The 144,179-nt window shown below is 36.3% G+C and overlaps 2 protein-coding genes across 4 annotated transcripts in view; one reads left to right on the top strand and one right to left on the bottom strand.

Annotated features, from left to right (window-relative positions):
• Positions 1-7,328, top strand: part of LOC149798651 (uncharacterized) — a 9,741-nt gene extending 2,413 nt beyond the window's left edge. The window contains exons 3-8 of the mRNA XM_089956958.1: positions 704-1,015; positions 1,409-1,516; positions 2,495-2,605; positions 3,114-3,227; positions 4,306-4,408; positions 5,516-7,328. Coding sequence (XP_089813084.1) covers positions 704-1,015; positions 1,409-1,516; positions 2,495-2,605; positions 3,114-3,227; positions 4,306-4,408; positions 5,516-6,203 — 1,436 coding nt within the window. The 3' untranslated portion in view covers positions 6,204-7,328. The remainder of the gene's footprint in view (positions 1-703; positions 1,016-1,408; positions 1,517-2,494; positions 2,606-3,113; positions 3,228-4,305; positions 4,409-5,515) is intronic.
• A 22,633-nt stretch (positions 7,329-29,961) lies between these two features.
• On the bottom strand, positions 29,962-86,670 carry LOC149798650 (uncharacterized). 3 transcript variants are annotated; one of them, XM_089957489.1, is made up of 9 exons: positions 86,427-86,670; positions 83,227-83,319; positions 75,880-76,215; positions 60,660-60,796; positions 60,371-60,500; positions 50,497-50,652; positions 45,332-45,391; positions 43,700-43,714; positions 29,962-39,679 (listed from the first exon to the last, which is right to left on the bottom strand). In XM_089957489.1, exons 2-9 carry the CDS (start codon positions 83,306-83,308, stop codon positions 38,955-38,957), a joined length of 1,641 nt encoding a protein of 546 aa, XP_089813615.1. In that variant the 5' UTR covers positions 83,309-83,319; positions 86,427-86,670; the 3' UTR covers positions 29,962-38,954. The 3 variants fall into 3 exon arrangements, with proteins under 3 accessions (XP_089813615.1, XP_089813616.1, XP_089813617.1); XM_089957490.1 differs by lacking the exon at positions 50,497-50,652; XM_089957491.1 differs by lacking the exon at positions 75,880-76,215.
• Positions 86,671-144,179: the final 57,509 nt, after the last annotated feature.

Raw genomic sequence — 144,179 nt, 5'->3', positions numbered from 1 at the left:
TTCTGTTTTATGTGAGAGGATTTATTCATTTAAATTATTCACTGGAATTACAAGGTGCTTAATCAGTTTTGGATTAAAGCACTTTTGGAGATTATTGTGAATTCAATCAAAGAAATTCTGGATTTTAATTATGTGACCGTGATACAGCAAGACTGTTACATCAGCCCATTCGACCCATCAGAACATCCAATGCTGTAATTCGATCTGAACCCTTTACTATTGGACTTGTGATAGAACTTAAAGAATTATTTGGGATTTAATTCACAATATTGTAAGTTGCTTTTTATTGTTCACTTTGTATTCTATGGAAATATAGTACTTTTTGTATTTTAATGCATTTGTTAGTTTTAGTTCTTTTTTATTAGTTAGCGTAAGACTATAGAGTCTTAACATTTCAAACAAGAAAGATAATATATTCTAAAACAATTCTAACTGATTCAGCCCTGTTCTACAGATATCTTATTAACCCTATAAAGGATACATTTTATTCAGCAAGCAATAAAGGAAATGTACACCAAGGTATATAATAAAGACAAAATATTGCTTATCATGTCCTGTATTTCAATACGTAATATAGGACATTAGTGTGTAATTTTAAGCACAAAATATGTATACCACATAAACGGATAGTTCAAGAGATGATATACTAATGCACGAAAACGGCACTCATATTCGCAAATATCTTATGATAATTATGTTTTAGCCCCGTTTCTGAGGCCAGACATATCAAGACAGAAAAACGCCAGGGAGCCCACTGATTCTGGACTGACGATGTCCTGTCATGTCAATGCAACTGGAACACCTCCTGGACATTTCATTCCGGTGAATTATACGTGGAAAAGAAATGGTGAAACTGTTGAAAGCAGCACAAAATACATGGTCGAATATTCAAAATTAAAAATCAAGTCGTTACAGCGTTCGGACCTGGGCAGTCAGTTCACCTGTTTAGCATGGAATGACTATGGTGCCTTGTCTCCGGAGAGCACGGTTTTGGAAATCTCGCAATATTGCATATGTAGGTTGCATACTATACTCTGCTATATAACTGAATAAAGGCAATCTCACGTAGTGACAATAACTTTACACATCAGATTTAAGTACACAATCAACTTCCAGGATATTAAAGATAAAGCAGAGAATGGGCCTTGTTTAAATGATTCATTTTGTTGATTTAAAGTGTCACTGAAGGACGAGATACTCTGAAACATCACTAGCAATTAAGTAATATGTTTGAACTTATGTGTAAGCAGATGTTTAATTAGAAGATTTACAATGCAAGACTTGTATGTTGCTCTTAGAAGTGTATAATCCGTGCTCATGAAATAAATAGTTGGATTTAGTAAAATCTTCCTAGTATTAAATAAAGATAGTCTTAAATCAAGTACAAGTTTGCTACATGTCATTGCAGACTTGGGAAGCTGCGAGATGAGCTGTGTACATGGATATTGTGAGATGTATGGGGATGAAACTAAGTGCATCTGTGAAATGGGATGGGCAGGATTAAACTGTTCTTCAGGTAGCAAGGATCTATCCTAGGAAACTGATCTCTGTAATATTATAAATTTTAGCCAGTGTGTCGTATCGAAAATATGAAATCAAGAAATTACTAAAGTAAATCCGTTAACTGGGTAGGAATTATGACAATGTGAACTGAAAGTTCACCTCATGGCACGATAAGGAGACTGTTTTGGCGCGGCATATCTCCATTCATATTAACTAAGCAAACTTTATTATATCTGACTGGAAATCGCCGAAAACTTGATTTTAAATTGACTGTTTACCGGAGTCTACTGCATGCAACGCCGTTGTTTGGTATACATTAGTGAGAGTTCTCTCGGTAACTAAATGAGACGTACTGCAATGTTTGCACTATTAAATGTCAAAATAATGTAGTTAACACGCTAGGTATGCTACATTTTGCACACGAGATGAGCGATCATCTTAAACTACCTGGTACAGGAGTATAGTCTACAAGATTTTGTGCAGTTGGTGCCACACATCATGTGTGACTATAACAGCTTGATAGTGCAAACATTGCTACAATTCATTTGATCCTGATGACTTACCCTTACTTATTGTTTATCTTACTGGTATGCTTACTTTTTAAAATAGTGTTTGCCTCTTTAGTTCTGATATTTAGTTATGACAGTGTATTCCAATATTATTTTGCATCAATAATTCTATTTTGCGAATCAACAATACAGATAACACTATTGCAACAACTAAATGTTTATTTTACAAACTGTTAGCGTTATGCGAGATTTCTTTGCTAAACCACAACATTTCTCAGCAATGTTATTCACAATTTGGTAGCTTTTCCACACTTTCATCACGTCCAAAGGCTGTTATAAATTATATTCAAAATTAGTACAAGTTTGTATAAGCAATTATGATACATTAATTAGATTTATTTTTATCAATCTATCACCGTGATCAGATTGCTTTCATACGGAACGAAACTTGTTTTAGCACATTTGATATTTTCTTTTTGTAGAAATAGATGAATGTTCATCTAACCCTTGTTACAGAGGGACATGTTATGACAAATACACAGAATATCTCTGCGTATGCGCCCCAGGTTGGACCGGGAAACAATGCGAAACAGGTGAGTTATTATAATAGCATAAACATGATGTTGCAGTTTAATTCATAGATATCTGTCTAGTGGTCAACATAACCTGCAAATAAAGATAACATAATTATCCTTTGAAATGTTGTCATGTCGGTGATAATGGACTATTTCAATAAACTTAGTTTGCGCCAGTCTATGATACTTACGTTTATGCATTATACATCTCGGACCTAGGCGTAACAGATCAAAGTATGTTTGATATCTTTAAATACATTTATCATGCCATCTTACTTTAACACCGTTTATTATATGTCTAAAACACTATCTTTATTTGCCTCTAAGCATAAATCTTCGTTCCATTTATTACGCTTGTACAAAACGAATTGGCTCGTGGTTAACTTTAACAAATGGAATCCAAGCCCTTGTTATTCTACTTTTATTCACCGTTCACAATGATGTCCTATCTAGAAGTTCTCCCATATCGTTTGACACTATCAGATAAATCATAGTTTTCCATGTCTTTGTTTGTTGCATTTTACAGACATTGATGATTGCGTCAGCGGTCCATGCATCAATGGTGGAAGCTGTAACGATCTTGGAAATGGCTACGCGTGCCAATGTGCCCCAGACTGGACCGGGGACAAGTGTGAAAAGGGTATCTTCTTGTACTTGTATTGCACATTAATATCAGTAAAAGTACGCACGTCTTTTGGGCCATACTGATGAATTATCCGCGTTAAGGACAAAAGTGTAACATCAATATTGTTATCACACTCTTTGGAAACAACTAATATAAAGTCTGTATAGTATTAGGTATAAATAATCTCTTTCTGTCCTTCCTTACTTGGAAGGCGTTATTGCAAAATGGTATTTATATTTTCTTGTAAATTTCCTTCATATAGTTCAGCAATATGACTAATGACGGCAACTTGACAATACTCTCTGAATCATTTAATATTTCCCACAACCATTTCCTCAACTGAGTATCCAATGTATTCAAAGTATTTATGTCATAGAAACTAAACAAAATATATGCCTAATATACACAAGGCTGACATATATCTAATTCAGAAACATATATCGTTAAGTTGAGACGCAGAAGATTCCACACAGTGTTCACAATAAGCACTTTAAATTTATGAATGGAAAATCATTTGCCCATTTTTATTCAATAATTGAGTAGTCCCTTTCATGGATTTGTGTGATAAAACGGTGCATATTATTTGTGATAAATATACGTCTGACTTCGACATTCATACATACATTGGCTATTATTGTGTTGCCAAAGATGGCTGAAGTGGTACAATCCGCAACACAAGTAGTAATTCATTTAAGCGTTATTCGTTATTCCTTCTTCCTAAAATAATACAATAAACACAAATGCGTTGGATCTGTGTGACTTAGAATATAGTTACTTTGTTTCAAGTATATTTTATTTCACAGAGTAAACAGATAGACAGAACATAAGAAAGCGTCGAAATAATTTAGGATAGAACAAGTATCCAAAATTGGAATTGTTATGTGTCTCTTTTTAACCGTATGTGTCTTGCTATTGGAATTTTTTTAATTTAATGGCATCATATAACTTCAGATTATGTGGAAAGTAAAGAATTATCGTATGATCAAAATCAACCGAAACATCCTTTAAAAAAAACGCCATGCATGTGTTTATTGATTATATTTCTCCATAGTTATGACAATTAATATGCTGATTATCAGTCTTCAATATACAGCTCATGGGAATCTGACTTCATCCACTGACTTTATTACCGCTGCAGTTGGAGGTGGATGCATAATCATTGCTGTGTTTCTAACCATCCTTTGCATATGTTACAGGTAATTTTAATACGTGTCTTTACATAATTTAAATCCATTGCAAGAAGATGTGAAACAGTTCCGTTGATACAGGCCTTGTCAATGTCAATATTACAGACGATGGTTATGCAGGAAAATACAGAAAAAAGATGGCTGTTAGAAAAACGGTCAGACATGTTTGGGTACGAGTAGATATACGGTGAAGGCAGTTACTAAAATTGGTTTGTGTTATTGATGTACTGTCGATACCTGTGCCATTTAGCCCATTCAGCAAAAGAATTGTATGTCCACAAAATTTCGATTCAACGAGTCAGAATAAAAGATTGGAATTTGAAGCGTCTGTTCCAAAAGTACGCATTACAAGTATACAATAAATGTGTGTGGATACAACATAGTAAACTATATAATAAACAAAGGAATGGACTGAAAACACTCATACCCTGCTAGAGTTGCATATATTCACGAGAGAGTAATTCATCCGATTACCTGTGAAATTCAATGAAATATATAATGCTTTGCACATATAATTAAATATGAAAAATTTGCTGTGCCATTGGCCTAAGGAATAAAACAGCAATGATGTCAGCAACAATAACAATTCACTACTTATAACAAATGGTTCCGGAGTAACATTTGCCGTCCAAGTGTTGTATGAAGTCTAAAAAGTATAGAAAATTTATATTTTAAATTTGAGTATTTTAAATACTGTGCTCTGTCATCTTTGTCCAAAACTGTTGCAATAGTGTGAAAACTCTACAAGAATACACAAATACTCTCTTCATATACGGACTTATCGAAAATAACTTTACTAAGCAAGGATAATTTGGTAACCTTGCAGAGTCTGTGATAGATCAAAGAAAAGGCACATTAAGATTCTTTTATCTGCATGTCTTGTTGACACAGATCACGTTTTATGCCAACTATTGAATGACTGGTAAGCGAACAGAAATTTTATAGTTACTGCAATCAATCCGTCTATTGCATTTATATAAGTTAAGTAAACGAGTTCATTCTCGCTATGTTATAAAAAATATCGGTAGCATTTATTTAACACTTCTATTATTATTATTATTATTATTATTATTAATTGTATTATTATTATTATTATTATTATTATTATTATTACAGAAAACATAAGCCAGGAGTGAACATGAATCAAATGAACATCGCAGAGGAGATAGTGAACCATGGCTTCGACGGGGTTCAGTCTATGCATTACTGGACTATAGATGGTGAACAATTATATGGCACTGGAAGACGAGTTAAATCAAATGAATCTGCGGAGGAAGAAGATACCACACCTTCGAATTGCAATCAACTTCTTCGTGTAGCAGGAGACTTGGAATCCGTCAAGGATGAGATAGAGACAGAAAGATGTATACACCCAACAATTGCTATATTCGTAAACAGTGAATTTGAAGACACTAACATCCTAACAAATAGGCAAACGTTATCTTCGGGGCAGGATTGCGAGGATTTACAGATCCAGGCAAGTGACATCAACTTACCTGATTGCAATGCCTGTCCAATTGTCGATGAAGACATAGAACACGTCAAAGTTAGGATAGAGCCCGATACAGATGGATATCTACACCCGATCATCCCTGTAGTCCTCAACAGTGGAATGGAAGGCAAGAACGTTCTAAGAAATAGCCAGAACACATCTTCAGGACATGAATGCAGTGGTCCACAAGTGGAGCCAAGAGATACCAAACCATTTGATTGTAACTCCAGCCATTGTGCAGAAAGAGACAGGGACACTGCCATGGAAGGGATAAAGACGGGAACAGACGGATATGTCACCGCAACTATCTAAAATTCATCCCCATGACATGATTGCAAATACTATACAGGTGGAAGAAAAACATACCAATCAAACGTACAATAGTCGATGATTGTATGACAAGGAAGATACTGAAACAGTCAAGGATTAGGTAGTGACGGACACAGTTGGATATTTTCACCCGACCATTGCTCTATCACTAAATAGTGTATTGAATGGTGAGAACCCTCTGAGTAATGATCACATCCTTCGGACATGATTGCGATGGTGTTCATGGTGATTTTTCAAATAATTCTGAGAATTGTTATGCAAATAAATTATTTCTTTCTGATTAAAGCATCAAGGGCTATATTTACTGATGGAGAAGAATCTTTTGCAATTTACGTCGTACATTACTTATGTAAGAAGACAAGTAAATGTAGCGAATTTTACAAAAGTCGCATCTGGGTGAAAATAGATAAAATATATTTGAAAGAAATGCATTGTTTGAAGTGTATACATGGTTTTTTATACAATTAACTTCTATATTCATAAATAGTTTGCAAATAGCAGAAGGCTCAGAAATATAAAAAATATAGTTGGATATGTTTGGAGAAGAAGCGTTTGATGGTGTTTAAAATTGTTTGAATTATTTTCCCCTGAAAAATTGTCATCTTCAGTCGTTTTCGTGCCATGTGTATTTAGTAATATACATACCATTGGTGCATACATATGTCAAATTTACATCTGTATATTTTTTGGTACCCAACGGTCAGTGAAAGTCTACACAAATTTTATGGAATTCCAATTTATTACAAAATTTATCACGATTGATCCAAGAACCATCTTCATTTACAAAGTTATTTATTTCTAAGAATAGTCCTTTTTCAATCGAGTGTTTGCACATTACATGTTGCAGTAGAATTTCGAATGATATTACTAATATTCATTCATGTTGGTATTTGAGGGAGTTCTTTGTTTCCGACATTAAACGTTAATTGTATTATATGTATGGGAGAAGAGAAGGTAAAACGTAGCTTCCATTTGGGTGTAAGAGTAACCATTTTTCTGTTCCAGTATATCCGCCATTTTAAGTGCACCTTCGTAAGAGTCGCTAATAAGTGCTTGTTTGTATTTTGTGTTCTTGCCGCTCTGAAAATAAACTTATAAAAAAGAAAATTGGTTCATTTTCATTTCTTGAATATTCATAATTAGTTAATAGCTCAAACGTGGGGAAGACTTGATGCATGCATAAATATATTGTTAAAAATGGACACGAAAAATGGGAATGCGAACAACAATACTAATATTAAGTTATAACCCAAGATGTGGACTGTGGTTAGGTAATTTCTATTAGTTTGCTGAATTTTCACTGTCACAATTCTCAAGAATTTGTTTTCTATCATCTGTCTGTCTGTCTGTCTGTCTCTTGCATTGTCTTGGATCAGACGAAATTACTATAAATTGGATGAGGTAAAGTAGTATTCATTCCGGTTTGAAGTCCAGTCTGTGGAATCATACACGGTTGTGCTAAAATTTGATGGAATCATTCGTTTACATTATTCATTGGAATTAAAAAGCAATCATTGATTCTTTGTACTAAAACACTACTTTGTGAATATTGTGAATTTATTCAAAGCCATTCTAGATTGTAACTGTGATCCACGCTGAAGAACAATGCATTAAAGGTATACGAATTCCCAGTAAGATATTAATGTGATAATAAGATCACTGTGTTATCATGGTTTTGTGCAAACTAGTATTCCATATGGAGGTGTTTGAATTCATACGGTGGTAACGTCTTAAGCAATTCTTCTGGACAGAAGTAGATTTCTAGTGTCCGGTACACAACATCCGGCCTATGGCGAGTATTTTTTGACTTGAGAAGGTTAAACATGTTTAAATGGACTTTTGACTTTGGAAGAGGTAGAAGTGATAATATTGACGAAATTGAAGGGATTTGAGTTAATGTGACTGGTTTCCACATAAGAAATTCTCTGTCACCTGATCTCTGATTTGTTACCTTCTAAAGGATATGACCTTGTTGACAAGTCGGATTGATCTTGAAATGAATATTTGACAATCACCCTGGTTCTGAAATTTTATCTTAGCTTTTATATAAAGGTTGTTTACTTAAAAATTAATTATTCCTTCCTGAAACACCAATCTTAGTAGAATCAGCTTTAGTTGTGTTCAGTTATAATTTGAGAAGATTTTTGTTTCATTTCTTCATTGGGATTAGACAGTGCTCATAAACTTTAGAGAGAAAGCAACCATTTTGGAATTGCTTTGAATTCATTTAAAGATATTTGGGATTATATCATTGAGACACATCAGTGCTAGTACATGAAACTATTTCAGAGTATTGGCACATAAGCAGAATAGATTGAACTTAACATTATAATCTCTGCATTCTGGCAGACTTAAAAAATTAACAGATACATGATATGCATTGGTTCAGTGAATTCTATCACTTCTAGAACTACATCAACCCAGTAGCATACTTAGTTGAATAACTTCGGTCATCAGAAATAATCAGAAGCAAATGGTATCGAATATAATATTAAAGGCTATTATATGTTGAAAGTGTCATAGTAAGAAACAAAACGCAATTTCAATCAAACGTGGGAAAGTTAATGATTGATATATTATGTTTAGATTATGTGCACACATGTAATTTGAATACTGGAAAATAAATTGACACAAATGCGAAACAATTTATGTTTTCAGCAGGTGGATATGGACAAACAAAACAGCTTTCTGTGTGGTCACACCTAAAATGAAACCATCATGAGGATAAATGGTTACATAAACTTTATTCTCTGAAGATTGTATACTAACTGATTTCCCTTTGCGTCGTACATTAAGTTGGTTACTTACACATAATTAATCTCATTCTAGTGATCAATTACCTACACATAATTAATCTCATTCTAGTGATCAATTACCTACACATAATTAATCTCATTCTAGTCATCAATTACCTACACATAATTAATCTCATTCTCGTGATCAATTACCTACACATAATTAATCTCATTCTAGTGATCAAATTTCTCATTCAAAGAGCAGAAGCTGGGCATTTTTCATAATTATCATAACATCTGATTGACCATGCACGTCCCTCTGTGGATCTGTGTTCCACGCGATGCCCTAGAATCTCATTGTACATGTGATTAAGTACTACCAGCGGTTCAGGTCCCATCGGTCTCACGTCAACAGTCAAATTTTAAAGAAACCCAGAGAGTTTGACCTCCTTCCTTGCTGCTGTGCACAAAACAACTAGAAACATTATAACTGTGATGCATATGATTGGAAAGAATCAATTCAGTTGGCTCCGCATGGGAGTGATAACTCGTTGCGACCAGCATTGTTCCAATGAATATGTTGCTGGATGCATGCAGATGTGTGCAACAGGGTAGTGATTCTGTTCCACGTAATCAATACAATGTTGGTGCGCGTGGAAAAGCAAGCAACATGGTGGCCGCGAACTACGAAGGAAAATTGGGTAGGAGTCATGTAAATTCTGGGGAGAAATTGTGTTAGAGATATTAACTCATATATATATATATATATATATATATATATATATATATATATATATATATATATATATATATGTTTAAAGTCCCGTAGGGACTTTTTCGACACATCTCTAAAACTAGTTCGTGACAGGCTTCATCACGAATTGTTTAAACTTCACCAAATATAGTTTCTCAACAAACACATCCCATTGTAGTATTGATCAGCTGGTAATCGTCGTCAATATGACGATACCGGAAAGGTTTGCTGGCAACCCCAGTCAGACATTAAAGCTGGTCCTCAACGAGATAGTTTATATCCTACTGTTTGAAGTTTAACGCGCGTTACGTGCGCCAACATATTGGAGTCTTGAATACGCATCGACTATTCATGGTTCGCACGGATTAAAGATACAAATTTTCCTAGCACATTTGGATTAGTGAGAAAAAAATCTAACCCTGCACAATATTTTTTTCTCGCGCAGACATAAAGACACCGACTTTATCTCTCTGAAACAACGATACACGCAGATCACAAAGGTCATCAGAGACAGCACATTCAAATATGTTCATACAAAATGGTGTTCCGTTGATATGCATAAGCAACCCCAAACGGGTTTGTTACCATATCGATGTCAACGCTATGGAGAAGGTATATTCATTGAAATAGTTAAACATACATTTAATAAATAGCAGATAAGAGTCGAACAGAACAACTAGCAAATGAGTTCTTTTGAACATTACAGTAATATTTACCAGAGCGCGATGCAGTCAAACAACAAACGCAATCACGGTAAATACCTGAGGTTCGAACAAACATGTGCCACGTTGATGAAACCTATGAATGAACTGGCTACCGCAACAGCAACGGCTCTCTTCCGCATTGTAGTCACTACAGAGTTTGCCTGGTTGGGAAGAGGATATCAGAGACGCGACCGGTTAGTTACAGGAATAATCAGATATGACCGTACGGCGGCAATACCCGCAGAAGAAGCATAAGATGAAGCATATGATATCGCAGAAATGCTTGCACGTGAAGAAATACGCGCCGTTAGTTTGTATCGAAGAAACGGCGCCACGGCGAGCTAGCTTGCTAAAAGCTAATGTTTGCTGCAATAAACTGCAACAGTTATAAAAACGATGATCATATATCGATAAATTGCTACTCCGGTAAGAGTTGTAAATTTACGAATACCTGTATGTAGTACATATTACGGAGATGGCACTGTTAAAGGGTTATTTGGTAACGTTGTCCTGGTGTACAGTGAGCATGGTATTTCACCCGTTAGAAAGTTAGGCGAAAAGGTCACCAATGTTGTACAAGACAAAACCTCTGAGGCGATCATCAATCTATGTGCGGTCCAGTTGCCTAGGGTGTTCTGGGCAACAAAGATAGCCTAAATTAGTTTTCCTTCAAATTGAGTTCTCGGTTAACAACGTCGCTTCGACCATGCACGGAAGAAATGTCCGAAAAGATCGATAAAATAATCAATGCGACAGCAGCAGCACTGCTAAACAAGCTAGCAAGCATAAATTCCGGCGACAACTCGTTGCTCGTCGACAAAGTAACCACGAATCTCGTTGCGGGATATGGACTGCGACTGTCTCGAAAGATTCGGTGGTAAATCAACAACCGTTTCGTCGTAGAATGGTATATAAGCCTGAACAACGTTGAAGTACCATCGACTCTACTCCGATGATTATTCTTGAAACGCTGCCCCCCCCCCCATGATATTCGCCAAGGATATTATAAATAATTCTGATGATAGATCACATATTTGTCAGTGACCTAAAAGGCACACTGCAGCCATAGATGACGCAGACGTCGAAGTTACAATCGTTAATGCCAGTTCCAACATCATCCTGGGTTTCTCGGAACTTCTAGCACAGGTTAACGGCCAGGGTCAACTTAGTTGTATAATTCCCCTGCCCAAAATATCTGGGTTTTGTAGAAATGTCAGAAAGTTTTTATTTGGGGCGCGACGCAACTCTCACGACGAAGCTATTCGGCACGATGTGGATGCATATTTAGCTGAGACTTCAGCGCTACATAGAAAAGTTACATTGTCAAAATGTTCGCTGTGGATGCTGACACTCACTCCATCGCTTATAGCATAACGACTACTGAGTTTCAATAAGGGTGGCGGTCACTCTACGCTGTCAAGGCTTTCTATTACTGTAGGTTCAGTTCAAAGTGCTGGCAGTGGGTTATTTACGTGGCTGATCGCACTAGAGTAAGTTGTTTCTGCGTCATGACACTATTCGTAGCGATTCAGGATATTACGCGGTTAAACTTGCAGACAAAATAACCTCAAGGCGTTAAATTATCTTGGCGTGTATGAGGTATCACTGAGACTTAATACTTACCAGAAACCATGCAAAGAAATCAAGTTGGAGTTTTATCACAATCATGTCCTACGTGCGTATTGTGCGCTAATGCCCTTTATACGGCGTAATCAGAACGTTGACTCGTGACTCAAGATATCTCAGAAGGATTTCGAAATGCTTAATCTCATACAATACTTTTCGTTGGAACATCTGGATTGAATGTTACAATCTGTCCTAGACAAGAATATTCGAGCCTTTGTGGATAATATAAACACGTGTATTGATGACTATAGATGTGTTACTGTGATACTGTCTGATCAAACATTGCCTTTCGAGGTGGACCAATGAAGCATGCAATCACGTCGATGTCACACTAAGTCAGAGTCAAATTAGAAAACTATGATCGATAGCCAAGAACAACGTTAGAGTAGCAATAGCATTAAAGGTACCTCAATGGCATGGTGGACCAAATAAGCAAGTGCTGACTGAGAGACAGGTGGTTCCTAATAATGAAACGGTGTCCAAGGACACTGGAATGAATATAACATAGTCGGCAGCAGAAGTTCCCATTTCTAGCATCATTACCTGGGTTAATTGCCACGCTTGGTGGCATTGGAATAGCCGAAGGAATGACCATGACAATGGTCACTGCGGGAGGGGCTTGTACACTACTTCGTAATGGACCCTCAGCTATACCGACGTGATAAAGACATTTTTTTGATCGTGAAAACAAAAACTGCAATTGCATAAGTTCCATATCTGGGAGATAATTTATATATTTCAATTTACGTTCATATTTACGCACATAATTGTCCTTATCTCATAATTTTATAACTAATGCAACAATTCAGCATTATATATATATATATATATATATATATATATATATATATATATATATATATATATATATATATATCAGTTTGCATACTTTTAGTAAGTTATTTCTCTGTCTACTTACTCCAAAAGTAAATGTATTATGATGATATTGACATATTGCCTATATCGGGATAAACCGACTATGTAGATATACAATGTTTCATCCAAGATACTTTATTATGTGAGACGCTTCCATGTGTAATTTTCCTGGTATATTCTTCACAAATATAATTATTCACAAGAACAGATTTTATTTTATCGAATTCTTGTTACATTCATATATCCGTAAAATAAATCGACGAAACCAAGTGCATCATTTTTCTGAGCAAGAGTAGTTTGAAATGAAGAATGTGCAAAAGTTGTCATGCCGAGACATATGTTTTCCTTATATCAAACAATGCTTCCTTTACAATCAGAAGAAAGCAAGGATTTGGTTATGTATTTGTTTCATAGTATGCGATACACTTTCAAACAGATGTTAACCTAAACTAATTTTTCATTACATAGAGGGATTCAGTCTTTGAATCTAAAAAAGATCACTCACTGAGTCAAGAGCAGTGAAAACTGATGGATTGTATGATTGGGGTGGTCGTATTTTATGTAGGATCGAATGAACGACCATCTGTCATATAGCTATTCATCATCCTTTAAACGAGCGTAAACATACCTCAATGAACTTTTTTTTTTATAAATTGTACATTTTTTATATGTCAGTAGAAACGTTATATTACTATTTGAACATGTGATGACTTATTGTGGCGACTTCCTTTCAAAATAGGTGATGTCATGGTTTAACGTAGTTCATTAGTGGTAAAATATCTAAGGGAGATAACTTTGATGAATCTCTCTCTCTCTCTCTCTCTCTCCTGTACCTAAATTAAAGTTACTGCCCATGGTTGAAAGATATGATCTGAAAGGGATTAAAGTAAATTGATGCATTTATCCAATATTGTTTTTGACGCTAAACTTTCTTCCTGTCGTTAGCATACAAAATATATGTATCGCATATGTTATGAGCTAATCAAGATAGTTTGTTTCTTCATGAACAGCACTCCTTGCATAAAGAATGCAGAAGAATTCAGCAAATATTTCTTGCAAACAGTTGAAAATTTATGACAAAAGGTTGGAGACATGTTTTCCACTTATTGTGTTTTTTCGATCAAATTCATAGTGTTTGTTGATAATAGAATGTTTCTTTATTAAAGGCACCGTTACCATGGCCGACGATATGTCATCTTAATTATGTCTCAATAACCGTGTTTCTCCCATGATTTCCTATGCAATCGACATGATAGATTAGAAGACGCCACAACAAGCATCTCTTTATCAAAGATCGGTTTTACTCAAAGCTCTATATTATTTATCCAAGGAATGAAACTGGGCAAACAAGTGGAAAAAAATAATAAAGAAATTTAAAGTAGATGTTGACTGTCTAATGGTATTGTATCGTCTCAAAGCTATTAGAGTTGATGTAAATTGTAGTTTTTCTGCAGATTCAAACAATCCAATAAGGAAGCAATACAATCAATGAACGCAGACTTTCCATAATATCAAATAAAATAAAACAAAAAATTAAATATAACTTACCGCAAGATGAATGAAACGAAAAATTTTCCAAACTGTTTTTTCAAAGTCCAAAAGTATCGAGTAATCCAAATGGGTTCCAGTCGTATTCCGGACGAAGTTCAATATATTGTATTGATGTGCCAGTAGTATTGATGAATAACAATGACATAATCCCAAATTTCTTTAAATGAATTCACGGCAATTCCAAACCTGAGTGAAAGAATTCACGTCAATTCCTGAAGGGTCTGAATGACAAAGATCGATTTATGTTCCCGTAGATATTGTCCGATATCTGTATTTAATGTATCAAATGCTGCAATTCGTAAATGAGCAAGCTGCTGATTTTTGTTTGCGAACTTTTCAACATTTTTTAGAGACACTTTGAAGAGGAGTTAAAAATTCTTCAGAAATTTAGTAGTGTAATGATCTGTATCAGCAACATGCTAGGACTGAGCATTATACCAATCTTGTGATAGAATACTACACCACGTTTTCATTACCCATCCCACTTCACCCGTAATTAGGGTTTGTTTTAAAGGCCCTCCATGCTTACGGAGGATGTTTTGTATATGAGTTGATAGCAATATCTGGTTCATGGTAACGTTCCGAATTCACTTCGATTTTTACCTTTAGGTCACTGTCTGCTTTTTGAAACTGCGGTCTTTGTGAAAATATATCAAACTCTATGTCAATGATTTCACACCTGCAAGAATTCAAAATATCATATCACATAACTGAAAACTTTATCTTAAAAAAAACTAACACATATTTTATATAAAAGCGTGTACGTTACTTATTCGTCATCTCATGTTGTCCACTTTTTGTTACAAAAGAACAGTTTCTGTGTAAATAATTTTGACAGATATACCCACTAAAAGCAGATGTTACTATTTGGATGCATATGTTCTTTGCATCACCAACCTCCTGCATGAATTTTGTCATTGAGCTAGCTGCAAAAAGAGACTACTTCCCTTGAGAAATTATACACATTTTTCTAAAGCAATTATTCTGTATCGATCTTTTCATTACAATTAGCATAACTTAAGTCAGCTTAAACAGCAAATATTTGACAAGTACAATCACACTCACTTTGTTATTGATATCCGGATTGCTAATCCTACACGCGACGGGCCTTACGACCGACTGCTCCTAGAAACTAGCTACTTACCCGGTTTATGAAATATTACCAACTCCCCATAATGAAAAATATAATCACTCAAATCTAACAAAGCTATAAATGGAGACGTAAATACTAATACAATACTAAAGCTTATAACTTAAGAACATTGAAACCACTAGAAAGATGGTTCTCATTTATTTGGGAGTGTGTCAGATTCCGTGAATGTATGGTGTCGATGGAAATTTCAGCTGGTTTGTTATGAAATTTGGTAAGAATTGCAAACAGAGGGGAATTTCAGTCATCCAGTATCTGACGTAAAGCGTCATTCCGGTTGAAAATGCCGTAAGCAGGCATTTCAGATTTCTATCTCAAATTCATACTCTTAGAATTCAGATTCTACTTTAGAAATGCAAAGGACGAAATGCGTAGAATAAAAACAACAATCCAGAATAGTGCAGGATTTAAGTGGATGTTCTTAAAAAGATGAACAAATAAAACAATGAACCCTATGCCATTTTACAAGAAGACATTAACGACTGTGGTGCACACAGTTGTCTACGGGTAGTGTATTGTTTTGTCACTTTCAGAAAATTGTTCTTCTTGAAAGCAGCAAAATACATTTTTGACAACTGACCAAATATGATTCTGCAGTATTATGGCACTGACGCGGATGTGATATATATATATATATATATATATATATATATATATATATATATATATATATATATATATATAAGTAGTAATATGGGGCTGTTTAGGGACAATGGAAATCGCGGTCAGAAAGGTCGTGGGCACGATTAGGGACAATGGAAATTTAACATGGGGTATGCAGGACCGTCACTTTGCGGACAATGGGACTTTAACATGGGAATATTGGGCCTGTATTGGGACAAAACATACTGGGTTTGTATAGGGACAATAGGAATGGAACAGGTGAGGTGACGTCACGGTGCTGAAGCTTGGTAACAATGTTACAAGGAGCTGACCTCAATCGGAGCAAACAGCGGAAAAAAGCCTAGAACGCTTGGCGGGACATATATATATATATATATATATATATATATATATATATATATATATATATATATATATATATATATATAACACATACAACATACAGACATAGATGGATGAACATCTATGACACAAACAACTATACAACAGACTAAAAGGAATTTAGGCAACAAAGCAAATCTTTTCGAGGCAAATGAGTGGCCCTGAAAAGGGTCTTTGGTTTTATTTTAACATCATTCCGTTAAACGGAGGGCACAGCATAGGTCTTCTTCTCTTCCTCAAACTTCTTCTGACTTCTGGACCGTAGATGAGGACTCTCTTTAAACAGCCTTGTCTTTCCACATAGATTCTTCTTTTCCAAACTCTCGTATCGGTGATCTGGATAATTGTCCATGATGATCTGACATACATGGATAAGTCCGTACGGAATAGCATCGACGAAACGAGAGTAGATGATTCAACATTAGTCGACATCTTGTGCCGATAACAGGTGAAGGGAATGAAGTGAAGTGCAGTTATTTATAGTGGAAGAGCGGATCGAAACGGTTCTTTCACCAATCCTAACAAGCGTTACAAAATTCAGTCACAGTGCTGAGTCTGTCTTCCAATCCGAAGAGAGCGGTCTGTGACGTCACATTCCCTGAATAGATGCCATAGCGCGTGTGCGCAGTGAATCCATGCGACAGAGTTTTCAAACATGATTGAAAGTAAGAAGACGATGAATAGGGTTTTACCGGCTGTGGAGACGAGAAGCGATGGTTTATCAGCTGCTACCAAAGTCGACACAGTCCTACTTCCAGAGAAGGTCGATTTTAATTAGTGACGTCACGGTGCTGAAGCTTGGTAACAATGTTACAAGGAGCTGACCTCAATCGGAGCAAACAGCGGAAAAAAGCCTAGAACGCTTGGCGGGACATAGATATATATAACACATACAACATACAGACATAGATGGATGAACATCTATGACACAAACAACTATACAACAGACTAAAAGGAATTTAGGCAACAAAGCAAACCTATGCTGGGTACAATACTTGTGCACCGAACGAGAAGTTTTTATGCTTGGTATCACACTCACGCTTCGGACCCCTCGACTTTCAGGAAGAAATGTTAAAATATTGTCGTTCCGACGTGGACATTTTATAGCGTTGCTGTGGAAAATTTCAAGAATTATTCATTGAGCACGGAGGGATTGATCCTTTGAAAAAAAGCCTGCACCATAGCCAAAGCGTGTTCCTTGGTTTATCGCAAACGATTCAGAAGACCCAGGCTGTCATCCGCGCTCAAGCGACCAATTTTGTCAAACGTAAATACTCGGTCAAAGTTCTACGCTGGCTACATTACTTGTGTGACAAGGAAGACAAATGGATCAAACATACCCGTAACGGGGGAGGCAAAAAGACCATCGGAATGTATTCGGTGAACGGTTGGGACTTAGAAAAGATCGTGTACGAGTTTAACGGTTGCTTATTTCACGGATGTCCCATCCGTTACCCTTAACCTAACACTAAAAATCAGTTTTTACAACGAACCATGGAATACTTGTACCAGGCCACTTGTCAGCGGCGATTGAAGTTAGAACAGCAAGGATACCAAGTAGTGGAAAGTGGGAACACGAGCACGATCACCGTTTGAAAACCGATCCCGAGTTTAAACGCATCATGGAAAGTTACAAGTTGGTGGACCCACTGAACCCGCGGGACAGTTTGTACGGAGGGAGAACGAATGCCACCTGTTTGCTGTACCATGTCGACGAGGAGAAAGGAGAACAAATCAAATACTTGGACGTGTGTTCGTTGTATCCTTACGTGTGCAAATATCACTTTCCCCACAGGGCACTCGCAATTAATGACGGAACACATTGACCTGGACAACATTCGACAATACGAAGGCTTGATCAAGTGCGATGTCTTGCCTCCCACAGACTTGTACCATCCTGTTTTACCTCACCATTGCCAAAGACAACTGATGTTTCCCTTGTGCCGTACATGTGCCGAGACGTGCAATCAAGATCAACCATGTCAGCACATCCAGGAAGAACGCACCTTGACGCGAACGTGGGTCAGCGTGGAATTGTTTAAAGCTCTGGACCTGGGATAACAATTGTTACAAGTGTACGAAATTTACCACTTTCCCAAGACACAAAAATAACACAGGGCGACGAGACTAAGAAAGTTTTTTTGCAGACTACGTGGATGCCTTTTTGAAACTGAAACAAGGAACCAGCGGCTATCCTTCCTGGTGCCACACTCCCGAAGATGAAAAGAAATTCAAAGCGAAATACTGGGAGCATGAAGGCATCACTTTAGACAACATCGAGAAAAACGAAGGAAGGCGATCGTTTGCCAAAGTGATGTTTAATTGCTTGTGATGCAAAATGGTACAAAGACCGTGTTTACCCAAGAGTATTTGACAGAACCTTCCCTCTACTTCACGACAAATCCAAATATATGAAACACGTGGACGTAGTTCGTGAGTATTTGATCTTGGTCAATTACGAAGAACTGGAATTTGTACAAGCTGACACATTTGGAAATGTCATCATTGCGGCTTACGTGACAGGCCATGCTGGGTTACAATTGTACGAAGTGTTACACCCATTAGGAGATAGCGTCCTGTACTTTGACACGGACAGTTGCAGCTCATTGATCGCCTGGGTGAACGTCAACCTGACGTCGAAGGAGACCGTTTAGGAGCATGGACAGACGAACAACCCAACGACAGTATTCTAAGTTTTGCTAGTGGCTGTCCTAAAAGTTACGGATACGAATACCGGAACAAGCAAGGAGAAGTGCACACAGAGTGTAAAATGAAAGGATTAACTCTCATTATCGCAACAGTCGAGTGGTGAACTTTGGCGTATTGAAAGAAGCCTTGCAGTCTGGAGAGGATGGAAACTTTAAAGTGACCACATACGAACCGCACATGATTGTACGTTTACCCACACATCAAATCATCAGTCGACCCTTGGAAAAACGGTATCAAATCGTGTACCAGAAGCGAGTGCGGCTTCCCAACCAATTCACTTTGCCGTACGGACACGTCAATATTGGTCAGAATATAACAAGGGACAACTTCCAAGACCGATAGTTCATTGCAACTACCAAGACCAAGAGAGAAGGATACTTTTAAACAGACATCGTTCAAGTTCGGTGATTCTCAAGTGGAGTGCGATGCTGTGTCTTACGATGACGATGACGTACGCTGTGACCTCAGCTATTCAGTACCACATTATGGGAACTTTGCTATGACTACTACTACTATTACCACTACACCTACCATGGAAAGTGATTATGTGCGTGTCAAACCTGACGGATACGAATGAGATGCCACTCGTTATAGTGGACTCTTTACTGGTTTTCATGGTGGATGTCATCCTCTACGTGAAACCATGCAGCTACCACCCTGCGGATGTCATCCAAAACTGAGCAAACTCCTGCGGATTTCACCTTACCCTCATCGAAATGAACATGTGAAAGGCCAATATTCGTTCCCTGTGCGTTTTCCTGAATACTGCAACTTTGAAAGTCGATTCCAAACGTTCCAAGGAAAATGGTGTAAATATCTGGGAGGACCTAACCCCAAAGAATTAGCCAGAACCGGATTTATCGACTTGAGCGATGGGGATAAAGTCAAGTGCTTCAGTTGCGGTGTGTCACTACACCAGTGGGAGCAGACAGATTCGGCTTATCTGGAACATGCTCGATGGTCTCCGCATTATCACTACCTACCTTTAGTGGGACCCTATTCATTGACCTGGCATACCATTTCGTTTCAGAAACCAGCTTGGCTAGGAGTCAAACGTTGGACTACACCGAGACAAGTATTTAAACCCCATTTGAAGAGTAATTTTCAAGGATTACCAAATGAACTGCAAGAGAAGATCTACAAGGATGCTTGGCAGGGACTTGCCAGAACAATTGTTGACTGTAGAATTTTTGTGTCGAGAAATTCACAACAGGAAAGTGCAAAAAGTCAACAAATTCGTCAGATTTCTCTGGTTCAAATCTGCGTTCATCCAATTATTCCGCTTTTGACTGTTTACATTAGAAGATATTATTGACATTCTTAACCGCTACCCTGAATGGCAGTGGTCAGAAATTACTCACTGTGTACATGACTTTCGCTGTAGCAGAAGATTTTAAATAAAATATTGAAAATAAGAAGTAAAGTACGATCATCTCTGTGCAGAAAGTACACTTATTGCCTCCGACGAAAAGAGGTATAAAACGGGCTACCATGATATGACCTTTATCAGTTTGATACAACAAATTCCGTGGAAGGAAATCAAGGAGAGTATTCAAACGGTGGAGGATTACCAACACTTGTTGCGAGAACTGTGTCCATTGAAGTGGAGCCGTCGCGTGGCGTGTGTCTTAGTCACTTGATTTCTGGGATTTCGTTTACCAGCCTATTCCGTGTGGACTCTTTACGAACAATACTTACTACCAAATAAAACATGAAAGTGGTCCCTTGAAATGTCAACGAGACTCATTTTGTTAAAACCTTGCGTTTTCATCTGGATACTTCTCGACCTCTACTGGAAAAAATGATTTGCCAACTTTTAGGTACTGAAGATGTTTAAGACGATGTGTGTGTAGCTTGTGACTGGACAGATGTACGTGACTGGAAAAGTTCGGGTCTTGAGACTTGGACCAAAGGTGGGACCAATTATGCCCAAGTGTTTTGATCCTCAGTTAAAACGTCGAGTGAAAAAAGTAACGTTTAAACCTGTGTTAGTGACAGTGTCAGAAGAAGAACCCTGCACCGAGGACAACCAATTCCTTCAGGAAAGGACTGTCATAGACATTCCCGAAAGACCATTCCGGGAAGACAAATGTGTGACTGTACCCAATGTAGAGACTGTAAGAACATCACACACTGTTCCTAGGACACCTTTGTTACCAAAATCATGTTGTACAGTGACTTGTTTATATTCCACTTTGATCGTTTTTGGTGCATATTTTATCGTTGTACTTAGCCGTTTGACTTTTATGTAACTTTGTCTTTCGTGTTCTTCCGTTTCCTGTAAAAAGTGTAAAAATTCTTGTCTTGTTTGTCTCCGTTTTAAACGTGACATTCCCTACCCTATGGCTACCTATGCTGTCTCTGCTCCCTCTTCCTCCACTTTCAAAGTCATCGCCGAACACTTAGATTGTGCCATTTGGGAGGCTTTGTATCTTTGCCATCACTTTAACATGCTAATTGCCGGACAAAGCGGTTCAGGCAAAACCGAATTTGTCAAACGTTTGATCGAACATAAACATCATTTGATCGATCGTGCACAACAACGGATCGTGTGGTGTTACAAAGAGTGGCAATCGACGTACGGCATCTTACATGAAAGTCAAGGCGATTCCATCGCGTTTGTGGAAGACTTTCCTGGTGAAAACGACGGGATCGTGTCTGACACCAGTCAAACCCATCTGGTCATTTTTGAGGACATGATAGGAGAAGACGAAGAAGAAATTAAACTGTGGTTTACGCGCAAATGGTATCATCATAATACCAGTGTCATTTACATTACTCAAAATTTGTTTCAACAAAGTAAACCCCATCACACCACTAGTCTCAATGCACATTACGTGGTCTTGTTTAAAAGTCATAGACATAAATAGCAAGTTCAAGTCTTAGCAAATCAGTTATGAATGTCTCGGATGACTCATGCGTACGACGATGCCACTCAAACCCCGGATGCCTATTTAATCGTAGATGTAACCCCCACCCCCACCCCGAGTAATTACGATTTCGTACCCATCTGTTTCACCACTGGTACCAAGACGGAGGGCCTGTCATGTACACGTCCCCGTCGTCAACTTAACAAGAAAAAATCTATAAAAACCTCGGACACTTTGGGTCTCTCACATAGAGCGTCAACATGACGTCCCTTCAGTCTCATCTTCCCGTCAAATTGAGTCGTGCCTTGTACGGCATCATTCGCGAAACAAAATCCACAAATACGTGCTCGTGTCTTAGAAACCAGTGTCAAATAAGTCTTACGATGGTTTACGGTGAAAGCACGTCAATTACTGCAAGGCATCATTCACATTCCTCATCAAACCAAATGCTTTTATGAGAGAAACAAAGTAGCTTTGGCGCAACTGGCCGATCCTTGCATCGACACTCGAACCAAAAGGCAAATCATTTTGCAACCTGGAGGTAGCGGTTCTCTAGGAGGTGTCATCATTCGCTCCCTCTTAAAATGGGATCCTAATGCCCCTAAAGTCCTCCCCAAGAAGCAAGCTTCTCCCAAAAAAGTCAAACGAACAGCAAAGAAGAAAAAGAGCAACGGTGTCAACAGGCAAAGACATTTTGGATCGGCGAGAAACTCTTAGTAATGCCCGGGACGCTGATGCGTCAGACATTCCTGCTTCCCTGATGCCACAGCAAGGACAAGGCACAAAGAGACGACGAGACAACCCTCCACAGGACTTCGCACGCATAAGGCTAGAAAGACAAAGAAAAGAATAACTGCTCGAGACTTATACGTGTTTGATTATTAAAAAAATCACAGAGAAAGAAAGAAAGAAAGTGATGCACCTAGAATCTTGCGCCTGTTCCAAGTCGGAACTGGATATGTTTGCCATGCCACCCGCCATGATGACGTTGCAATAATCCAATGGGTCGACTTTCATCCCGTCTCTTCTGTCAAGGACTCTGGATCAGCTCCCATCGAGTTTGAAATCAAAGAACAGCCTGAAGATTACATTGATCTGAATAACTGCTGATTGTACTTGAAAGTGAATGTGATCGACACGTCGACGGACGGTCCCAATGTAATGGACGAAGATCAAGTAGCCCCCGTCAACAATTTCATGTATTTCTTGTTCAGTGGAGTGGATTTGCACTTGAATAACAAACTGGTTAGTAGCAGCTTGGACACTTACCCTTACCGAGCGTACCTGGAAAATCACTTGACGTACGGAAAAGAAGTCAAGAACACCCAACTGGATGCTTGCGTGGCATCAAACCTGACACAGCAGACAAATTCAACGATACCGATTCGGTTACAGATAAAGAACCAAACCACGATTTGAGATTCAACGGTCAACGAAACAAAATCAAAGGACCCAACACAAATTTAGAACTGATGGATCTTTTGCATTTTGACATGTGGTTGCAAGAGAAGTATTTGCTGAACGGAGTGGATGTCCGCCCGAGACTAAATCGTAGCAGTGCCGCTTTCCATTTGATAGCTGGGTCTGCCTATTACAAAACCATCATCCAAGAAGTCAGAATCTACGTACGACGTGTGGAAGTGTTACCTAAAGTTGGAAACCACATCAGTCACACACTGAGCAGAACGACAGCCAAGTATCCGATACGAAGCGTGGAAGTGAAAACTTTCAACATTCCAGCTGGACATGAATCCATGATCAAAGATCATCTGTTCCAAGGACAGTTACCCAAACGTTTGATCATTGGTATCGTCATAAATACAGCCGTCAATGGAGCCTTCGAGGAAAGTCCTTTTGAGTTTCACCACTAAAACGCGTCCAAGATCGAAGTCAGTCGCGATTTCGAGACCTTGTGTACCAGGCCTTTCAAACCTGACCTAAGTGACGAGAAGACGAATTACTTGAGATTGTACTTGTCCCTGTATGAAGCCTCAGGACAGTTAGGAACCAACACCAGTCACGGCATTACGTACGAGGATTATGGAGAATGTTACACTTTGTGGGCCTTTGATTTCACTCCAGACCAAGGCAGCGACGAGGGACGTTTCCACCCTATAAAATCCGGCCAGATTCGTGTGGAACTTTAGTTCGTAAAGCCAATACCTGTAAACAACACCATGAAAGTTATCATGTATGCCGAATTCGACAACACCATATAAATCAACAGTTTGAGAGAAATCATTCTGGACTATTAGAAACTATGGAAGTCTGTTATCCTTCTTTGAATAGTGGAGAATCTTTAGAAATGGAATGGGAGGATTCCGTGGAAACAGAACCCAAAGACAGAGACAAAGGAGTCGTAAAGACGTGCGTGATCACTCCTCTCCTCATTTGATGGCTCTAGAGATCCATCACATCGAAGTTCTCTTGGCCCAGAGTGCGGAGATGAAGCGAAGAAACAGTTACTTGTCAGACATTTATAAGCAAAAAGTCAGGATTGAAATGATAACTTATCACTTCCTGTGAAGAAAACAAAAAAAAAAAAAAAAAAAAAAAAACAAACACAAAAATGGATACCTGGGAAATGTATTACCTTTTGAACCACATTTCACATACTGCTTCTTGGAATTATGTCGTGTGTGCAAAAGATGAACTGCCTCATCGCAAACAACAAGACCATCAAGCTTATGTCATCAACACGCACGACAGTCATCTCCCAGGAACCCACTGGGTTGTTGTTGTTGTTGTTGTTGTGGGGTTTAACGCCATTTTTCAGCACACGATAGGCTATATATGGCGGCCAGTATTAATGGTGAAGGAAGAACCCGGGAAAACCCCGGAAAGAACCACCGACCCACGAGAAGCTACTGGCAAGCTTTCTCACATACCCACATTGGCTGAATCTTAGACTCGAACCGACGCAGGCAGAGGTGAGATGGCAGTGATCCGTAACGAAGAGCGCTTTAGACCACTCGGGGCCCCGGAACCCACTGGGTAGCCGTCTACTTTCCTAAAGAAGGTTGTGTGGAGTATTTTGAATCATATGGATTGCCAGCTTTGGAAGACGATATCATCGACTTTATGAGAAGAAATACCCAGACGACACGATTCAATAATGCGAAATTACAAGGCACATATTCCATGGTGTGTGGACAATAGTGTGTGTATTTTCTTCATCAACGCAGTCTTGGATATTCTTTAGAACATTTATTGACTTATTCTGATCGTCACTCTTCTAAAAACGATGACAATGTAGATCGATGGTTTTGTGACCAATATGGTCATCTTTTGTCTTTAGCGAGGAAACGTAGCGTACATCAATGGCCAAATGACTTCCATCAGTGGAAGTCTTGCTTCACTTCACAACTTTAGTCATCCTTGTCAAAAATATTTTGTTATTTGAAAAATGTCTGTTTGAAATAAATGTTGTATGGTTAATTGCTGGTTATTTGTTGCTTTAATAAAATGTTGTTTTAAAACAAAAATATGTCTGTGGTTTGTTTTCAATTTTTATCATGATAAACGCTCTTTGACTGTTCTCTATCCCTCACTCTAAAATCAACAATCATAGTGTTCTGACTCTAAACATTGTAGGGATATTTTTTATTGCGTCCGCGCTTGAACCATATAAGGCGAAGCAGTCTCCAGTCCACTGTTGACTCGTTGACCTATGAAGATGCCTTCTAATTTAGCTAAACTAAACGAAGCCTATGTGCATTTGCATCATGTCAGAAAAGTTTAATACCCAAGCCTGAAGAGATAGAAAATGTCAGAATGCTGAAATTGGTCGAAGACCTGATAGGAGAGGTCTTCAGAGAGAAAATCAAGAAAGAGCAAGAGGAGTGGACAGAGAAGCACATAATTAAGAAGCAGATATAAGAGAGATAACAGCAGCAACAACAGGAACCACGTGTGCAGAACAGGAGAAGGAGGGAAGTCTTCACTATCCCTCATAGTGAAGACTGGGAGAGTGAAGCCAGTTAAGCCCCCTCTGCGCTCCAGCCACAAATGTGAACTGGGAGCAAGATTGGATCCGACGTTGTATCTGTGGTGCCCGACCTGGGATATGTCACCATTAAACGGGTGCATCTGAAGTTTAATAAAAGCCCTTTTCAGGGATACCCCAATACTCTAGAAAAAGAGATAATTCAAGTTGCCAATTTGTGTGAATGTGGAGTAGTGTGATTATAAACACTCGCTCCTGCTCTAATGTGTGTTTGTGTGAGTAAACGTATGTTAGTGTGTACGTGTGTATGAGTGTTTGTGTGGGTGAGTGTCAGTTGTGTGGATAGTAGATATTGTGCTGTTTTTTTCCCTCTTCCCGTTTGTGGATAGTAGATATTGATGATTTTGATAGTATATTTTTGAGTTTGTATGAGTTGGGGTACGTTTGTGTGGATAGTATATTTGGGGTTTTCTTTTCTTTTTTTTTTTTTGCTCCTTCTCATGTGTGGATAGTAGATAATGTGATTTTATTCCTCTATCAGTGTATGGATAGTAGATATTGAGGTTTTGGATAGTAAATTTTTGGATTTGTATGAGTTCACCTACGTATGTGTGGATAGTATAATTGGGGTTTGTACTTTGCTCCTTCCCATTTGTGAATAGCATAGTTTGTGTTTGTAAGCGTTATCATATGTTTGTGTCAAAATATATAGTGTGGTATATAGTATGGTGGGTTTTTTTTCTCCTTCCCGTGTGTGGATAGTATATTTTGCGATTTGTGAATAGAATATTTTGGTTTGTAAGCGTTCGCATACGTTTGTGTGGATAGTATATTTGGGGTTTGCTTTTTGCTCCTTCCGTGTGTGGATAGTATATTTTGGATTTATAAGCGTTCGTGTACGTTTCTGTAGATAGTAGATAATATGTGAAGTTATTATAAGGGATGTTTTCCTTCACGTTCGTGCTTGAAGTATATAAATCATAGCCATCTTTAGTCAGGCTACAACAAAGACATCAATTACTGGTGCCAGACCAAAAACCGGAACAACACCAGATAAAAAACACCAAATCTAGCAACGAAAAAAGACACCAGAGATACAAAAAACAAGAAGCGGCCCAAGCAAGACTGACCAAGCCACAACTCAACAAACAGACATGAAGAACTATGTGGCCGACCAGTTTGTTTGAAAAATGCGACCTTTCATACTTGCTAAAAAATGCCAATGCAGCTACATACTTTACTGATGCACTCCGGACAATATTAGGGGCCCACCAAAATATCTACTACGATGGAACACTAGGAAAGAAATATATGAAAAAGTTGAAGATGCAAAGGAAGCCATCATAGACATCAGCACCCGGGGAGAAGAATTTTAGGACTGCCCAATACAAATCTTGGCGATGCTGATAAATGAGCTCCTTAAGTTCCATGAAGCACAGACAAAACCAATCAAACAACACCATCAATGGATACTCCTAGTCCTGGGAGACCCATGCAGTATTGACGGATATGCAGGACGAAGAAGGGAAAGCTTCAGCCCTCCATGAAACATCCAGCCGTTCCTGTATCCATTCTCCGAGGGGTAACCTCAGTCCTTTTCAGGGCACCCACAAATTGCCATTTTAAAAAGAGATTTCAATTTGGCTTGAAATCTCGACTTGATAACACTATGATAACCTAATACGATCCTTGACCACCGTTCGAAATTAAAACCACAATTCCTAACTCGACATTCAAAACTTTTCAATGGTCTCTCAGACCTAAATTTCTTTTGATTCAAATAAAGTAATGCACACTATGTGCTTTTGGAATTAATTAAGATAGGAAAATTCAAAACTAAAATCTGAGACTCTGATTATGATTGTGGTTAACACAGAATTGGTAATATGGGAATACCCAATATATAAGCAACTGGGTTGAATTTGGCAATATTAATTTTGGCCTTTCAGCTACGTTCCTGGCTATGTTTGGTCCTCCCTTCCGAGTTCCTACTCCCCCCCCCCGCCTTCTTGGACATTAAAAGACGAGTGTGTGGACCCACTCGTCTACAAAACAGGTACCCCGATGAGCGTGTACGCACGGAACTGGGGTGACATAAGTTCAGTGCCCAATCCTGCAAGACGTCTTATCCTGCAGTCATACAGACATTTATTTACCTTGGGTGCGTGTTGGGTCTAATCCCACTCGAGATAGCCTTTCAAACAGGTTGAAAGGTACATATTGTCCCACAACCTCTCGGCTAATAAAACAGAACTCAATGAGTGCATTAATGCGTTAGGGGAATTGGCATCGTTCCTTCCCCTTCGAAAAAATCAAACAGCCCCAAATGGGACATTAACCAGTCGTGCATGCCCGTAAGGCCGAATATGACTCTAAATAAATTAAAACGACCGACCGACCTAGTCTGACTACCCAGCATTAACAGAGGAATATGAATTTATTTAATGATTTAAAAAACAGTTGGTACTGGATCGTGGATGGAGCGTATGTGGTGGAAAGGCTTGAAGATGAATTGAAATATACAGGTAGTCTAGACTTTGTGACCGTCTGAAAGCAGCGAGAGATCTGATGAAAATGATGATAGAGGAAGTGGAGAAATTAAGAGGCTTTATTAAATAAACCTCAGTATGCTAGAGTTGGAACACTGAAGGATGCAACTGATGGTGTGATGAAGGTCATGTGCTATTTAGAACAAAGAGAGTATTTTAAAGTGTGGTCTTTTGTGAAGTGGGGATTAGACCAATTAAAGAAAGCTGAAGAAATGATGAGAAAGGTACTGAAAGAGGAGGTGAAGAAGATAAAAGATAACTGGGTAAAGGAGAGAAAGGACAAAAAAGACAAAGAGAAAAGAGGTCTTTGAGAGACTTAATCAAAACTGGATCAAGGTTCGGGAAAAGTTTAGATCCATGGGACATACTGAGTGGATGCCAGAGAAGGAAAAGAAGAAGGGAATAATAGAGAAAGTGAGAAGATGGTGGAAGAAGTGATGAAAATCAAAGAAGAACCCAAAGGCCCTTTTGAGGGCCACTCATATGCACCGAAAAGATTTGCTTTCTTGCCTAAAAATGATTTAGTCTGTTATATAGTTGTTTCTGTCATAGACAGATGTTCATCCATCTATGAATGTTGTATGTGTTACATATGTCTATGTTCCGCCAAGCGTTCTAGGTTTCTTCCCATTGTTTGATCCGATTGAGGTCAGCTCCTTGCAACATAGTTACCAATCTTCAGTACCGAATGTGACCTCACCTGTTCCATTCCTATTGTCCCTATACAAACCCAATATTTTTTGTCCCAATACAGGCCCAATATTCCCATGTTAAAGTCCCATTGTCCCAAAAGTGACGGTACTGTATTCCCCATGTTAAATTCCCATTGTCCCTGATCGTGCCCATGACCTTTTTGACTGCGATTTCCATTGTCCCTATACAGCCCCGTATTACATATTAATAATATTACTACTTATATATATATATATAACGTATCATTAGAACTTGTGATGTAAAGAAAGCATGAGTGTAACAGATCTCATAACGCTCAATCTTTGAATTCAATATATGTTATTTGCAGACGATATGATACATAATTAATCATATTATACACAAAAAAAGTTATATTTATGATATCACAAAGGTCTGAATAAAACGCATTAAAGATGTGTAAATTAAGCAAATCCATTTTAATTTGCTCTTTCGCTCTCAATAGAGTAGATTGCTGGATTCACAGTATGACAATAAACATTTTCTCACTGCGAAGATTCTCTCAAAGGCAAATGAGTGCTATTCAAAAATATAAAGACAATAAACAAATAAAATAATATGTGGAATATAATTTAGCACAAATTGCTTATTTTAATTCGGTATAAAGTGTCTTTAATTAATGATATTCTCAAACGCTTTTGTAAAACTAAACATGTTTTTGTTTCTCTGAAATACTTCAGCATACAACAGTACATTGTTTCAGACATGAAATTCTGGAACAAAAATATAGACTCACTGAAAATCTCGCATAAGCTAGATAAATTCCCCTATTTCTCATAAAAAATCTCTTGTAAAATCTCCACTAAATGAAATGAAATTCTCTCACAGCTCTTCAGGAAGTTTCATAAATTTGCATGGGGATATCTGTACGTATATAGAATCAACATTTTCAATCTATGTTTCTTTCTCGTTCAAACATTTTACATAGAATAAATGCAAAGAACACATATATTTTTTAAAAATAGTAATACACCCCCAAAGCAACACAAAAAAAAGAAACGCAAGACAAAAAAAACACATCCTCCCTAAAATACAAAATAGGTTGTGCAACTTCAAACATTTAATAGTGCAAATTAGCTGTAGCCAGTGTTACAATTATATGGTCTCAAACTAAGTAACATATCTAAAAGAAACAAGTTTTGTAAGATTCAACAAATAATTTACTCCCCTACAACGCAAGGTGAAAATCTAAAAAGAACTTTCATTATTTTGAACTAAAACTCAAATAGACCAAAACGTTGTATCATATATCCATAATTATAGAGTATTCCGAATGCATTCCAACGGTGTTTAGAAGTAGTTCTAATTTTAAATGCAGTGATTTACCAATAGCCTGGAATAGTCTGATGAGCTAACAGACTGATGTAGCACAATTTAAAAAAAATCAAAAATGTCCTTGAATGAATCACAATAATTCCAAAATAGTGATTTAGTCCGAAAATAGTATTGAGTCCTTTTAATACCAGTGAATAACTTAAATAAACAAGTTCTCTCAAATATTAACTGAAACACAACTTAAAATAATTCCACTAAGACTGATGCCAAGATATGAAATAAATAATTTCTGTTTACTTATCCATTATATATAAAACTAGGTCACAATATGTGGATCAGGACGAGGGTTATCTTAATGGAAATTTCCATCAAACTGTGAACAAAAATCGTTTCTGAAATTTTCTTGGGTCACAATCAATGCTGTATCTAGAACTTAAACATTTTATCCTACATGACGTTAGGCAGGTAGGTCCAAACTCCTCGCACATTTATAGACAAAGGTCAATCCCACGACGCAAATTAAATATATGTAACATGTAATCATAAAAAAGCAAATACACAAAGCAAATTAAATATACATAACAACTCATCAAGAAAAAGAAAGTTTTACACAATTAAGCTTTCTATTATGTATTAGGCAAATATACATATGATACTCTAAGAATTTAAAATAAATAGGAATGTCTCATGAATGTCTAAAGATCTACATAAAATATACAATACAGTACTTTTATACACGCGAAAGTGCATCTGCAATTTGATTATCGTTTCTCACGATGTCCCTGATGCCAGTGTTGTATTCATGCAACATCAAACTCACCTTAACAATATCCAAATTTTGTTTTCGTTTTGTTAATACAGTAAAGGAGTTGTAATCACTGAATACAATACTCACAGAAGGAGCTGAACTAATACACAATTCAAAGTGTCTGTTTAATGTTTTAGAAAAAAAGTACACTGAATGGTATACTCCATTTTTGTCCTCTGAATCAAAACTCCATCAACCCCTACATCATTCGCAACAACATACATTTTAAACTATTTACTGAAATGTGGAGCTGAAAGAATCGATGAACTCTTAAATATGGCTTCTAATTTATCATAAGCCTCCTTACCTTTGCCAGACATATGAAACCTGCTTTTTTTACTCAACAAATTGGTTCAATGTTCAGCAACTGCAACAAAATTGGAGCAACAGTACCAGTAATATCCAGCCATACCCAATCATCTTATTGGTTGCTTTTTAGTGATATACACACATGATTCAGAGATAGCCTTGACCTTAACTTCAATAATTTTAACTTAACAGTGCCCTCAAAATGTCCTATTAATGTAATACAAGCACGTCCAAATTCACTTTGACCTAAATTAATAATCGAATTTGCATCACTCAATCGATCAAATAATTTATGAAGAGTTTCCAAGACCTTTCTGGGTATGGTTGTTGATGATTAAATCATTTATATAAGCATCACAACTATCTAGACCAGATGTAATCATGTTCACTAAGCGCTGGAATGTTGGTTCTTTTGGTGACATTGTACATGTTTCTACAGTCGGTACAATGCGGAAAGTATTATCAGGTTTTGACACTATACACATGGAGAACTCCAGTCAGTTTTATTTATTTCTGTGAAATCATTCTCCAGAAAATATTACATTTCTTTTATCTGACATTCCTGCTTGAGGGGAATCATCCTGTAAGGATGGTATTTCACAGGCATAGAAACTACATTTTCAAGATCATAATATATTTTTTTCATGTTGGAACACCTGGAAACATGTGTTCATATTCAAATAATAGATATTTTAGTTCACCTTAATTTTAATTTTTCTCAGTAGAGTGAAGATTATTTCTTGCTACTTAACAAGCCTCTGAAAACTTATATCTGAAATCAGCACTGTAGTCAAGAAGACAAATATCTGAAACTTTGGTTGAAAGAGTTTCTCTTTTAAAAACTGCAATACCCCGCGGACAGTATGTTTAAGACTTGTTCAAAAGGACAAAAATCCAACGAGTCTTGAACTGATTCCATAACAGCAAACAACAGTAAATGAACACTCTCAACCAAGTCTTCCCTTGTATCAAAGCAATATGACTTAACTACATTCTTGAAAGTTTGGTGAACTCTTTCCAAAAGCTGCCAGTCTATTAGGGTGATAGGCAAAAGACAAATTATTGGATGCCTACTTATCATTTAATTTGCTTGAAAATGTCAACCATAAAATATTACTCCCTATCAGATTGGACAGATTTGGGAAAGACAAAATGTGTAAACAACTTTATCGAAGCATTCACTAGGGTTTAATTGTCATATTCATCAAATGAATTTCATCGGGAAACCTTGAAAAAACTCTTATTATTGTCAACCAGTACTGGCAAGATATAAAGTATGTAGAAGCAAGACTATTTATTTGCAGCCAATAAAATTTGATTTAAGATCATGTGATATAATGGAATGACACCTAAAGGACCAACCAATGGAGTTTCATCTGCTAGACTAAGAATATTTTGTCGATATAACTTAAACAAAAAACAGTTTTGATAGCTGACTGACCGCTCATCACCAGCTTCCACCCAAGGTGGTTTCCCATTTTCCATAAGTTCCCCATGTTTCACAAAATAACTAACAGGTATTTGTCAGGTCTCAGTTTTACTAACAGCCCTCTGAAAATAAAGATGTCAGGATCTTGTCCCTGATCTACAACAAATGACTGTATGGTGTCAAACTAATCAGAATAAAGAGAATTAGTAGTAAAAAGATGATGACTGTGACCAAAACCTCTTGATTCATCAATGAGAGGAGCAAAAGTGACATCACCAAAAATCCAGAAATGTGTCACCTAAAGGAATAATTTTCTGATCAACATCATTCTCAAGAGGTCTTTTTGCCATAGCTCTAGTATCTGTTCAAAGCTGGATATGAATCAGATTTCAATCTCTACGGATCAACATTTTAATCCATACAATGCTTGTCAGTTATACGTGGATTAACCACAACCTTAGCTCCAGGTAGGTCACATTTGTAATAAATAAATTCCCTCGCTGGGTAAAAAAGTCACTCTCCAACTAACACCAGTCCTGAGACTATGTCCACAGAAAATTGTAAACGTCGGAAAGAAACATTAACAAAGCCAAACTCTACTCACTGAATACAAACACTTTCAGTAGAAGATGACTGCACAGACAGAGGCCAAGAAACTGATAATAAAGGACTCAAAAAGTTAATGTGTCCCTTAATATGTGAATAGGAATAGGTTTGGCAGAATGACCAACAAGTGATGCAAAGCCTTTACACATGAATGTTTCATAACTTTCCATAATAAAATTTACCCGATTTGTTTGAGCCAACAAATGTATTCCTTTCAATGCACTATGTGACCTTGAACTCTTTGAAACAGGAACATCTGGAATAGCTGTCTTTATTCTGCCGCTTATTTTTTAATTGTTTGGAATCAGAAAAGTATGCCATTTCTTCTTTCAATAGTGTGCGTAGAAAATATAAGGATGTCTGATCAGACTTTTCAAAAGTTGTGCAGTTTTGTAATTGGGAAGTGCTCATATGAGACTGGGATGGTTTTGTACTAAACACCTTCTGAGAGGAAGACTTACTGACAAATGAAATTTTGTGAGTCAAGGACTAGTCATTAGCTATGCGAACATAATTTTCCAACGTTTCCACTTTTTTGTCCATGAAGATTGGATGCAACTCTGGAACTCTTTAACTAATACTAGCTATTTGGGGATATAGTAATCTGTATCATCCATCTTAGCTGAGCATCACTTATCAAATATTTGTTATTTTATCCTTGAATATTCAACATGGGTTTGCAAGTGTCTTTTCCACAATTTCTAAACCGTTGTTGATATGCCTCAGGTACCTACACATAACCCTTGAAGATACATTTTAAGCACATTGCTATCAGCACTTAATCGTACAGACAGTGCAATGTATACCTCACGAACTTTGTCAACAAATGCACTTTGTTATTCTAAAGCCCCATGCTCTCTTGACCATTTCAAGCATTCAGCAATTTGCTCATAGTGAATCCAATATTTCTGGTAACATCAAAACCACTAGCTCAAGTGGGGGGGGGGGGGGTATTCTTTACCTGTTCTAAGATTTGAAATCTTTTTTGCATTTATCTTTCTCCTCCCTGCATATGCATTTGTATTTCCCTCCTCTTTCTCCCTTTCTCTGCATCTGTATTTTCTCTCTCTGTCTCTCTCTCTGCATTTAACTTTCCTTTTCCTTTCTTTGAATTTGCAATTCCATCATGTCATTCCCAGGCTGACATTTTCTTAATTCTTAGTCCGTCTGGATTTTTTTTAGCTGTAATTCATTTAAGTTCCAATCAAAGCTAAATATAAACTTACAAATCAAGTCGAAAGCACTATTATCCAAATTTTCCTTTACCACAAGATACTGAATCATGATACTCCTTATTTGTTCCATTGTTAAAGATCCCATCGCTTACGAAAGATTTGTCAGGCTCAATGAATTCGTCCTTTTGGATACTGTTAACCCTTCCTGGGTAGGTTTTAGAAAAAAGTTGTAGACTTTAGATGATGTTTTAATTGCTTGGTTGTTTCACTAAACCTTCTCAGATGTGTGAAATTAACAGCTTTACCTGAGACAATCCCGGACGAGCCATCAATTTTAGTCACGATTCTAAGACTTAAAGTATGTAACAGAAAAAGAGTGAAACCAACAACTTAAATTAGAATCAACAGTTTAAGTGAAATTTCAAAAGTCAGTTACAGTACAGTCAATTGCATGTCAAATAAATTCCAAATATTACTGAATGTCCAACGACAATTACACAAATAAGGAATATTCCGAATGATTTCTAATACTTTTGAAAATCCTGATATAGCACATTGATGCAATTCAGAATATCTTTGACTGAGTTCACAAAATCCTAATTAATGTGTTAATCAAAAAGTCAATGGGCATGTTAGCCATTCCAATCAATGATTTAAATGAATGAGTCTTTTAGAATTATTTTTGATTTCAACAACACAACTGTATATTCTGATCACAAATGGATTCCTACAGACTGTACTAAAACAGGATTGAATTTTGTGTCTATCAATTCCTATTTATATACATTTTCATCTTAACTACGATGCAAACGAATGTAACACAATCACATGGATTAACTAAATCTAGTTCTAAACAAGACTGGAATTGAAATCATGTGCTACTGAATCATTTTGTTTGCGATTTACAATCATGGACGACTGTTAGCTATATAAGCATTCTGCTTACAATTTACAATCAGAGACAACATACTATGCACAGAATACATATTAAATATATATAACAATTGGACAGGTTTGATATCGGGGTAAATCTACACATATTAATTATTTAATTCTGCATATGACTGACCGAGAATGTTACTCCTTTGGAAGTCATGTGTCTTCTCTGATGTTGATCAGACTTTAACCATCGCCTTATATCAACAAGATGGCACATAGGTTTAACCATGAGTGAGATCAAACCATACCAAGGAGATAATCTTGCATCCTTGCATTCACAATTCCTCAAGTTAAGAAATTTAAACAAATTACTCTTAAGAAAAGTGATTATTTGCCCTGGAAATACTAGTGCTCTAAATTAATTCTTGGACAAGGACATTTATCGAAATTTATACAGGATTCAATACCTGGAGAACTACTTTCTATGACTGAACAAGAGACTGTAGACACTGCAGCATTTCACAGGGTACAATTGATGACATCGTCTTCTATTTTGGATTTAATCGGGACTCAAACTAAGATTCATTTAGGACTCTGAAATAATAAGACCTCTATTTTTTAATTCTTGGATTAATTTTGGATATGATTCGTACAACCGTAAAGTTCTTTTTCTCATTTTTACCTTGTTTTTCTAGGAAAATAAATTATTTGTTACATGTTACAAAGTTTGCTGTCTTCAATCTTTTCTGTTACGTTTTATAAGAGCCTAAACACGTAACACATTGGAAGAGTTGAGAATAGCATATGAAGTAAGTTAAAGCTAGTGAGAAGGGGAATGGAATTAAACGTTTCTAATTTTCACATCATAATCAAATATTGCTCATTATAAAAATGGTCCATATTTAGCAGGAATTAATAAATATGAGTATAATATGTTAGGATCATAAATAATTCATTTTTTTAATAACTGATTTGGGTTTACTAAATCTTACACTTCACATGTTTACCAGAAAGTAAATGCACAGTACATGTACATAAGTTTTCATAAATGGTTAAGTTTTGAAATTTACACATGATCTAATCCAATTTAATCCAGATTTAATCGAAAAATAATGCAGGTTTGCCAAAGAATACTATTGTTATGCCTAACCAATTCATTTATTTACTATCAAATAAATCTCATATTTATACACATCTATTATTAAACTTTAATTTATTTAATTGATGACATTAAGGAAGAAATAAAAGATTTGTAGCAATCAAGTATTTGTAAAACTTATTTAAATAAAACTGTTGCTTATAATTAAATCACAAATTTATTTGATCAAGTTATTGATAGAGTTGGATAACCCTGATTTTGGCAGCCTCCTGTGGGTTGTGAAACACTGGTATAGATGATATGGTAGGTTGCATATTGTATGACCACCCACATCTTTCAATCACGATTTATTGAATAATGTTGTCCTAAACATGGGAGGTTGACCGAGCTGAGTTGATTCAATTTTCTGCGCCTAAATGTCGAGTCCCATCTTGAAGATGTACAGAGCTAATCTGTTAAAGACTTGGAATAACTTAATGTATGCTTGTAATGATGAGAGTGAATCTTTCCCGCAAGGTTATGGTACAGTTTAAAAGAGCATGAATTTTTGGTTGTACCTATTATTATTCATATTGCCTGGATATTTATTTTATTTTTGAGTTATTTCTCTATCATTGTTCAACTGTGTGCCAAATGTGGTAAATGTAATAATCAATTGGAAATATAAACGATTTTTGCATTTTGTCCAAAGATAATGTATCCAGGTTTATTTAAAATCTTATTAAATACTATAATTTCTCAGATCTATAATTAACACTCTTTAATATCCACACACTATGGAACATCATTGGATAAGATAATGACCACAAGACTGCTGAGTAATCATTTGTTTTATTTTGTTTGTTTTTCTTTGCATAGTGCAGCACTTTGGTCATGGTTAATTTTTGTGATATTATTATTAATTTAGACTTAACCAGATTAACTATGACCAACACACGTCTAAGCCAATCAGGTCTGATTTCAATATCCAAGTTTAATATTTCACCATCTACAATGTGATTATACAGTATTCAGAAAAAATGTTGCATACAAAATCGTTCTACCCATGATTCTATATTGTCATGGATGAAAATTAAATATAGACGTCACAAGAAGGAACAGTTCTGTATTACTTCATTAAAGCTTGGATGATTTGGGGAATTTTAATTTATAATAATTCTTTTCTTAATTGACGATCTGAAACCTTCAAACCATGAAAACAAAAAGACAATTTTATTGCCTTTAACGCCTTCTCTTACATTAAATCAATGGCTGGGTAAGTGAGCCTCCACTTCTGATCTAGTTCCTTGATGATATATCCATTTCAACTCAGGCCATGTGGGAAACTGTTTATGATACTGATGTAAGGCTGGTCAAAAACGTTTGTATCATTTTACATTCTTCACTCTGTATGTCTTTTACCTGAGATTCACTTTCACAAGCCAAATAAAAAGCTATCAGGAAAAGTTGCATGATGTTGTGTTGAAAACAAAGTCGTTTATTTCCTTTACTGCTATCGCTGAGAGGGGCCGTTGATACAAGCTTGGCTGCTATACATATTTCAGTGAGCTGTGTCCCAGCAGTGTCTGTAGTTTCCACCAGATCGTCTTCATGGAATATATCTTTGGATTGATTGTTTTGCAAGCAGAGGAGAGCAACCTTTTCGAGGCGACATAAAACCTCTCCATACCTGATTACAAAAATCTTTCCTCTAGCTTTTGGCACACGTCTCTCCACATCCGAATCCAGGTTTAATATAGCATATTCAGTTAGCTGATTCCTCTTCTCCTTCAAACTATATTCAATTAAGCACAAACACACATCTGTAGCATCTGAAGGCAACACACTACTTTTATGCCAGATTTGAATAAGCGGTTGCACAAAGTATATTTCCGTCATTAACTTTTCTAGTTTGTTCCTTCTAACCAATTCCATGAACTCTGAGAATGCACCTTTTGGATAGCCATAGCCATCCAATATACTCCTGGCTATGATGTGAAATTTGTTGAATCAACTTCTGTAAGAGTAATATATGCGATAGGTTGATAATCCTCTTCCCGGATCTCATATTTTGACCGCAAGGGTTCCCAATCACGACAAGTAAGTATCGTCAAACTGTTCTTTGTCAGAGAAACAATTTTATTCAAAATATCAATATCTGGTTCTGCTTCATCCACACCATGGATAATGAATATAAGTTTATCAGGGCATTTCTCCATCAACAAATCTAAATTAACACCGAAATCTCCGTTCTGAGTATCCCTGCCCATCAAACATTGTTGTTTAATTATGTTCATCAATGTTTGCCCTTTATCAACATTTCTGAGAGACATGAAAAAGAGAAGAGGGAATGATTTCAGGGTTTGTATATTTTCAGCATTTGTTCGGATTGGTTTTCCATGGTACTGACATTCGTGAGCTTCACACCACGTTGAAACAAGTTTTCGACACCATGTCGTTTTCCCTGTGCCCAATTTCCCTTGCACTACTAATAGTTTCAACAGTTTATCTTTATGATAAAAGCACTGTGCATATGATGGATTGATTTGACGATTTTCCATTAAATTTCCACCAGCACCACTATCAGTGGCATTGTCAATATATATAATTTCACTATTTTCTAATGCGATCTTTGTTGTGTTGATTTTTTCTAGTGCAAGTTCTCTGCTGTTATTGTAAACAAAATATATAATGTCCGAAATTTCCATCGTTGCTGAAAATATAAGAACCAACAAATAAATTCATATGTAATATGTTGATTGTAACCTAAGTTGCATTACATCAATATGCTCTATAACCAGCTACATCGATAATAAATTTGTCCTTTGCCTAGATATTTTCCGATTTTACTATAGTCAAGAGTGGTTATTACACTAGATTGTACTTGACCTATTAGCTATGGATGCTAGCATATGGTTCTCTCAATACAGTTTGCTTGTCAGGGCCTCCTGCATAAGAACTTCTTTTGGCAAACCAAAATTTGGCGAGATTGTGCATTCGGGAGTCATAACTCTTTTTGACGATGATTATGTGAAATGTCAAAATCACAAGTTATTAAAGATCTCATCAATATAAAAATGCATGATAACATTAGCAAAAGTCTACCATTTCTGTGTAATGTTATTATGTGGAAAGCAAAGTATTTGAAGAAATAAGCAATAAGGGGCTATTACAGTTCTAAATGATAAAATGGAACATTTGAAATCAAACTCATTCAAGATCTCACCAATATAAAACGGTATGCTAAATTTGGTTCAAATCTGACGTTTAGCAAAGCTAGGCCATGTTAACAAAATTTCATAAGATGTGCAATCATGACCAAAACAGCTGTATATGTTTATGTGAACTACCTGAAATGGAACCCCTTCGAACCCCTTCAAGGTTTTGTCTATATAACAGTGCACTACATATCTGGATGAAATCCAGCAAAATTAGGCTATAGTACCATTGTGAGTAAGACAGTAATCAGAGGCCACAACCTGTGAATAATCTCAGAAGGTTTGAATTCAACTCACAGAGGGTCTCTTGAGCATAAAAGAGCATACCAAAACTCGGTTTAAAAACAAGTAAGATTAAAATCCATTATTAGATGAAAACCAATCAAAGAATAATGAACAATCACTGGTTCATGCGAGTTCACAGATGATAATGCTGAACAACGGAAATCAAATTTTGTCAAGGGCTCATAAATATACAGCTGGATACCAAACTTGCTTGAAATCCCAACAAGTATAGTGAAGTCATGCAGCAGAAACAAATTTTAGGACAACAAAAAATCAAGGGCTATAACCCCAGTAAATAATATTAGGAGTGCAGGCAATCAAGGTGACATAACTCTTCTAAACAATATTAAACCCATACAGATGCATGTAATTACAGTGTGACCCCATTATAACATAATAGTTAGGGTCCATAGAACCCAACTATGTTATAGACCAAACCGTGTTATAACGAACCTAGTCAGTTAGCTTATGAAAATTATAAATTTTCCTAAATTATGGCAAGGTATGGAGAATAAAAGCAGATGCAAAAATACATGATTTTGAGTAAATGAAGATAAACCAGTCTGAAAAAACACTTGTATATAGCCAACTTACATTTGTGTTGTACAATCCATAATCTGTTAAGTAGTGTACTTGTATATAATAAATCCATAAATTCGAGTGAAGATCACATGTTATAAACTCATATATGAGGACTAAATGAGGACTACCATGTTTTAACATATGTGTTATTTGTGTTTTCTAATGGGATATTAGAAAACACAAATAACACATATATTAAAACATGGTAGTCCTCATTTTGATCTGTATCCGACTGTCACTTAACAATTCACTACAGTTGTTTCAAGTAGCACATAGCTATAGCTGTTTACATGCTACATTTATATGTACCTAAATTGGCCTAGATATTGGTCAGCTGGGGACAGAAACCTTCCTGAGTCTACCCAGGGGATGAGGCTATTGATAGAGAAATGAAAACTTTAACAAACTGAAAAGTTTAACTAACATCTTTACAAGATACCCCATCATCAATTAACATGACAGCATTTTATGCTGCTGTTGGTAGCTACTGTAAGCATTTGTTTTCCTTCAAAAATGAACCTTTCATGGTACAATAAATGTGTTCAAGTCACTTTGGAAAATGCAACTATCAGATTCCATTGCTTTTACATCAATTTGGTGGTCACTTCCTTTGATGAAGGTTATTTGTTTTTATTGAAGATTGTAGTCAGCTTTCTTTGATGAACAGTGAATGTGTTATTGAAGTTACCGGTAAGTGACAGCTTTGGAGGACCAAACTGAGGTATGTTTCTTATTGCGGCGACAACATGTAATAACTGTAGAACATAACTGAGACTGATTTTTTTTTCTCCATTTGCTTACTATTTATGTGGAAGGATTGGTGCTTCACAGGCATTCAGTTTTCTTTGAAGTTTCAGCAAAACTATTTTTTTTAAGGGTACATTTTAAAAACAAAAGGAATTAGCTGTTGCTTGCTAAATTGTAGCAGTTACATTTCCTGCTCTCAAACGTTGGTTGATTGTAGCTAGTCATGGTAGCATATATAGACCAACAAGTAGATCTCCATTTTTGTTCTGTTTTGATTTGTCTGAGTGGGGGTTTTTTTTAGGGATCTTTTGTGACATTTCTGATGGCAGAGTGATACTGCCTTTCTCCCATGTGTCAGAATTTTTAAAAAAAGGGGGAAATAGACTACGAATACACAGGTGTTCTGTTCTGTTCTGAATGGGATTACTATAGAAAATATGAGTGCTTTGAAGGATTTAATTCAATGAGTGTAAAGAAGAGGAATCTTACTTACCATCCACACAGAGGTCAGTCAAAATAAATAAATTACGAATGAATGGCCAATAAACCGACACTATTTTGTCAAAAAGATCCATTACAAGATAGTACCTCATCCGGTTTATCTCTGCTACCAGAAATATTAAAACAAAAATTCCAAGATCTTACAACATACAGTACTAAGGCCAGATGTCAGAATAAGAGGATTATGATATAACAATGCATTGCTGAGGTGGTTAGTCAATACGAACAACGAATTTGTTTATCTAACAATTTATAAATTCAGTTCATTTTATATCAAGTGTGCGGCTTCCTTTCATGGTGCCTCTGAATTTCTTCATTCTAAACCCAAGTTGTATATACAAATTTAAACAGCCAACAATGTTGGTGGGTAGGGGTATTGCCAGATGGTATACTGTCACCAGCAAGGAAAATAAATCTCAATTTTCGACACTGGAATAAATTGTTTCTCGTTATTTTTCGTACGTTTACGAAGCCAACTTTTTTAGTGTACAAGATAAATACATGCATATGAAATTGAAGGAACCAAGGCATGATCGTCTTATATTAGAATTCTCTCTTCTCCAAAAACGATAAACATTTTACACATTCCTTTTCATATTATTAAGAGAAAAAAAAATTGTGTATGAGAAAAGTACATGCATATGAAATTTCAGGAGTCACGCCACAACCATGTTATGTTCGAATTAGTGTTATAATGAAGCGTGCTATAGCAGGGTCACACTGTACATCTGATATTGTTACTAATAAATTTCATCAGAAAATGGTAAAGAGTTCTTGAGTCATGCTGATTTCAAGCAAGGTCATATATGAATATAAAAAACAAACTGTCTAGGGTCATAAATCTAATTTAAGTCGAGGACAGAAATGCCCATAAAAGGGACACACAGACCTCATTAACCACAAATCTGTTACAAATTATTTTAATGTTTCATGACATATTTCAGTCAACAATGAGCTGCTTCAGCAACATGTACAGTTTATATAAAAGGGAACTAACTCATTCAGCAATCAACTTAAAAAGGTTTAATTCTTCTAAAGGCATATTTACATGTAATTTGCAGTTCACCTAAAAGGTCGAATCCTTCTAAAGGCATATTTACGTGTAATTTGCAGTTCACCTACAAATGGCATTAAAATTAAGTGTAAGGGTTGCAAGGTTATGGCCTTTACAAAATGAATAAAATCATGGACAGACAGATGTAATACGGGTCCTAATATATGCACGATGGTATTGAGATATTCATGGAACGTCTATCTGTTATGGTTTTTGCTTCAGGAGGCACGCTTATTTCAGACAGTCCCACCTTCATTATTTTCACAAACAATAAAAATGCTTTTCAACTTGTTTTAAAACATGATGCATCCTATTTATACAAAAAAATCTGAATCATCTCACTTACCTCTGTCCATCTTCACTGCAATAAAAAATAATTCAACAAATTGACAAAAATAAAATGCTGCAATGCTCACCATTTGAAATGAGGTAATTGTCACCTGAATATTCTGTTCAAACTAATATTAATTTTGGACACACGGGACACCACCCCTATGTTTTCTTGACTTGTGATATATCAAACTATTCTGCGCATAGTTTTGAAAAGATGTAATGTTTATCCATCGGGCTATGGAAATGAAATACATTACTTTGGACTATTTCTGTCAGCATTTCAGTCAAATAATTAGGTCAGGTTTATAGTTGGTTTTACAAAATTCAACGAAACACTACCAGTAAATGTGAAGAGATATTAAGCAAACCAAATAGATCTTATAAAAAAATCAGTCAAGTTCAAAATTTTATTTACAAAAATAAGCTATTATGTTGAAGAAAAACAACAATGAATAGGATGTAATAAGTTTACAATGTCTCATTTATGACAAAAAAATACCAAAATAATTTAGAAACAGATTATATGCCGGCAATCTCTTGAGAATCCTGTTCCAGTGGCAAGTTGACATTCTAGATAGCAGACAATTTTGTACGTGTGGGTCAACTGCTTGCAAAATGGGAAACTTGGATTAAAATGCAGTATTGTTTTAAGGTATATATTTCCATCATTAATATAATGTACTTATTTGTATGGTTCCTAAAGATACATAGTAAATAGGATTTTCTGGGTTACAAGTTCAAAAAACTCATGGAGTGGGTCTTCATGTTGACCTTTAGAAATCACATTTTCATATGCATTTAGGGTAGAAATGTGGGATATTCTTGTATACTTTATGAATATCACTTTCCTTAATTAAAGGATGATCATTCTTTCTTGATACATACTGGATTTCCACCAAAAACAACTCATAATCCAATGTTTACAGGAATGTCATATTGTGCAGAATTACCCGACGCGCATAATTGGCCGACATGGTGGTATATATATATATGCGAAGGGCAAATAGAACAAAAATACATGATTACCTGAAGATTGATTTGTCTGTTCTCCTTTGGAAATGACGTGACAAGATATGCATTGCATTCTCTTCCTCCCACAGCAGTGACCCCTTCACCCCTCCAGCACATACACACACACACATGGTTGCATGAGCATTTTACTCCTCCAAGAAAAACTTTCTCTCCCTCTTCAGCAAAAGCTGAGACCACTGAACACAATCGCACACTGTTTGCTTACATAACACTGTCGATCATGTTCCAGAGTTTGAAATCTCTATAAAAAAAACGGCACTGGAGGACTCAAGCAACTAACACTAAGGCAATGTTGCCCAATGAAGTACAAAGACTGTTATGGTGTTGTCAAGAAGCTTGAGCAGGCTTCTCACTGTTTATTTTGTAATGCAAGTTTCATGACAAATGATATCATTGCACTTAACTATACCCACTATAAAATGTAAGAAGGTAATTACCTGTTTCACAGAAGTTTTCTTGATAATTTAATTATTCATGAACATAGATATGATTTGTAGTTTCTACTATTTGATGAAATATATGTGAACAATTCACACACTATAAATGTAAAAGGTCATATTTAAATATGCATATCATATCTGACATAAATGTATTAGTAAAAGTTAGTACGTACCTTCATCTGTTAAGATCAGTGATCGTAACATTGTGTCCTCATTCTCGAAGTTAAAAGTTTCTGTCAGAAAAATAAATTTATAGAATGAATATCTCTTAGAAATGTTTTCCTACAAGTTGTAATAATGGGAGTACATACATTTTTAATGGCACATTAATCAGGGAATATTTGTGTTTCTGATATTTCTAAAAAGACATAAAACATGTATTCATCAAGAGGCAAATTCTGAAGATGAAGTGGTAGCAGTAACAGAAGTAGCAGTGAAAGACGAAGAAGAAGAGGCATTTTGCAAATTAACATGGTGTGATTCTTGATGGACTGGCATCATTTATATCTACTCATCTGCGACCATTGTGTTACTGGTCACTCATGCCAGGTCACATCCGTTATTAAGTGTTCAAGAATCAGTCCATCCATCAGTTCGCCTGGCAATCTAACATCGTCTACACTGATCAGAAGAATGTTATCATAACTGGTTTCATTTTGAAAGATGTATAGTTCACAAGGAAGGTTTAGGATAATAGACGTACATGTGCGCAGTATTACAGCTATACCTGTTCATCATGGTATGTTTTGCAGTACCTGTACTTCAATAGTTTCTGTCAATAAGGAACTTGCTGAAATTCCCAAGAAATCTTGCAATGAATTTAAATACCATAACAACATATTTTGCTTTTTCATTGCAAAGTAATTATATTTAGCAAAACTTAACTAAACATATTGCAATAGTTATGTTTAGGAACCTTTAATCATATGGTTGACATGTGTCATGTTTGAGAATATACCAGAAGAACAGAATGTTGTGAAAAATATTCAGAAAAAATCCAATGCTTGGAAACTTTCAGATTAAAAAATGAAAACAAAATGTCATGGTTTTAGTTACTGACTGGCATTGTTCAACATGTTAAGTAAATGAAATTCCTTCAGATGAGCAAGGATCATTCTAAGATTTTCAAAAGATTTCTGTTTGATGTTTATGCCAGTCCACCTAATATTTTCTGTGTGTTGAGTCGATGTGTCTAATGTTTGCTGTTCCTCCCTGAAAATTATCTTTCATGGGTGTTGGCATCCCAAAGTCTCCCTGCCACCAATACTGTAGCTAGTAAATTGTAGACACAAGTGTCAACACTTCTATTTTTATCAACAAACTCTTTAAGATCAGTATAATGTCTGTAGAATATATTGATATGGCTGCTCTTTTAGAAATCACTCCACAGCTTCAGTGGTACACTTGTAATACCTCACCCTTTGAGTAATACAACCTAAAAAAAAATCTATGACCAGTCATATTCATAATCTCTTGTAGAAAATTGCTCTCAATGACTTGCAAATAAAATAATGCATTTTTTTATCATAACCATCCTCTATATTTCTAAATGAACCAGTTATCTAAATGAACCAGTTATCCCCCAATCATTAGATTATAAAATATCCCTTGCTTTTTGTAAATCCTTTACTTTTTGCTCCTTAAAAGAGTAATTCACAGTAAAAAAAGATGATAATCAAACAATTGACTTTTTGTGGTACTTTGTAGTCAGATAAACTGGCCCCCATGCCTGTCATGGTATTGATGGTCAACCACCCATTAATGCAAACACAGCTATGGGAACTAATGCAATGGACTATATGTCTTGCTGTCCATCAGTTTTTGAAACAGTTGGACACTCCTGACAATAAACTTATCTATATGTTAGGTTTAGCTGATTTTACAATGTTAGAAATATTTTGGTCTTGTCCCTAACAAGCTTCATAAGGTCTGTGGTTTTTTTGTTTTTTTTAAAAATTGGTTGCCTCTGTTTAGGCATTGTGGGATTGCGGGCTAAGTGCAAGATTTCCTTCCCTCTGAAATTTTCTGTGGATGAAGTCTGTGACTATTTTTTCTTTCTAAATTACTGCCTTTCAAATAACTGGGGAAACTCTATTGCTCTGGTTTATAGCAAAGTGTCACCATAATAACGCCATTATATATCCATTATATCATTTGACAAAAATAATTATCTTGAAATAAAAGAACAAAATACTGGCTCGACAGAAAAGCACAGACCTCCCACCCTAAAAAAAAAGTGATCAGTACTTTATAGTACATGAATTTGATGTAGTTATGTCAACTGTGGGATAAGTCATAATCCTAAAGCTGTCAATAGAGTGAGATGATGTAACTTCCATTATACAGCAGCTGACATTCTGACAAAGATAAGCCTATTCTCACAGCCACCTTATACTTTAATTGAAGTAGATTATTCACACAGCCATTGTGTGCATGATCTGCAGAAAGGCTATTAGCGTGGCTTATGCTTGTGTACTTGCTTATAGCTGTTAGTAACTCTTCTGCGTACCTAATTTGCCAATTTTCATGTCGTCATTCTAGTTCAAACGGGTGCAATCATGGCTGGATTAAAGGCAAAGTAAAGGTAGCAGGATCCCTTTTAGCCCCACCCCAACCCTGCAAAGCAGTGACATTGAATTTGGGATTGTTTTTCTTTTGTTGAAATAGGTTACGGGACTTTCATTGGATTTGGTTAAATATGACCACTAAACCAGTTAAACAGATGATTTAGTTTATACTAGCAAATCGCTTTGATAATATTAATGCCAATCTACCGTATTTACCATATATATATTGGGATATGATAAAATAAAAAAATTTCCTGTCGCAGAACTTAAGATGAAACTTTTCTTTGCCAAGGTCATATGTCCCAAGATTTAAAAACAAAGTAAATTTTTATTGGATTTGTGCTCACCCCCCCCCCCAGTGCACGCTGAAATAAACAAAACCTTATTTGATAATAAAAAGAAAGAAACTAACCTTGTATTGTTCTCATTTATTCCATTTTTTTTCTCTCCACATGAGCATTTAAGAATTAAATACATCCACCAAATTTATATATGTAGCGTAGGCTTCCATATTGTAGCGTGTATTGCTTATGTCCGATAGCACATGTCACATTGTTTACTGACATGAACATTGAGAAACAAATTGTGTTTGGTTGTGCTCAAAGGTTTGAATATGTTATCCGACTGAAAACTGGAGCCAACAAAATCGCAAACAATAGGGAAATAATGAACTAATATCTTGAAGACAAAAGTCATTCATGCATGACACAGAGTCAGGTGCAAAATAATCAAGATTTAATTATATCCAGGTCCACTGTGTGACAGTATCTCACAAATAAAAATCATTATTTGAAAACACATTCACTTGAGTGTAAATGACAATCTTTTTTGCCAGCACGGGTTACAAAATTATCATTACTATTTACCCGCAGACATCAATGCTCCTTTTGTATTAATTATTACTACATATGCCAAGCACATAGAAGCCTGGGTGATGAATAAACACAACTGGCAGCAAGCAGTAAACTCCTTCTTTGAACTTACCAAAAGGATATCAAAGACAAAGGTTATTTTTATTACAAAGCAAACTGACCTCAAAAGCTGACTTTGGTTACTTTTTTTTTTAAAGGATATCAGTATAAAGGTTATTTTATTGCAAAGCAAGCCAACATCAGAAGCTGACTATGGATTCTTTTAAGTGTGCTGATGTTTTGTTTTTTTGTTTGTTGTTTTTAATATACAAAGACGGTCGAGATATAGAAGCAAAGCCTTTTCTCCTTTTCACAAGTATTCACGGAAATTTTGAAAATATACTGAAACAATGGAACAAATTTTAAAGTGACACGATATAGTGCTTCATGCATGGATTTCGATGACCCAGCATCGCCCAAACTATCTAGAGAAAATAAAATCATGTGATGAATTCGTGAAGGCCAGAAGAGAAGCAGATGATTTTGCAAACGAGTGGGAAATAATCAACCAATATATTGAAGACAACTGCCAATCATGCATGACACAGTGTTAGGTGCAAAATAACCAAGAATGAATTATATCCACGTCTACTGTATGACAGCATCTCACAAATAAAAATCATTATTTGAAAACACATTCACTTGAGTGCAAGTGACAATCTTTTTGTCAGCACAGGTTACAAAAGTATCATCAATATTTACCTGCAGACATCAAGGCTCCTTTGTATTAATTATAACTACAGATGCCAAGCACACTGAAACCTGGGTGATGAATAAACACAAATGGAGTGAGCAGTAAACTCCTTCTTTGAACTTACCAGCAGGACATCAAAGACAAAGATTATTTTTGTTACAAAGCAAGCTGACCTTAGAAGCTGGCTCTGGACTTTCTGAAACTGGTTCTTTTTTTTTCTTTAAAGGATATCAATACAAAGGTTATTTTCTTGCAAAGCAAGCTGACCTCCATAGCCGACAATGGATTCTTTTAAATGTGCCAATTTTTTTAATAAAAATTTTGAATATACAAAGACAGCAAAGATATGGAAGCTAACTTTTGTTCCTTTTCACCGTTATTCACGGGAATTTTGAAATTAAACTAAAACAATGGAACCATCTTTAATGTGACACAATATAGTACTTTGTGCATGGACATCGATGATGCAGCATCACCCAAAGATTTGGAGAAATTAAAATTATGTGATGAATTTGTAAAGGCCAGAAGAGAAGCAGATGATTTCAACGACAATATGGTCATTAACATGGATGAAATTCTAGTGTACTTTGATCTCATTCCTGGATGAACTGACGTAAAGATGTGGGTCAAAAGTAAGAATTAGCAAGACTGGTGCAGATTTGAAAAAATCTGACTTTAGTCCTTGCAGTTTCCGCTTCAGGTGATAAGCTGCCTCTAACAATTTTTTGCGGTATGAGAAGGCTAAGAAAAAATATTCATGCACCGAAAGAATGGATCATACATGTGCAGGAGAAGGGTTATGTTGATGGGATGATGCTGCAATGGATTAAAGAGTTTTAGTTGGAGTACATTTTCTGGCATGTAATTTTCAAATGATTTAAAAGGTGTCCCACAACTTACGACTCGAAAAAAAACGATGTGTCTCAGAACTAACAGTGCATAAAAAAATTATTTTAAAATTAATTTATGGTGTCCCAACAAATAGCATGTCCCAACATATGTGGTAGAGATGGTATATCCAGTTTTGTCATATAAAGGTGCATCCTCAAATAAAATGTGAGATATAGCATGCAACATGTTAAAATGGGGATGTAGAAAATAAAGATTAGAATGCTCTTTGTTCAAAAAGGTGACAATCACTGAATGAGTCATTTACCCTAACTTACCTCTGATTCTCGCTCTATAGTTCTTTATCAGTCTCCATCTAATGACAATTACTGTGACCACAACCACTGCCAGTAGTATCAGCATAACAACAATAGAGAGACTGGCAATAAAAGTAAAATTTGGTTCCTTTGTTTGGGGAAATTCTCTCGTCTTTTCTGCAGTAAAGAAAGAAAAACAGTATAGCGTGTAGACTATCAATAGCAATATGTGATACAAATATTTTTGACGAAACAAACACCATCTTTGCATCCCATTTTGCAAGGATGGCTGCAAAATCTTGTTACCATGAATTGTTTCTGTTATATGCATATGTCAAGATGTGCAGCATGATGCTACACTGATTTCCCAGTAACAAGTCATATATCCGCGCTGAACAATGTCTCTTCTTGTTTTGCGTAGTTATGTTAGCATCTCTGAAAGCAGAGATACCAGTTATCACATAACTTCCCATATTATTAACCTGCCATTCACATATGGACATTGTTTTTTTCTTCTTTTTTTGTTTTCTAGCAACATCAGGCTGCAATCGAGGTACCTGTTTTTATTGAATCTGGTTCAAATGTAATTTAATATATTTTTAATACATTTATACATGCACAGATTTTCCTGTGCATACATTAATTTTTAAAACAATTGAAATTTTAAAAAAAGATAAGTTTTCTGCTTTTTATTTAAGCATGTTTCGTGTGAAATTATTTTGTATGCCTTCGAGAACAAAACATTCATGGGATTGAAAAGATGTGGCTTTCTGTTCTGTTGTTAACAATGTATATTTGTTCTTATATTTATCTGCATATATATTTATATATCAGGTTAACTATCTAGGTAGCTATCACCGTTACAATTGATTAAGTTAAATATTTTGTTTATATATCGATCAAGACGGTTAAGAGAGAATTAGACACATACCATGTGTTAATTTGCATTGTTAGTTAGGTTGTTTATTAATTTTTGTTTTATTTTTTATTTCAGTATTTGTTAATGTAATATTGTATGATGGACTTAACCTTGTCCAAAATCTAGTTTATTTTCTACTTGACCCGAGTTATTGATGTTTTTATTCTTTAAACAACTAACACTTAGTTAAAATATTCTCAATATGTATGGACTTAATATCAGGATCATTATTAGTAATAGCAAGTATGTTTATTTGGGTCTGGCACTGGGTTATTGGAATCCCCTACAATTTACCTGGTGTACCTGACATTGTCAATGTTATATATTATAATTTTAGTAACAGACTTTCTAATAATAACTAACATTTTATTTAGTAAACATTAGGAACTTTCTGGAAGGTTATTTCCAATAAGGTAATTTTTTTACGAAAATGTTGATTGTGACTGAGGTCAAGTGGAAGACTACATAATCTTGCTGCTGGCTAGATTATTCATTCGTCCTTTAAGATGTAGCAGAAGCAATTTTTATTTTATTGTTGTGCCCAGATGTTCATTTGGGCTGGAATTTATTTCTCCAAATTTTCTAACTCAGTGAATATTTTCTCTGGAAATAGAGTGTTCATAATATTCTTGGACAGAAAGATTCACTGGGCTTTACAGTGAAATCAAACCTGGAATTAGAGTACTTTATTTCAACAAAAGACTCTTGGTACAACAACACAGTACTGGCTGCCACTAAAGTTTATTCAGAACTGTAAATTATTTTGACTTGTGTCTGTAATTCTAGGATTATCTTGGGATTTAATTTTCAATACCCTGAGTTCTTTTGTTTTATTTTCACTTTGTATTCTAGAAAAATAAATTTGTTGAATTTTACAAAGTTTGTTGCTTTTCAATCTTTTATGTTACTTATTCCAAGAGCTTAGTCTCGAAACACATGAAGGAAATATCAGTCAAAATTCCCATAATTTACAAATAGAACACTAGAACTAAATTCAGTTTATCATTATATGCATTGTTTTTGATAAGCACTCGATCAAACATCATGTTCCAAATGTGATTTTTAAAGGAAGAACCCTGTTCCAAGGTGCTTACCCGACTGATTATCGGAAATTAATTTTCATCTTCGTACACAGGCTAGCCAGAATTATATAAAACAGCGGAATGTGCAAACAAGAATTTCATTAATAATTTACACCTATACAAGAAACAAGGAAAAAAAACTGTTTACCTTGTATGTCTTTATTAGTATTCATTATTATTTATATCAAGACATTACAAAGAGTGCAGGCACTTTTTGTATGTATGTAAAGAAATGTCTAGTTCATGCTTTGTGTTTTGGATGTCTGACAATGCTGTGACATCTGTATAGAGATCTGTAGATGAAAATGAGTCCCCTATGTTATGTAATCTATATTTTCTGTAACTTTTCTTATATGATTTTATTTTATTTTCATAATTTTTAGTTATGGTTGTAAACTGTTTAGAACATGTTTTTGTTATAAATTTTGTGCCTAATTTGGCTCTGTTGGAAACACAAATCATGTAGAAAAGGTAAATAGTTGTTTATGTATGTGTTGACAATTAGTAATAATAATCATAATAATAAGACTTATAAAGGCACCTATGGCGTAGTTCCTCAGTGACTGATGGGGTATGAATGTTTTAAGAACTCTGTGGCTGCTCCATTGGTTGCGTGAGGTATTGTGAATATAGTATGTCGTGACTTAGTACTTCGTAAATCAATAGTGTATGTTGTCATATGGAGTGCACTGCAAAATACAATTGCAATTTACTGTGTATATAATAAAAAAGGTAAGCATTCAGTTCCATTCTGATTTCTGGAGTCATTCACACTCTTTGATCTAAGTCTGCAGATGTATTTTATGTTGTACTTAGATATGTTTTGAGAGGAAAAACATCTGGACTGTCCAGTAGTGATAGAAAATGCTCATTATTTGGACAATAATATTATTCTGGAACTGTTATAAACTATTTTAAACAATTATGGAGAACACCATCCTGACAATATCACAGTTCTTGGAGGACCAGTACATTTCAGGTATTGAAATTATATGGGACTTTTCATTTGTTTAGGACTGTCAAAGCCTTTTATAAGGACAAATTTGGATTCACTTCTTTATACTGCAAGTTCCTCTCACATTTTTCATTTATCACATTAATAATTAAATTGTTTGTTGAGTTTTACAAAACTTGTTGGTTTTGTTTCTTTTCCGTTACTTAACTTTGTGACCATAGAGACGTAACACCTAGTAAAGGTGGTAGGTCATTAATAAATAATTTCAATAGCAATGGACCTAGAATTTAGCCTTGTGGTACTCCATATGTAATTGTTCCAGGTTCAGGCTGAACATTATTTCTATAAACATGTTGTGTTCTCTAACTTAAGTATGAAGTAAACCATCTAATCATGCTTCATCACATTATTAAATTTTCAGTTTATTCAAAAGGATTTCACAATCCACCATGTCAAAAGCTGTCCTGAAATCTACAAATACAGATCCTATTATTCTACCTTGATCAAGTGCTTGAAGCCATTAATCAGTTAGTGAGATAAAGGCAGTCTCACATGAATGTTTCTGCCTAAGGCCTGACTGATTAGGGTGTAACAGCAAGTGTTTGGTTAAATATGACATGAACGAGTCATGGACATGTTTTTCAATCAATTTTGACAAGTTCAGTAGTATTGAGATTGGCTGTTAGTTATCAGCATCATCCTTAGAACCAGATTTGTGAATAGGCATTACTTTTGCAGTTTTCCATACTTTGGGGACAGATGAGGTTGCAATACTTAAACTGATTATGAATGTTATTCCATCTTCAATAGCTGAGGCAGATGTTTTAACGAGTCATGGACCAATCTGATCAAGTCCTGTAGCTTTCTTGGTATTAAGTTCAATAAGAATTTTTTAACAAAGTTATTTTTATACTGGTGGGATAGAGAAACACCTACTGAAGGGATTTTGCTGGTACTGAACTTTTTCAGTTCATTAAAGTTGTTTTTTATGACTGGTTTCGTTAACTTTGTGGAAATTTTGGTGAAAAAAATCATTGAAAACATTTGCAATGTCAGTGTCACAAGTGATGTTGGTGTCATTTACCAGAAATGAGAGAATTTTATTTTGCCTGATCTTTGTGTGTTCCCCCAATGAGTCAACTGAAAACTTTCCAAATGCAGTTTGTGTTGCTCTTTTTGTTTTCAAGCACTGATTGATAATGTTTTTTTTCAGCTTTTTTAATCATACTTGTTATTTTTATTTCTCCATACTTTATATTGTGCATGGTTTCCCACAGCCTTGAATTGGTCCCGTGTTTTCATGGCATCTAGGATTTCATTATTAAGCCAATTAGGCTGGATTTCATACTTTATGTACTTTCAGTGGTGCATGCATTGAGACTACATCCATAAATATGTCAGTCTACACCATTCATCTATGTTATCAAAATTTTGGATTATATTCCACGGAAATTTATATAGGTCACTGAGCAACTGTTGTTCATAAAAAAATTTGAATGATCTTAAGTGACAGTTTTGTGTGTATTTTTCCTATTTCTCTTGCATTTAACCTCTCTTGTCAAAAAAATAGGATAATGGTCACTAAGACCAACCTTCGGCACATTAACACAAGCCACATTGTCTGGCTGAAGCTGAGACTCGGACCCACGCAGACGGAGGTGAGATGGCAATGATCCTTAATGGACAGTGCTTTAGACCACTCGGCCACTCTGGGCCCCCCACATTGTCTGGTAGGTTGGTATAAATGTGATCAATAAGAGTACTTAATATTTCTGTTACCCTTGTGGGTTCATTTACCAGCTGGACTAGACCTAATGATTCATTACATTCCATCAAGTTGTTGTTTATTTGAGTACTGAAGTCCTTATTTACATTGCAGAGTATATATGTTTCTTTCTCCTGTTCAAGAACATTTTCCATTTGTTTCAAAGAGTTAACATTCCAAATTGCTTTGGAGGAAGGTGGCCTATAAATGAAACCAGTCAGGAATGATTTTGCATTATTTTGAGAAATTTCCACCCATATACTCTCAATTTCATGGGACTCCAAGCCAGGTCGCCTTTCTGCATTTACATCTTCCCTAATGTATACAACAAGACCGCCCCCTCAGCTGTCTCTCTGTCTCTGCATAATGGTTTCTTGTAGCCATGACAGTGAAATAGATTATCATTGTGGTTAGCATTTGATCTTGTTTCAATGAGTCCTAAAACATTTATATTATTTTCCTTGGAAGACAACATCAACTTAATCTGGTCTATTTTTCCCACTATACCTTGTACATTTAAGTGACCTATGTTAAAAAAACCTTATTTACTTTCATGTCAATTATATGTATGTCATCATGCAATGGGGCACTCACTGACATTGTCTCCATACTACTTTTATCATTTTGACATCCTGTTTCCATATTTAAATGTTCATATATATTAGCATCTGCAAAGTCACAAATAAAGATCCATACAATCATCTAGATTGATTATTCTAACATCAACAGAGCTCGAGTTTGAAACATACGATACAACCAGTCCTAACACTTAACTCTTAATGATGGCACCTAGCAAGGCAGCTGTTAGTATCCTTTGTTAGAATCTTTGGTATGACTTGGCCAGGGTTCAAACCTGTGACCTCCCACATCCAAGGTGGACTCTCTAACCACAAGGCCACCAGAGCGATTGCTGAGGACAGTGAAAGAAGGTAACAGCCCTAGTGATGGAAAATAAATCCCTTCCTCAGTAACTGCAAAACTGAAGGCCCGACCAATTAAAGTATCAAACTTGAATGTCTGAAAACAAAATACCAGTCAGCAACAGACAGACATGATAAGCTTGCTGAATGACTTTCAAATATGAAAATGAAGGCTGAATTGCTTTAAAAAAAAAAAAAAAAAAAAAAAAAAAAAAAAAAAAAAAAAACCAAATAAAATGTGATCTAAGCCAATGTCTCATCAATGAAGAGGAAAACAGTAAGCTGAAGGATAAAATAGTGTTTGAATAAATACAAAGATTTACTGTCAGAAATAACTGCAAAAAAATGGTTCTGCTGCTACTGATCCTGAATTTCTCTTGTCAATAATAGAAGACATTAAAAAGCTGAAAACTAGAATTGTAATTGTAGTAAATGAAGAATCTGAAAAGTTCAGGAATAACATCACCAAGGTAATGAGAAACAATGTAAAATTAATAGCTGTTGTGGACCTACTTATGTCTTTTATAACAGAAACTTAAAACAATCAACAGTAATATGGATAAATGTGTGAATAATGAAATCATGTTGAAAGCTATTAACTTTACTACTGTAACAGCAAATAAAAACTTGTCTTCAATCTCCAAGAGTTCTGTCAAATGGAGATCATACAAATGATTCTGTGAAGATAAGCTCAGGTTATAAAAATGTTGTGAATGGCAAGCATCACTGTAATGGTGCAAGAGTTTTGTAGATATTTTGTTGCAGCACATTTTGTCATGGTAAACATGACAGATAACCATTAAGACTGATGTATGGGCTAGGCTCACAATAAATAGATAGCTTTCAATGGTGAACCTCTCTTGTTTGGGGGACATGAGTGAATTTTATTTTGAGTCCATTTAGATAATGGTGAGACAGATAGGAGCGAGCGATGTTAATGTAAGGTCCTGTAGCAGAAAATGACAAAGTTGAGACAACCCAGCAACAATTTATTCCATTTGGAAATAAGTGTCATAATATGAAATTTCCATGAAGAGTTATGTGTGTGTATGATTTGGATTTTTAACGTAGCTTTAAAAAAAAAATCAGTTATATTGCTACAATGTCTGCAGTGTGACAGTTTATAGTGTGACAGTTTATAGTGATGTCTAGCACTGGGGCATCATGCCCCATACATGCAGCATGATGTCCCACCCAGTCACATTATGCTGACACCAGGCCGACCAGTCCTAGCACTAACCTCTTAATGCTGAGTGCCAAGCAGTGCAGCTGTTAGTACCATTTTTGTAAGTCTTTGGTATGACTCGGCCTGGGATCGAACCCATGACCTTCTGCATCCGAGGCGGACACTCTAACCACTAGGCCACCATAAGAGTTATAAATATATGTGGAATAGAGAGAATTATTCTAGTTTCAATGGGAGTGTTAAAATTTAGTCGGTTAGAGAAAATGAATCCTGATTGGCTAAGCTAAACGGGAGTGGGGTGTTCCCAGATGAAATTCAAAGTTTTAAGTATTCTCCCTCATGAAATTAGTCCAGCCAAGTTTTTCTATCAAAAGGGAAGTCTTAGGGATCCAGAGGAAACTAATAAGTAATTTTACTTATTAAATAAATTATTCAAGAGATGGGGTTATGGAAGAATTTGAGAGACCTGAAACCAGAGAGAGAGATTCAGCTGCACAGAAAGAGTGAGTCTTGAAAAGTCAAAAAGATATTGTCTCAATCACATACAATTTGCCCAATGGTGCAAATGTATAATTATTTGTTGAATTTATTCATTTTAAATGTATACTTCAATTTTCTTTGAGTTCAGATGTTAATCATGCATTCACTGTCTTGAATGTTGCGATTCATGTATTGTAGAATGTCATAAAATATATCATTGATATGTGTTCAGATTTAGTGGCTTGTTATGTAATAGAAATGTATTGTTGGAACTTCATCCACTGCTCTGATACAAATTGTGAGAATTAATTTATCTGTCTTAAATGATGCATAGCATGTATGTTAAGAATTGATTTTACTATATGTCAATGAATCGCTAGCTAGCAAGTAATGTAGTTAAGACAAGACACAAGTCATTAATTTGTGTAATTAAGTTGTGAATTCTCTTAACTGAAAATTGGCATGTGTCGATTAAGATTGTTCAGCTAATGACTTACAGCCCACAGTGGGAATATTAGTTTATCTAAGAGTTCTAGTTATGTCTTAGATGAACTAGGAATGCGGAGTAGCCACTAGAGAAGCATTAATTTCATGGAAACAAGCGTGTGTGTACCAGGTTACAAGCTGACAACATTAGCTTAGTTTGGTTGAATTTAAGGTAATATCTGACATACAAAGAGCAGGAATGCAGGAGAAGAAAAACCTGACAAATATTTAGGTTGTGTATTTTATTTATTTGAAGGGAAAAATGTAGCTTCATACCTGTTCTACACAATGGGAAGAAGTGCATACTACAATCAAGTTTTGGCTGATGATCTGAAGCAGTAGGAGAGAGAGAGGAAGACAAGGAATAGAAATACGGCAATGCTGTTCCATCACCAACAGTGATTTGAAAATGACCAGAAACAACCAGGTTATGCTGACATGCCAGCAATTTGTGTTTGATCCTTCAATTGATTCTACGATGAAACTTGTTTAATTGGTATAACAGAATGGCTAATTACATTTCATAAATTTGTAATTCTATTTCTAAGAGAAAGTGTATCATTCAAGTGTCATAATCGATTTCATTTTGTTTATATAATTAGCTTCATTAAAAATCCATATCACAAACATTGTTTATGTAATTGATTCAATTGTTATATTTTGCATACTGGGCAACATGTTGCTCTATTCTATATCTTTGCACAGATCTGTTATTCCATTCATTAATTTCATATTTTATGCTATTATTTACTTGATCCTGGCAATAACGCTGTGGTCAACCATCTCCTAGATAACAATAACCAAAGCACCATAACAGGTGGGGGATCATGACATATCACACATGCTCACAATCACTATTCTAATATCAGCAGTGAAACTCATGGCTCTTCCAATACCAGTACCTGGGATTTTCTTATCAAAGAAAATCAAGCAGCCCAAAACATCATGAAATTTCCATGAAACAAACACTGCAGATTGGTGACTCGATCATTAAATATTTCATTGAAAGCTTTGGGCCAAAGTTAAGTCATTACCTGGGGTGAGAAATGTGATCAGAGAAATAGACCATTTCAATTTGATAAAATTATCACCAATGTTGGAGGTAATGATGTTAACAACAACAAGAATGAACTAATAGAAGATTTTTATGATATTCAGAATAACATCTTCTTGGACAACCCAGATTATAAAGTATTCATTTGGACAGTTTCTCCAATAACTGACACACATTTCTGAAACCTGAATCCTAGAACACCTATGCACACAAACTGATTGAAATTGAAAATGTGCTTGTTATAAAGTCTGGTTTGGTGCTTGAGTTCCGCATGACTAAGGACAGAACCCATATAAACTAATAACGACTTTCACAGTTTTTGCATGCAATAAATGAACATGTTCCAATACTCAAAGGTAAATACATTAATCAAAGATATGAGGGACCAAGACAGCACTTTCATAAAACCAGACAAGCTAAGTAGGTGTTATAACTGCTTGAACCTGGGCATGGCTTTGATGCATGCAGACATACGAAGAAAATTCAATGCCATGACTATATGGAATATAGATATAAGGCAAAAGAGTGTCTATTTGTCAGCTTTAGAAAATAACTGCAATAAGAATTTTATGTGGAACATTTTAACAAACTAAGTGCAGGTAAGCTTTCCAAAAGGTCATAAAAAAAAATCAAAAAACCTAGCCAGGAAGGCTACACTATTGATGAGAATGCTGAAACAGCAAGGACATTCAACAAAGTTTTGCTAGCACAGACTCCAGAATTAAAGAACACATTGTCAACTCTAATCACAATGAACTAAGAAAATTGTGTTAAAAAAAGCTCCACCTGATACAAAATTTGTTATATCTGCAATACCAATTGAAAAGGTTTTACAATTTTTGCAAACTATTGCAATATGGAATCTTGGACCATATTTCCTGAGGGCTATTATTTCCGATAGCATATCTTACATATGTAATTTATGCATATCTATGAGGCTGGAACTGATGACTTAATTAATCTAGGGATTCAACCCAATTTAATCCTGTATAGCAAGTTGATTATTTATAGCAAATAGTATTTATGAAACACAGCTTTGTGTATTTACCTATATACTGGTCATGACAAAGAGATTCTTTACTTCCCTTGAAACATTTTTCTACAGCAAGTCCTGTTACACATACTGTGAATGTTCCAGTTACTTCTGCAGTATCAAACATAAGCACGTCACCAATTGCCTGTGAAAGAGAAAAGGAAATAAAAACAGACTTAATATATACATTAAAGAAATGGTGCTTACAAAATGAACACTATCAACCAGAATGCCTCCCTGGCTGATAATTAGGCACTAAACTGATAAAAGTGCCATAATATTTTAGTTATCTTGTGGTACTTACCACAGTTCCTGGTGCAGGCTTCCATTTCAGTTGAACTGGCTGTGTTCCGCATGCTTGCAAATGTAAATTGGCCTGAAGACCAGTTCCATTTTTTAATTGGTGTATTGTGGGTTTGCAGCAATTCTCCAATGGTGGCACTGAAAACAAAATAATTATATTAATGGATGCCTGATGTAATTTTCATGTTTTGCAAAATATAACTTGTATATTGGTGGATATACTGGTAATAATGGCTTAACCCTTTACCTCATGCAAGCGCCCTTGGATGCCTCTACTCCATTCACACGGAAGCGCCTTTTGACGCCTCTACTCCATTCGCATGGAAGCATCTTTTGACACCTGCTGTAAACATCAGCCATTTTAAGCCGGTTTTCATAGTGCCACTTTCGGGGAAAACCCCCTATTAGATACTACATTCATTTCTGAGAATGACAATTATGTCAGATCACATGGTCATTGTTTATGCTCTGGTCGATATCTGCTATTTAAAGTAATTGGGTCGTAATCTCCACTCTCCAAAATGGAGGTCGTGGATTTCATTCAGTACTTACAAAGTTTTTATGATTAGAATCACAACTATGAAAGATTCAATAACTTAGGTAAAGGCTCTGATATTGATGTAGGCAGCAATTAGTTTTTATAAATTATCAAATTCTGATGACTTACTGAATAAGACGCAGACAAAAAACTTGCAAATTTCGAGTACAAGAAATGGCAGATACGGTTGGTCACACAGCCTCACTGACATGACGGTGAAAAAGTTCTCTTAAAAATTTAAAGCACATAAAAAATTCTTCCATGAACAATAATTACAGTTATAACAACCGGACTTTACTCTTAAATTTTTCCACACATAATAGATGTGTACCAGAAATGTAAAATGGTTAAAATTGCAGTTAAACGTAACATACACTACATTGCTTAACAGTAAACAGGCAGGCCTATGCATATGGAGTCAAATAGGTAACAGGTGTTTTATTTATAGGGCGCTGCACCTTGTGACTATGCTCTATGAGGTAAAGGGTTATAATGAAATTAAAATCTTGAATACTTTCAAGAAATTCAAATTCTAGATGTCTCATTACATCCACTATTCTAGCACTGATATATCTTATCAATATGCTATCTTAAATCTTACCAAAATAAATGGAGATAAAAATGTTATCAAACCGAGTTAAAGCAAATGAGCATGCAGATCATATGAGCTGAATGTTCAATTACTAGTGTGATTTATGAGCACCGAGCAGTCTACTTGCACATCATACAAGCATTAGAGAAAACAGTTTCCTAACAGAAAGGGTCTATCTAAATGGTATGGCCATTGTCTCACAGACTGTGTCGACATGCAGACATGTTAAAAGATTACATGTATGGGGTTACACACTCCGTCACCAGCACACTCTGCTACCAGTCACACTGGCCAATCAAGCTGTCAGTATTCCAGGTTGGTCAATCAAGCAATCAGCACCCACCAATCTCAGTCAGCAACGCCCGATCACCTGCTACTTGACCAGCAACACCGTTTATTCAGCTCTATGGCTACTATGGTTCAGCTTCACAGCTGCTATGGTTGACTTCTATGGTTAGCTCTGCAGCTGGCACCACATCGACTCCGATTACTCCGATAACTCCAGTCACTCTGGTCAGTCCGACCACTCTGATCATTCTGGCCATTCGGGTCAGTCCGACCACTCCAATCAATGGTCATTCTGTGATCACTCAGGTCAGCTGTATATACATCTAACATCGTGTACTACACATGACATGGGCATATATGATAAAACATAATGACATTATATACGGTAAGTTATACAGATTACATTATCGGCACAATAATTACAAAACAACAAACAGGTTCAGAAGCAAACCTAACCATGCCCAACAAGAATCATACAGTATTAAACATTTCTTGAAAATGCAACTTTATATATTGCTAATATAAATCTCTTGCTAAGTCACAAACAAGAATAGAAAATATTTGCATGATACTACATAAGCCGAAGCTACATAGAAAATATACAAAAGTAAACATGGTAGTAATATAGTTATAATTTATGCACAAGAAATTAATAATTCACATACCTCTACAGCAGAAGATGTGCAAGTCCTTAAAGTAGACCCCTCACTGACTAGATGTTCTGTAATGTGAAGATTTAATCTTACGGTGAGGCATTTATACACAGACGAAGTCATCATACATTGTCTGTGCACTGGAAGCATTCAGTTTTTCCCATTGAAAGCACTTTGCACGTGCGGCATAGGATGAACCGAACTCACTATTTTGAAATATTGTACAATATACATAAATCACCCTCAGGTATCATTGTACACAAAAAAATGAAACCCTAGTACATGAATTTAATAAATAAAAGAATTGACAATCTGAACACTCTCCCATTTGTTTCACCCCAGTTCCAATTTTGAAAATGAAGGAGTTCCAAACACTGTCAACTTATTGGAGATTCAAAGCAGAAAGAAGCTCCTGATGTAAACAAGCAGACAGACTGCCCGCTGTCCTTTTCTGGTTTATGAAACAGTCCATTTCAGTACAAACTGTGATGTATGCACCCTAAACATGCAATGTCGAGTTTTAATATTTCTAAAACAAAACTGAACAAATAAAAAGAAGGAACTCTTGTATACATGCATTCGAAGAGCTGTAGCTCCAAACTTTATGGAATTAATGAGATTATTAAGTAAAGTGAAACACATCACATCTGTTGCTGGTAAACATAGATTCACCCATGCAAAGACGGCAACCATATTACTAAAGATACTCTCATCTGATTCGAAATGCCAACAAATTTACAGCGTTTGGGACCCAGTTACAACAAGCAGATTAGACATTATAAATCAATGAATAAATTACTCAGTCTTGTGTCTTTTTTATATCCCTGAAGCTTTTTGTTTTCAAAGTCTGTGGTGCGCAGTACAAGCAAAATGAAATGGTGTATGAATACTATAATTAGATAAAAAGTAAGATGTTCACTGAAACTTATAACAGCAAACAAAGCCACCATGCAACATTAAGCTCCAACTGGTGCCTGAAGTATACTTTTAAATGTTATTAAGGTTTACAATTGACCAACACACTGATGTTTATAAAAATATTTATACTCAATAAATAGTTTGGAGAAGGAAACCTTAACTGCAATTTTTGAGTACATTGAAGGATCAAAGATTATTTATATTCATTTTTTTTACAAGCATGGCATACAAAAATATGTACAAAAACACAAAATCATACACCTTGCTGTTTGCTGCAAATACAACGAATAGGAGCAGACAGTTTTTCTTTGTTGTTTGCTAGAGTCAGCACAGTACTAGATGATACTGATCACAAAATAATACTGGTATTACAAAAGGAGCAAAAGATATTAAAAATGCAATAAGAATGAAGTTAAACATACACAAAGCCAATTCATCACAAACTTGTTGAGCGTGGATATAGAGGAACTAAAAAAAAAAACCTTTTTGGAATGATGAAATTGAAGGTGTAGGGATACTAGAGATAAACCTTAAGTGCAAGATGTTTCGGCTCTGGATGGTTCTGAAGTTTTTCTATACAGATGGAGAGTTATATTATAACATAATCACCCTCAGAAAAATCTATTTTACTAATCTATTTGATAACAGAAATGGCAAACTATTGAAATTGTTTTATAAGCAGCTTTTGTGGCTAGCTTCTACAATATTTCTTGTGAACTAAAAACAAATAATATTTTCTAATGCATAATGACAAGACCGCTTTAATTCATGATGGTGATTATAACACTGGCATGTAGCTGTGTACATGAATAAAAGCAAAGACAGAATGACTGCAAATGGACACAACAATGAAGGTAGAGACATAATACATTTGAAAAAGAGCACAATCATTAAATCATTTTGAGCAACAATAACACGATGTTCATAAAAAAAGAAAACCGAGCAAAAATACTACAATGCTATTTGTTTAACAGTCAATATCTCAACATCTATGTAGGTATCAGCTGAATTTGATACAGTCTGAATGTTTTCAAAAACCCAAAGATGTGTTCTGTTTACCTTGACCAATCAATAATCCCACAAACTATTCTAATGGCTATTACTCTACAAAGAATTAACATCTAACATAAATTACTATCACATACACCATTAGCAACATTTAGTAAAACCAAAAATTTGTATCCAAACGTTTGCATTGAAAGCTAAGTCCAAATGCATTAATTCTACTGGGTAGTGCCTTCCTCTGCTTGAATAAATAGATAAAAGAGGATGTACCAAATACAGGTGCAAACATTGTGGTTCGAATGCTTATGAATGACATCATATCATATGGAGGCAATGATCTTTTCTAGTTGAATGACCACAACAGTTTCATGCCATACAAAATTTCTATTTAACGGTTTAGGTTAGGAAAAATAAGATTCAACATGGAATCATTAATTACCATAGTTATTATAACATATGCACCGGGAACAAGGCAAATTTCAAAGTATGTCACTGAATACCATACATCACTGTCTCACTGAAAACGTTCATAAATTAAGTTGTTTTGACTTTCTAACAGCTGTTTTAATAATATAGACATACCATAATGGATATATACAAATCTATAGGGCTTGATCAGGAAGGAATTTTATTTCTGGATAAAAGATGGATGCTAATTAGAATCGGGGGGGGCTTCTATTAGAATAACTAATAGCAAACGTTTATTATACACATGACTTTCAGCTACTAACATACAACTGTCTGATGCATCTTTGTGCTCTTCATCATGTTATCAGATTCAACATTACAATTGCAAAAGAAATGGAAGTGGTAGAAACAAGACTAAGAACTCAAAAACATTTACCTCCAATATGATGCGACTCCTTCTGAATTATTTATGCAACCAATCAATCATAAACACAGGTACGGAATTGATTTATTTTATGGTCATATCATGTGGAAGGTAATCATCCACACAGTGGCCAATACAGCTTTAACTAAGCTTACACTTTATTTCCATTATGAACCTCAAATATGTTTTGATACAATATAAAGATGAAAACAGTCACAAGGAACTAATGCAGGTGGTTTGAGTTCAGAAGCCACACAATAGCATTCTGCATAGTAGTGATCTTAAATTAGTCTACAACAAGATATGCACTTTAAAATCAAATGAAAAGAAAATGTGGATGCTTACAACAAGTATATTTATGTCCGATGCCTAGGTAATTATAAAACACAATCAGCTAGCCTCAGTTATGTTTTATACATCTAAAAATGTCTTTTTAAAAAAGCCCTAACTGTGTTAACCTCTGGGTTAACTAATGGTGCAAAGATTACAGTGCCATTCTTTGTCGTATCTTTCCACATAACAAGATTTTACAACAGAAAGTTGCTATTTAATGATGACAAGTGACAAAGATAGATCCTAAAGAGAGCTTATCCATAATTTATGACCGATGACTGGAAATCTTGATAATGTAGCAACGACAACAACTAAATTAACCAAATTAACTGTTATCCGCAGATATTTTGAATATCAGCATAGGTGACTGTACTCGAGTGCAACTTTTTAATCATGATATGAATGAGAATAAACATTTAGAGAGAGTATATTTGTTTTGTTTATCTCATCTTTTTTGCTGTCGTCTAAACCAGAGATAAAAATGAAAAGGAATCTATTATTGCCAAAAATGGTCTGATTATAGATTATGCACACATCAGTAGAAATGAAACAAACAGGCAAACTGATAATGAGAATATAGTTCTCTTTTCAATGCAATGTGTATACATGTGCGTAAGGTAGTCAAACCTGTCCTAACAGTCACCTGAGTTCAGCGGTCACATCATGACAGTCAATCTAATTTCCCCCTGACAAATTTCCTATATAAATGTCATATAATCAGTAGTCACCTGTCTTCCGTGACTAGCGGCCAGATGTTTATTAAACCCAAGCAGTGGTTTCACCATGATTTCTGTGGCCGTTCAAATGCCTTCTGTGGTTACTAGAGCATATCAGCACTGACCACTCCAAATATGCAAATTAAATTTCTTTTGTTTCATGAGCAAAGCATTGTATATCTAAAGGTATATTACCTGAATCCAGGGATTTACAAGTCACTATCCCAATCAGGGACAAAGCTTAAATTCAGTTCAGGCAAGCTCAAGTTTGCAAGACGTGCCCATCGGCAAGTAGGTACAATTGAGAGAGGGATACCAGATACAAGAAATATATTTTAATATCGGTAGTCCTGGTAAACTACATACAGCACTAGCTTTGTATGAGCTATTTTATCGACAAGGGGCCATGTTCAGTTCATAATAATTTGTATTTTGCAAGTTTAGTAGCCTGCAATCTCACCTCAGTCCATGTATCTGCATATTAATTTGGCATTGATATGTAGGACATTCTTCTATATAACTGGCCAGTTTCTTTCATCTATTATACGTGTCATTCCCCTTGCTGTAGTCCATGTCAAGCTTAGTTGCAAATGTGAATATTTACTTTATAAAGCAAGTTTTGACAAATAAGGAATAAATACATATCTCTAAAGTTAGCAGTTACACATTTAAGTTGTAATATTTGTATAAATCCAGGATTCACAAAAATTCACCCTAAGTTAGTCTCAAGCAGGTTCTCATATTACTGACTCAAAACAATCTGCTTTTCAAAATTATTTTGATGCCAATTTTAGAGTGAGTAGGTGTTAATTGTTAATAATGCAACTCATGACATTTCTTTGACAGGTACTCATCTCTAACGATTAACCAGCAGGAGGACACAGTTCAAATGATGTCTGATCATGTAGTTTTAAGATGCCAAAAGTGATGAAAAAAGAGCAAAGGTATAAATAAATATAATGTGGTTTCCTTTAAGATATACCAGTTTTTTTTATCTTATCATTTAATCATTTTGTAATGTTATGTTTGGGGTTTGATCTAATTTTCCAAGGGCAAGTTCAAATTTCCAATCACTTTTAAAAGATTAGTAAATCCCTGCTGAATCAATGTTCAAATGTTTCAAATTGCAAATGAGCTTACCGTCATCCAGTGAAACTCGAAGGTTTCTGACACAGCCAGATTCATCAAGTAAAGAACACATGTCAATGCAACCATCACTGACATGTACTCTATTCTCGATGAATTAGAATTTCTCCAAGTTGCTGCGAGTGACAGGATTCTGGTCATTGTTCTCAGAATAATATGCTGAGAATTATGTGTCCTTTCCTTCTTTTATAAACAGTACATGACTTTAATTTAATATTTTCGTATTTTTGTACAGCAACACTGGAAGATCGTGTTATTAAATATTGTAACTAGTGGACCTATGTGATCATTGACATGTAGGTTGCGAAATTTGTGTAGTCATGAGACTAGAAATGCAAACGGTGTGTACCAGATCAGATTTCATCCATGCCGTAGTTTTTGTTTCATATGTTTGCAGATTAAATACAGAATGATTATTCTCAGAAAATAAATAATCTTTCTATGGATTTCATTCAGGTATGACCTGATTTAACATCGTTTAAGTTTGCTAGGCCTGCTGGTAAGCAGCTACCTTGACAAATTCCAACTTTTCTATATGCAGCTGACTCTGAACCTACACCATAAATGTTGAAGTATCAAAATGGGGTTGGAAGGGTCAGAGGAAACTTGGACATATAGGTCCTCTAAACAACAGCCCCAGGAAGGTTCTTTCCATTACCTAATCATCAAAGGTCACAAACTAAAGATGACTGTCTTTTCATCTCAGTGAGTTTGAGCAACTGCTTATTCATCAATTGCTTAAAGCATGAACAACTGTTTTCATGCCTAATTATACCAACTGTTTTCATGCCTAATTATACCAACTGTTTTCATGCCTAATTATACCAACTGTTTTCATGCCTAATTATACCAACTGCCCTGGTAAAAAATCAGTTGTGTGTTTCAAAATTACAGGAAAGCTGTCAAATGTTATTAGGAATTTTATTTTCTACTGCTAATGAGATAATGGTGTTTTTGTCTATGTGCAAGAGAGAGAGAGAGATGTATATATGAGTGCATGTAAACAGTTGTAGTCTTTTTGATTTGATGGTGCTGTATTTAAATTATCAGAATGGTTTTATGAGACATTAAATGACAAGCCGAGTCAGGTGCTGATTAATGTATACAGTTATTTCTCCACAGAGAAGACAACACCTCTTGTCACTGGCAAGTCAAAACTCCAAGTGAGGATACAGTCTCCTTGTATCGAACTTATTTTATTAAACTTTGTTACCTTTCTGTTTGCGAATAGCTAAACAAAATATATATATCTTAGTACATGTAGCATAATACTACTGCTAATAATAATGCATACAAAATGAAAATAATGATAATACTACTACTAATAATGCTAATGCTATTAGGTTCATAATACATAAATTTGTCCTGAACCAAGTTAAAGAGCTCAACCTGCCTAAAAGAGGTCACCTGTCTACAAAGACCACTTTTGCTTTTTCCCATTGGTGGCTGAGACGGGTTTGACTGTATGATGATTCTACAGTATCAGGAAGTTAATTTCCTGATAGTTACCCTACTGCAAACTAGATTTAATTTGTAAGATAGCAAGCAATCAACATCATTCCATCTACCCTTGTCATTTGTGTTCTGGTAATATACATCAAGGACATGTCCAAAGCATTGCTTTCTACAAAATGATGTTTCTTTGTAAGTGGTATGCCTTTACAGGACTCACGGTACTAATTCCACTCCAATGGTAAACATATGGAAACACTATCATATTCAAAATTCAATAACTTAAAATTTATGGGTGCTGATAATGACACCTATAATTTTTCGTGCACATCTAACCTTGGTGCAAGCTTATGTGTGGAGAACACCATATGACCCGCGGCAATTTGTTTACATGTGCATGAAACATGTGTTACTGATTCTGCACCAAATGAATCAGGTGCTACTTTCAGTACTGAGTACTCCTGAGTCAAGCCTGTAAAAATGCTAAAATTGCATCAGTAGAAATTTGTCAATATTTTTTTTACATTACGTATAGGATAAGCTCTCAAAAGATATTTTTCCTAAAATTTTAATTTTCATTATTAACCAATTATGGACCACCAAACCTGTAAATACTCTATTATTTCTTCACCCATTTCTACACTGGTTCACAGTTCTTCCGTATAATTACCGTGTGTCCTATAACCAGATTTAATTTTTTTGGAAAAAGTTGTATTTTACTCCTTGATATTAGAGCATAACTGTAAGAAAGAATTGGCCATGCATGGATAATAGTGCAATAGCATTTTATGTGATACCAATATCTATAGTTAAACTGCATCCGCATTACATGTTTCTGTGTTGTATTGTACTTATTAAGGGCTTATTCTTGTTATTAAAATAATTGTTTTCTGCCTTTGTATCTTCATGTTATCTTTCTATGGCATGCATGCTACACAAAAGAAACACAAGCATGCTGACATCAGCAAGTATGACATCACAGGGTATCAAATTACATGACGCATTGTATTTTCATCTCTCACTGGCTATAAGACAAGTTTTAAATGTTTTAAATTTCAAAATTGCATTTCTTTTCTTGCTGACTCTCACGGAAATAAGATACAGTGCATCCCTATTCACATCAATCAAACAAAACAAATAAGTGTGCCACATGACAGGTCAAAATGATAAGAGGCCTTTGCCCTTTTGTGACTAAAACAAATACACACACCCATGAAGCATCAAGAGATGCTGATATTCCAAACTTATTTAAACTATCATCACATGTGATTCATGACCCCCAAATGTTAATAAAAAGGTATAAAAGCCAAGGAAGAGATCCATAAGCTTTATTATACTGAATAATTAAATAACATAGTGCTACTTTTTAGTATAAAACTATGGGGAAGGATGAATAAGCAAAGAATAGACAGAGTAATTTCTTCAAGCCTGGCAATGTTCCCCACAACGGGGGGGGGGGGGGGGGGGGGGGAGGGGAATGTGTATCAACCCAAATAACACATCAACATGAGGTATGTTACATAAGGACATCAAGAGACAAATTTGAAAAAGCTATCCGAAGTTCCTATAATGCTGACATTGATGTTGGAGACAGAAAGTGTATGCACAAACTGTTATGACTCAAGCTATTAAGTATGCTGGAGGTGGAGAAATGTGTGAAAAACTTTGCTATGCCAAGACAAGTTCATGTCTCTATGCAATATGCAGACACTGATAAAAATTGTCACTGAATACACTACTTGTTAAATTTAAGTAATAGAATTGAATTGCATATTGAAGTTGTCTAATACATAAATATATACCTACATTTACCCAAAGCTCATAAAAAGTTAAGAAAAAGTCTCAAAATCATTACTGTGGCTACTTTCCACTATAAGCAGTGTTAAATTACTTACTTTTTAATATAAAGCTGAAAAAATGCATACATTATTGAACAAAAGAGAAACAAAGCAAACATTGCAATCACTCAATTACAGTCAAAGGGGAGGTAATACACCTTGATTTGGCAAACCAAATAGCAAGCTCTAATTTACAACTAAATGATTCCTTACTATTACTTGATGGTAAGAACACAGCAATGTAGGTTTTATAAATAGCTTTTGTTTCAAATATGAAACCATATTTCTGACATGAAGCTTGTTTTCATTTATTCACAACAACATATATGGTGAACAAAACACATATCACTTAGTGCACGCAGTAATCAAATGCTGAAATTTGGAATAATGTGTTCTGAGACCACAAGTTGCAACACCCTGAGTATAAAGGTTTTCTATCATGGGACTTGGTACATGAAGAAAAAAGAGATCTGGTTTGGTGGGAGAGAGCAGTATGTTCACCATGCAGTTATACATCAAGAATGTTTCAACTGTATGAAAAGAGGTTGGGGAAGAAAAACTGCCTGTGTAAAGAATGCAATACAGATAGGACTTTTGCAGACTTATATTGGGAATGAAGGGTTGAAAACTATTATTTTAAGTGAAAATATCCCTCCCTGCTCCCTCAACAAAAGGAATGCAGAAAAGTTCCAATACTGTTTGCCCAAAAATGTAATGTACCAATATGAGAAACATGCTGAACATAGAATAGGTGTCAAGGAGTTTAATTCTAGGATAAGAAATAAGACCGGTATAATTGATATTCAATGTGACTCGACATATAATAATTTCAATTTACAGGTTGAGGCAATGCAGCATGTGCAGTTTTGTGCACAGTCCTTATTTTTACAATGTTCTCTGCTTTGATCTGCTGAGTGTGTCTCTAAAGTTAAATGATCAGTACTGATACATAAGTGATTGTGACATAAGTGGCTTACATATAAAATCTCCCCCACCCCCACCCCCTTTTGGGGAATTGTTGCATGTGTTAAATGGTATTTAACCATATAGGCCAATCTATGGGTACCATCATATGAAATTCTGCCATCAGGCCATACTATGCTCTTTTCCCTATGGCCTGAGCTATCTACTTCCACTCTCCAGTGTATAAAACCATCCCCATCTGTCTTTTGTATAGAAGTTTTCTCCAAAATTACATGCAAACCATGATAAAAAGACTCCATTATGATTGTCATATGTAAAAACCACCAAATTGATACCCTGTATGCACGTGGTAACCATGGAAACAACAAACTCCTATTACGGTATAGGTCGCATATAGGACTCACGGTACTAATTCCACTCCAATGGTAAACATATGGAAACACTATCATATTCAAAATTCAATAACTTAAAATTTATGGGTGCTGATAATGACACCTATAATTTTTCATGCACATCTAACCTTGGTGCAAGCTTATGTGTGGAGAACACCATATGACCCGCGGCAATTTGTTTACATTCATGTGCATGAAACACGTGTTATTGATTCTGCACCAAATGAATCAGGTGCTACTTTCAGTATTGAGTACTCCTGAGTCAAGCCTGTAAAAATGCTAAAATTGCATCAGTAGAAATTTGTCAATAATTTTTACTTTACATATAGGATAAGCTCTCAAAAGATATTTTTCCTAAAATTTTAATTTTCATTATTAACCAATTATGGACCACCAAACCTGTAAATACTCTATTATTTCTTCACCCATTTCTAGACTGGTTCACAGTTCTTCCGTATAATTAGTACCGTGTGTCCTACAAAAGCCATTAGTTATTTGGACCCCTTCCACGATTACATCAATTATTACAGTAACAATTGTATCAAGACTAGAATTTGGGACACTACTTATAGTAGAATCTTTAAGTTATAAGAAAGGATCCATTATGTCCATGACTGAAGACAAGATTGTTGTTATTCAAGTTTAGTAAATCATTTGCCTGGTCTTTCTGTTCTTATCCAATATTAATTGTGTTAAAGAATTTTGGTCAGGCACAGCATTTGCATAATATAACCAGTATTATCAACATTACAAATAACCTATATAAATTGAAACCTGATTTCATGATATATCATCCCAAATTGCAGTTGTGCATGGCCCTAAGTCCTAGCATATCTTTCACAAAGTCCTTAAGTGTGTTTCAAAATGCATTGTTTCAATCCATATAATATAGTTCGCTAAATTTATGAATAAGATCTGTGTTTCAGTAAATTCAATAATACACCACTCCCTCGATAACTCGCGCACATCGGGGTCCAGAAACATCGACTGCACTATAAGTGAGGCGCGAGTTATCAAGGGACCTATAAAATAAGCCCAAAACCAATAAAGTGATTGACGACATAACGTAGAAATAAGGGGGGGGGGGGGTTGGCAGATTATACTGTTGAATACTCACTTTATAATCGTTCTGAGATTAACTGTTAATAAATATCTCTTCATAACGGTGTACTTTATTATTTCCTCATAGGACAAGATTAATTTCAGGATAAATTACAGTATATTGAGGCGATCATCGAAAACATTATTCCACGTGGTTTCCGTTCGCTTAACATGTGTACCACTTCACACATTGTGTACTACGTCACTAATTTTTATGTTGAATTGGATACATTCTAGTTTTATTGTTTGATCCAAATTAGACGTTTTTTTAATATACAAAAGATCGACTCTTTTCGAGAAACAGTGTCGATCGAACGATAGATAGATAGATTTGAATGCGATAGAAGTAAAAGAGAAAACACAAAAAACAAGTGTTAATCAGTACTAACATATTTAATTGGTCTACAAATTTAAAACAACGTAAATTAGAACAAGTTAATACTTGCCGTTTGTGCCACGCTTGACAAATATCAATTCACTTTTTGAAAAAATCAGTTATATTTTTTTGTGCGTGTTACTCCTTGGTTTCTCTGCCACCGAGCAAAATCCCTCAGATTTCTCAACTGCATGAGCTTTACGTAGTCAACATTTTGGGTCTCCAGCCACCTTATGGCAATATCAAAATATTTGATTGCTTCCTGTGCAGAGGGGTGGGGGGTGCAACATCTGCATCTGCATCACTTTCAACACTTGTGTTATTCCAGTTAGAATCGTCTTCTGCTGCAAATTTGTTCGCTATAGAAATAATTATAGTTTCATCTGACATGTATTCGGCTGTGGGGCAATCATTGTCAGCACAAATCCACTCCTCCATATCAAGAGAAACGCCCATCTCAGGACCATGAGTCTGTACGAATTTCTCCCAAACAGCCTCTGCATTAATGACATTAGTTTCACTGAAACATTCTAAGTCACTATCATTGTCGTTGTCTCTGTTATTGTTTTGCTTTACGTCAAAGGCAGCTCGAAGACCCTTAATCCAGCACCCGAGGTCTCTTGTAATCGTTTTTTTTTTTTTTATGCAACAAACACTTCCCCAAGTTGTTGATCAAAACAAAGTTGGCAAGTACATGCAATTAGGTTCTCACAGAAGTACTCACGGGTTTCGATGTGACGGTCGATTGACTCTTTTCATGTTTTCAATGAACAGAATATGTTGTGATTATAATGTTTACACTGAAACAGAATTAAAGGATTAGAACGTGACTTTCACACAGGAAGACGTTTAATTGGTATTTATTTCATTCTCTTTTGCCACCTGTTAGCATTTACCAGAAGTTTTCATTGATCGCTATTTCACCAGACTGTTTATTTACAGTATACTGACATCTATTTATCACAAAAACTTACATAATATATGATATCTTTAAACAGAGGTCTCGCTAGGATTTTAAAACTGGGTCTTTCTGCCTCTGAATTCAATCACTAAATATCAGTACATTTTCTCACTCGGCAACCAGTCAAAGCCTTTGAACTAGCCGCCTAGCTGTTGCATCATGTTCTTTTTTTTTTTAATGTACTCTTATAAAATGGCAACAGTACGTCAAAGAGTCTTTCAGTCACTGAATTCTGTCATTGTAAATATCAGCACAGTTAACTGATCAACACATTTTTCCACAAAGCAGGTGGCTGAAACAGGACCGGCAAATCTTTGAATTTTCCTGCGCACCTATTACTTGCGTACGGAGGACACCCGCCTCAGTGATTTTCTACGTCCCAGATCAAAAATTGGCCTCCAAATACGCGTAATTAAGCATTTTCGAGATCTCTGAAATTAATTCTTCTTTAGAACTTGCAAATTTCAAAATATGGATTATATTTTTACGGGCATTAATCACCATTTTCGATGATAAAACGAGCAATGTATCAAGGTGTAATTTATCAATTCTTATTGTAATTTTTTCATGTTCAGCATATTTTAAAGATATTTTAAATACATTTCTCTGGAAAAAATCGGGAGCCAAGACGGACACCGCGTTATAAGCGGGATCGCGAGTTATCCGGGCGCAAGTTATCGAGGGAACGGTGTCCTCTTCTTTGTTGGTTTATTGGGGGGGGGGCGTTCTGTTCCAATCACAAACATTTTGATTAAATATTTAACGATAAATTCATTAAATACTATACATGTCTTGAATAAAAAGAAATACCTGTAGATTTTTATAGCAAATTAATTCTAATTACATGTAATAGGTTCATGATTGTGATCAGGTAGAACAGTATATTGGGATATGATATAAAAACTTATATTCAATCTTGGTTGTTGTATCATACAGTATTCATAAGCAACACTGCCAATAATTATTCCTACTTCTCAAGTAATGGTACATAAAAAAAGACACAGAATCATTACATAATGATGCATAGCTTCATCATGAACTCATAAAAGGTATGTTCTCTAAAAAATAAAAATACAATGCACAATTCATTTAATGGATGACTGGATCAGGGTAAGACAGGAAAATAAGATCTTGCATACAATCGTAATACACTTACTGTAAACAGTGAGGTTCAAAGATAACCTTGGATCAGGCTCAGAACTCAATGGAAAATTGGCAATTAAAGTGTACAATCCCTCATCACTGGTTATTATATGTTTTAGAAGGAGGCCATCATTTCCCATTATAGTGACCCTGTCTCTGTATTCAGGTTCTACTATAAGTCCATCTGTATCTTTCCAATAGGCTATTCTTTTTGCTGCCTTATTCTCTCCAGCGAACCATGTTTTGGCTTTGATATATTCCCCAGGGTTGAGCTCATATTCCCATATCAGCTGGACATCTTCATGCTCACAGGCAATGATATTAGTCCAGACGTTTTTCCACGAGAAAGCTGAAAATTTTTAAGCAAATTTACAACTATAATGTACATTGAGCATTTCTTACTCTTCTGTTGTAATCTTACAGGATGAAAATCTTGGTGGTTGCTGTAACTTTAAGTTCATGGTATCCATAACTATAACAAAATATATAATAATTACATAATATCATAGCTTGCGAATTGAGCTCATGGAGTTAGCAGAGTACCATTAAGAACTGGCAGGCAGAATAGACAGAAAAATACAGAGAAATAGTATTTTAAGAAAGATATGTACTTTCATATTATGAGACCTACCTAAACCCTAGTCACTATAATTTAATTTTGAAGATGGAGAGTTAATACCAGAAACAAAGCACTGAATTCGAATAATGCAATTTGTTAAAGATGTAGCTAACTACAAAAAGACATGCCTTGGCTAGTCATTAATAAACAGTCTACCTTCCGATTTCTTTCAGATAGTTATAGTGTTTGGCCGCCAATACAAAATATCATCTGGATCATTAAAAAATATTCTCAGAATAATTAAGGAGCTTCCTGCTCAGCACTCATAAAGGAACATAATTTTCTGAAAGGTTAGCTATGGAGATATTTAATGTTTGGTTTTTGATACACTATGAAACCACAACAATCTTACAAGTTCAAATCAGAAGATACAAAATCAAAAATAAACAAATAAGTTTTCTCTTGATGCTGGACTCATCTTTTTAGTTTCAAATTTTATGCGAATTCATTTCAGAACACATACAAATAAAATCATGACCACTTTTAGTGTACTGTTCAAACTGCATAGCATGGGTGTATTTATTACAGTAAAAAACATAGCACACTTTGTGAAATCAAAGTCTGAACTATATCAGTTTATAGTATTTGTGTAATTTGAAGATGAATTCCTATTGAAGTAAATATATATCTTAGTTGTCTATGGGAAAACAATCTGTTGTCGGACAGCATCAAGTAATTTTTGTACAGAAGATATATTATTAGTCTAGGCTTGGTAAGAATTTCATAATCTAGTGCCCCAATTTTGCTCTGCTTATCATACGTAAAATGTTATGGAATACATCTATAACCAGGGATCGTCCTGGGCTTCGCCAATGTCGCAAATTGCGATTTTTTTTCCTTATTGGCGACAAAAATATCCCATCTGGCGATTTTTTTGGCGACAGACTTTTTGGTTATTTAATTTGTACATACAATCATGGATTTGGACTGGATAAATTAAAAGGGAGAATGAAAGGAAGCCACAAACTTGACTAAGCAATGCATTGGAATTGATCTGTTACACAAACGATCCTTTGTTCGTATTGACAACCCCATCTTTACAGTGCATTGTTACATCATAATCTGCTTATGCTGACATCTGGGCTGAGTACTTTGTGCTGTGTTACAGTCAATCATGCTACCGAACTATACCTACAACTGACCAACGTCTGAAGACGCGAATAGAACAGATACAATTAACTGAATGGCTAATCCTTCTGTTGTTTTTTTTTTTTTTATATATACCAATACAATAGTTTTGTTGAACCTTCATAGAAAACTGATAACCTTTGAAGTACCGATTACTGCGTATAAATACAAAGCAAATGGAAAAAATCTCAATCACAATTATATCTGTCGCCAGTACAGCATTTTACTCATTGATCTTTTCCTTTTGCCATCAATCCATGTTACGGCTGCAGAGACTTAAACTCCGCAACAAGAAATAGCAAAAAAAAACAGTTTTGCATAATTAATAATAATTATTTATTTCTCAAAATACAGGAGTGAAAGAATCCCTAAATTGGGTGTGAATTTATGCTTATATATACGGTCCAATATTGCCAGGTGTTGACTCATGTAAGTTTCATTCGTGGGAATGGAGATCCTATTTTGCTTGTCGAGAAAATTTATACAGCATTCAGTGATCATTCTTGGGATTTAGGAAGCAATTCACTACAAGCTTTGTGAAGCTAGCCAAGGGTCGGGGGGCTGCTGAGAGACTACTGGTGTCACCTGTCAGCACTGTAGACTCTGAACGTGGATTCAGTAAGATGAACCTCATAAAAACTGACATCAGAAATAAACTCTGCATCTCATCTCTCGAGAATTTAATGAGAATCAGCATGTACAGATGTGAAAAATTAGACTTTGAAACTGCATTCAACAAGTGGGCAGCCCTAAAATCGCGACGGATCTTCATGTAACGCTTTGTAACATTTTGTTAATGCTTGTTGTAATTAGAGTATTAACTAACCCATCTTTTGTAATTTTCATTGCCTGTTACATTAATAGACTAAATTAACACTTGAAAAAATGTACACTACTTGTTCTGGTGACACTTTTTGAAAATTGGCGACAAAATATTGAGGTTGGCGATTTTTTTGGCGACAGCTTTTTAAAAGCCAGGACCATCCCTGTATAACTGTGTATGCTGTTCAACCTAAGCTGCTCTTTTTTACATGAATCTAAGTTACTTTATATACCTGGCATTTATTGTTCAGAGTGTTTCAATAAAATCAAATACAGACGAGGAAACATGTTTTTTGGGAAAGATCAATAAACTGATGGATTTGAATCATCTATCAAGAAGCCAATAAACACTATACCTACTTTCACCTAAACAAAAATTTATTAAGTTTGTACAGATGTGCACTCCAGTTTATACAGGTTGTAACAATTTAGAGCACCTCTATGTACAAGGGCCACTATAGTGAAAATGACAGTACACTAAAATGTATGAGGTTGTGTAGCGCACAGTGGATGAAAAGGTACATCAAGCTGAACTAAACTGTACACCTGAAACATTCTGCTGGACATGTGCTGACAGATAGCATGTCTTTAGAGATCATTATTATTCACCAAAAGGATGGATGAAATGATTAATAAATGAATCAATACATAAATGAATAAACAGCTACTTATCATTTAAGACAACAAATAAAAAATAATTATTTCAACCTAAGAAAAATGTCATACTATCATCAAAGTGACAGTTCATATAATAATACCGTTCTCATTACATATCATTGATTTCCAGGTGGATCTTTTGGATTGTATTTGTCATATCCGTTTATTCTTTAAAAGTAGGTTTATCACTCCATGGTCTTAAACTAAGTAATCCGAGTAATCAGCAAAAGCCAGCAAGTTTTTAAAAATTCAACAAATAATTGTTTCCCAAGGATACAAAGTGAAAATTTTAAAAGGACTTAAAGTATTGTAAATTAAATCAGAAACAGTCTGAAAAGTTCTATTAATAGTCCAAAAGAATAGAGTATATTGAATGAATTCCAGTGGTGTTCTGAATGAGTTCCCATCTTGAAATTGCTGTTGTAAAAACAGACTGGAATGTGGTGATGTGCTAACAATCTTGATGTATCACAATGATATAATCCAAAATATCCTTGAATGAATTCACAATAATCCCAAAATAGTGATTTAGTCCAAAAAGTATTAAAGAGCATTTTCCAATTCCAATGAATAATTTAAATAAATAAATCCTCTCAATTATTATCTGAAACACAGATGAAATTGATTTCATTGAGACTGATGTTAAGATATGGAATGAGAAATTCTATAGCAAACAACATTTATATTAAAAACAAAGACACAATAACAGAACCTAGGATAAGGATCGTTTTCTCATCAAATTTGTAAACAACTTTCTTCTTTTAATTGCTAAAAAAAATCTAGACCCTGAACTCAGCATCTGTAAATGTGTTTACCTCCAAGTAATAATGACCGTAAAATATAATCTAAATTCATAGACAAGAATTAGCTAAATAATGTGCTATTTACAACAACAACAAAAGAAAAACATTAGTCAAGTATGCCCAACTCCTACCCTCAATTATGAACATAGATCAGTCACACAATACAAATTAAATATACATAACAATAGTTTAGATCAAATGCACACTTTCTGACTTACCCTGGTAAATTTTGTGAATGTTGTCTGGGATCATCCTGGGCTTCGCCAATGTCGCAAATTACAATTTTTTTCCATTATTGGCGACAAAATATACCATCTGGCAAATTTTTTGGCGACAGCCGTTTTAACTGTTTAATTTGTACATACAATCATGGACTTGTATTAGAGAAATTCAAAGGGACCACAAACTTGGATACACAATGCACTGGAATCTATCTGTTACTTAACAAATCCTTTGTTCATATTGCCAAAACTATCTTTACAGTGCATGTTACATCATAATCCGCTATGTTGACATCTGGCCTGAGTATTGTATGCTGTGATACACTCAGTCATACTACTGGACTATACCTACAATCAACCGACTTCTAAAGATGCGAACAGAAACAGCTAAAGATTAATTAAACGACGGATAATCCTTATGGTTTTTTTAAAAATGTACCAATAAAATAGTTTTGCTGAAACTTCAGAGAAAACTGATTACCTTTGCAGTACCAATTGCTGTGTATAAATACAAAGCAAATTGGAAAAAATCTCATCCAGAATTATATACTGTCAACAGTGCAACTTTATCATGGGTAAACTTAAGTTAGACGTTGCATGTTCATCGTCTCTGCCTAAAAGTAAACAAAATTAACAGTATTTGGATTTAGTGCAAATCATCAGACAACACAGTCACTGAACTTGATGTTATACCTGACAGTCCAACATCATCTACATGTAGTGATGGTAAAAATGCTTCAAGTGCACCATCGTGATGAACAGGTCAAAAGTTCCCAAAAATTTCTCGACAGATGGAAACCTGGGCATCTGTGGCTGAGATGTGATACAAAGTTAAAGCAGGTGTTCCGTGATATATGTATCAAGGCACAAGTCGTCAATTAATTTACAACTGGTTGTGATATTCTGAAGAAGGAGTGTGACACCAAACATGAATCCAGCAGGGTAAGTAATATATATTAATTTTGTTCAATAGTTCCATGAAATCCGAATACGTTCCAACGAAAAATGCCCCTTCTGTGTTGAAGTTTCAAATGTACAGAAAGATTTCCAAAGAATTCAAATAGTCGTTGAATAAATTTAGTTAATACCATAGTTATTCTAGTGTGTCATGCAAAAAATAAATCTTTTAAAAAACCAGGTTGGGAGACTGAATCTGAAAACATGCAGACTGGGACCTACCATTGGAAAGTTTTTTGCAGCTTATTTAAACATCCTTTTCGCTAAATATTCACTGATTTTTCGGGTACAATACATGTGAACTTCTCAAAGGACACGCCGTTTCTTACTGTGGAGTGAGTTACCTCCGTTGTAAATGTCTTTTATTCAGCTTTTGTACACTGTAAAATGAAAACTTGTTTAATTAATGCTGAACGTTTGATGATTTTATACATCTTAAATTTGTTAAGCTTAATTGCTAATTGCTTTTTTAAGTTTAAATCTTTAACATTTTAGAAATATTTAATTTATTGTTTATATGGCATTTTATAAAGTCTAAACATTTTGCTACTGTTTTTATTAAATATTGTTAAAAAAATTTAAAATTCTTATTTAAGCTTTTATGCACAAACGTTTCACAATTTAAAATTTTAAGCATGCATGCAAGTGTTTCTTGAAAAAAAAATACAAATGTGTGTGTGTGTCTGCTAGGCATAATGAGAAAATATTAACTGTGCATGATGTGATATCTCTAATTTGCTCTATAATTCCTATAGACCACCATACCTATCCAAAATATCAAACCAAGGATCATGCCACCAGGCGAAGTGGGCGACTAAGTCACCTAAAAAAAAACTGAATTTGCCTTCTGTGAGAAAAGCAAAAACAAGTTTGCCCATTGATTTTCCAACTGAGTGACCATAGTTTACAACCTAAGAGATGCTCCTTCTACCTAGTCATTTAGTTTCACTGTAGTTTTAATGTCGTGTTGTAGCTCAGAGTGAAATTTATGGCATACTTCAAATAGCTGTGTTGATATCAAATGTGTTGACAAACTCTGGCACATTAACAGGCACATGTTTTAATAGTTGACTGATCATAAACCCTTTTCCAAGCAAGCTGTCATGGCCACTTTCTGCAAATTATATTTTGATGATGAAACATACCAACTTGTGTTTTAAAACTTAAACATCAATATGAAAATAGCAATTGTGTTTTATGGAAAGGAAAACAATTTGTAATTTGATGGGGTGATTTTATGTGCCATGTTTGTATTATTTTCTTCATAAAACAAGTCTGTAACTGTAAATGAACCTGTCCTGGGCAATAATAGCAGACATCACTGTGTCTAGGAAGTACCTATTGATTAGATTGTCTGCATTTTTTAATCCATGGGCAAATAAATTAAAGAAAATATACAATTCATATAAAGCAATCATCTAAATGTTACTGTTGAGAAATCTTGACTACTATTTTATAGTGAAGTTTTAGAAAGTAAAATATCTTTTCTAAGTGGTAGATGATTAAGCATTTTCACCAACTTACAATTACAATACTGTAATCTAGGTACTCCTATCAGTTAAAATTAATTACAATGCATACTTTTTACTGTAATCTAGGTACTCCTATCAGTCAAAATTAATTACAATGCATAGTTTTTACTGTGATCTTTTAATGTCATAAAATACACAGCATATGTACATGATACATTTGTTTGCCACAAAAATGTGTTTGAAATATAAATACAACACAAAATTTTCTACTTGAAAGAAAGTGTGCATATTAAGAAACTGGGGACATAATTCAATTAAGAGAACTAAAGCACATTCACATAATATTTCTCTCTCTCTTTATATATATATTCTATCCCTATTCTATCCAAAGTCACTTCTCCCTAAAATTCAGGTTCAGCTTCACCCCTGCAAACATACTGATGATCTGCACATAATTTTGCCTTTCTCCCCTATCCAAGATGGCCAGAGCACCCTATAACAACTTATATACAAGTTATAAACATATGTGCAGAGTTTAAAGATTACTTGAGCTTGACACACATACCTGTATGTGAATGGGCAATATTGCATTTGTCAACAACAAATTAAAAGACAACATGTCTAAGATACTGTCACATAATTAGATGTTAATATATTGTCGTATCTGTACTCTATACTTACCAAAAGCATGTTGAATTTGAAGAACAATAATACCAACGATGACCACTGAATCAGACAATAGAGACATCACGCCTTTCATCATGAAGCGTCTCACTGAAAGAAATGTAAATGACAAAAAGGAATCCACATGATCGTGTCCTGTACTGAAGAGAGTTACAGTATTCGCACACTCTCCCATTTATTTGTGCTGCCCTATCCCCTCCCCCCCCCCCAATGATATAAAAAATGAAAAACATCAAGAATATGAAAAATGCAAAAGACTGTCATTTCATTCTGGTTCATCAATTTATAATTTCTAACATGACTGGTGCCAGGGTTTCCTTAACACTGTCAACTTATCTGTATATCAAGCTAAACATAAGCTCAATGTAAACAAACTAACTGCTCACTGTCCATTGCTGAGTTTTAAAATAGTCCATTTTAGAAAAAACTGTCTACATCTAATATTTGTAATGTCTAGCTTTAATATTTCTAAAACAAACTGAACAAACACAAAGGGAACTCTTGTAAGAATGTGTTCAAAGATATGTAACTCCAAAATTTACTGGATTACTGAGATTGTCAAAGACGGTGTACTGCATTTCATCTATTGCTTGAAAAATTAGACCCACCAATGCAAAGATGGTGACCGTATTTCTGAAGAAACTTCTGTTTGATTCAAAACACCAACAAGTTGACAGTGTTTGGGGCCCCTGGCATCTATCAGGTTAGAAATTATAAACTGATGAATGAAATGACTATAGTACAAATCACACAGGTCATGTAAGTGCATTTACTGATATAATTGTTTTAAAAATTGTTTTAAAAATTTAATAGTAATATAGTTATAACAAAGTTTATTCAATCATGATTTTTTAGTGATCTACATATTAATTATCATAACAAAATTTCCAGAGAAAAATTATCAATCACTATGGACTTTTACAATGGCAGTTTGGCATTACACTGGGTCAAAAAAGTTGATATTGGGTTGAACTATTACCGGTACGGGGGAATCAAGGTACGATTGCACAAACAAGAAGTCTCGCATATCTTCGTTGATCTCCTGTATGGATGTTCAACTATGAATGGGATAGAGGAGTAACATAAATTAAGATTTATTTTTAGTTTGTATATTTGACATTTCTTTAAAATAATAGTTTAGCATGATGTAAAAATTTATCTACAATAAATCTGAACTGACTGCCATTTTTCTAGCCTTTTGCATGTATGAAAGCACATATTTGTATAGGAAAAATTGGTATTATGTACGAACTGAAATAAGACATGATATACCATACAGAAAATATATAGTATACGAAGTTACATAACTGCCTCCTATTTACTGGACTTGTGTGCCAATTTTTTTCTTCCTGCTTGCGTTTTCCCAGGCTTTGTTTATAAATGATGACATTGTCGCATTACTGTCTATGTTTGTTGTACAACTTTTTCCCAACTGCAGACACATTCCCTCTTACATCATTGCGTATGACAAAACCAGTTTAAACGAGCTTGCCCTGCTTGCTTGGTTGTGCCTAAAAAATGTCGAAGTACGTTATCATTGAATCTGCCGTTATGCATTTTTTTAGGAATTTGTACAAAAATCTTCAATGGAATTTTGATGGAAAAAGCACAAAATAAAGTTAATAAATGCCATTTAAAGGTATATGTTGTCAAACTGTCCAAACTGACACCTGTAACTGCAAAAAGTACCTTAGAGGGCATACATGACCTATGTGACTTGTATTCTTTAAGTTTGCACATTTTTTTATGTCCTTGATGCAATTTGTTTTGTTTTGTTTCTTTTTTTAATCGGTAGGGGGTGAATAAACAAACAGGAAATTTGTTCAAAAACTATCAGCGTACAACACAGGCACCTGATTCGGGGGGGGGGGGGGGGAACATTAGTTTACCCCTGAATCATGTGCTTGTGGGCGTCTCTCTAAACACCCCAAGACTCTCCAAGAATACCCCAATATTACATAAATTCGCACCAAAGCTCTCAAAAAGGTACCAAGAAGTGAAAAAAAGCAAACACACATATGGACATTGTTACTATCAATGATTGATAGTATTGGTTGATGGCCCTATTTCTAATAACCTATGGAAACTCTTATGCACCAAATCTCTTTAATTCTATATTATTTTTTTACATAATTTCCTCATTCAATGGCAATGCACCATACTTCTCTCATTTATTTTGTTATAAACTGTTTATATACAAATTTTCATTTCAAATTGTGCATCAAAATATTTGACAGAGACGTTTAGAATACATGATCAAAGAGTGTTTCAAACTCCACGGAGTGATTTCCCTTGATTTTAAGTAGCTGTGAAGGAAAGTCTCTCTGTAATTCCCTTGATTTTACATCAGTGTCAGTTTATCTGTCTGAATATATAGGTCATTTAATGATTGGTACAGTCAAATAGACAATTAATTATCAACAGTAACTCGCAAACCACCAAGTCATTTAATTCAAATGCACTTAAATCATCCCATATGATCCTTTGAAAGTTTATCTAATTATGTCAAATCAGTTAAAGATACTAATGTATAATAAGTACATAATACGTGTTCTTTCCATTAATCAAGCATTATTATTGAATAAATATTCATTTATATACTCTAATATTCATGTGTTAAAGACAAAAAAATGTCCGTTTTGCTTACAATTTAATTTGTATTATAATTTTATAACTGATTTTATCTTGATAAGAACCCAGAATGTTCTAGAATGGAAAATTCCATTAAGTCATATTATTTCCAGAAAATGCTATTTGTGACCTAGGTCAAGTAGAGGGCTTTATAATCTTGTTTACATGAGAAATTAGTCATTCGTGCTTTAACATCTTTAGTCCGGTGGATGGGGTTATATGTAACCAGATGACGGATTACCTAATAGAAAGAGAGAGAGACCAACCCTCCGCCAAGTTGTTGCTCTTCTGATTCTGTATATTGAAAATTAAAATTTATTCCTTATACTAAGACATATTTACTGAAATAAATACAATCAGTGGTGTTCTACATGTTACATTCTTTGTGTCAATGTATGAATTACTGCCTCAATAGCAAATCGAAAGGACATGCCAAAAATATGACACATGTTAAGCAAAGATGATGCCGTAAGATTCAAAATCCTTTGAAAAAAAGCTGTATTTAAAGCTCTTTGCTGCCATGAGGCATGTATCCAAAGATGTCACCATACATTAAACAAACTCACCTATTAAAATAGCTACGATGTCGTAGCCTCAACTTGATTTGTTGTGGTTGACGCTACGAACTGATCCCATATCATGTAATGGAGCAACAAAAAAATCATCACTAAAGTGAGAAAAACAAACAGTGTAGAAATCAACTACATAAGTATAATCATGTTGTGAAAGAAGTTTGGCTTATGTTGAATATATTAAGCCCTTACACGATAAAATAAATTGGCATGGTTACTCTAACAGTATCCTGTCCGCCATGACAGATAACGCGAGACTCTCGTCGTGACCCCTTTTCTACGTAAGGCTTGCCAGACCATATTTCGGATATTCTACGCTATATTATTATCAATCAAGTGCGAATAATCGCTTCTTGGTGGAATTTCAAAGTTGCCGATAAACAGTATTTACTTTAAATGCGCAGAATTTCTGACCCAAACGGCGCCAGATTTTTACTACGATTTGTTTACATTTCCAAATAAGGCGTCAATGTCCTTATATGGCACACAAACAAACGAGGCTGAGAAGGGAAGTAATCATTATTTGAAATAATATGGCGGACGATCTAAATGAAAATATCGGCTAAAAAAGGTAAACGAGATTTTACAACTATTTCTACAATGGTTTTCGATACTTCCGGTATTAAATAAGAGGACAACTCAATGTATTGGGTTGTATGCAAGGAATATGTTTAAAGTGTTATTTTAGGCTAAAAGAGCTCCATTAACACGTATATGCTCATGTTAGTACCCTGTCCACGAGGTACGAGTACTTTTTATACGACGCGTCTTTGTGCAGAAGTAGAGGACCAAGAAATATAGGAAGGTCATTTGTATTTTTCCTCACAAATCTCTGATTTTTTTTACACCAACAATGTCACATAAAAGTTTCCAAGGCCAAATGTTCAATCAATGCCAATCGGTTGGTTCTTTGTATTTGTTAAGAAGTGTTTCAGATCCTTTATTTGTTCTTTAGTGTAGCAGATAATTGATGGCACTTGCAATTTGTTGTGTATCACAGTTTGTACGTAAGGGTGTTCATTTAACATTCCCAACACATCTAAAATCTCAACAGCAACATTGGTGTTTCTTGCGCAGCTGCTTATTTCTCTTTTCCTGGCATTATTCTAGCAGCAGAGGGGCTGTACAGACCGAAACTTTTTGCACAAAAAACCCCTCCAGGAAACTATTCCTCGATAGAGGGCTTATTTCGACGAAATAAACCCTTCTATTCAGAATACAGGACAAAAAAAAATGTCCCCCGAAAACTCGAAGAGTTTCCAGGGACAAACTCGTTGAGTTTGCACTGACAACTTGGGTTACTTCAATAAATCTGAAACAGTTTCCGTGGCGGGGTCGTTATTGAAAAATCCATGGGTCGGGTCCATCCCCTCTGCTGCTCTGGGAAATGAGTTTCCAAGGAAAAACATTTTTATGTTAGCGGAATTAAATCATTGACAAATAAATAATGGCAAATATTGGAGAAGCACATACGACTAGATTAGCTCGAGAACGTCTCGAAGCAATTCAGAAATTTCTTCCTGTCCGTGATAGTGTCAGACAAAAATTACAACTAAGACAGCAAGCACGGGAAGGCTTTGCAGAGACTACGGAGGAATTATTTAAACCCGTGACCAAAGCTACTGAAAAATCCGCAGCTGTTACCAAAGAGGCTTTAATAGAGCAAAGGAAAATTTTACAGGATATTTCAGCTGGACTTAAACCCCCGCCTCCACCCGATGAAGTTGTTGTGTCAGTACCTGCTGGTAAGCGAGTAACAGGGAGAATTACTGACCCCGCCAAAAGATTTACGCCGGATTATATTGAACTTCTTAAAAATGTACCAGAAGAGAAATTACCTGAGACAATACTGTTAGGATTGATTAGAAGAGATGTGTCTTTAAACCCAGAACACGGTTCTATGACAGATGATAATTTTATCAAATATTCGTATCGTATACGTGAAAATAAAAAACAAATCAGCAGGGACGATACAAAATACGATAGACTTGTAGATGCTATACGTAAACTTGAAATTCCACCATCGCAACCTCAAGAAGAAAAATCACCGTTGCAACACACAGAACGACAACAATATCCTTCACGGCGAAGAGCAATAGATCCTGACCTAACTCCGTTAAGTGAATACGAGGCTGCATCTGAAGGAAGTCCGCGGGGCCAAAAATTCAAACAAACTAGGTCGCCGATAATTAGCTTAACAACATCTTCTGAAAGTTTGCCTCAAGACATTTTATCCCCAAGAATTGTACCATCAACAGGGGAGGGTTTAGGATCCGGTTTTATTGCCTGCCCTAATAATATCATCGATGATGTATCACGGTTGGAAGTTCTCATCGGAGGAAGACGTGCCGGAAACAATTCTCCGGAAATTATAAATGAAGCCGCAGATATCTGTCAGAGACTATTTCAGCGTGGCATCATGGATATCAGCATCTACCGGGGGCTCATTGATGAACTCGCAGACGGTTACCACAGCGACTAATAATTAAATTTGCTAGCAAATTCAGTTAGATAAACAATAATTAAATAAAATGATACTACACGATTCTTTTCGCAGACCAAGAAGTGTCAGAGTAGTAAACTCACGATTACCAGTATACGAGGTTGTTTACGGAGATGGAGTCGGTGATGTTGTTAGGGATTTAGTCACAAGAATCGCTCCGAAAGCTGGACCGTTAGCAAAACAATTCGCGATGAAAGCCGCTGATGTTGTCAAGGATAAAGCCATTGGCACTGTTGGTAGTCTTGCCGGGAAAGCATTTCAATCAATCAAGGATCGACTAGCACAGCTGATACGAAAAAAAAACCCAGTCGAGAGGTTGGTGCCAGTAAAACTACCATCCACTGAAGCTATGCCGGCAAATGTTAGTAGCGTAGTAAATAAGGCCGTAAATCAGAAATTAGCTGAGATCGCAACAGCAGGAATTACCTCCAAAGCGTTGCAAGATAGTGTAACTGCTAATTTGATAGCTGGTAGTGGTTTCCGGTGACGATAACATTTTAATTAGATCATCACAAATAATAATAATGTTTGCACGAAAATCCAATGACGCGTTTGATATGTCCAAACCAGTACTTAAAGATGATTCTGTACGTGATTTTCAATATTATTCTTATGAAGCACGTGATCCTAACCAACGCGGAAGAATTGAACTACAGGTCCAGGATACAAGTAGATACTTCTTGCCCGCTGAGGCCTTCATCGAAGTTGAAGGTAGGCTTTTAAAGAATGATAACACTAACTACGGAATCGGCGACCGAGTTGGATTTGTTAACAACGGCATCATGGCGTTATTTAAATCCGCTATTTACATGATAGATGGAAAAGAAATTGAAACAATTCATGATAACGTCGACGTTGCCACAACAATTCTCGGGTTGGCGAGATACTCGGATGATTACACCAGATCAGCCGGACCATCAATGATGTTTGCAAAGGATATAACCGACAGCCCCGAGAACAGGAATGTAACAATGAATAATGCCGGTGACGCAGTTGCATCGATGAACGAAAATTTTAATTTGGGTTTTGCAACACGTAGATCGATGTTAAGTGGAGATGAAGAGTTCTCAGGTGTGATTCCATTGTCTCACATCTTTGGATTCTGCAGAGATGTCCACAAGGTCATATTCGGTGCCAAACACACAGTTGTACTTGTGCGAAAACCTGATGATAATGACGCTATCTGGCGAGATGCTGCTGTTGCCCCTGGTCAGGTAATACTAACTAAACTGTGGTTGTGGATGCCAGTGTTGTCTCCGTCAATCACCGAAGAACAACGACTGTTGTCTTTCATGGACACGGGCGGTAAATCACTGCTATCCTGGAAAACAACAACCACAGACGTTATTCAGGGTGATAATGGTGGGTTGTTTACATGGCATATATCATCGCAACAAGGAGTATCAGCACCACGACATATTTTCATTGCATTTCAATACCGTGCTAGAACAGATAGCCAGGAAAGAAATCCAATGGTATTTGATACACTTGGAGTTTCTGAAGTTTCGTTGAGAATAAATGGGCATCAGGAGCCATCTGAGGATATATTAATAGATTTCGAACATCATCGTGTCGCACGCGCGTATCATCGTCTGATGTCATTTATGGGGCGCGACCTTAATGTAGACACTGGCCTGCAAATATCACAGCGAGACTTTATGAGTTTATATCCGATTTATTACTTTTCGCTGGAACATCTTGATCTGGTTAAACAATCTGTTGTCGACCTACATTTCCGAGCTCGTGTAGGTGTTCCTGCTGGTGGTTACAGAGCGATTGCTGTCATACTCTCCGATAAAGCAATGCTGCTTGAAGGTGTTGGCGGACGAATGAGGGTCATCGACGCTCCAATCGAGAATATGTAACGCAATTAAAATCAAACTTAGGATATAATGTCATACAGTCATGTTAATGTCACCTTGACTTCCGGTCAAACGAAGAAATTGCAATCAAAGAACGCAAGCACGTGCGGGACATCAATAACACTAAAACGAGATCAGATTACTGGTGGTCCAAACAAATTGTCGTTGACTAATACTCAGCTTAAACATTTTAATAAGGAACTAACAGCAAAAACCGGTGTCCGACTTGATTTCTCTGCTGCAGCTATCAAGGACATGACTAAAACCGGTGGAATATTTCCTCTTCTCGCAGCAATACCGGCGTTGATTGCCGCGGCAGCACCAGCCGTAGCAAAAGCCGCAGCACTCGGTGCAGTTGGAACTGCAGCTGGAATGGCACTAAAAAAGGCAACGGGAAAAGGATACAAGAAAAAAAAGGGACGCGGTCTAAGACTACCAGGAACTCCACCATCATGGTATCCAAAAAAATTCTAACGCCGTTGAGCAATTTTGATTTACTCGATGCTGTTAAAAAATTGCGTGTAAAACATTTCAGAGGCGTATTTATGCGAGATCAATTACCGCAACGACCGAATAATCCAGAAACTGGCATTATCAATCTCGACAACAAAGATGGTCCGGGAACTCACTGGGTTGCTTACGCGATCGATCCACGTGGAATTATCTATTTTGATTCGTACGGTTTAGCACCGCCAGTTGAGTTTCTCAAGTATGTCAGCAGATTTTCTAATGTTCCAGTGTGGCAGTCGACGTTACCAACACAAACATTAATTGATCCGCCCATTTGTGGGAAGGAGGTTTTAAATGTTCTTGATGCAATCTCAAGAAATCCAGCAACTCCTCCTCATAAAGTAGTGTATGAATATACCGCATCGAGAAATGCTAGCATTTGAAAAACAGCAATAAGAATAATGGTGGATATTTACGGAAGACCTTTCACACGAGGAGGTAAACCAAGCACAGATGCTGATCTCTCAAAATATGCGACCAAAGATGAAGTCGATAATCTTTTGAATATAGCTGGAGTTGACCCAGATGAAGTTGCTATTTTCCAAGACAGGCAAGGAAAACTAAGAACGAGCAACATTAAGTGGAATGATATAATTCGCAGAGTTCTTGGAGCTACCAAGGATAACTTCGTTGCATTTAGTGATGGCGGCCGGATCAAGGACTCGAATATATCAATCGCAAGCATCAAAGACAGTATTGATAAAGGTGTTGATAAATGTGTGAAAAAAGCCGGTGACACGATGACAGGCGAACTCAGCATGAGCGGCAACAAAATAACCGCGTTAGCGAATCCCGAATCCGACCAGGATGCGTCAAACAAACAATACGTGGACATCGTCAACGGTAAACTAAATACGCTGCGTGCAGAGCATGATGTTCACGTGGGCGCGTTTACAAGATTTCGAAGAAACTTCGTAAAAACTGATGAGGTCGTGGATAAGTTCTTTGGGACTCCTCCAGTCGTCGATGTAAAACTCGCTGATGTAAAGACCGACATTAACACGATCAAACAAACACAGCAGGATATCGTATCGGGTATTCCTGATATCGTTAACAAAACCAGTTTGATTAAAGTTCCCACTGGAGTTACTCCGGGGCATATCACCAACATCGTATTCACGGTATCATCGGGATTCGCAACATGGTCACGACAAAATAACACTATCAAATATACAGCAACAGCCACCGGTGTTTACAGGTTGTCTGTGTTTTCAGCCGCTAAATTTGAAATCTTCACAACATATCCTTGGAGACATTCCACCGATAAGTATTCCGGGGTTTGCACTGTAATACTAAACAGCGGAACCGAGGAAACATTTATGCTTGAAGCCGAGGACGATAGTTTAACAGCAACATCTTACCGGTTTTGTTTGGAATTCGTCGCTGCAACGCCTCAATTGGTTACCGCGTAATTGAATAATGTCAACGACGCCAGATGCTCAACAATATCGATACAATCAAGTCCGTGAGTGGCAATCTGAGTTAAAAACTGTCATCGAAGTAACTAGTCAAAAAGTAAAAAAATACAAGCGCCGCATAACAGTGCTGGATATTATGGTTTATTCAGTATCTGCCGTTGTTGCATCTGCCGGAGCAATACTATCAGCGGTCACTCCGGTAACTGCAGCAGTCGCCGCCACGATCTGTGTTTCCGCGGCCACAACAACAGCTGGAGTTTTCGGCATCATAGCAAAAAAAATATCATCATGTGCTAACACAAAATTACACGATTACACGACAAAATTAAATACAGCCACGACCGCATATCAGAAATTATCATCGCTGATATCATCATCGTTAGACGTGCAAAGTAGCGACGCTACGATATCAGATTCTGAATTCAAACTAATGTCAGATGCGTACAATGACTATTTGAAAACTAAACAAATAAATAATGTCAATAGAACTGCTTCAACAAATAGTCACAAACACAACACCGGTAAGGACCACAATGATCTCAGTGTCCTCGACGACACCAGAATTCGGTATTAATTTTCGAACTCCAATTCCAGTGAGTGAAATCGCGTTAGCAAAGCTCAGTGTGTATCACAGCTGGCCCAATGTTAGGTCGGCATCATTTGGTGGTCTGCAGCCAAATAATTCATTCGTGTTCGGGAAAAGCAAAGCCGACTCCGGCGAACAGGGTGAACTTGACTGGAATACAATTACACTTCCCACTGGGAGTTATCAGATCGAAGAAATCAATAATGAGATACAACGCCAAATAAAACGAATCACCGGCAAGGAAGCCAAAATATCTATAACAGCTCATGAACCAACGCTGTCTGCGGTCATTGAAATCTCAACGCCAGGATACGCCGTGGATATTTATAACAGCTCAATCCGAACATTATTAGGATGGCCAAAGGCCCCCGAGGTTAAACCTCGTCCACCAAAACCTGAAAAATCGGATTTTATGACCTATAAAGAAGCACTACACGACCTCGAGTACAATTATTATTTACTCCTTGCAGATCAATTACTAGCAAGAAAAAGTACTTTAATGCCCGATACTTGGAGTATAGAAGCTCCACGTGTTAAGGGGGGGGGGGGGCAGGAGCTCCGTGTTTACCGTCTAGATGATATAGAATCTGAATTATTTATTCCGATCAATCTAGTACATAAACAACAGCTACAACTCCTGCGAGTATATTTCCAAGATTATATTTCTGATTTAACAAGTCCGCGTGATAATATTATCACAACCATAGAAAAACTAAACAAACTCGCATCGGCCATGGAAACTATAAATCTAAGAATAATTCAGGCTTTACTGGATCTTAAAGACTATATCGATGATAATTATAGACAGATAGCCAGAGCAGATTTTGCAATTAAATATGGTATTCAAGTGAATGATATTTCAGATTTTAAATTTCCTGGATATAACGTGCCCGAGCTGAGAAAATCAGTCTCTGATCTCATCGATCAATCTTTCGAAGATATTCTTGCCGCGTACGAACGAATAAAACCACAACCTGTTATTCTCAAGCACGACAACAGTACAGCATCCGATGGCAGACACATCTCACCCGGGATCGTAAATATCACAGATGTTATTGCGGTCAATCTTGTATGTGACGTCATCGATGGCAGTTACAGCGCATCAGATACTACGACGGCACAACAGGGGTTTATCCTGTATACGTTCACACCAAGAGACCCCCCTGGTTTTCTGATTGTGCAAGAACCAATCAATCCGGTCTATCTACGGTGTCATAACCCGTGGTTGTCAACGATAAATTTCAAACTCACCGACCAGAGGGGGAATTTGTTGGACCTGCGTGACGAGACTGTTAGTATAAACTTACTGGTGAAGTCCTAAGTCAAGGGATCCATAATATTTATAATAGTTTTTTTTTCTGCACTGATCCATTTTCGTCATTTTATCGTGCAAATACCCTATCAAAACCAGCATAAGTTATCGTTGAAAGTGCTAGCACGCATTTAAAAAAAAACGGTTGTGTATAATGTATCAACCCGAGTACATTCATGCACGAGTTCATATTCATGATAAGCAAATTCTTTACGAGGCAATAAAAACCGCATTTCAAATACAGACATTCCCAGAACAGTATTTCCCCGTTAAAATAGTTATTGACGTGTATGGTGACGAAGACTTCTTGTTAACTCCGTCACAATTAACAGAGCTACAGCAAAATCATATGATCATAGTTTGGTGTCAACGAGAACAGATTATGAACTATTCTCATTCCTGTATTGATGTTGAAACGCTTAAGCAAATCCTGAAAATCTGAAAGCGCCCTTCACTTGAGAAACTCTTTGAGTTTCCAAGGGCAAAAAAAATAATACACTTTTTTTTTTACCCGTGGAAATGTGCTTTACACTCCAAGCGGGGGGGGGGGGCGCTAGCGTTCTCAGGTTCTACTTTCACTTTGTGCTGTGAGTCACACGCTATGCGGTTTATACTTCCTTGTCGGCCTCGTAGTCAGAAACACTAGTATTTTTGTCAGAAATGCAAGGCATTTCCGTGTCTAGATTCTTTATATAACCTTTTAACCGTCTCACCCTGGTGCTAATTAATTTTCGAGTCTCATACTCTTGTGACAATCCAAGACGAATCTTCTCAACTGCACGGCACAGTGGAATAAATTCAAATACCTGATTTTCAGTTATCCCGGCAAGTGATCTGTAAACACGATCTTGCAAACCCTTAATGAACCTATAACGAGCAGGGAGATTGTTCTTCCCCAAGCGTGATAGCTCATTCAAGGATTCAAAATCTGACATAATTGTTTCAGTGTCTAGTAAAATATTAAAACCTCGCTGTTGTAATTCTTTAATTTCAACAAGTATGGTATTTATATTTTCGTGATTCATATTATTATATATTTTTATATTTTTAATAGAAACACTTTGCATGAGAAACGCTAGCTTTCCAAAACAAAACGAGACAGTCGGAAACATTTATCCCCTGCAAGGGCCTAGATCGTCAAATAACGTTCTAGAACCCCACGAGGACTGCTTCCGACATGACAATACAACATGTAACACGAAACACTTTATCCCCTGCAAGAGCCTCTAGATCGTCAAATAACGTTCTATAGGCTCAAGAGGACGTGTTTAGTGAATTGACAAGGACAAACATATAACACGTAACTTATCCTAAGGACGGACCCCTCTGACTGCCAAGTGACTCAGAGGCACATTTATTTACAAGACGAGACAGCCCTGGCTTCTAGGATCGAGTTCTCTAGCAGGCCCGGCAAACATTTATTTGACAACACAAACAACCTTTACCTCTGATTCGAGTATCACAGCAAGCAAAGGTACAATGAACATGTAATCTTATCCTAAGAGACGGTACAGAACAGACAACCTTTACCTCTGATTCGAGTATCACAGCAAGCAAAGGTACAATGAACATGTAATCTTATCCTAAGAGACGGTACAGAACAGACAACCTTTAACCTCTGATTCGAGTATGACAGCAAGTAAAGGCACAATGAACATGTAATCTTATCCTAACTTATCCTAAGACCTTATCCTATGACGACACAAACATACACAGGTGGGTCATTTTCTACGGTCAGCAGCAGAGCAAAACCATCCATTGAATCGACCATTGGATGGTGCACAAAAGACACCCGCCATTGGCGGATTAAATTTATGGTTTTGCTTGCGCGTGCTGACTTTCGATCGACCCAAAGGTCTTAGGGAGCGATTTCGTATATAACCCAACTGTTACTTGCGAGTTGGAAATTCGCTCTAGCAGTGGGCGGGACTTGTTTAAAATATTTTAATTGTATGTTTTCTTAAGCGCGGTCATATAACAAGCACAGAAGAGCAAAACAGTCGGATATATTCAGTAAAACGAGGATATTGTTTGTAAAAAAAATATATATTCTACGGTAAATAAATGATTACATGTTATGAACTCGATAAAATATTTTATCAAGGTGGCTTTCTTAGGGGGAGCAAATCCTCTGACCAGCAACGACAACTCTGCAAAGCGTTACACACTCTCGGAGGAGTTATCGTCGTTTGTGTCAGCGATAAGAGTTATATAACAGAATGAAATCTTCTGTTTGAGCTTCTTTGAAAATGCTGTTTTGTAGATCCCATCTGCGACATGCTGTACAGAAGGTGGACAAATACCGAAATACCTACCGGCTGCGCTCATTGATTGAAATATTATTTCTTCACGAGTCTCAACATTCACAGATTTCACTGCTCTTCTTATAGCTGTTTTACATTTAACTCTTCCTCGTATGGTATTCTTGCTCTGAGTGATCGCTTGAAGGTTTTCAATACTGTTATCAAGTCTGTTCCCGTTAATATGATCAATGACAAGGCCTTTAGGGATCTCTCCGTTAAAAACCTCATAGACGAAACGATGACATAAATACCTCCCTTTCCTAACAGTAAATCTTAAATAACCAGCATTATCAACTGTACCAACTTGTTTCCTCAGCCTGTAGTTTCTCACTATGCCATCTCGGTTTGCCTCATAATTTGGAATAGTTGGATGTCGGACGAATTCTTGATTCATTATACTATAAGCAAATCATTGTCTAATTCATAATTTGTCTGAAAACTTATTTATGTAATCACGCTCGCATTTGAGAGCGTTATCACAGTCTGGATTTTTTTTATCATAATACCGTTTTAGTTCTCGATAGCGTTTTCCACCACACGCTGAACATAATTGCGTTTTTCCTCGTACTCCAATGCCGCATCTGATACACGGTATCGGTCCTAGACTCCCACCGCGGACCTGTTGAGCATGTTGTCCACAGTATTCGCCTCTGCAGGGTTTGCTACACGGCGCTGATGAATTTAGTTTGATCCACTTGCATTGGTTCATCATATAATATATTTGTCTATTTAAATATTTGTCTTAATTATAATAATGGGTTTTGAAAGACTATCCAGAATAAAACCCATATCAGGTTCTAGATTCGATCTTGACCGGTTAACCGCTGATCCACGACGAAGAGAGTTAGCAGAGGTAATTGGTGTTATCAAGAATGCCAAAGAAGAGTTTCGTCGTGATGGTGCCGCACACACGTGGTCTTCGTATAAAATTATCCTCGGAAACGCGAGCGTTTCTCGGGAAATGCAAAGCATTTCTCGTGACCGTATCATTGATGCTACCATGAACGATACAATCGCGCGTAACATAATTGGGTATCTCGACGATAGAAGATATTTCGTACAGATAAAATTTATTGTTGGAGTCGGCGAGGGAACGTGGATTATCAGAGACAAACTAGACCCTGTTCTTGATGCCAGAGGCGTTCGTGGAAAAACCGTTCTGTTAAGTAAAGACTCAAAACCGGGAGTACTTGTTGGGATTGATATACCATATTATGCCAGAGCGTATTCTGTGACCGCAGTTGTTTATGGAATTTATCCGATGAAGAAACCACGCGTTGATAAACTCAAACCGATGAAGGTGTCGGTGTTGAATTGTGTAGCTGAGCGAGTAATGGAACATTTTAAAAATGCAATGCGAGGAAACGGCCTAACACCGCTAAGACAAACTAAAATAACAGCGTGGGCGACACGAGTAGCGGATAAAGGAGCGTCAATAAATGATGTTGCTGAGCTAGAGCGATTACTAAAATTTCCTATAACGGTTTCATCGTTAACCGGTGAGGTATTGTATGAGTGTAAATACAATTCCCGTGGAACACCAATAACTATTATCGATCATAACAGTCACGCCTGGACTGACTCGGTTAGGATATTTCCGCAAGACCGTGTTGTGAAGTATTATCCGGAATTGCAAAGCAATTCTGGGAGCATGTTTGATTTTATTTATCAGATAAGTAAAACCGATCCAGTGTCTGTGTGGTTATTCAGAAGTAGCGAAGATGGAGAATATGATCAGTTTGTGAGACCCAACGGGGAAATATACAGAACAATGGCGTTACAGCAGGAAATGAAAAAACTCGCAGAAAAATATCATGCTGGCAACACTGATACGTTACTGACACACTGTTTTACTGTCCCGGGTGTTGTCGCGCATGTAGCCCGGGAACGAAATTCATGGAGACCAACTCCGAAAAGTTTTCTTGCTGATATCCAGCAGAGCTGTGTCGAATACGGACACGGCGGTTTGTGGAATACTCAGTATGATCACCGCGGTATGATATCCGTGGACATGACGGCGTGTTATCCAGGAAGTTTCCTTGGGCGTGGAGAATGCAGCGAATATTTTAAACGGTTTGGCCACGCTGGCAATACCATGACAAGAGTAGCTGTCAACGGTGTTTTACCCGATTTTGACTTGACCGGATTTGCTTGTGTGTCGTCGTTTAAATTCGCTAAGGATTTACATCCTGTGTGTTATGTTTGGTTTGGCAGACATTTCGTTGAGAAGCGATGGGCACCGATAGTGTTATTGCGATACATGCTTGACAGTCGAATACTGTTGTCGCTGACGGTCAGCGAAGCGATTATATGTTATTGTCGTCAAACCGAAGTTTGGTTGCCAACTCCAACGCCGGTTACGTTAGAAGAAGTCATCGAAGATTGGTCACGAGAATATCCAGAAACTTCTATCGACGCTATCATCAAGAAAGCTCCTGAAGTACTTAAAAGCAAACTCAGAAATGATGAAAGCACAGCAAAAGATCTAGGACGAAGAATAATAGGGAAATTCACTCAAGGTGGAGCGTATGATCATAAACAACATCACAGTCGATTAATCATGGACAAGACTGAATTGGATCTTATTGTCGCTGATGCAGCCACGAACAACATGTTCTGTAACCGCAAAGATGTGTTTCTGTCAAACGGGGAAAAACTAGGGACTGTTTTTAGTTATATTGACGGAGAATCATCTCAGTACATACATTTGAGATCTTCGATGCTGGCTTATGTATCCATAAATTTGTTGTCGATGATCAATAGATTCCCTGTTGCCGCAGTGAGAGTTGCAACGGATTCATTTTATATTGATAAAAAACACTCAGCGCTGTTGGATAATGTTATATCGGATGATCCATCGTGGGGCTCGTGGAGAATAAAGAATGAAATGTTACACGGATATTGTAAATCGGCTGATGTTGAAATCGAGGATGAGTATCGCAGCGCAGAAATATCTTCGATGGTTTCGTCGGGGGCAACTTCGTTGTTGCCGCCGGTGCACGATCCTGTTACAAGACACAAAACAGTTTATCTGAACGGTCCTGGTGGTTCTGGTAAAACAACTCGAGCGATTGAATTATTTAGAAACTCTGACATGATTGTGCTAACACCCACACACAGACTTGCCAGGGAGATGAGACAACGGGATGTTAACGCGTGCACGTATCACAGTTTTTTCAAATACAGCGGCGGCACGTGGACACCTGAACGAATGGGAACGAAATATATTCCCGAGAAAATCATCTGGGATGAGATAGACACTGTGCCGTTGGATACATTAAAACAGTTTCTGGATTGGCTGCTAAAGAAAAATACCGCAGTGGTGATGTGCGGCGATCATGGTCAACCACCCCCATTTACAGGTGAATCTCCACACGAGTGGCTGAAAACTTTTGTAGATTATTATGAGGAAATAACTAACGATGTTAGAGCACTCGATGAAACGCTGAAAGAGTTTAAGGCACTGATCAGGCTACAAACCAATAAAGTCCAGTGTGAGATAATGCGTGAAATAATTCCAGAGACTTCGCTGAGCGACTTTTGGGAAACGTGGAAACCAGGTGATTTAATTGTGGCAAGTAGAAAGATAGTCAGGGACACACTTCAGCAGCGGTTATTTCAGTTACATCAGAAGAAATTTCCCATGTTGCCAGTGCCGTTGTGTTATAGACCAGCTGATACGCGATTGCAGAATATTGATGTTGATATTCCAGGGCGCCTGACTGCGTCGGGTCCGGAGAAACAGAATTTAGTATTAAATGATATTGTCACAGTTGATGTTGATGCTGTTGAACAGGCACTGAAAATGAGCAAATCCCCGTGGACGCTAGGATACGCTATGACCATCCACAGTTCGCAGGGACTAACTATTTCAGATACAACAGTTTGGATTGTTGATGATCGCATCGAGTGGTCAAATTTAGTTTATTTAGCCGTGTCAAGAGTAAGAAGGATAGGTCAGTTACGAAGAATTGTATTAGATGATGTTGTCAACGACAGCTCAATCGCTGATGACACAATAAGAAAGAAATTAGCCGGTTACAAACAGAGCGACAAAAAAAATGGTAGAGAGTTTGATCCCAAACAAAGTTTGGATGTTGAATTTGTAATACAATTACAACAACAGCAGAATAATCACTGTGCGAGTTGTAATTGTTTATTGCTGTGGCAGTATTCGAAAAACGACCCAAGGCAATTCACCGTAGATAGAATAGATAGCAGTCGCGGTCATACACGTGAAAATGTGATGTTGACCTGTCTTGAGTGTAACCGACGCAGAGGTGTTGCTGCAGTTATTTAAATGATTGAATCACTTCAGTGCGGATCACTTTAGTGATCGGGGTGGTAATTGTGTATCCTCGGGAATCACCTGAAGTTGCTCGCGTTTAAATCCGCGTTGAGGAGCAGTCGAATCTAATCTGTAGATTGCGTTTCTCCCAGTTGATCTGGTTATGCTGGATATCTTATGTGTAGTAACACTCCATGTGGGATCGGTTGCTCTTTTTTTTCCTCCTTCTAGTTCGCCTGGTTCGTATAAATACCTAACGGTGACATTACCCAGCAGTGGGGACGCTAGCGTCCCTGGCTGCGTTGAAACATTTTGTTGCTGTTGTCCGCGTTCACTGACGCGGGGTATATATTTTTTTGTGATTGCATTTACAGGTCTCATGTTTGTTGTTCTGGTAATTTCATTATTCAGTGCGGCTATCACGTTTGGCAGTCTTGCAACCCATTCACGAGATCTCGTGTCGTAAATGAATTCCCTCGCGTACTGGTATCCGAATAATCTCTCAGCGAGTGTTCTATTAAATCGCTCAACAATTGCCTGATCCCGATGAATTTCAGTATGTCCTCGTCGTATGGTAACGTTATGCTGCTTTGTCAGTGATGACACCGCGCCCTGAAATTCCTTGCCAGGATCAACTTGTAATAATCGTGGCCAGTTTAGAGGTCCTCGTTGATAAATTCGTTTAAACGCAGAGGCGACTTCGGACGCTGTTTTAGTCGCTAACGGTTCTGCTTCTTTGTATCTACTGGCAACATCAACTACTGTTAGCGCGTATTTGTATATTTTTCTACGGACAGTATCATGAGGCAGGAATAGTATGTCAGCCTGATGAACTTCATTGGGCACACTAACATCAAAATGTGCAAAGTTGATTTGTCGAGGTGGTGGTAAGTAGATTTGCCATATTGCTTGTTTTGATAGCCAATTTTTGGCAACCTCGCGTGTTACTGATGCCGCGTTGGCGAGTTTATTAATTGCTGAGTTACCTCTCCAGTATCCGATTGGGGAATAATAAATCGCTTGCATTTTTATTTAATTATCCAGCGCCTAATACTAATTTAGATTTCATCGCTGATCTTACTAACCAATTAGCGAGTGACTCCTTAAATGATTTATTTTTTATGGCGCTTAGTGCATGAATTAATTTCACATCCGCGATATGCCTGTCTTGTAGATCTTTACTTCGATAAGCAACATCATGTATGTGACACGCTGCGTCGATAGCGTTTATCGGATACTCTCCCGGTTTTGGTTTAGATTGTTCATCAAGTCTGATATCTAGTCGGGTCCCTGGACCGCAGTAATTGTATCCTGGGAGATGTTTTTCTCCGGGATACTTTGCCCAGGGAGTTCCGGGGAGCTTTCCAAGTTTGGCTGCAATGTCACCTCCGCTAAATTCTCGCTTTTTTTTTGAAATCTAAATTTTTTTGTGCCACATCGCGTACACTTACCAGAAAGTGCTTGTCTGTTATTTTTTGTTGTAATGGTTGTTAGATCATTCGTAGGGGTTCGTGCCTTACACTTCACACAATATAGATCCATAATTATTATTCTTTATATACAAATGGAAATTACAGATTTTTCTGCGACAAAAAAGAAAGAGCCAGTTAAGCATAATTCAGTGCTACCAAACTCTATCCGCGCGATTATAATTGGGCCATCCGGTTCAGGTAAAACACAGCTGTTGCTGAACTTGATAATGAAGTGGATGAAATGGGATAAACTGTATTTGATAGCTCCATCTGTAGATGATCAACGATGCTATAACGTTATAAAAGATTTTAATGAGAGTGCAAGCGCGCTGAGTAAAGACGGTGAGGATGTTGTTGAATTTATCACTGATATCGAAGAAGCCCCCAGCGTCGAGGATCTTGATGAATCAATTAACAACCTAGTAGTGTATGATGATGTTATGTTGGACAAGCAAAAAAATCCCGCAAGAATATTTTCCCGGGGACGTCACAAAAACACTGATGTGATTTATGTTACTCAGCGTTATACACAAATTCCTAAAGTAATCAGGGATAATTGTAATCTTCTTGCGATATTCAATGGAGTTGATACACATACACTGAGAAATATTCATCAAACCTGGTGTGGTGGCGATATGGATTTAAATAAATTTAAAAATTTCTTCAGTCATGCTCAAAGAAAACCTCACGGATTTGTGACAATAAATTTACACGATCCCAGAACAAGATACCGTATTGGACTTGATACACTATTTGCAACATAAAAATGTTTTTCCTTGGAAACTCATTTCCCAGAGCAGCAGAGGGGATGGACCCGACCCATGGATTTTTCAATAACGACCCCGCCACGGAAACTGTTTCAGATTTATTGAAGTAACCCAAGTTGTCAGTGCAAACTCAACGAGTTTGTCCCTGGAAACTCTTCGAGTTTTCGGGGGACATTTTTTTTTGTCCTGTATTCTGAATAGAAGGGTTTATTTCGTCGAAATAAGCCCTCTATCGAGGAATAGTTTCCTGGAGGGGTTTATTGTGCAAAAAGTTTCGGTCTGTACAGCCCCTCTGCTGCTATTCTTCTGGTTTCGTATCACTCTGAATTCAAGTGCACAATTCATGGAGTAAACTTTTTTCAAGTAACGAAAGATTTCTCTCGGTTGCTGCTTGTTCAAATTTTTGTTCATTTTTTCTATGGTTTTTGGGTTTGTTCTTGTGAATGTTTGTCCACAATGCGCCTTCCCATGCAATTGTGAAGTTACTGGTTGAATTCCTTGGTATTCGAACAGCGCAACATTGCTCAAAGTTTGATCAACATTATTTACAAAAGTATGAAACCCTTTGCTTAAAAGTTGGAGATCTCTTGAGAGTAGCGTAGTACCTGCTTAAGACGACATTGCTCTCCTCGGCAGGTTGTGGTTCGATAGGTTCCCAGTATACCTGACCTTTGCATCTTTTCTTAATGCATAATTATACTGATTTCTCTTTTATGTCATTTTTTAAAATTGTATATCTGCATACCGGGTAGATGAGAGTGCTTTGGGACAGTCTTGGGGTAGTCTTTGGGTGTCTTGGGGTCTTTCCTTTGGCGATGACCGACAAGGGAAAAAACTAAATAATTTTAAAATGCATAATTATACTGACTACTTTTTTATTTCATTTTTTGTAAATTGTATATATGTATACTTTGTAGATGAGAGTGTTTAGGGACAGTCTTAGGGTGTCTTGGGGTAATCTTGGGGTGTCTTTGGGTTATTAGTCGCTCCCGAATTAATTGGTGGATAGCTTCATAAATATGTTAACTTAAGGCTTTCATGTGGCTTTTTCAGATATTATTGTGTAATAATTAAAAATATGGATATATTTTTGAACTAGGTGTTTTGGCTTTTTTTAACTGATGCGAGACAAGTACACTATCATAGTTTCTTCGCAGGAGGCCCAGACAGTTAATGTCGGTTAGGAAAAAGAGCTGGTCACCCAAGGTAGGCGACAAGTGGGTTCAGGGCAAGCTTAAAAAACGGCTCGGATGGCAACTATTTTGAATTGCGTCAATCTGTTTAGTACACACTGTTTCTACAAATTATCACATAGGAAAAAGGGCTTGTGTTTGCACTGTGAGCATCACATGGTGTCAAAACCGACCTTCGGACCTTGAAAAATGCAGACTAAATTTTGGGTTGGGGTGCATAAACTTCTTTCCCTCTGAACTGCCATTGAAATGTCAGATCAATTGAATAATATTCGTATCCTTTGTTTTAATATACCAATCCAAAATTATGGGCCTGTCTGACCTTACTCGTACATTTTATTTTGTATGATTTATTGTTTTTAATATTAGACAGGACGAGGGGGGCATAAAATGTGTGCATAAAAGCTGTCCCTTGCACCCGTAGCAGAAAGCATACTAAGCAGGGAATCAAACCAGGTGAACGACCTTAGTCACGGTGAACTAGCTCCGTGTCTGTTGGCATATCAGCACATTCGAAGACCTGGAATTTGTTTGGAACACTCGATTAATTTGGACTTGTGTAAAACTTTTGAGGATTATTTTGGATTTAGTTCATAATACTGTAAGTTCTTTTAAATTTTATTTTCTTAACTTAGATAAGTAAATTGTTAAGTTTTATAAAACTTATTGGTTTTGTTTCTTTCTGTTACTTAGATTATGACCATAGCGTCGTAACAATATATTTTACAGAATTTTGACATCTTTATCTTTAAGCTTCATTCTTGTAGTGCTTTATGTTTACGGCTGTTTGAAAGGGTTTATTCTCATTAAGTCTTTTATACAGTCAGTTATATTTACAGTTTTTGAGACCGCTCTGGTGGCCTTATAGTTGGAGTGTCCGCCTCGGATGCGGTAGGTCGCGGGTTCGAACCCTGGCCTAGTCATACTAAAGACTTCTAAAAATGGTACTAGCAGCTGCCTCGCTTGGCACTCAGCATTAAGAGGTTAGTGCTAGGACTGGTCGGCCTGGTGTCAGGATAATGTGACTAGGTGGGACATCATGCTACATGTCTGCGGCATAATGCCCAAGTGCTAGACATCTATATAAACTGTCACACTGCAGACATCATAGCGATATGACTGAAACAATGTTGAAGCTACGTTAAAAATCCAAATCACACACACACACACACACACAGAGTTTTTGAATTTTACCTTTAATTGGCATCATATAGCCATCATCGTGCTAAAGTGCTGTTAAACCCTAATACACACACATACACACACACACATCTTATTGTTGTTTCTGTTGGCGAAAAATGTTTAAAAGCTCTTTTGCACCTAGAGAACTTCCAAAGAACAATTTATCTGACCCATTGCGGTACGAGCTGTATCACAGACGAAATGGGACAGATACATTTTTCTTTGAGGCGCCGTAGCGGACATAAGCTGGTCCAATGAGAAAGTTGCAGTTTAAATTTCGATGTCGTATGTCGAGAAATCCAGTATTACGTGTTAGATCAGATTGCATGTCCTTAAAGTTCCATTTTCTGTGTTGAGATTTTAGATTTTATATGTTGAATTATACAGTGGTGGTTTAAAGTTATATTTCCTATGTCGACGTTTTACAGTATATATTTTGAACTGCATAGAGGTGATTGAAATTTCAATATCATATGACGAGAATCCCTAATTCACAACTCTATGCAACTGTTTGTGATGAAAGTTCTATTTCATATAGAGTGTTAAGATGTATCATTTGTGTATTCAGTTTAAGCATTTATAGCTTGAAACAAATCATTCGTGGTTTGAGAATTACTAAGAACTTCTTCGCTAGAGGTCGCTCTGACCTTAACAACCGCGTTATTTTTAAATATGGAAGATTCCCGTTGATTGATTTTGATGAGCGACAATACAATGAAACATCTACTTATATTAGTTATCTTAACTGGTCTTTATTGAAGAAACTGTAACCAGTGAGCTGCAGGACTACATTTTAAGTATATATCGTTATCTACAACTGTTACAAAATTGTGCTGAGGATGATCTGAATATCTTAGAGTTCCTGGAACAGAGGTTTGAGGACCATGCAAGGTTAATTGTAATCATCGTTGGAATCATGCACGAGAGCTACACTCAGGTTATTATTATTATTATTATTATTATATAATTTCGTGCAGTATGTGTGCGTGTATTTAAAATTGACAAGATGGATATGAACAACACTGATACGGCCTTCTTCATCGGTAAATCTGCGACCAAAAATGTGTTTCCTGTTGCACTGGTTTCAAAAAATCAGGGTAGGTATAATGTATTAAACGCATCAAGTATCCTGGAACGCTCTATTATTGCGGTACTTAATTTTGTTATGGGTACATATTAAAACCGTTTAGAATTCCTGCATACTTGTAATTTGTAAAGTTTCTATGACTTTCCCTCTTTCTATTCCAATAAAAAAAGTTTATCAATCGAAGCACGTAAATGTAAAGAAAACAGCATATGGTGGCTGACCCAAACTAACGTACCGCAGGGGAACAACTCTATATTATCGCAGTATTTGCTTAACTTATGCATTGTAGCATGCACTTATTATAATAAGCAATGTACCTGGCAATAAAAACATTCAAAGTTTGTGGTAGTTAGCACAGTTGCATTGTAAAATCTCTAATGGACACTTATGTATCATATTTTCGAGGCCTAAGTCACACCTACTGCAAGGAATATTTAATTTATTTTAAGGTTGAAATTAATGATAAATGTATGTAATTGCACAAGTTGTCATTTAATTAACGATTTATTTATTTGAAAAGCAGTATTGTTAAGAAAACATGGGTAATTGCTATAATACAGGCAGGTAGGTAATGAAAGAACAGTAACGTTAAATGGGAAGAAAGATCTGGAATGGAAAATTCTGTGGTGCACCTCATTTCAAGTTAAACAAATATTGTAACATTTTAAAGTTTCGGAGTTATTTGATGAAATGTTAATACTCTGATTGCAAATAATGTAAAATTGTCCAAGAAAAATATTATAGTACACTGCAAATGACAAAGTTAAGGTATTAATTTAGCACCACTAGTGCATTATTTTCCTGTGTTTCTTTATTATGTTGTATGCCCCATTCATCCCCCCCCCAAAAAAAAAAAAAATATTGAGTGGGAGATACAGTATCCTCTGGTCTTGGAATCTTATGTGCCACAATGATAATGTATGCTGGATATGCAACACTGGTAATATAGGTGTGCTGAATGTATCAAATCCCATTCGATTCATTTTCTTATTATTATTTATGTCAATTGTAATGAGGTGGTCACATGATCCAAACATGGCTGACATTTTATTTCATGAGAGACTGGAACTCTTAAGTACTAAGAAATTGTTAGTCATAGAAATATCAATGCTGTTAACAAATAAAGAGGAATAACTTTTGAAAACATTTGTTTAGTTTCTGTATCTAGAAAGTGTAAAAACTTCATAACAATTAATTGAAATGAGTTGATTGAGATGGAAATGCACAAGATCATTATAGAGAAATTGTTCTTAATTATTTTATTATTTTACACCCATTTCTTATTTAACCAGACTAAGAACACCTTATTCAAGGTTACAAAACCAGCCTCAACAGCAAAGCAGTCAAAAACCAGCATTTGCAGTACTAACTTGACTTATGGGCGGCACAATGACAGACATCAATAGTAAAGATGAAAACTATTAATACACAATTCTCTTAATATTGTCAAAACTCGTGTCTTTATTTCTAAAGAAAAGTCCTTGCCTGATGATCATTTTAGCTGTACTTAATGTATCTCCATTAAATTTCATGATTGCAATGCATATCATAGACTAAGTTCAGATTTACACCCCCTATAATGGTAATATTTACCTAGGTTTCCATACCTATTGTAGTAATTTTGAACAAGGAAAATTTCATAGATTGACACTATTCACAGGAATAGAGAGTTTTGTTCCATTATGGATATATTATGTAGACAGTGATACTGTTCACAGGCATAGAGAGTTCTGTTCAAGTCTGTATATGTTATTTAGACAGTGATACTATTCACAGGCACAGAGAGTTCTGTTCATGTCTGGATATATTATTTAGACAGAGCTTTTATGTATTATCTAAACAGTATTCCATTTACAGTATCCTCCCAACTGAAGGTACACAGTTTGTTGTAATAGTGATGTTCTTTCATTTATATTTCAAGTCATAATATCAGTACACAAGATGAAATATAACTTTAGCTTTACTTTTGTCTGAAAACATCACACATTTTCGGGTTATTGTTATGATTGAAAATTATGTAAATACTCCCCTCAGCAAGTTCTAACAGCATCTTAGTAAAATCACTATGCAGAATGGTTAATTCAGATTACTCTCAGTTCACTATGAATTCCAGATTATGGTCAGTAACACTTGTGTGGAATAATGTTCTTTGGAGCATCTATACAGAATAAGAAGTAACTATTGATGATTTTTTTTTTCTGCAAACATAAAAATTGCTCACATACTTGCATAAACAAGTTTTTGTGCTTGGATATGCTTATCACTATTTTAATAGATCCTAAAAAAAGCCAAATCATCTTTGGTAATTGACATCCATCATATACAAGGATCAAGGTAGATAATAAGAATTCCATAATATACATGTAGTAATGAGGTTCTCTTTTGTTGCTTAGTTTGGTCTACAAATCTGTATTAGGGGCATACATCTTTTACAAATACAATATTTTTTGGATCCTTTGTATTTATAGGCAGCAGATTCAGTTAAAATGTGGAAGCGGACCCTTTGTTAAGGATCTGGCGCTGATCCCAGATCCTAGGATAGAGCTGGTGCCAAGACAGGGTGTCAAGCTCAAGCTGATCCAGGATTGTTTCTATAAGCAAGGTGTCCATTTTTTGAAGGAATGGTCTTATGACCATATCCATCAGAAAATGTGTGATGTCTTTCATGATAAACTGACAGATTCCTGCAGGTAACTGTAAAAAAGAAATAGTTTTCCTAAACAATATGATTTTGTTATTCAAGAATTTTATGAATACATGATTTATATTTTGGGAGACAACCCTTTGTGCTAATAAAACAGTCTGTCAAGACACATATTTCATCATTGGAGGTATTTTCTCTATATAACAGCTTGATTAGTTTGTGCATAGAGTATCATGTCTCAAGCCATGTGGTCTTTTTAAACAGGTTTTACTGTCAAATAATTTGTTGTCATGTTAATACGTCATTGCAATAATGTTGTTCACTGCAACAATAGTTTAGCATAAACTTTTGCTGGATGTGTTACTGTACAGCTTTCTTTTTTGAATTGTCTTTTGCTTAAAAATATTTTCAGTGTTGGGTAGTTGCAAAGATGAAATGAACAGTATTAAAAATAAACAGGGCAAAATCAACACATCACTGAGGCAGCCAGAAGACGCTATTCATAATGACTTCCATTTATTAAGGCTCTAATCCAAGGCCCATGCATCTGCTTTTTTGTCGCTATTAAAGTTTTAATACCAAATGGAAATGCCAAATTTTCAATATGAGCTACATATTTCATCAAGCAGCAAGATGCTTTATTTTGTGCCAGAAATCAAGTCAGTATTTTGTTAAAATCATTTGGTTGTGCAAATCATGTTTTTTTGTTTTTCCATTGATCTATACAGTGAGGATCATCATCATTATGCACTGATAAGCACATTCTTGATGATGAGGCCACCAGACACCTCTTACAGAATTTGGCAATTTTATCAACATTTGTCAGTATTGTACATGACCCAGTTTTATTTGCAAAATATATAAATAATAATAATAATAATAATAATATAATAATAATAATACATGTAATAATATTCCAGTTGGTTTGATAGAATAATACCATACCCAGCTATCACCACATGGAAAACATGTCACAGACCTGCATTACAAGCTTTAAGGGGTTGTCCATTTAGTACCTACGCAAAAATCTTGCCAGGCTTGACCCCTCTCCTCTCCCTGTACACATGCATACTTTTTTACACCCCCACCTGCATACGTATCCTTGACGCCCCCCCACCCCATCTATAGAATGACCTATATTTAATCTACGCAGAAACTACAAAGGATTAATAATAGTAATGTGTAGTAATGCGTTTAATAAAACAAATAGTCCACCGACGTTGAATGTCTTCAGAATCTGTGTATCATGACACAAGTACTCACAAGTGGTAAAAATGCTGTAAGTTGAAATTTTTCATTGTTAACATAATGGCAGTTTTGAACCTGCCAAGCACAAATGGAGGTAATTTGGGAAATGCAAATGTTTTACTGTATATTTATTTGTAAATCTCAATTATAGCATCTTCCCAAAGGGACACTATAGCAAATATCGGATTAATATTTTGGAGGAGGATGAAAGTGTTGCTCAGGACCATTGGACCCCGGTTCGTGGCAAGTCCTTGAATATTTTGTAGCAAGTCCTCAAGCTATAGTGAGTGGTCTTCTAACTGGATTTGTCTATTTTTAAATATAAATTTTCAGACACAAGTATAAAGTGAAATGTGTCAACACATCATTATTTGTTCACACACACACACACACACACACACACACACACACATACATACATACATTCATAGATACATACATACATACATACATACATACATACATACATACATACATACATATAGATTGCCTATTCCTCTAAAGTAAGATCAGGTTAAGTGAAAGTTAGGAAGATATCTTTTTTAAAAAGAGATTAGTGATTATAATTTTCAGAAGGACAAGCAGTAAACCCGGGATGGCATGGGAGAGTCTCGAACCAGTGACCCTTGGATTAAAAGTCAGATGCTCAATCAACTGGTCTACTGCAGCTCCCTAGATAGTCAGTGGTGGAAGTAGTTAGTGAGAAATGATGTAAATCTTATTTAGTAGATGTAAATGGGGTAGTTTGCCTCAGTACGCTGTGTTGTCGTACCACCATGGCCTCGCCGGGCTCGAATAAGATATGCAATGTGAAGACAGCATACATCAAGTGAGGAAACAAACCCAGGATGTTTGACAGGCTGACAGCCCATATGAGACTGGCTTAAACTAGTAGCTTTCAAAATGACAATGAAAACAAAATCCTCTATGGTAAATGAAATATCAATGGTTAGTCTGTCGGGATGTCATCGGTTAACATGTATAATGTTCTGTTATTAACTTTCGTCATAAAGAGACTTGGCAAATTTATTGTGTTTATGTATCCTTCATTCAAACCGACTTGATGCTGATGTTGTGTATAAATACAACGCCAGTTAAGCCAATCTCACCGAATCTTCTGGGATAGGCTCTCTTCGGAGAGGGGAGACTAATTAAAAAGTTTTGATATAATTTTCTGCCTTTGAATTAAGACTGCGTTGTCTTGACCAAACTCATCTTCACTTTTGCCTGGTTTTGATTCAAATGTAAACCTTTGACAACTCAAGTATGACAACTCAAGTATGTATATAGTTCTTGTTGATTATTTTCATTATTTATCCACATCGGCAGATAAATTTCGTTCTCTTTTATAAAAATGCATATTCAGATGGAACACGTGGAACAAAATGGCAAGACAGCATGCATCAAGTGGAGATAAACTAATTGCCTACTGTTTTCTTCTGTGGTTGTATTGCTTTACTAAGGTTATATTATTCTTTTAAAATGAAAGTAGTTAATGGCAAAAAAAATTTGAGAAACATTTTAGAATTAAAATATTGCGTTAGAAATGTACGCTGAATGCTTTCTTGTTTTTGCCAATCCGCCTTTGGTGAATTAATTGTTAGATCTGGAATTGGCATGGTATTCAATACAACCGCCTCAATGCTTGCCAAAGGTTGCAAGGTCCATGCATTTGTTTTGCAGTTTCAGCGATTGTTGATTTTTGGCTTATTGTTGTGATGCGGCAGCGCGCATCCTTTTCGAATACAGATCTGGGATTTTTAGGGGTGAGGGTGTTTTTTTAGTTGCTGGTGAGATAACCCAAAGGAAAGGCAGGGGTAACTCCAAGCTGCACTGGTAGATTACCAAAGTAAGCGTAGCGAGCGTCTTGATTACCTCATTGAAAGACTATTCAAAACGAACAACATGCACCCAGACACCATTGAAGCTTCATATGAATATTAACTGTTGGCCGTAAATAGATGACCATCTACCTATTAGAAACTAGCTACATGGCCAAAAAATATTTCTAAACTAGCAACTTAAGGCACCTGTTGTGAGCTGACCAGCCGAAGCTGAGGCGAGGGTGCTCATTTGCAGCTCAATAGCTGTCGGAACGACAAAGCACGATAAAACTGCCAAACCTGTTTAAACACAAAATGCAATGAATAATAAGCTTTCGGCAGTGTGTTACGGCAGTGATGCAAAAGCTGGCAGAATGTCTTGTGGTACATATAACTGACAGCACCTCACAAATGCCCCCAACCGAGGTTTGATATTCCGACCATGAATTAGATGCAGAAGGCCGATCTCTTGTTCATGCCACGAGACAAGTTTGGGCAACAGACGTGCAAGTATGCACTGACTGTGGTGGATATCAGTAACTGTTACATGGATGCCTAGCCCTTGGCCACAAAGGAGGCATCCAAAGTTGCCGACACTTTGTCATGTGTGTAAGGTTGCCCCAGCCAGGATTGTATGAGCGCATTGTCTTAACTCTTTGCTATGCACGGCGTGTGTGTTAGATGTGGTTTGCAGGCTGAAACGTCTGACATCACAGGTCAGCCATCTATATACCATCTTTCAGGTAGTGGATCTCCACGTATACATTTTGTACACAGTGAACTACAGTGTGAAGGGGCAAATTTCTGGCGATCTAACAAGAATACATTAGTTGAGACCAGAGAACCATTAATTGGATTTATGGAGACAGGCGCGTATCATATCGCCATACTACCATGCTCGTTAATGTCCTTTAGAGGAAGAATTTTGTTCCTAATTAAGCATTTGTTTATACAGCAGCCAGATGGACTATTAGGGACACGGTAAACTTCATTTTCATGGTAAAATTGTCACAATTGAGAAATCGCAGAAACTCTGTTACTCAAACTACCAGGTCAAGCTGACCCCTACTTTGGCGCCTCTGAAAAAGGTGGCAGAGATATTTGATTCTGGTTGGTTACTTTAAATAAGGGGCTTGTTTCCCACACAAAATTTCCTACGTTTTAATATCGCCACATCGAAAATTTTAATCAGTCTAAGCTTTTTCCTGCAAGAGGAAACCCAAGAGTAGGACTCCGGGAGGAATTTCCAAGAAACTCCCTCGTAAAAGAACTGTTGTCCAAAGGGGACTGTTGTATCATCCTGAGATCCAAGGTTCTAAACAGCTACAGTGGAAGCAGAGCAAACTGGGGACGAGCAGGTTATGCAGTCGTACAAGACGTTGACTTCGATTGTTCACTCGATCCTATGATGAACTAAGTCTATCAGTAAACAGATAGGCTATTTTATTTAAATGTATTTGTGTTTCTTTGTAATTCGGTGAAAATTTATTTCTAAACGCAGAGTATATTCCTGATGAAATTAATTTTCACAGTTGGTTTTTGTAATTGATTAAATTGTTTGTTTACATGTACAGGGGCTCGTGTTGGTTTGTTCTATATATCTGCTCAGATCTCTGTCTATTTCACCTATAAGTTTCACCACTTATATTTATATTTACTCGAACCGGGCAATAACATTGAGGGCGGTCAACCTCTAGGTAACGAAAACCAAATTAAGCGGGAAACCCACCAGAAAACAACCCCTTATATACGGATTGTTCCTAAAGGTACTCATCTGTCACCTAACTCAGGCGTGTGCAGCTTTCTCCAAGAAGCAAACCTGATAGAAAATAGTAAATGTACCCGTCTGATGTAACTGTAACCGAATAAAACCAGGGCACGGGCCTAAGGTTGCACATACCTGACTAGAGGGCATTCTTATACATGATCCAAGCCTAAGGGGTCGTTGATGTAATGGTCCTCCCAGACGTGTGGCTTGTGTGTGGTACTGTAGTGTCCATATGCCTGCTTCGCAATACCGTCTATCGCAATCCACCTTTTTGCTTTCCAACCAACCATAGCTTACCTTGTTTATGAGGTACTCTCCCATTTTAAGGTAGTCACTGCAGATGACGGTCATGGAGTGTCACATATATTTTCCCTCTCAGAAGCACACATAGTAGAAGTTATGTATATGTCTGATTGTAGTAGAGTTTGTACGTAAGGTGTTCGCTCAGATCAAGAATGGCCCGCTCCTGATGACGTGTGCGTAGTCGTGAGGGAATATGGCTCGTGTGTGCAGACAAGGCGATGGGTGCCGTTCACCCGCGGACCTGGGTTCGAATCTCCGTATGATATTATTATATATATTTTATTTTTATCTTACCTGTATGATAGTATTATATATATATTTTAATACAAATAATGTTATTATACAGGTTAGAGAATTTTTATTTCGTACTCTACGGAGATTCGAACCCAGGATCCTCAGGTTAACGGCACCCATCTCCTTATATATATATATATATATATATATATATATATATATATATATATATATATATATATATGTGTGTGTGTGTGTGTGTGTGTGTGTGTGTGTGTGTGAGCGTTCTCTGTGTAAAGCAGCAGACTATCAGTGTACGTTTACAGCATGTCAGCCTTATCGCTGTAGCACGCTTTTTTCTGATTGTAGTAGAGGTTGTACGTAAGGTGCTCGCTCAGATCAAGAACTGCCTGCTTCAGATAGTCAGTGCCTGTAGGCTTCAGGCTGGCGTTTGTGGAATGCCACGAATGAAATGCTGATCGGCACTGAGCCGACACAACTTGTCTTAGTCACCGTGAGGCCTCACAGAATCCCCCCCCCCCCCATATCTGCTTTCTTATGCTTTCATGTTCTTCTGAATCCTTTCTCGAACTCTGAATTCGCCTAGGTTCGAGAGTCTTTACTGAGCTGTATGCATGGTGACATCGAGGCGCGTCGATCAGGCTTTGGACCTTGGTGACGCGCAACCAATATTTAGTGTATAGCTGAATGTTTTGGTATGGAACCTAATAGTGCTTTTTCCACAGGCTGGAAAGGAACTTCGCGCTTTCAGTTTAGAGATCAGTATGATGCTAGAATGGATATAGAATAAACGAAGATAAATTAAGAGTTAGAATGCAGCATATTCTGTGGAAATATTATAATGTCCAAAGTTAGATAAGAAAATATCCACACTCTTGATATAATAACATATAATCAAAAGAAATAATAAATACGAGGTATTATGAATACTGAAGTTATTTTCCCCACAAATCGACGCTTTAAGAAGATGCAAAGAGTTCCACAAAGCAGCAAAAACCTCCACCAAAGAAATGGATATTGTACAATCTCGAAATTGATTCACAATGAGAAACTATCTTAGAAAGGATAGCTGAATTTCCTAAATTAAATGTTTTGATATATATATATATATATATATATATATATATATATATATATATATATATATATATATAACACACACATATTCGTTCAGTCTTATCGAATATACTCTGACACAAAAGACAGTGTTTTCATTCTACATAATCTGTGAAACTATTGCAGGACTTGACACACATTCAGTCTTAAGATGCTACATGTAACTATATACATCCGACGTCTTGTAGTGAATTATATTCCACATTGATCTGACACTATCACGATCAGCTTGGCGGATCGATCAGATAGTTCGGTGATTCGGGTCTGTGAATTTCATTGGATGCAGCGACATGGTATCCAATGAAACTCAAGTTGTTCAGATTTGGAACACTGTTCCTTTTGATCGAGACATGGGGAGCACCAAACATGATTAGACTCATAAATAAGCAATTTCCACCCTTTTGTATATAGTCATACTTTCGATATTAAAATTACAAAATATCCTTTTGAAGTCAATTGCATCCACCATTTTTGGCCGATGTACAATGCACAGCTGTTATACGCTACTATTAAGTTGGCATTACATGCTAAGCGAGACAACTCATGAAATAGATGTCGGTAGGACAAAATACTGACATATCTGATTGATCCGCCAAGGTGTAAATATACTGACATATGAGAATCTCGGCTCGAAAAGATGCATCATGACTAAGTGATCTGCAATTTATCTGCAGAACCAATGACTTCCGTTTCTAAGGTTGGATATATTCTTTGATCACTATTATCGCTTGGTGTGTAAAACAAGATAATGAGTCAATATAGTTTTCATTTAGAAGTCACAATCACCGATTCACAATATGCATATACGTTATTAAAATATGTTTTGATGAAAATAATTAAAGAATACGGAATCAATATCTCGGAAAACTGACGGGTATATTCGAATTTATTAAATGTATTGTTACAAGCCACTGGTATTTGCTTGACCGAGCGGTGTCAAACCCTGGCGTGATTCCCGCTAGAAGTCACAAGTTTATCTCAGATTTCCAAAGACTTCTATACAACTTCATTTGTAAATTAGAAAGCCCGACGTGTCCATTCTAGATATAAATTTTACTCTAATCAATGCAAATCCAGTAATCTCACAACTTGCTAAATATACATCAACCGCACATCTGCATGATTTCATTTCATCAATTTTCCGTACCGTCAGCAGCTCACGCCGTAGAAACTATACAATTATCCCCAACACAGGGAACTATTTTAACTACTCCACCTTTAACTACGCCACCTAAGGCCAGTCAATTCATGGTTTTTTATGACACATTTTGCCAGTCAAACTGCATACATTTGCCACCATGGCAACATAATTGGTATCTGCCGAGTCCCCTCTTATTGATTCCATTGTCTAATTTACCGCTTTCCTACCTTAAATACTGCCATTGCACTCACATCACCAGTATACACCACTAGATTTTAATAGGGACTATAGTATTCCAGGTACTCATTCGGTTTTGACCTGAATTCACTACTAGTGAACTATGGCATCATGGAAACTCACTAACACTTCACTCCGTGACGTTTGCTCCAAGTAATTGGCGAATTATTTCGGGCTAAGGAATATTTCCATTGCACCGATTTCTATTAATCAAACAAGTGAACACCAAATCTAAGAATTCCTTAAAACGGAGCGTTATAACCAAATGCGCATACTCCAAATTTAGTACAGTATTTTCCAATACACTACCTGACTGAATTTTTTATCTTCATGGCTAATGTTCTCAACTTCAATCCTAATGTGTTGTACATAACTACATACACACATATTTCCCGATGTAAAAAGGATTTCGGTCCGAAATCCTTTTTACCTTTATTGCTGGAAACCATCACGTAAACACAAGATACATGTTGCGAAATCCCCGGTATTGTGTTTGCATGACTTAGAGGTAAATTTGTAGATCGAATTTCACATCTTCTCCTCGTCCGAGGTAAAACGATGCAACATCTTGGTGAATGAGATGGATCCAAGTAAACCTGAATTATTTCGTCCAAAAGAGCAATCTACTTGATCTACTTTATACCAGAGCCGAGTATTAAATTTTGGACGATATCAGAATATCTGCAAAAAGATTTTCAATTTATTTGATTCATTTTAAGCATCAAACACGTCTTTTTTTAAAAACTATCAACTAATTTGAATTGCTTTTACTAAATTCTTACTGATAGAGAAGTAAATCGATGCATAAATAATGAGAATTTTTAATGACTTCACAGACTTTAAATTTAAAGAAATGTGTAGGATATAAAATATATGTACTCAGTTTATTATAATTCATTATATTATCGAAACATAGTACAGTTTCTTGTGTCATCTACTAGAGTACTGATTCTCTAATCAATATAGTTCCATAATGGGACAATATTCTTATTACAGTCTGTAAATCTGTTTATAGTCTGTCAATCTGCCGAAAAATCCTCATCTTAGAATTAGGATGACACAAAACTCATACACCAGACAAAATAAGAATAAATCTTTGAAAGGAGGCGTCGAAGCGCGGTGACCAATCCGTTAAACTAATTTACTAGTGATCAGTTGTCGCTTCAGAATGTAACATTATATTTAAACGGTCATCATGATTTTACAAAGAAATTATTTCACCAAAGTATTTTTAAAAAGATTAGATTTTCTTGAAAAGTGTATCTTTCAGCAATTATATTTTTTAAAACTTGTGAATAATTAAAATTCGTAACTTGATCAGTGGAAGTGCTTTAAACAAATAACAGCAAAGAACCCACACATTCCGCTGTAAGGTTAAATACATTTTTCTAGGAAGATTTCTTGAAAACTAGCATAAATTTTGAGAAGCATAGACAGCTCAGCCTATGAATTCGAAACACGATGCAGAGTTGTCTGCGCGTCTTATAATTTTACATACAAAATAATATATTTTGAACTGCCATCCAACACGACCATTTAATCAACATATTGTGTATTAATATGTGAATGTAATGTATGTATGTATCTCTCTCTCTCTCTCTCTCTCTCACACACACACACTCTGTCTGTCTGTCTGTCTCTCTCTCTCTCTCTCTCCATATCCATTAAGAAACATACATTGTGATCAAATAGATCAAATACATTTAACGACGGCTCCGGTGGCTTTGTGGTTAGAGTGTCCGCCTCGGATGCGGGAGGTCGCGGGTTTGAACCCCGGCCAAGTCATACTCAAAACTTATATAAACGGCACAAACAGCTGCCTCGCTAGGCGCTCAGCATAAAGAGGTTAGTGATAGGAATGGTCGCGCGCGCGCACACACACACAGACAACTACATTTAACAATATTACTGATTGGTACATTTGATCTTAGTTGAATGGATTCTTATACGCTTCCCAATGTCGATTTTACTATTTACGGCTAACTTTAAAATGTTAAATCCTAATATACTTTACTTGAAGGCGTACCTGCTACATGGTGCACTTATTTTCAGTTTACATTCTTCTCGATCTTTCATGCAAGAAAACATTACATATTTATAGCATTCATATCCTGAAAATCCTCTGCATTGTGTGTCTACGGCTTAGAGCTAAATTATGGGATCAAATATATGATTACATATCTCCTCCCCGATCAAAGGTATCACCTACAACATGGCGGTGAACTGGATGCATCGAAACTAATCTGATTTAATTATTGCGAAAGAGCAACCACTTGAGTCCCATCACACCAGTGCAGTGTGTTTAAATTTGGAAGACATCCAAAACATTCACGATATGAATTTAAATGCAATAAATACATTTTAACCGCCAAAAACATACTTTGTAAAAAGTGTAAAACAATTTTAATGTCTTCTTCATAAGGCTAGAGTAAGAAATCTAGACGTAAATAATGGTAAATATTAACGATTCAAAGTATTTATGAAAAAAACTAGGTTGATTATATTTTGTAGAAGCTAAAATAATGAAGAAAAAAATCCATTCAGTGCATTCTAAGAACAGGCACTCTATCTTGTTTAAAATACAACTCTGCTCTTTCTCTAAATGTAAATATAGGTATTTACGAGTCTATAAATGATTTAAACGTGATTTGTTTGTCTACCAAAAAGTCTTCATCTCAAATTTTGATGACTAATGTTACGAACACCTGACGATCAAAACGACCTCAAAAACCATATAAAGAAAGCATCGAAGTGACGTGGCCAGCCAGCAAAATGATAGTTTTCAATTAGTTTTTTTTAATTATGAGTTCTAAATTATCTGTTTGTCTGTCTTATAGCCGTTCCGGCTTTAGGTCATGGTCACTCTACCATTCCAACTGTAATATAAATTTTAAATACAGAATGTAAGAGTTTCCCTTCATGATACTTACAAATACATCGTTTTTGAACATTATGAAAACACGACCATTAATTAACTTAGTGCCTATTCATACGGCAAAGTTAATGACCTTAATTTACATCTTCATTACAAAAAACATATTTTGATCAAACAAGTACAAACAGTATGTAATGAGTCCACAAAATATGTTTGGTACATTAACATTTATTTGAAGGCATTTTCCTAAACACTATCTGTCTTTAATTTTACTCCTCACGGCTAGCGATGAAAACTTTAATCCTAAAGCGCTATACATATACATTACGTATACATCTACAACCTGACTTATACTCGGTTCGCACGCCTCGTTACCGTTTTTGCAAGAAACCATCACATTTATATACGATACATGTTCCGAAATCACTGTTACTGTCATTGTATGACTTGTAGGTCAATTTGAAGATCGTAAGTTCAATAGTACATCTCTCCGCCCTAGGTAAAACGATGCAACATGCAAATAAACCTCTGTTAATTCTTTGAAAAGAGCAACATCTTGTGTTATTTTCCAGTTTGGACGACCACCCAACTAATCACCATATCAATTTTAACTTCAGTGATGGACTTGACGTTTCCAAAAAATTGTCCACTAATTTTAATGGGTTTTTCTCCCCAATTCATACTGCAAGAGGGAGATACAGGTAATGATATTTAGCAATGATTCCAAACATTCTGTTTTTAAAGCAGACCATTATGTTTTTTAAAGAAAAAAATGAACCGTCACATTTATATACGATACATGTTCCGAAATCACTGTTACTGTCATTGCATGACTTCGAAGAACAGGCACCGTATCTTGTTTAATATACATCATTGCTCTTTCTCTAAATGTTAAATATAATTCAACATGTTCTTCAAGCAAGTAAAGTATCCTGTGGAAAATCTTAATTGTCTCTTCGTTAGCAAACGTTAAGAAATTGCTTTCATGCTTGGTTATATTTGTCAGTGATTTTGTTTTTACTTGTGATTCTTTCATCTTTGATCATTGAATGAGATGACAGTTCAAAAGTATTTCTATCTGTCTGGTTGCAAAATTTCCTCTTTGATAAAATATGAGTGGTAAATTAACATAGCATACTTTTTGCCCAACTGTGTATGCGCCGCTGAAAGTTTATGTTCATATGTAATTAATACACAGGTGCTCGACGCGAGCTAGATGTTGATAAAAAAAAATCTGAAGGACAAAAATCATGCAGAATGACAAAAATACCTTAGATTACCCCAATGACCCGTTCTGACATAGGACCCTCTCTATCATAATATATAAGAGAGAAGGTATGTAACTTCCAAATACGTCGTTCCACTCATGATCCTCGATTTCCTTCTGCTAGTTCTGTCTTTAAAGACACACGACCATACTATATAGCATTGATTTTTCTGCGTTGTACCAAACTGAAGTTACGGGTTACGAAACGTGCGATTTTCGCGAATTTTTACTGCTGAGACAAGTCCGAGTTCATGTTATAATAAGTATAACATTTTGAGCCAATCATATTTCAGCACTGACGTGTACCGCATAGTTTGCCTATCTTGAAAATAGAGTCGCATGTATACAATGTATGTGCAGTGAAGAAGACAATGTCTAATTCTTGCATGGAACAGGATTCCTAAAGTTGAATCGAGTTAATGGTAAGTAAAAACTTACTTTTGCATCTACCACTGTTCTGTAATTCAAGAAGGAATGCATCGTAGAGTCGCAAACATGGTACATGTAGCTCTTTTCACAATTTTCACATGTGCACGCACTTGTTCCAAGAGACAAAATTCGCTGTTGTATTGTCTGAGTATATAAACAGTTCCACGCGTTGAGACCTTACGATGTTCAGTGTATTATTGTGTGAGTAAGGAGTTTAGGTCTTATTACTCAGACTGTTGTATTGTCTAAGTACAGAAACATTTACCGTCGCGTAGGCCTTATGACGTTGGGTGTAGTATTGTCTGAGTACAGAGACATAGACCATCGTTTAGGTCTTATGACTCACAGTGTAGTATGTTTTTTATTAAGAAAATTGTTATCTCGTATTAATTCTATGACAGCTCCTAGGTGAATCGCAAATCCAATACAGTGTCACTCAAATGACCGTACAATCTCCTTTTACATCACCTTGGAAACCGTAGTTAAAAAGGAATAATTAACTGAGAAATTTTCTACATAGATTTCCATACGTTTCCAGCATAAAACTTAACTCTTTAGAAGGAGGCATAGGTGCCAAAATTTAAACTTAAAAATCGAAACTTCCCAAACAATCAGTACAAAAACCCCTATGTTACTCCTCATACCAAAATGTATATAATGGTCATAGAATGAAAAGAAAAAAACAACTAACTGAATGGAAAATAAGATGAGTGTTGATAATTTAGAATAGCCGTCCTTATATATTTAGACAAAAATACATGTGTTTCATATACTCTTTGAAAAGGAACCATCATACTTAATGGAGAAGAATAAACTAGACGTGCAATATATATATATATATATATATATATATATATATATATATATATATAATGGAATGAGTTTCCACGGAAGAAGAATTACCAGTGTAGCAGCACATCTTTTGATCCAATTCAATTTTAAATGTTAAAAATGTCAGAACAAACGTCTGGAAACCTTTCATCACCATTTGCAGAATTATTCGTTAGTAAATATCGTTTCACCTGTACTTTTTCCACTCCACGCATAGTCTGAACTCAAATAAGTCAACACGTTTTGTAGCTTTTTTTACTGTGATGAAGGATGACATATATGTAAATTTTGTAAATCATCATCATCGTTATTATCATCATTGTCACCACCATCATCATCATCACTTTTATTTCTTTCCGTAGACGATTACCTGGCATAATAATTAAGTACAATAAATCAGTTAATTGCAAGTAAAACACTTGCATTACACCACACACACACACACACACACACACACACAATCGAACACTAGTATATACAAACAATGACAGAGCCTCATGTGGAAGCGACAGCAATGATTTCGTTTTCTTCGTTTAATTATTTCATATACTTACAAACCTGAGAGTATATAGATGAGTAATTGATTTTCTGTATCCAAGTAAGCTTTGGAACGATAAAGTTACATAATGTGTAAAAATCTTTACAACACACATTCAACCCACCCCTAAGCTGAATGATAAGGATTACAAAGACCTAAAACCCATTGTAAAATTAACATCAGTGCGTTACAATGGGGTGGTGGTGGAAGTGAGGGTGAATGGATTCAACCAATATATATCAAAGGCCATTATACAATAACTGAGAAATTATTACTATAAATTTTTTTAAGACATACTCGTTTGCACCTTAAGAAGACAAAATGAACATTGCAAATCAATCCTTTATATTGCGACTTACCTGTGCAACAACGCTCTACCTCTTAGCGGTGCATCAACAGCGGGCCAGATACAAACGCAGCAAGTTAAATAAAGTTGATTTAAAACTGATGCTTTGATTGGTTAAAAAAGCTACTGTTGGTCAAAGCGTGGCATGCGACCTAAATAATAATAGGATTTGAAAAAATGTTGTATCTATGGAATGTAAGTATTTGGATCCGTGGTGTATGTAGTAATGAAGTACAAAAGGCCCACCCCTATTTTCTAGCTAACGAATCTGGCAGAAGAAACCATGAAATGTATCTTGAGTGGTTAAAGTAGATAATAGATGTTACCGCTCCTTTCCTAAAGGTCCTATTGTCAATAGGCGTAAGTAACAGGACCGTCTTACTTGCACCAATACAAATATTCCAACATAGATGCCTGTTATACTCAGCATTTTGTATCACTTAATATTCGTAAGGCAACCAGCACGCCAGCATCTCTTCTTTTGTGACCAGTCCGTACAGGTCCCACATGATCATATATAGTTTATGTTACTGTTTACTCATGACACCTAAATGCATGCTTCATCGATTATTCATTCTTGAGACTTACATCGGTTAAGAAACTTATCACTGATAGCAGAGATATTCCGAGCTCCTCAGGCGACCAGAATCGGCTCATTTTCTCTTCTTTTTTTTTTACATCATTCATTCTCTCCTAATGTACGCTACGTAGGGGTGCATTCAACCACGAAACAGCCGAGTTCCATGACCCAAATTCGACTTTCTGGATCAAGCCGATCCAGTGGGTTTAAATCTTTCATCTTCAAAGCCGGGACAAATTATTATTAACATAATAACACGTCATTTGGAATCTTCAACTTCTTACTGTTTGCACTTTAAAGACTGTATGGAACAATATCAATATTTAATTTAAAGTTCAAACGCTTCTAACTGTATGTCATTACCATCAGCTTAAGCTTGTCCTATGACAGTATTGATTGAATAATCACGAAAAATCGGGTATTGTGTATTCTTCTAGGTGCATAACTAGTAGCAGGAATCCTCTGGCTTAGAGGTCCCTCGTTAGCTCAAACAAAACCGTAACATTCTGCAGTTTATAATTTTAATTTCATTTTCAAGACTGTATGACAGGTTGATGAAATTAATAAATCGAAACAAATAGCTATACAGTTTAACAGAAGTACAAAATATTTAAAATTTATTAAAGATGGGTGGGTGGGTGGGTGGGTGATACATCTATTCATGTCGCTCATATGATATTTATCAGTGAAGGTATTGTGTTACCAACTGCACAAGGCCGGGGTCGACCTAAGTGAGTAGAGAACATTGGATCCAGAAAATAACAATCCGTTGTGATTGGTACAGAGGTCAGCGAGCTGCTTGATCATTAGTTCCACAAGTATTATCTAGTCTAGAAGTTGTATCATATCAGCATACTGTCTACTCGAAGATACAATTTTTCTCAAGTCTAGCCATGGATATTTCTCACAATTGCCATCAATTGTATTGCTTGCGTGCCAAAAGATAACACACTAATCAAAAGCGCCGTATCATCATTGCTACTGATTTTGATTTGAACTAGAGGCCAGAAAGCATAGTATATAGTACACATTTCTGACTCCGACAGAATAATGACGTCATTCAAGTGCGCATATATCGCCAAAGTAAATTAATCCCTCCAGCTGGGTGACGTAAGAAATCAGGTCGCTTTAACGGATTTATCAAACGTAAAAACGAACATCTTGAGCATGTCGACTTTTATGCAAAGATATATATCGAACTAATAAACTCCAGACGGATACTAACAGAAGAATACAGTAAACTTGGCAGCAAGACACCTTCATTCGATTTTGTTAAGACCAGTCTGGATAGCATGATTTTGTTTGTTTTTTTACGTCGCATTTGATTTCTTACCGTAGTCTAGAAAGCCATCGTGAACCTTAGTGCCCACGTTTTTATTTTCTTAGCTGTTGTGCAATCCTTACTGCAGGTATAGAGTTAATAAGCTTTACCAATGTCGGACTTGTAAATATTTCGTGAAAAAGCTAATCTCAGACTCTCTCTCTCTCTCTCTCTCTCTCTCTCTCATTATGTTTTGATCTGAGCGTCAGCTTCTTTCGGATCTGTAAAGAAAACACTTGTTGGTAGTTCGGTAAAGTGTGTTTGCTGATACCTCGTCTGCATATTTAACATCTATAACAAGCAAATTGACATCAACATCCAGTCGCATTAAATATTTTGTAATTAGATAATAGGCCTCAGCTATTTCTGATCTTTTTTTTTCTCCCAGGAACTTCTCAAAAAGGTTTCGACTTTTGGCAAAGAAAGCGGCAACTCATCATCGGACCTTGATTAGCTTGGGCAGATTTTTTGTCTTCTTTTTCTTAAAAATGTCGACTGTATGATCATGAAGGTGATTTATTATTTCTACATCTGAATATTGTGAGCCAGCAAAAAAATCTGCTAGGTATATCTTGTCATCAACCGCTTAAGATCGATTTTTGGTTAATCGATAGTCTTCCACTATGTTGAGGAACCGAACCAAGAAGCCTTCTGTCATAATCGCATAGCCTTAGTACATTACGATGAAACGATAAGTGTCAGCGGTCTTTCTGGCGATTTCTGTAATTTCGTCCTGATGTGGTTGTGGAATTTCTGCTTTAGGACTTGACTCCTGAGCATCAGGTGAATTCGTTGTTTTCTCTATCAGACAAATTTATCATCTGCAGTATCGTTTTTACGTCATCTTAGTCTAACTCGAGTTTACTGTCAATCATATTCCGAATCTTTCGCGAAGTGTACTTTTAGTTTTTAAATACCTTTTCTTCACTTATGGTGATATTTGATACGGTCCTTTTCTTCTTTGGCTTTCATTTCCATGCGTGTTTTTTTTATGGTTCTGACGACTGATTCTAAGCTTTCAATGCTTTGCTTATTTATTATACTTCGTGCAATCACCGCTTTCTTTTTATCAAGGTTTGCTGACTCCTTATCAGTACAGAAAATATTTTACTTTATCATTATTATCAAGTTGTCATATATACTGCAACTGAAAAATATTGTACATATTAGCAGCTAAACAGCTTGCACAACAAGTTTCTTTGGCGCCTCTGCTTTGGCCACCAAGCCTTCAAATTCCGGTTCTTCATGCCCTCTTCAAACAACAGGTTATTAAGGTCGCTCGCAATTTTCACATATTCCGACATGATATCATGTTGTTTACAAATTATCACTAAGCGTAAAGATTTGAAAGTGGCTGCTCAGTCCAGGACTTTATGAAAGAGCAGAAATACAGACGTACCTGAAATAAAGAATTATTTTGTGAGCTGGATTTTGCAATGTCAAAAGTATACATCCCATTCCTTATTACTTCCGTGATATTGTTGCGTCATTTTGATGTTTTCAGGCGCCAATTTTGCATAAATTAGCCTGCCTGTGATCGACCAGCAAATTGAAATCGCCACAATGTGACCGCAATGGGACAGTGTAACTGTATCCAGAAGTTAGAGTAAGTACTAGCAGTAGACCACCCTTTTCCAGGCTGTAGGTTAACAACATTGTTAGCAAATCTGTATAATATTATGTACACGCTTGTGTATTCTGATGATGCAATTTCCTGAACTCCACTTCTGTTTGTGGTATTTGACAACAGCGTTGGAATATGACCAGCGTAAATTTTCAGTGGTTTCACGGTGGCACATTTGCATGCTTCTTTGGTGCGGTCACACATATTTGTTTCATCTCTCTCTCTCTCTCTCTCTCTCTCTCTCTCTCTCTCTCTGACTTGGATTTTTAACGTAGCTCTAAACAAATTTCATTCATATCACTACGATGATTGCATTGTGGCAGTTTAGAGTTATGTCTGACACTGGAGCATCATACCGCAGACATGTAGCATCATGTCCAACTCAGTCACATCATCCTTCAATCAAGCCGATTAGTCCTAGCACTAACATCTTAATGCCGAGGGCAACTGCAAGTACCACATTTATACGTCATTGACTCGGCCGGGCTTTGATTTCGCGATTCTGAATCCTTCTTGCGTCGGAATAATTACTGAACTATATGTCACTGCAGATGTCCTCTGAACAAAATTCCGTCAAGAATGCTACCCAAAAGCGCAACGATTTATCCTCCGATGAATCTGATATCATTCCAAATATACCCTTATGTCACAGTTAGGTTACTAAGTAATATTTCGTTGCCAGAACTAAATTTTGTATCCGCATACTGCTTATTGGCCCCCTCTCTCTCTCTATCTATGTGTCCCTCTGTCTGTCTGTCTCTCTCTCTTTCTCTCTCTCTCTCTCTCTCTCTCTCTCTCTCTCTCTATATATATATATATATATATATATATATATATATATATATATAATGCAAATCATATGGCGAATAACAATCCTTTTAAGTGCACCGGATCCATCAAGGGATCACGTGTGTCAGAGATTGATTAAGATAAATGCAATAAACTGACAACGAACAGTGCGAAACTAGTATCTAGCTAGCCTGAGCGCTTTCGACTTTTATAATGACTCTTTTTCAAAGGCAAAAACAAAACATAGAGAAGACAAACAAATAAAACAGATAAACGGTTATGTTTGCAAAGCTTTGCATGTCTGTTTCTACAGGAATTCAACCTTTTAACTTTATTATGTTTCAACTAGGCGAATTTCAGCTTGTTGCTGATACTGGAAAATATTTGTTATTATTAATACTACTGCTAAACGGAAAGTGATATCGGCAAGGAGTAATGACCCGAAAATTTCTAATATTTGTTATGTATTTATAAGGTTTCTACAAAATACGTAACAATGATTTAGCAAAGTCTATGCAATCAGATTCTCAATCCAGTAATGCGAGTTGAGTCGAGCTTCGTTTGAGTTATTAGAGATATTTGACATCTCTTTCACCGATAAAGTTTTGTTACACACATCCTGCGATCAGGTGTAGCATTCAACATTGAAATTCTATCCGATTATTTAAAATACTGAAACCTGACTATAATCTTTAATTTACTATATTCACGGGAAACATAGCTTTTTAAATATTGCGTCTCTGCATGCTGCTTGACAATGATTTAGTATTTTGCAACAGATACGTATGTGTCGGGTTGCGTTTTCAGTGAGTATTATTACATTGTTTCATAGGCAACACGCTTAGATGTTCTTTTTATGTCCTTTCCCGGATGTACCCTATTTTTCTACTCGCTTTCACGAAAGATTAAGCAGCCTAATTTGCCTTTACAAGGTACATGCATATAAAGATGTTGTTACAAACCAAATTCAAAAAATGAATAACATCATGATACAGATAGAATCAAGAACGAGGCAATGAAACACCCGACAAACATGTTTATCCTTTAAATCTGAATCCATAACGTTGCACGCACATGAAACAAAAATTTATGCAACGTTACTTTTTCTGGGGTTTGTATGCGAGGGGAGAAAAAGATTGTGTAAATTTGACTAGAACCAAGAGTATGCCAAGAACGTTAAAGGAATTTTAGTATGTATGTACGTACATGAAACAAAAATCTATGCCACTTTACTTTTTACAAAGTTGGTGTGGGACGGCAGAGAGATTTTATAAATTTGACTTTATCAGTATTTATTAACACCGTAATATCACTCTACTCGCTATTGTTTCCGATTATGATAAATAATTATGATTCGGATGCGTGTATCTTTCAGATGTGAAATTTAGGTCTATTAAAGTCATTACCAAGACAACTGAAAATTCGTAGGTCATTTGTTAAGGTTAATGCGTCCGTTTTTCCTGTGATTCGTTGATTCGTTGAATAATATTTGGCTGAATCCATTCGGTGACATTACTACGCATGGCGTTGAAATCGCGTCTGTGTCCATGTGATCTTTCATCTCTGTGTGAGCAGCATCGATATAGTCTTTGATAAAAGCAACCGATAAATCAGAGCTTCTGATCACCCCGATTTCATTGAGTGCAGGCAGATTCTTTTCGAGGGCATTTCACAGTTTCTAAACAACATCTTAAATATCCATATAATACGTTCTCAGTTTTTCAGTTCGATCTTCAAAAATCACAAGCTCACCAGAATCGAAGTCAACAGTATTAGCAAACCAGCTCAGATCAATATAAGCGCCTCGTCGGAAGGTTGAACTTTCGTAAATGTTAATACTCATTTCGTATACTATTAAGAGTACTTTCAAAGTCACAGTGTAATATCAATAAGGGATGCGGGGCTGGTGAACGCTCGAGTGCACGCAGCACTTTAACAACAGGACGTCCGCATATGGTACCATTCAGACGAGTTTTACAATGCCAGAGTCAGATAAAAAGAAGTGGATGTTGTCCACCGTCCCAGGTGAAAAAAGTTTCAAAATGCATGTGGCAATTCAAGTCTATGCGAGACAAAATATAAAAGATCCAGATCCTGTTGTTGAATCAAGTTTAATGTTTTTCCAGTTTATTTTGTGCTGAGAACCATTCATATAAGTTCGTTCCGCATAAAAACACTTCGGAAATGCTTGACTTTTAGTCGTCGAGACTAAATAAATATTAGTGAACGTACATATCAACGGCGAGGTCAAAACCGAAGATCAATTCCGCATGGAAACTGTTGACTCCCACGTACGGATAATTGAGATCTTTCCCTGTTTCATATGTCCGCCTCCTATCACCTTTTTCGGAGTCATCAAGGATGTAGTTCATACGCTCCCTCCATGATAGGTAATTTTGTAAGTGCGGCCCATAAATATGATGGAATGGCTGCGAGGAATGGAAATATTCAACATTCGTGGATCAAAGTGGCGACATTTGCTGCTGACAAATTAATACTTAACTGGAGGCGCTGAGTTTGGCTGCTTCAGACTGTTGCTCTTGCGGTTTTCCCAAATCACCTGTTCTGAAACGTTTCGAATGAAATCCATATTTTTTATCGCGGCTGAGATCTTATCGAGTATCTTCGACTCAGCGTGACAAGTTTACGCAAATATAAACGTTACGCTTAACTAATCATTTTCAGTTGACGCGTTAAAGGCCCTATTTCGAACACGCAAACCCTGAAACAACAGGGTGTTGGGAGGAATCACTGCAATACATCTATTCTCGGTGCTACCGGGTTCTCTTACACTTGCTTTGAGGTAAACGGATGCTCCCCAAGACCATATGAATGATGTCGAACTTTCTTATATGGCTACTGAGCGGCTCATTGAATGTAACTGAAGCTTACACTCAACTTAACCGTCGGCTAGTGCATTAGAATCATGCAAAATTTTATCAGTATAGTGGTTCTTACGAGTTACAGTGAATGTGTGTTTGGCCTCGAAAATAAACGTACGAATTTGTCAGTAAAGTCCAAACATATGAGAGTGGAATCATACAGGAAAAGTCCCAATTGTCATTGAGATGTTTTCGGTGTGCTGCAATGCCAAGGTTCAAAACTGCGTTAAGAACGACAAATATTATACTTGTTGTGAAGCGGAAGAGGGAACTACGCAGGTCATATATCTTTGTATTTTATATGGTAGATGATTCGCATGTACTTTCCTGTCTTTGATAGATATCATGGACGTGCCAGCAGGTCTTGTTTAATCGTCGCTGTATCGAGAGATTCCAACAAATTGTAAGAATGTCAACTATATCCAAACAGGATTCGATTTCTGTTCAATGGTTTAGGTAATGATTGCTTTTGAACAATGTTTTTGAACATGCTTTTGGGTGTCGCAGTTAACTTGGCCGTCTTTTCTTGGAAATTAGGGCGCGCAGGCAACTATTTAATGATTTGGTGTGTCTTGTACATATGACCCATCATCACTGCGGCGGTTTTTGCGACTTTTTTTGCTTGTTCTGCGGCTTTGTGTGTGGGTTTGATTAGCAGTGCAAACGTTTGATCAGTCGGTAGGTCAGCATACTCAGCTATGATATAACTGGAGGTGGTCGTTTGCGATCCATTTGAAGTTGTTTAAACCAGCGGAATACATGCGTGGTCAACCAGTTGAGTCAATAGCGAGAAAACTGAGTCCTGGATGATCTCCTCGTACATATTCCGAACTTCATCAGCGGGTCTAACGGACGTTTGTGAGACCATTCGAGTCAATATCACGAAATATCTTAAACATGTTTCAGTTTTCCAGAATTACTTTAGAACTTGCGCGTAATGTTATGTTATATAGATCACGGCTGTGTTTGTGCAGGAAACCGTAAATTATTCTCACAGAGTTGTGTTGGTGTTTATGATTCACGTCTTCTTACAAGACAAGATTATCCTCATTCTGATCACGGTCGTAAATGATAGAGACTTCAAAGGCTATGGAAGAGGAATCAATAGTGGACCATTTGCTTTTTGGCGACGTATAATCGGCACCATTAAGATCCACGAGGACATCATCAAACGGTTGATCGTCGGCTGACGGTACAATTGTTTACAACCGATCTCACGTTAACCATCTCAAAATCATATTCAAAAACAGTTTAATTTTGTCTGCTCCAGTCCGGACAGTGATCAGTAATCGAACTGGGCTTGGAAATATGTCAACTTGCTTGGGTAGTTTGTTCTTTGTTTCAGAAAAGTCAATGACAGTTAAAGCATTATCTATATTTCATTTTCGTGATGACATGCTAAATATCAACTGTTGTCCAATACAGTCATGTCTGTATACCTTGTGCGATGCCACATACAACGTGTAATGGAAATCCTGCCCGAGTTCAAACGCTTAATGATGACCGCGATCATTGGAAATTGTATTCGATGTAGAGGAAATTAGTTTACATTTGTGGAAACCCACAGGTCTAACAAAAGTTTGGCAGTGTTGTCGCTGCTGCGTTAGCAAAGCTACCGTGTACACCGTGGAGCATGTTGAAATGCGCATTCCTGAATACAATTATTGCAGGCCTGGTTGATTCTAACAACCAACCGAAGCGCACAGAAGCACATATTGCTCTAAGGCATCAAACGATGTCAGTGCGCATCAACGTGCTGATATAGATATCATCCATGACTTGGATACATGTAATCATACATTCTGCGAAACGATTTCCTGATGAATCATCAAAGGAGGCAAAGACTTGAGGCAAATAACTCTGATATTACAAACATGGATAAAATCTACTACAATCCCCCAAGTGACTGAAAAGGCGAAGATGACGTTGAAAAGTTAGCAAACTAAGCAAACGTCATCCATGGTGTTGTTAAAGCATGGTTGACCAAACAAGACCTAATTTATCTGAAAGATTTCGTGTGAATGGTTTCATATAAGAAAACCTAACGATAGTCATTGTTTAAATTTTTCACATGGTCTGACACGTGGACGAACATACAAGGGCGCGCTATCTATTGTAGATGTTGCCAGCAGATATAAGGAAGCTGACGTCCTAAGATTCAGCGAGTGTTGCAGATACGCTTAAACGTATTGATGCAAGTTCATCGCTATTGTGGCCACGGCTATTACTGGTCGATCCAGACAAAGGATTTCTCTGAGTTTTTGCTGCATTGTTAACAAATGATAAGGTGCGGGTTCGTGTTGGACACGTTAAGATACATTGAGTCTGTAATAAATGACTGTTCATTTAATGTAAAGACCGGTATTTATTTAATTTCCTTCCCGTAAGATGTGCCTTACTCAACAGACCATACAACTATCATTATTATTATTATTATTATTATTATTATTATTATTATTATATGATGAAAGCGACACTTTTAGAGAGAGAGAGAGAGAGAGTTAATCTTCTAATCTTCCTTAAAACAAATCAAAACACTGTTAAACTTACTTTTACTGTATACTTACCCTACGAACTTCAAATTCATATACGCCGAAAACAACACAGGAGTAGGAAAAATCAACCTTTCTTTGCACAGTATCAGAAGATTGAATTTGGGACATTGTCTACCCTTATCCTTTTATCGAAAACCTAGCTCTAAAGTTATCGCAAACTATTACATCTAAACATTTCGTGATATATTGTGCGATTAGTGGTGCGCTAGTTCTTTGTAAAGTGACTATGTAAAGTGACTATGCAAAGTGACTAATGATCAGACTAAGATTAAAACATCTAATATTCTTACTGTGTGAATAGCAACTGAAGCCAATTCGACGCTAAGGCGCTAGAAAATATTTGCTACCCAATAAAATCACTTATAATGCGTGACGAGGTGTTTTGTTCTAAACAAAAATTCTTAATAAAGATGCCAAAAGTGACAACAGCGTTACCACATTGTATCCGATAACATCACTACATGTTATTAAATCTATTTGAACATTTTTGTACTATCATACAAAATTAATTCAATCATTTAATGCTTGTCTTGTATCCGCCTTCATTTTGAAGAGCAATGTTCATACTAAAGTTTGTTCAGCTTATTTTAGGCCTGGATGTTTTACAAAAACGCTTACAGGCAAGAATTATTTGGTGAAGAATTCAATACCGACTGAAGCAAAGACACACCTTAACGAAAGTTATCAGTGGAACTACGCTGGTACACGAGTACAATTATATTTAAGTTACGGATATTTTAATTTTGCATACATGGATGTGTAAAACTATTACTCTGACTGAACCATCGGACAGGAATTTCGCAGGATGTATTATGAATATATTTTCTGTGTAAAGCTTACCTGAATAAAATTGAAACTAAATCTTTGTTAATTTGCATGATTGTGGTCTTTACTTGTTCTTCAATAAACCAATTTTGAAATTATTTAAATGGTGCAAGCTATTAGCTTTAATTTGTCAATCATTTTCTAGCAATCAAGACACAGACGTGCGGATGACTCAAGTAACTGTTTTGTTCAACGACATTTTTATTGATGAGTCACGGACGGTTCTTTTGGAGTACTCATTATTATCCTCCTTTGAAATTCGCAGGCAATGCGTGAATAGGATTAGTTACAAGATTAGACCAAGTTGTTAGCATAAGAAAACAAATGTAGCACGTCAAGATTAAATAAGTTTGATTATATATATATATATATATATATATATATATATATATATATATATATATATATATATATATTTGTCTGTATGTCTGTCTGTCTGTCTGTATGTATGTATGTATGTATTTATGTATGTATGTTACCAAATCGTGAAAATTAAACATTAATGCTACCTCCAAAAATATGATAGTGAAATTGAATCATACTTCAAGAAGAACAACACAAGAAGAATGAGAAACAACTGTTTTTTTATATAATCTTTTACTTTCAATGTGCACATTAGACTGGCATTCATCTCCTAAATTGGGGGCTCGGAGTGGCCGAGTGGTCTAAGGCGCTCTTCGTTACGGATGACTGCCATCTCACCTCTGTCTGCGGCGGTTCGAGTCTAAGATTCAGCCAATGTGGGCATGTGAGAAAGCTTGCCAGTAGCTTCTCGTGGGTCGGTGGTTCTTTCCGGGGTTTTCAGGTTCTTCCTCCACCATTAATACTGGCCGCCATGTATAGCCTATCGTGCTGAAAAATGGCGTTAAACCCCACAACAACAACAACAAATCTCCTAAATTGCTGTGCAGCTCGTCCGGCAGCCAGTAATGCTTGTGAGAAGTGTGCGCAAGAACTTCTATTTATTTATTGTCCCGATTGTAGTAAGGAAAACGTGCGAAAATCTTTCAGGGATCCAATACTATTGCCAATTTTGCCATTGGATTTTAGACCATTGGAGACCAGCGCATATCCAACATTGCGAAGACTGAATGCTACAATCATGGTTCACAATTTCTAGGGATACAACGGACAATTTCTTTTCAAACATTATTCAGTAGAAGACACCTAATGACCAATAACCACCATGAACTTAGCCAAACTCATCTACATGAAAGTTGGCCAGGTGCACCTTAAAGGTTCCACGGGTTATGTGACCATGCTTTTGAGACGAATGCCTGAAACATTTGGTCAAAGGTTATTTACCACTCTGTTACGATAAATAAGCTTTTCAACACGTTGTGCTAGAGGATTTGTCTTACATTCGCTATTACGTCCTCGATGGCATGCACCCAGAATAATGGGAAGCATTCCACGCTTGGAACCAAAGTCTCTCTTCAAACCCATTTGATTTGAGTTGCACGAACAAACATACCAATGACGCCTGAAGTTCGAAAGTCAATGATACTATGTTGTGGAAGTGTGGAGGCCCGAGTATGATTCATGTTTCAAAATTGATTCAGACTTTTGACGCATCATGAAACTTTATGACGTGGTGGACAAAAAGCTTTTGAATCAAAGAAACAATTTATTAGGAGGACGAACCAATTCAACACGAATCTCAAGGAGAGGAGATCAAATGCATAATATGTGTTCTTTGTATCTCGTGGTATGTGTGTGTGTGTGTGCGAATATCAGCAATTGCCAAATGGTCATCCTGATATGTTCACAGTACACATCGACGTGAAACACATTCGTCAATACGAAGGTGTGATCAAATGCAAAGCCTTACCCTGGCCCAGACGTACCATCTTCTCCTACCACAGCATTGCAAGGGAAAGCGGATGGTTTTCTTATGCCGTGCCTGTGCTGAAACATGTAATCAAGACCGTCATTGGTGCCACAAGAACGCACTTTGACCGGAACGTTGGTGTGTGTCGGATTGTTATATGCTATAGATCGGTGAAACTGCTTGTTATAAGCATTTCAAGTTTAGTACGTTCCAACCACATACTAATTGCTTAAGGACGATGACTCCAATAAAATGATACAAGAAGTCAGTGTATATCATTCTTTGTGTCAGACTCCAGAAATCAGAGAATTTCAAAGAATGGTACTGCTTCATAGATTGTTTTTGTAGGGTTTAACGTCATTTTTTAACACACGATGGCTATACATGGCGGCCAGTATGGTGGAGGAAGACCCCGGGAAAACCCCAGAAAGAACCACCGACCCGCGAGAAGCTACTGGCAAGCTTTCTCACATATCCACATTGGCCGAATCAGAGACTTCATAGAAGGCATCATTTTGGAGCACGTAGAAAAGAAAAACGGAAGACAATACGAATGTTTACCAAAGTCATGTTGAATTGTTTGTAAGGGAAATGGGCGGAATCCGATATTACCCAAGACGCAATACTTGGCAGATGCAAGTCGCTACTTTCAACCGCTGAATGAAAAAGACAAACTCATGAAAAATATGGAGATCGTCAATGAAAATTTGATCCCTGTACATTACGAAGAATTGCACCTCCGCACGACTTTGGAAATGTCAGCATTGCAAGATATGTAACAGACAGTGCTCGTTTAAAGTTGCGATGCCTTACAACGTTGAAGAGATATAGTCTTCTACTTTGACACCGTCAGTTGTATGTATATCTATCACCCAGAAATCGAAGGGAACCGTTTAGATGCATCGATGGATGAGCACTCAGAAGAAAAACAAACAATACCAATAATGAGGCCTACAAGGGGACCTTCGTACCATATGCAAAGACAAATTACTGACACACAACTATCAATTGAGTCAAGTAGTCAACGTTGATGTATTGAAAGAAGTTTTACGGTCCGGATAAGATCATGTATATCGCGTGAAAATATTGGTTCTACAAAAAACTGTATGTTTGAAAGACCACCCAATCGCCAACCAATCTTCTGACAAGTCTATCTAATGGTGTACTACAAACAAATCCGATTTCCTTTAAGAACAGATAAAATTTCAAGATAAACACTTCATTCCGAATACAAACGCTGACCTAGAAAGATGAATTCATAGAGAAATAAGACCAATATCAAACACCATCTTCCTGTTCCTCCACAATACATTCAGGGCAAGGTTCGTCCAAGAAAGAAAATGATTGATTTGTCCTTAAACATTGTGTTAACGTCAAATTACTCACAATGTGACTTCAAGAACATTTAGAACCACATCTTATACCTGCACAGTGAATTTTTTAGACTTTGCGTCTGAGGCTCCAACAGAGGTTTAATTATGGACTTAATTGACTCCATGTTAGTGGAACTGAAACAATTGTTCCATGTCAAAGATCAAGATTCTTCAGACTGTCGATTTCTTATAACACTCTGAAATCTATTTTATGACTCATGATTTATATATTTGCAGAATTGACTTCTTCCAAACTTTTCTGGAAATAACTCAAGAGGCCTAACCAGCGGGAAAATATTTTTATATCACTAATAGAAAAGCGACCATTCACATGACACACGTTTCAACAAGTGAAGAACACATTCATTGCACTTTATATGCTCTCCATGATTACGAATAGGTGTGTATAATATGTTGAATACACCAACTTCTTTACAACTTGAAGGATGTATGTGACTGGAAACGTCTTGGGTTCGACGCTTAGACACAAGAGGTAGCAAACCAAGCAAAAACATTGTTTGTGCCGGATAAATGACAACAGAGGAAGAAATGCATGCACATTGGTGGTTATGTCTATTGCACAATGACTGCATCATGCAAGAAAAAGCAGAATGTTTTACGGAATGTAGGCATGTTGTACATGAAGTGTTTCATCCTCAAGGCTGAATGGTAACAGCATGAACTTGAAAATTTGTAAAATTTACATTTCTCGAGCCATGAACCGCGTTTTATCAAATATGAAAATGTTGCACGTGAAGCTATTTTTTTAAAACATTGATAATATTTTGCACCATAACTGTATCTTTTGAAATATGCGTCCGTTGTTGAATGTAAGAAATAAAACATGAGATGTGTTTTATGACATGTTAATTGGTTCTAGCGTGAATTTGTGCGGTTTTATGTGAATAGGTTATAACATGAATAAGGGGCTGTTATTCTTGAATGTACATTTGTTGTAGCATCAGCTGTATGTTTAAATGTTTATTAATTACAACACGACCATATAAAATGTGTATCAAATGTATAAACTATTTTGTTTCGTCGATGATATTCTCAGAATTCTTAACACCATGATTATGGCTGCATCCTCCGTTCTCATAGTGATTGGGTGTTTGGAAGCCATGCATCTTCGCTATCCATTTAACATGTTGACTGCTGGACCGAGTGGTTCAGGCAAAACCTATTTTGTCAAATTCTTGATTGAACACAAATCATACTTGTTTGATCGTCAACCTGAACGTATCGAGTGGTGTTACAAAGTGTGGCTTACACATTACTTCAAGAGAATCAAGGGGAATATATTTCGATTGCAGAAGGCATTCTTTGTGAAGACAATGGCATCATGGATTATTAAACTTAGCTTTACACGAAAAAGATCATCGTAATGCCATTATTATTGATATTACCCAACCTTTGTGTCAACAATGTAATGTCCATCTTACCAGCAGTCGCAATGCCCATTATATGGTAATATTTAAAAGTCAGAGATAAATGTCATGTGCAAGTGTTAGCCAAACAGTTATGCATATTTTCCCTGAATTATACGTATCACGATGATACTTAAAATCCTCGTGCGTATTTACTCACGATTTTTTTAGATTTATTATCAGTTTGCTTCACCACTGTGCAAAAAGGAGTTAATGTCAATTACACGTTCACTTTGTTTTTCGTCTGAAGAAACACTGTAAGAACACGATGTTATTCTTTTCTTTCTAGCATTATTCGACATGGTGTCCTTTCAATCTCCTGCCAATTTGATTCGTGCAATGTATGTTATCGGTCACAAAATCATGCGCAAGGACGATTATGAATCCTTGTGGAAGTGGCCATTAGGATGCATCATTATTCGTTCCATTGTAAATATGATCCAAATGCCCAAGCTAAACGAAACATATCAGATACCTCAAATGACAGCCGTATACCACAAAGAAGAGAAGTGGATGAGCAGCAAGTTCACTCAAGAAAAGAAAAGAAAGAAAAAGAAGCAAGATGAAAAGTCCTTCAAAAAAAATATATTCTGCCAGAAAGAGTGAAGAAAGTTTCAGTAGGACGCGCGCTTACTGCAGAAAACCTCGCCCCTCAGTGAGGATTTCTCCTCCTGCAAACTCTATTTAATAATCCATGATGATGCCAGTCAGACCTGATTTAGGACCAGTGTTTCCTAATTCGATGAAAAATGCAAACCCATTTCTAAAGGAACTTTTTCTTCGGCTTCGAAGGCGACGTCTTAAGTTTTGAGACTAATGCTATTGCTACAAAGGTGACTTCTCCTAAGACAAAAGTATAAGGAAGAACAGATGTGCTACAACTATTATTGGATTTTTTGAAAACAATAATTGCTGCAATCCTGTCTCTACCTATGTTTGTGATAATGGCTTGCTATACCTAAAAATTGCCAAAGGAGAAATGTCTACGAGTAATAGCAAGCAAAGTGACTTTAGTTTTCAAAACTTGCACAAACTTTCAATTTTACATGTTTACACAAACATGCAACTTTAGCAAAAATCTTGTCCTAAAATACAACTCGAAAGGTTAACATTTTGTTTTCGTTAACAAACTCCCAATACACACGCACACACTAGAACCTATTTAGATTGATTTATATTTCAATCATAATGGTATCTGTCTTCGCTGTAACATTCCACTCTAACATTTTGGAGCAGCAAAATGAGTAAATACAATAGAAGGTTTGGCGATATCTAGGTATTGTTTTGACTACATGGCTTGAGCAATGGGCTTTTGGAAATTTTTGTACTGCGTTCACTCGACAATATTTAGTTGAGTGTACTATGCTCAAGGTAGCTAATATCATATTCAGGTCGCCATGTCAGTCAGTTGGAAGCGACCAGTGAGAGACAGCAAACTTAGCCACTGCTCGTTTCTAGTCCGTAAATGTGCTGAAATTAATGTTAAAATTCAGTATTGTTAAAATGATCCCGGGTAGCCGAATGGTCTTAAGAGCTCGCCTTTCCTGATCACTGAAAGCTCACCTCTGTCGTCGTCGGCTCAAGTCTTGGACTCGGTCATTGTGGGTATGTGAGAAAGCTAGACAGTGGCTTTCCGTCAGTGGGAGGTTCTTACTGGGGTTTTACTCGGGTTCTTCCTCCACCAGTAATACTGGTCGCTAATGCCATGTATAACCTTCAAGCAGTGAGAAATGGTGTCACACCCAAAGCAATAGCAACAGTATTATGCAAGAATGTTCAAGTGATGCCGCTTTCCACGCACTACGCTCGCAGTAGAAAGTCAGTATAGTCACGAGTCAGGATAAAGGTAAATGTTGTTTTGTGAACTTCATGGTTATCTATTTTCTTTTTCTCAGAAAGGTAGCGTGCATCAGTGGCAAAATGGCACTGTACTAAATGATTGTAGTTCTAGTCTTATGTCACACCCCGTCCAACGTTGTATGTTTAAACATGCCCATCTCTGTGTTTACAACTTAAACTTAAATCCCTTCATCCGTTTCTCACGTGTGATTTTTAACCTATGATCTGTTTCGGGACTGTTGACATCATTAAGACACATCTTGGCATTTTAAACAAAGCGTCTGAAATTGATAACAATAATTACGAATTCTATGTTGTTACGTGTCTAGTCTCTCACAAAACATAACAGAAAAGAGTAAAAGCAACAGGCTTTGTAAAACTTACCAAATCATTTATATCCCTAGAAAAACAAGGTGAAAATAAGAAAAAGAACTTACGGTTTTACGAATCAAATCCAAAAATAATCCAAGAATTAAAAAATAGAAACCCTTTTATTAAAACGTTATAAATACATCGAGTACCGATGAAATCCAAAATGGAAGGCGATGACGTCTGTTGCAACCTTGAAAGTGTTGTTGTGTCAACAGTTTCTTGTCGAGTCACAAAAATATTTATCCAGGTTTGAATTCTAAATAAATTTAATGAATGTCTTTGTCCAAAAATACTGAATGAGCACTAATATATTTCCATTAAAAGAGAATCACTTGTATTACATAAAATAAAATTTCATCTCAAACTGGTCACAACAAAACACCTTTAAGTGTCAATGGTTTAGAGCCAGAAGGCTCAAATTCTACTGAGAAAACAGTTATATACTAATTTAAGACGCAAAATAGATTCCCGTATAAGAGTCACATGGTCATCCTTCCAGAACAAAATAGAAGCTTTTTACATGCCTAACACCACGTACTCCCAGTATGGCCCTAACTGAAATAAATGGTTCTTAGTCTGGGAATGAATACAAAACTTAAAACGTGTCATTAACTAGGACTCCCACGGTTTCTGAACCAAGGTCAGGAACTAGGTCAACGTTAGATACAGTGTCTCCAGTATTAGCTGTTTACGTCAAAAATAGCAACAAAAAATATCAGTCAGAACTGAATACTATTCTGGACAATATCAAATCCAGTAAATGCAGTTACATCACAATAGCATATAATGGAAATAATGATTTTAAAACAAACAAACAAATAATTAAATTACATATACATAACAATGTAAATACTTTCGTTGTTATATTTGTGTGTATAATCTGCATTAAACATTATGAATTTATCATACGCCTGCTGTGTTATTTAGATCATTATCGCTAAACCTCAGTTATATCAGGGACCATGAATATAATTTCCTGGAGCAGGAAGAAATATCCAGGTCATGCCTTAGGCCAAGGCGAACGAGGCAACCAACTTGGGCTCCGCACTTTCAGAAAATGAACACCTCAGTGCAGTAGTTTTGCTTGGGGTCCCGCCCATCTATTTGCTGCCTTGGGCCCCGCATATCCTAGAGTCTGGCCTGCAAATATCTTGTTCTGATTTATAGCAAAATAGCACCATATTATATACACGAGAAGCAACTGGGAAGCTTTCTCATATACCCACATTGGTCGAGCCTGAGTCTCGAACCCACGCAGACAGAGGTGAGGTGTCTGTGATCTGTACAAATTTTATTTAAAAAGATAGAACATCATTGTGGCTATCATTAAAACCTGTTTAAATTTGGAAAAGCAAATAAAATATATCAACACCTTATTGACACAACTGTATTTGTATACGCCTTGATGTTTAAAGACCCTGTATCATGTTAATGAAATTTCATGCACAACATAACTATGAATACATTCCATAATGCATGGTATGTAAATAAAATATAATGGTTGTCAAATCAGTGACTGGAGCTGGCATATACATATTTACGGATACAGTTCACTAAAAAATATAAAAGTTGCATATCAAGGGTTTATTTTCTACAGCTTTACATGTGTTAAACCTCGCCAAGAACACGGCGTTTAACTTTACATTAGGGACGGATAACAACTTTGCAAGGACGTTATACTTATTTTCAATGGCGGTTTCATGTCCTTGTTTCGAATGACAATATATTGATTTATTCGTCTGTATTGTACATGTACAGTCCATCGCTACTGACTCACAAACATGAAATTGTAATGAATATTTAATTTAATTTGTTTGTTAGTTTCTAATATTTTTTATTTTTTTTATTTTCGTTATATGCTATGGTTATTGAAACATTGTATATAGTTGCTGACCTTATTCCAAAGTCAGTGATAGTTTTCGTAAACAACCTTTTTAACTTTCTTAAAATCTTTCTCAGAGTAAGAATCATTAAGCTGAGTAGAGGTTATACATGGACTACGTGATATTTATCATATGCCAATTGGTAACAAACTTCTATCTTTTCCAGAAGAATGAACATTTCACCCTCATCCGAGAATCTGTTTTGCATCTTAGTTGTCTAACTGATGTTTTGATAAAGGATTATCAGTTGGGCTTATAACACTTGACACGTTAAGTTGTATTATGTTGTGACTAGTTTGGGCTGAATTTTAATTTTCTTTAAATTATTGAATTCGAGTGATTGTTTTCACTGGAAATAAAAAAGTGCTCTGATAATTCTTGGACCAAGACATTTATTGGAATTTATACTGAATTCAAACCCGGAATAATATTTCTGTGATTCAACAAGAGACTGTTGACACATCTGCACTTTGTAAGTTATTAAAGACGTTATCGCCTTACAACTTGAATTTCATCGGGATTTGAACTGAGATTCACTTAGAACTTTTCACTGATAGGACTTGTGTTTATAATTCTTGGATTATTTTTGGATTTAATTCGCAATACCGTAAGTTCTTCTTTTTTTATTTTTCACTTGTATTATAGGGAAATAAATTATTTTATAAGTTTTACAAAGCTTGTTGTCTTCAGTTTGTTTTCTGTTACTTGTTTTAAGAGCATAGACTCCTAACAGAAAATATTAATTAAAAAAAATACCAGAGAGCGATATCTGCACCAACGTTTTTTCTTCTACTTAAGCCAAATTATTGGTATTTGGTGTATGGATCAAAGGAGATAGAATAATTTTCGCAAACATGCAATTCGATGGCACAGATCGTTCTAAAAGATTTTAACCTGGTAATAGCGTAAATGGTTTCGGGTATGTGTATTGCAAGCTTTTGAAAGAACGATACATTCCACAATCGCTAGCATGCACCAAGCGTGTAAACGGGGACATTTCTGCAAATCATGTTTTATGATTGTTCTTAGTTACAATTGTTGGTAGAAGCAAGATGATGCCGTTTTTCAATCGAGGGCGTCCTCGGTTTGAAGTGTGTCTTCAGTGCATTGGTTTTGTAATTTCATCAATGTCCTCGATTCAC

This window comes from Sinohyriopsis cumingii, chromosome 5 (assembly GCF_028554795.1).
Source record: "Sinohyriopsis cumingii isolate HCF-2022 chromosome 5, ASM2855479v2, whole genome shotgun sequence".
Classification (NCBI taxonomy): Eukaryota; Metazoa; Mollusca; class Bivalvia; order Unionida; family Unionidae; genus Sinohyriopsis; species Sinohyriopsis cumingii.
The sequence above is the reverse complement of the archived record's forward strand: the minus strand, read 5'-3'. Positions and strand labels throughout refer to the sequence as shown.

What these genes read in the sequence shown, in the direction of transcription:
- LOC149798650 (XM_089957489.1), bottom strand. Translation starts at nt 83,308, where the DNA reads ATGATGAAAGGCGTGATGTCTCTATTGTCTGATTCAGTGGTCATCGTT. An exon ending in TCAAATTCAACATGCTTTTG is followed by an intron (nt 76,216 to 83,226) that starts GTAAGTATAGAG and finishes AAAAATTTTCAG; the next exon opens with CTTTCTCGTGGAAAAACGTC. An exon ending in AGCCTGCACCAGGAACTGTG is followed by an intron (nt 60,501 to 60,659) that starts GTAAGTACCACA and finishes TCTCTTTCACAG; the next exon opens with GCAATTGGTGACGTGCTTAT.